Raw genomic sequence first — 144,179 nt, 5'->3', positions numbered from 1 at the left:
GGAGAAGAGATTCTTCCCGAGACCATAGACCCTGAGCTTTCAGGGGTTCCCAGACCGCGCCCCAGCCCACCAGGCTGGCATCGGTCGTGACAATGACCCACTCTGGTCTGCGGAAGCTCATTCCCTGTGACAGATTGTCCAGGGTCAGCCACCAACGGAGTGAATCTCTGGTCTTTTGATCTACTTGAATCGTCGGAGACAAGTCTGTATAATCCCCATTCCACTGTCTGAGCATGCACAGTTGTAATGGTCTTAGATGAATTCGTGCAAAAGGAACTATGTCCATTGTTGCAACCATCAATCCTATTACTTCCATGCACTGCGCTATGGAAGGACGAAGAACAGAATGAAGTACTTGACAAGAGCTTAGAATTTTTGATTTTCTGACCTCTGTCAGAAAAATCCTCATTTCTAAGGAATCTATTATTGTTCCCAAGAAGGGAACTCTTGTTGACGGGGACAGAGAACTTTTTTCTTTGTTCACCTTCCATCCGTGAGATCTGAGAAATGCTAGGACGATGTCCGTATGAGCCTTTGCTTTTGACAGAGACGACGCTTGAATCAGGATGTCGTCCAAGTAAGGTACTACTGCAATGCCCCTTGGTCTTAGAACCGCTAGAAGGGACCCTAGTACCTTTGTGAAAATCCTTGGAGCAGTGGCTAATCCGAATGGAAGTGCCACAAACTGGTAATGCTTGTCCAGAAAAGCGAACCTTAGGAACTGATGATGTTCCTTGTGGATAGGAATATGTAGGTACGCATCCTTTAAATCCACGGTAGTCATAAATTGATTTTCCTGGATAGTAGGTAGGATCGTTCGAATAGTTTCCATTTTGAACAATGGTACCCTGAGAAATTTGTTTAGGATCTTGAGATCCAAAATTGGTCTGAATGTTCCCTCTTTTTTGGGAACTATGAACAGGTTGGAATAAAAACCCATCCCTTGTTCTCTTATTGGAACTGGATGAATCACTCCCATCTTTAACAGGTCTTCTACACAATGTAAGAATGCCTGTCTTTTTATTTGGTTTGAAGATAATTGAGACCTGTGGAACCTTCCCCTTGGGGGTAGTTCCTTGAATTCCAGGAGATAACCTTGAGAAACTATTTCTAGCGCCCAAGGATCCTGAACATCTCTTGCCCAAGCCTGAGCAAAGAGAGAAAGTCTGCCCCCCACCAGATCCGGTCCCGGATTGGGGGCTATCCCTTCATGCTGTTTTGGTAGCAGTGGTAGGCTTCTTGGCCTGCTTACCCTTGTTCCAGCCTTGCATTGGTTTCCAGGCTGGTTTGGGTTGTGAAGTATTACCCTCTTGCTTAGAGGATGTAGAATTAGAGTCTGGTCCGTTTCTGCGAAAGGGACGAAAATTAGGCTTATTTTTAGCCTTAAAAGACCTATCCTGTGGGAGGGCGTGGCCCTTTCCCCCAGTGATGTCTGAACTAATCTCTTTCAAATCAGGTCCAAATAATGTTTTACGCTTGAAAGGAATGTTAAGCAATTTTGTCTTGGAAGACACATCCGCTGACCAAGACTTTAGCCAAAGCGCTCTGCGCGCCACGATAGCAAACCCTGAATTTTTCGCCGCTAATCTAGCTAATTGCAAAGCGGCATCTAAAATAAAAGAGTTAGCCAATTTAAGTGCTTGAACTCTGTCCATAACCTCCTCATACGAAGATTCTTTATTGAGCGACTTTTCTAGTTCCTCGAACCAGAAACACGCTGCCGTAGTGACAGGAACAATGCATGAAATTGGTTGTAGAAGGAAACCTTGCTGAACAAAAATCTTTTTAAGCAAACCCTCTAATTTTTTATCCATAGGATCTTTGAAAGCACAACTATCTTCGATAGGAATAGTAGTGCGTTTGTTTAGAGTAGAAACCGCCCCCTCGACCTTGGGGACTGTCTGCCATAAGTCCTTTCTGGGGTCGACTATAGGAAATAATTTCTTAAAAATAGGGGGGGGGGGACAAAAGGTATGCCGGGCCTTTCCCACTCTTTATTTACTATGTCCGCTACCCGCTTGGGTATAGGAAAAGCGTCGGGGGGCACCGGAACCTCTAGGAACTTGTCCATCTTACATAACTTCTCTGGAATGACCAAATTGTCACAATCATCCAGAGTAGATAATACCTCCTTAAGCAGTGCGCGGAGATGTTCTAATTTAAATTTAAATGTCACAACATCAGGTTCAGCTTGATGAGAAATCTTTCCTGAATCTGAAATTTCTCCCTCAGACAAAACCTCCCTCATGGCCCCTTCAGATTGGTGTGAGGGTATGACAGAACAATTATCATCAGCGTCCTCTTGCTCTTCAGTGTTTAAAACAGAGCAATCGCGCTTTCTCTGATAAGTAGGCATTTTGGATAAAAGATTTGCTATAGAGTTATCCATTACAGCCGTTAAATTGTTGCATGGTAATAAGTATTGGCGCACTAGATGTACTAGGGGCCTCCTGTGTGGGCATAACTGGTGTAGACAATCCCCAAGATTATAATAACCATTATTAGTTAGAATCTGCATAATATGCCTAGTAAAGCAATCGTTTTAGCCCAGAAAAATGTCTACCAGTTTTTTAAGCCCTTTTTGAAGCCCTTTATTCTTTTATGTTTAACTAAGAAAAATGGCTTACCGGTCCCCATGAGGGGAAATGACAGCCTTCCAGCATTACATGGTCTTGTTAGAAATATGGCTAGTCATACCTTAAGCAGAAAGGTCTGCTAACTGTTTCCCCCAACTGAAGTTACTTCATCTCAACAGTCCTGTGTGGAAACAGCAATCGATTTTAGTAACTGTCTGCTAAAATCATCTTCCTCTTACAAACAGAAATCTTCATCCTTTTTCTGTTTCAGAGTAAATAGTACATACCAGCACTATTTTAAAATAACAAACACTTGATAGAAGAATAAAAACTACATTTAAACACCAAAAAAACTCTTAACCATCTCCGTGGAGATGTTGCCTGTGCAACGGCAAAGAGAATGACTGGGGTGGGCGGAGCCTAGGAGGGATCATGTGACCAGCTTTGCTGGGACTCTTTGCCATTTCCTGTTGGGGAAGAGAATATCCCACAAGTAAGGATGACGCCGTGGACCGGACACACCAATGTTGGAGAAATTTAGGTGTAGAGAAGTATATTTCACTATACAGTGTTCTTGATGTGAAGGCACATAAGGTCTAAAAAGTCCCATGCCAGGTTTTTGATTATTGGGCTGTGTTCAATAATAGCTGGGAACCAGATATAATATACTGAATGGGATTTTCACCCCTGCTTAGATTGTATAATGGTGTCACAAAGTATGTTTTCTTTAAGTTTACCATTGGTGTGTTTGTTCTGTAAGTTTGATAGAAAGGTGAGAGCAAATATTAAAGGGTCATAATAGTTGAAAAATGACATGCTCTAATTTGTTAGAGCATACAATTTTAAGACTTTCGACCCTACACTACTGTGTGACTAGCGCTGCTGAATCTGATTGGATCTGATTGGATCAGTGGCTTATACTTTGTGTACTAGTGCTGGTTAGATAATCTTAAATTGACAATACTATTAATGCCATAATTAATTTATTTTTGTTTCTATTTTACAATTTCAGCAACGTACTTATTGTAGACATTCTGTACACAAGTGAGGGGGCAATTTAAACACTATTGACGCTCTAATTGTAGCTGTAGGTTTATGAATTTACACTCCTTAGTAATGAGTTATATAGTATACACATTTTATTACGACAAACCAGACATGCTTTTAATTAAAAGTTACAAGTGTATATTTAAAGTCATGTTATATACTTAAAAAAAACCGCTTAGAGACACATTAAATACAATTTGCTCTGTGCCTACGCTGGTTACCTGAAGCATATTCATATATGTTTGTTATAAATTACATTTTTCTTTATCAGTAACTATTGTGCAAATATATAAATAAAAGAAGGTGATCCATGTTGACTCGCCGCCATGTTATGGTTGGCAAATTGTTGAACGCTAGATTGCTCATGCCTTTCCTTTCCTGACACGACGTTTTACGTCTTTCTCGCTTCTGTGATTGGTTGCATCCCAGACACTCGACAGTCTGCTTTTTGGATCGATGTACTCTGCGCTCAAAAACCTAACTTGCCGGCTAGGTTGTCTCAGTCGATAGCCTATCCCGGGACCTACACGATGAGTTTGGCGGAGAGCAGAGCCCCACGTAAGACTGCGGGAAACCGTATGTCTGGCCTCCTTGATGCGGAGGAGGAAGACGAATTTTATAAGAATACGTATGGTGGTTTCAATGAGGTGACCGAATATATATTTTCCCATACACTGAGATGCTGTTTATTAGATTATGGATTGTGTATGTTATTGAAATGTCTAGTACTGTACGGCATAATATTATTTTATTTGTACTAAGCTAAAACACGTCGTGCATCTGTGCCTTGTTTAAAGGGAATGCATAATATTGTGAAAATATTGTAAAGCACACCATGTAGAATAAATATACATGAAATTCAAAATATTAAACTTGCATGATTCAGGTAGAACATCCGATTTAAAAAAAAATATTCAATTTATTTATCACATTTTCTTTGTTCATTTAGTATCCTTAGTTGAAAAGCATATCTGGGTAGATTCAGGGGCACTGCGTTGCACTACTAAGCTAACTGGTTATTGGTTTTTAGGAACATATGCCTTTTGTCTTTTACAAGATGTATTTAGCTAGGTTCCAGTAGTGCACTTCTCTGGAGCTTACTTTCTGTGGGTTAACTGCAAATAACTGCAAGCTTCTTTTAAATATAGCCACAAAAAATGTGCTGACCCCTCCAATCTGCTGCCCTAGACAAGTGCCTTATTTGCCTAGGCCAAAATATGCCCCTCTTTGTAAGGTATAATGATGGCTATGTACTCATTTTTTTTTTTTTTATATGCTGAATACAGGAGTCCGGTGATGACGAATATAATGAGGAGCGCTCAGCAAGTGAGGATGAAGTGGACTCCGATTTCGACATTGATGAGGGGGATGAACCAACCAGTGACCATGAGGAAGATGAGCCCAAGAGAAAGCGTAGGATGGTCACTAAAGCTTACAAGGTGAGACACCAACCAAAACTGAAAGAATCTGCATTCTATCTCGGTAATTTATATGACAGTAATTTGCCACAACACGCAACAGTTTGCACTTGCTGTTAACATTTTTTTTTTTTTTTTTTTTTTTTTAAGTAGACATTTTGGTGACCACTAATGCAGTAAAAACAGGACTTTTGTTTGTTTTCTGAGAGAGCCTGTATTTACTGAATGGTGACTGTATCCTTATGCTGATCCTAAACATCCTACAGTCCCCAACACCTAAGCTAAACCACTCTTCAACTTATTCATTATTTTGCAAAAACATAATTTATGCTTACCTGATAAATTTATTTCTCTTGTGATGTATCGAGTCCACGGATTCATCCTTGCTTGTGGGATATTCTCCTTCCCTACAGGAAGTGGCAAAGAGAGCACCCACAGCAGAGCTGTCTATATAGCTCCTCCCTTAGCTCCACCCCCCAGTCATTCGACCGAAGGCTAGGAAGAAAAAGGAGAAACTATAGGGTGCAGTGGTGACTGAAAGTTTTAAAATAAAAATATATATGCCTGTCTTAAAAAACAGGGCGGGCCGTGGACTCGATACATCACAAGAGAAATAAATTTATCAGGTAAGCATAAATTATGTTTTCTCTTATAAGATGTATCAAGTCCACAAATTCATCCTTACTTGTGGGATACCAATACCAAAGCTTTAGGACACGGATGAAGGGAGGGACAAGACAGGGACCTTAAACGGAAGGCACCACTGCTTGTAGAACCTTTCTCCCCAAAATAGCCTCCGAAGAAGCAAAAGTATCAAATTTGGAAAAAGTATGAAGCGAAGACCAAGTCGCCGCCTTACAAATCTGTTCAACAGAAGCCTCATTTTTAAAAGCCCATGTGGAAGCCACAGCTCTAGTAGAATGAGCAATAATTCTTTCAGGAGGCTGCTGTCCAGCAGTCTCATAGACCAAACGGATGATGCTTTTCAGCCAAAAGGAAAGAGAGGTAGCCGTAGCCCTTTGACCTCTCCGTTTACCAGAATAAACAACAAACAATGCAGATGTTTGACGGAAATCTTTAGTTGCTTGTAAGTAAAACTTTAAAGCACGAACCACATCAAGATTGTGTAACAGACGTTCCTTCTTTGATGAAGGATTAGGACACAGAGAAGGAACAACAATCTCTTGATTGATATTCTTATTAGAAACAACCTTAGGAAGAAACCCAGGTTTGGTACGCAAAACCACCTTATCTGCATGGAAAACAAGGTAAGGGGAATCACATTGTAAAGCAGATAGCTCAGAAACTCTTCGAGCCGAATAGATAGCTACTAAAAACAAAACTTTCCAAGATAGAAGCTTAATATCTATGGAATGCATAGGTTCAAACGGAACCCCTTGAAGAACTTTAAGGACTAAGTTTAGGCTCCAAGGCGAAGCAACAGGCTTAAATACAGGCTTAATTCTGACCAAAGCCTGACTAAATGCTTGAACATCTGGGACATCTGCCAGACATTTGTGTAGTAGAATAGACAAAGCAGATATTTACCCTTTTAGGGAACTAGCTGATAATCCCTTCTCCAAACCTTCTTGGAGAAAAGACAATATTCTAGGAATCCTAATCTTACTCCACGAGTAACCTTTGGATACACACCAATAAAGATATTTGCGCCAAATCTTATGATAGATCTTCCTGGTGACAGGCTTTCTAGCCTGAATCAGGGTATCAATGACCGACTCGGAGAAACCACGCTTTGATAGAATCAGGCGTTCAATCTCCAAGAAGTCAGACGCAGAGAAATTAGATTTGGATGCGTGAACTGACCTTGGATTAGAAGGGTGGAACCGAGGACATGTCCACTAGGTCTGCATACCAAGTCCTCCGTGGCCACGCAGGTGCTATCAGAATCACCGAAGCTCTCTCCTGCTTGATTCTGGCAACCAGACGTGGGAGGAGAGGAAATGGTGGAAATACATAGGCCAGATTGAAGGACCAAGGCACTGCTAGAGCATCTATCAGTACCGCCTTGGGATCCCGGACCTGGACCCGTAACAAGGAAGTTTGGCATTCCGACGGGACGCCATCAGATCCAATTCTGGTGTGGCCCATAGCTGAATCAGCTGGGCAAATACCTCCGGATGGAGTTCCCACTCCCCCGGATGAAAAGCCTGACGACTTAGGAAATCCGCCTCCCAGTTCTCTACTCCTGGGATGTGGATTGCTGAGAGATGGCAAGAGTGATCCTCTGCCCATCGGATTATTTTGGTTACCTCCATCATCGCTAGAGAACTCCTTGTTCCTCCTTGATGATTGATATAAGCTACAGTCGTGATGTTGTCCGACTGAAACCTGATGAATTTGGCCGCAGCAAGCTGAGGCCACGCCTGAAGCACATTGAATATCGCTCTCAGTTCTAGAATGTTTATCGGAAAAAGAGATTCCTCCCGAGACCATAAGCCCTGTGCTTTCAGGGAGTTCCAGACTGCACCCCAGCCTAGCAGGCTGGCATCTGTCGTTACAATGAGCCACTCTGGGCTGTGGAAGTACATTCTCTGAGACAGGTGGTCCTGAGACAACCACCAGAGAAGAGAATCTCTGGTCTCCTGGTCCAGATGCAGTTGAGGAGATAAATCTGCATAATCCCCATTCCACTGTTTGAGCATGCATAGTTGCAGTGGTCTGAGGTGTAGGCGGGCAAAAGGAACGATGTCCATTGCCGCTACCATGAGTCCGATTACCTCCATACACTGAGCCACTGATGGCCGAGGAATGGAATGAAGAGCTCGGCAAGTGGTTAAGTGTTTTGATTTTCTGACCTCCGTCAGAAATATTTTCATTTCTACCAAATCTATCAGAGTCCCTAGAAAGGAAACTCTTGTAAGAGGGAAGAGAGAACTCTTTTTTTTTTTTTTTTTTTTTTTTTTATGTTCACCTTCCACCCGTGAGATCTCAGAAAAGCCAACACGATGTCCGTGTGAAACTTGGCTAGCAATGTAACAAGCAAGCTTGGAAAACACTGTAATCAAAGTAAATAACACTTAGAATTAAAACGGTACTGTGCCTTTAAGAGAAAAAAAGCTGCACAAATTCTGCAAAACAGTGTAAAAAAGCAGTAAACTTAACGAAATTTTTACAGTAGCATCATAAAGCCTTAGTAACTTTGCACATCTATGCAAATAAACAATTAACCCCTAATGGCAAAACCGGATTGAAAAAACTTCAAAACCGGTAAAAAAGACTTACAGCACCTTGCCACAGCTCTGCTGTGGCTCCTACCTGCCCTTCAGAACGATTTGTGGGGAAAAAAACTTCTTTTACAGCCCTCAAACACAACAGGAACCTCTGGAGAAGCAGTTAGATGTCTCTGAGGAAAAGAAACTGCGCAACTGAGGCGCAAAAATAGGCCTCTCCCACCTCACTCGATGTTTTGAGGCCTATCAGAAAAACACAAGAGTGTCTCTTAACCTTTTAACGCCGTTATGCTGTTCTATTCCGTCATATTTACACTGGGCTTTAAAGCCGTTATGACGGAATAGAACGTCATATCAAACGGCTGTCCTGAAGCCTTCTGCGCTTCAAGGACTTGATCGCGGTCTGGAGGGCGTTCCTAGGGTTGTAGGGACGCCCCCCAGATGCGATCCAATAATTGAAATCTCGCGATCGTATGCACGATCGCGTAGTTTCAATTTGTCTACATCGGAACAGGTGTTCCGATGTAGACACTTTAACCCTGTCACGAAAGGGTTAATTAACCATGTGGGTTAAAAAAAAAAAAAAACAAGCCACAATGACCCCTTTAGTCCCTTCAAAAAAAACGTTATAATTGCATCATTTACTGAATAAACAAAAACGTTTTTTCTCAACAGTGTCACCAGTAACTAATGAGCCCTTCATGCAAGCTGAAATTCCTATCCAAGTGTCTGAATACAGCTTACCCTTCCCTCATGGGAATATTGCCAGCCTTTTCTAGAATTAACACAGTCTGTCTATAAAAATATAGACTGAACATACCTCATATGCAGCTTAGCATGCAAATCGTTCCCCCAACTGAAGTTTTCCTGTACTCTTCAGCCCTTGTGAGAACAGCAGTGGATCTTAGTTACAAAGTGCTAAGATCATCATCCTCCTTGCAGAAATCTTCATCCCTTTTCTGCCAGAGAGTAAATAGTACAAACCGGTACCATTTAAAATAACAAACTTTTGCTTGAGAAATAAAAAATTAACATTTTTGTCACCACACTCGCTCTGCCCTTCCTAGTACTTAGAGTAGGCAAAGAGAATGACTGGGGATGGAGCTAAGGGAGGAGCTATATAGACAGCTCTGCTGTGGGTGCTCTCTTTGCCACTTCCTGTAGGGAAGGAGAATATCCCACAAGTAAGGATGAATCCGTGGACTCGATACATCTTACAAGAGAAATAATAATTCTGCAAATGACTTTAGAGTTGTTTTTACCCTCCCTACCTACCTTGAGTCTGACATGTTTAAAATGCCTAAATTAAATTAGTCCGTTCATTACATATCTTGACTTAAAAGGACAATGTACTCAGGCAAGAAGCTTATAAAAGTCAATTGTATTCAAATACGCTGCAGAAAAAACGTTTTAAATCGTCTGGTCACTCCCATCCACTGGAAGGTCAATTTATTTTGCTTCCTTTTCTTTACACAGTTTTCTTATAGCTAATACTGCCGGCCCATTTTTGATTCAGCACCTGGGTAGCACTTGGTGATTGGTGGTTTAATTTAGCCACCAATCAGCAAGCACTACCCAGGTGCTGAACAAAAAAATGGGCCGGCTCCTAAGCTTACAGTCCTGCTTTTTCAAATAGATACCAAGAGAACAAAGAAAAATGTATGGTAGCAGTACATTAGAAAGTTGCTTAAAATTGCATGCTCTATCTCAGTGGCTTTCAAACCTGTCCTCATACCACACTTTAAGGATATCTGAACTGGAGCACAGGTGAAATAATCAACTGTAAACATGGTTATTTTAGTTGCTCTCATCCAAAGCAATCCTGAAAACCTGGCCTGTTGGGGAGGCTTGAGGACAGGTTTGGAAACCAGTGCTCTATCTGAATCATGAAAGGAAAAAATGTGGGTTTCATATCCCTTTTTAGGGACATTACAGAGGAAAAATAACATGTTTTAATTTGTTAGAGCGTGTCGTTTAACACTAGCTACCCTGCAGTGTTATGGGTTTAACCCCTGCAGAGGCGTTAAACACATATTTAAAGCCAATTGTGAGCTGCAGAGAACTGCTGGTCCCAAACAGATACAGCTAATAAGCCAATCAGCAGTTGCATAACCCACTTATTTAAAGTGCCCAAACAGTCATAGTAATATATAGTTGTTTAAAGGGACAGGCTACACCAGAATTTTTATTGTTTAAAAAGATAAATAATCACTTTATTACCCATTCCCCAGTTTTGCATAACCAACACAGTTATAATAATGTACTTTTTACCTCTATGATTGCCTTGTATCTAAGCCTCTGCAGACTGCCCCTTATTTCAGTGCAGACTCCTAGGTAACTCCACAGGCGTGAGCACCATGTTATCTATATGTCACACATGAACTATCGTCTTCTAGTTGTGGAAAAAATGTCAAAATGCAATCAGATAAGAGGGCCCCTCAAAAATTAGCACATGAACCTACTAGGTTTAGCTTTCAACTAAGAATACCAAGAGAACAAAGCAAATTTGATGATAACAGTAAATTGGAAAGTTGTTTAAAATGACATTCTCTATCTGAATCTTGAAAGTTTATTTTTGACTAGACTGTCCCTTTAAATATAATTTATACCTAAAAAGCAAAATTGTTATTCTGAGCCGTAGCAGGGTCATTGAACTTCTTTTTCTTTGCTGCATTTAAAAAAGGATTGTGTAACAATACAATGCTCTAGTTTATAAGAAACAAATAGTCTGCACACAAACAACAATCTTTATTGACTGCTGCAAAGACAAATTTCTGTCCTATTTTACAAACAAGGGGAAATAGTTACCTGTGAGCAGCTTCCACATTTATATGAAAAGTTTGTTTTTAGTACCATATTTTGGCCAAAGCATGTAAGCTCACCTGCCAGCATCAAAGCAAAGCCCGTAGGTGAGTGCTTCCTTAAAGGGACTTGAAACCCAAACATTGTCTTTTAAGATAAAATAAGACGTCATTTTAAACAACAACCAATGCGGTTTGAATTTTGTTTTATAAATAGGAATTTTACAGTGTTTTTTTGCATGCGGCGTGGATGATAATTATTACAATTTTTAATGTGAGCAAATAGGTTTTTCCTGTGAAATTTTAACACAATTTTTTTTCCATAAAATATATTTTTTTTGCAGAACAATATAATTATTGTGATGCATACATTATAATAAGGCTCATAAAGCAAATTAAATACTGAAATAAAAATGCATTCAAAAAATTACAATACAATTTGACTGCATATTTTTATTTCAGTATTTCATTTATTCGTTTTATGAGCCCTATTGTAATGTATGCATCACCTGCACATATTTAAAAGCAGGCTACACCCCTTTGTGATGCACACTGTTTTCAAGGTAAAAAACTGCCTTTAGAGAATTAAGATGGGCTTCAAAGTACTGGTGAGATTTCTTAGAAAATCTCACAAGCCTAGTATGTTTTAGATAATCAGGCCCTGTGTGTTTATCAGAGTAAAAAATAACTTTTGAAGTTGCGTTAAGGCACATGACAATATGCCTTTAAATGTATTCTTTTGTTGCATACAGAAAGAGAACTACGAGGCCCACAAAAGGCTGAAACGATCACCTGGGGTTGCCATGTTCCTTGTTCAGAATAGGATTGTCTGGTATTTCAGGGCTGGACTGATCTCACAAGGTGGGATCAGACTGATATAAGTTAGGAAAGTTCTCCTCTGTGAAAGCACAACTGAGCTATAAGAGGCTGCTCCTAGGTGGTAACTCACCATAGAACAAGCTAGTGAGCTGTTGTATATTTCTGGTAGAGCGCTTTTCTTTCTGTATGTATTTGTATTATGACCCTGAAGAAGTCTTGCTAATGATGATTGGGGAAACCAGACATGGACTCCTTGACCAATGTATCTAGAAGGGATATGGCTGCACCTCACTGATGTCCTTTGTTCAGAGGAGGATTGCCTGGTATTTCGGGGCTGGACTGATCTTGCTATGCGGGGTCAGACTGATATACTTCAGGAAAGTGCTGCTCTGGGAAAAGGACAATTGGGCTAAACAAGGGTGTTCCTATATGGTAACTCACAATAGAACAAGCTACTGAGCCGCTGTTCATTCTTGATAGAGCGTTTCCCCTTCTGTATTAATATTTTGTTATCTTTAGTAGACCTTTTCAAACACCCACTGTATCTTGTAGGAACCGATTCAGCTTCTGAAACCTAAGCCAAAGAAACCAGAAGCTCCATCAAGTAGTGGCCAAAAGACCCGTCAGGAGAAGGCAGCTCCTCAAGAGCCCCCCGAAGATGCTGGGGACAGTAAGTAATGTAACATTTCAAGGGGCTGTAGAATAACATCAGCCAAATAAAGTGTTTTTTTTTTGTTTTTTTTTACTACAGTTGTTTTTCACTAGCCACACTCCACCCATCATTTGTCTTATTTAGAGGAGCTAATCTGGGCTTTAGATTGCAGACTGGCATGATGTTAGTTTAAAGTAAAGTGTTTTGCAGTTGTTATAAGTTATATTCAATTTGGGGAAACTGTGTAGCGGGGTTAGCATGGCGCTTTTCAAGTTCTGAGCTAAATTACATGGAATGGGGCAAAATAAATGTCAATATATTGAAAATGTGTTTTATTACGGATAACTAAACATTTCATGTACATATCTCAAGGTGTTTACTGTCCCTTTAAGTCATTATTTTAATATGTGCCTAGTGTGTTACATCCCTTGAAACGTTTGGTGGGATTCATGTTCCTGGTATTTCTTAGCGGTCACCATTAAAGGGACATTAAACACTAAATACTTCAAAGAAAAGATTAGTCCATGACTAACTTGTAGATGTATTTTTTAAAGTTTCATTAGTTGTTTAAAAAGTGACAAAATAAGTGTAAAGTTTTAGTGTCTATAAAACACTGGGAGCTGCCATGTTGTAACTTGTGTTATCTTCTCTGCTGTGGCCAATTAGGGACCGTTATCAATAGGTCACTAAAGTGTGCAGCCAATGGCTGTGTGGAATGTAACAGTGTTCTGCACTTCCATTTCTAACAATAACTGAAAAGCTCACAATTTCAGAATAGAATTACAGGCAAAGGGGACAAAATAAATAGTAAAAGTATATTGCAGAGTTGTTTTATATATACAATTTATCATTTTATATTACCATCTCAAAGTGTTTAATGTCCCTTTAAGGGACAGATGGGCTCAATATTGGCAATCTTTGTGCATCTTTCAGGTCTCATAAATGTCATCACATTATCATGGCTGCACTCTAGCTCTCTCTCTTAGGGGAGATAATGGTTGCACTCTAGCTCTCTCTCTGTTAGGGGAGATAATGGTTGCACTCTAGCTCTCTCTCTCTTAGGGGAGATAATGGTTTCACTCTAGCTCTCTCTCTTAGGGGAGATAATGGTTGCACTCTAGCTCTCTCCTTAGGGGAGATAATGGTTGCACTCTAGCTCTCTCTCTCTTAGGGGAGATAATGGTTGCACTCTAGCTCTCTCTCTCTCTCTCTTAGGTGAGATAATGGTTGCACTCTAGCTCTCTCTCTCTCTTAGGGGAGATAATGGTTGCACTCTAGCTCTCTCTCTCTCTTAGGGGAGATAATGGTTTCACTCTAGCTCTCTCTCTCTTAGGTGAGATAATGGTTGCACTCTAGCTCTCTCTCTTAGGGGAGATAATGGTTGCACTCTAGCTCTCTCTCTCTTAGGTGAGATAATGGTTGCACTCTAGCTCTCTCTCTTAGGGGAGATAATGGTTTCACTCTAGCTCTCTCTCTCTTAGGTGAGATAATGGTTGCACTCTAGCTCTCTCCTTAGGGGAGATAATGGTTTCACTCTAGCTCTCTCCTTAGGGGAGATAATGGTTTCACTCTAGCTCTCTCTCTCTTAGGTGAGATAATGGTTGCACTCTAGCTCTCTCCTTAGGGGAGATAATGGTTGCACTCTAGCTCTCTCTCTTAGGGGAGATAATGGTTGCACTCTAGCTCTCTCTCTTAGGGGAGATAATGGTTGCACTCTAGCACTCTCTCTTAGGGGAGATAATGGTTGCACTCTAGCTCTCTCTCTTAGGGGAGATAATGGTTGCACTCTAGCTCTCTCTCTTAGGTGAGATAATGGTTGCACTCTAGCTCTCTCCTTAGGGGAGATAATGGTTGCACTCTAGCTCTCTCTCTTAGGGGAGATAATGGTTGCACTCTAGCTCTCTCTCTTAGGGGAGATAATGGTTGCACTCTAGCACTCTCTCTTAGGGGAGATAATGGTTGCACTCTAGCTCTCTCTCTTAGGGGAGATAATGGTTGCACTCTAGCTCTCTCTCTTAGGTGAGATAATGGTTGCACTCTAGCTCTCTCTCTTAGGGGAGATAATGGTTGCACTCTAGCTCTCTCTCTTAGGGGAGATAATGGTTGCACTCTAGCTCTCTCTCTTAGGTGAGATAATGGTTGCACTCTAGCTCTCTCTCTCTTAGGGGAGATAATGGTTGCACTCTAGCTCTCTCTCTCTCTTAGGTGAGATAATGGTTGCACTCTAGCTCTCTCTCTTAGGGGAGATAATGGTTGCACTCTAGCTCTCTCTCTTAGGGGAGATAATGGTTGCACTCTAGCTCTCTCTCTCTCTTAGGGGAGATAATGGTTGCACTCTAGCTCTCTCTCTCTCTTAGGGGAGATAATGGTTGCACTCTAGCTCTCTCTCTTAGGGGAGATAATGGTTGCACTCTAGCTCTCTCTCTTAGGTGAGATAATGGTTGCACTCTAGCTCTCTCTCTCTTAGGGGAGATAATGGTTGCACTCTAGCTCTCTCTCTCTCTTAGGGGAGATAATGGTTGCACTCTAGCTCTCTCCTTAGGGGAGATAATGGTTTCACTCTAGCTCTCTCCTTAGGGGAGATAATGGTTGCACTCTAGCTCTCTCCTTAGGGGAGATAATGGTTGCACTCTAGCTCTCTCTCTCTTAGGGGAGATAATGGTTGTACTCTAGCTCTCTCCTTAGGGGAGAAAATGGTTGCACTCTAGCTCTCTCTCTCTTAGGGGAGATAATGGTTGCACTCTAGCTCTCTCTCTTAGGGGAGATAATGGTTGCACTCTAGCTCTCTCTCTTAGGGGAGATAATGGTTGCACTCTAGCTCTCTCTCTCTTAGGGGAGATAATGGTTGCACTCTAGCTCTCTCTCTCTTAGGGGAGATAATGGTTGCACTCTAGCTCTCTCTCTCTTAGGGGAGATAATGGTTGCACTCTAGCTCTCTCTCTCTTAGGGGAGATAATGGTTGCACTCTAGCTCTCTCTCTCTTAGGGGAGATAATGGTTGCACTCTAGCTCTCTCTCTCTTAGGGGAGATAATGGTTGCACTCTAGCTCTCTCTCTCTTAGGGGAGATAATGGTTGCACTCTAGCTCTCTCTCTCTTAGGGGAGATAATGGTTGCACTCTAGCTCTCTCTCTCTTAGGGGAGATAATGGTTGCACTCTAGCTCTCTCTCTCTTAGGGGAGATAATGGTTGCACTCTAGCTCTCTCTCTCTTAGGGGAGATAATGGTTGCACTCTAGCTCTCTCTCTCTTAGGGGAGATAATGGTTGCACTCTAGCTCTCTCTCTCTTAGGGGAGATAATGGTTGCACTCTAGCTCTCTCTCTCTTAGGGGAGATAATGGTTGCACTCTAGCTCTCTCTCTCTTAGGGGAGATAATGGTTGCACTCTAGCTCTCTCTCTCTTAGGGGAGATAATGGTTGCACTCTAGCTCTCTCTCTCTTAGGGGAGATAATGGTTGCACTCTAGCTCTCTCTCTCTTAGGGGAGATAATGGTTGCACTCTAGCTCTCTCTCTCTTAGGGGAGATAATGGTTGCACTCTAGCTCTCTCTCTCTTAGGGGAGATAATGGTTGCACTCTAGCTCTCTCTCTCTTAGGGGAGATAATGGTTGCACTCTAGCTCTCTCTCTCTTAGGGGAGATAATGGTTGCACTCTAGCTCTCTCTCTCTTAGGGGAGATAATGGTTGCACTCTAGCTCTCTCTCTCTTAGGGGAGATAATGGTTGCACTCTAGCTCTCTCTCTCTTAGGGGAGATAATGGTTGCACTCTAGCTCTCTCTCTCTTAGGGGAGATAATGGTTGCACTCTAGCTCTCTCTCTCTTAGGGGAGATAATGGTTGCACTCTAGCTCTCTCTCTCTTAGGGGAGATAATGGTTGCACTCTAGCTCTCTCTCTCTTAGGGGAGATAATGGTTGCACTCTAGCTCTCTCTCTCTTAGGGGAGATAATGGTTGCACTCTAGCTCTCTCTCTCTTAGGGGAGATAATGGTTGCACTCTAGCTCTCTCTCTCTTAGGGGAGATAATGGTTGCACTCTAGCTCTCTCTCTCTTAGGGGAGATAATGGTTGCACTCTAGCTCTCTCTCTCTTAGGGGAGATAATGGTTGCACTCTAGCTCTCTCTCTCTTAGGGGAGATAATGGTTGCACTCTAGCTCTCTCTCTCTTAGGGGAGATAATGGTTGCACTCTAGCTCTCTCCTTAGGGGGGATAATGGTTGCACTCTAGCTCTCTCCTTAGGGGGGATAATGGTTGCACTCTAGCTCTCTCCTTAGGGGAGATAATGGTTGCACTCTAGCTCTCTCCTTAGGGGAGATAATGGTTTCACTCTAGCTCTCTCCTTAGGGGAGATAATGGTTGCACTCTAGCTCTCTCCTTAGGGGGGATAATGGTTGCACTCTAGCTCTCTCCTTAGGGGGGATAATGGTTGCACTCTAGCTCTCTCTCTTAGGGGAGATAATGGTTGCACTCTAGCTCTCTCCTTAGGGGAGATAATGGTTGCACTCTAGCTCTCTCTCTTAGGGGAGATAATGGTTGCACTCTAGCACTCTGTTAGGGGAGATAATGGTTGCACTCTAGCGCTCTCTGTTAGGGGAGATAATGGTTGCACTCTAGCGCTCTCTGTTAGGGGAGATAATGGTTGCACTCTAGCTCTCTCTCTTAGGGGAGATAATGGTTGCACTCTAGCACTCTCTGTTAGGGGAGATAATGGTTGCACTCTAGCGCTCTCTGTTAGGGGAGATAATGGTTGCACTCTAGCGCTCTCTGTTAGGGGAGATAATGGTTGCACTCTAGCACTCTCTGTTAGGGGAGATAATGGTTGCACTCTAGCACTCTCTGTTAGGGGAGATAATGGTTGCACTCTAGCGCTCTCTGTTAGGGGAGATAATGGTTGCACTCTAGCGCTCTCTGTTAGGGGAGTAGCACAAACTGTTTCCATAGGTATTTTACAAAAATAAACAGATGAATGTATAGTATTTGTATTATCTGTAATGTAACTTTTATGGTAGGTGGTAACAAGTTGAATGAGTTGGCAAATTTAGCTTTGTTATATCTCAAAATGTCAGCATTCAGCCGGCCTTCTGCTAGATTTATGTTTTACAATAAAAAGCACTGCAAGCCGGTCTGTTTGTTGCGGTAGAGAACCTTCTCCTGATCATCACATGGTCACCCCTAAATTCAGTTTGTGTTTGCAAGATCTTTCAAAAATATTAATTCCCTTTTTATCCTTTGTTGAAAAGCATACCAAGGTAGGCTCAGGAGCTACAATGTACTGATGGAAGCTAGCTGCTGATTGGTGGCTGCACATATATGCCTCCTGTCATTGGCTCACTCGATATGTTTAGCTAACAGAGTAGTGCATTACTGCTCCTTTAATAGAGGATTCAAAGAGAATGAAGCAAATTTGACTATGGAAGTAAATTGGAAAGTTGCTTAAAATGACACGCTCTATCTGAATCATGATAGAAAATGTTTTGGGTTTGTGTCTCTTTCGAGTAGCACTCGCCTATTGGCTTTGCTGTATGCTGGGTCTCATGTCTCCAATTGTAGAAGTTGCAATTTTAGACAACTTTCCAATTTACTTCTATTATCAAACCTGCTTAATTTAGTTGATATTCAGTTAATTCAGTTGAAATGTGTGCAGCCACCAATTACCAGCTAGCTCCAACTAGTGTAGGATATGTGCGTATTCTTTTTCAACAACGGATACCCAGAGTACAAAGTACATTTGAAAATAGAAGTCAATTTAAAAGTGCTTTTTCTGAATCTTGCAAGTTTAATTTTGACTTTCCTATCACTTAATCTGGCTGCACATATATGCCTCGTCATTGGTTCAGCCAAGTTCCAGTAGTGCAATGCTGCTCCTTCAACAAAGGATACTAGGAGAATGAAACCAATTTGGTAGTAGAAGAAAATTAGAAAGTTGTTTAAAACTGTATGCTCTATTTGAATCGTAAAATAAATGCTTTGGGTTTAAATGTCCTTTTAATTTTCACACACAGAATTTTTTTATTTCATAAAGTTTAGGGTTGATAAAAGGTTTTGCTCAGCAATCAAAGATCAGCCCTTATAATCATACAGATTTTAATTAGCTGACTCTGTTTACCTTTCTTATCCTTCTCTTCTGTGAATTAAGGTCGTAAGCACATGCGCCAGTCCACGACAGAACACACACGCCAAACTTTCCTACGTGTCCAGGAAAGGCAGATCCAGTCTAAAAAGAAGAAAGGACCTCACCCTGACAGGCCATTGACACAGGAAGAGCTGTTAGAGGAGGCTAAAATCACAGAGGAGATAAATATCCGTTCTCTAGGTATGTCTGTTAATGGATGAGATGAAATACAATTCTTTGTGATTAGCTTATATAGTCTGAGTCAGAGCTGATTTTCCTTCTTTGCGTCTATAGAAAATTATGAAAGGCTGGAAGCTGACAAGAAAAAGCAAGTTCATAAGAAGAGAAGGTGTGTTGGTCCCACCATCCAGTACCATTCTGTAGTAATGCCTCTAATTACTGAGATTAAGGAGGAGAACGTGGACATTGAAGGGTAAGTTGCTGTCTCTGTGTATGAACCTTCCCTTCTTTAACCCCTTCACTCATTTGGACTTAAATAGTTGTGTGTTACTTTGCCTATCGTTCCACACAACATACAGGGAGTGCAGAATTATTAGGCAAGTTGAATTTTTGAGGATTAATTTTATTAGAACAACCATGTTCTCAATGAACCCAAAAAACTCATTAATATCAAAGCTGAATAGTTTTGGAAGTATTTTTTAGTTTGTTTTTAGTTATAGCTATTTTAGGGGGATATCTGTGTGTGCAGGTGACTATTACTGTGCATAATTATTAGGCAACTTAACAAAAAACAAATATACCCATTTCAATTATTTATTTTTACCAGTGAAACCAATATAACATCTCAACATTCACAAATATACATTTCTGACATTCAAAAACAAAACAAAAACAAATCAGTGACCAATATAGCCACCTTCTTTGCAAGGACACTCAAAAGCCTGCCATCCATGGATTCTGTCAGTGTTTTGATCTGTTCACCATCAACATTGCGTGCAGCAGCAACCACAGCCTCCTAGACACTGTTCAGAGAGGTGTACTGTTTTCCCTCCTTGTAAATCTCACATTTGATGATGGACCACAGGTTCTCAATAGGGTTCAGATCAGGTGAACAAGGAGGCCATGTCATTAGATTTTCTTCTTTTATACCCTTTCTTGCCAGCCACGCTGTGGAGTAGTTGGACGCGTGTGATGGAGCATTGTCCTGCATGAAAATCATGTTTTTCTTGAAGGATGCAGACTTCTTCCTGTACCACTGCTTGAAGAAGGTGTCTTCCAGAAACTGGCAGTAGGACTGGGAGTTGAGCTTGACTCCATCCTCAACCCGAAAAGGCCCCACAAGCTCATCTTTGATGATACCAGCCCAAACCAGTACTCCACCTCCACCTTGCTGGCGTCTGAGTCGGACTGGAGCTCTCTGCCCTTTACCAATCCAGCCACGGGCCCATCCATCTGGCCCATCAAGACTCACTCTCATTTCATCAGTCCATAAAACCTTAGAAAAATCAGTCTTGAGATATTTCTTGGCCCAGTCTTGACGTTTCAGCTTGTGTGTCTTGTTTAGTGGTGGTCGTCTTTCAGCCTTTCTTACCTTGGCCATGTCTCTGAGTATTGCACACCTTGTGCTTTTGGGCACTCCAGTGATGTTGCAGCTCTGAAATATGGCCAAACTGGTGGCAAGTGGCATCTTGGCAGCTGCACGCTTGACTTTTCTCAGTTCATGGGCAGTTATTTTGCGCCTTGGTTTTTCCACACGCTTCTTGCGACCCTGTTGACTATTTTGAATGAAACGCTTGATTGTTCGATGATCACGCTTCAGAAGCTTTGCAATTTTAAGAGTCCTGCATCCCTCTGCAAGATATCTCACTATTTTTGACTTTTCTGAGCCTGTCAAGTCCTTCTTTTGACCCATTTTGCCAAAGGAAAGGAAGTTGCCTAATAATTATGCACACCTGATATAGGGTGTTGATGTCATTAGACCACACCCCTTCTCATTACAGAGATGCACATCACCTAATATGCTTAATTGGTAGTAGGCTTTCGAGCCTATACAGCTTGGAGTAAGACAACATGCATAAAGAGGATGATGTGGTCAAAATACTCATTTGCCTAATAATTCTGCACTCCCTGTATATACACATCTGAGCTTCAGGAAGCTCCAGCAGTCTTGGTTTCTGAGCTTCACGCATCTGCCCACAAATAGAACTGGAGCGCCAGGTCTTACACACAGTGACACTGTCTGTAATGATCATCTGCTGGTGTGGGAGGGAATCCGGGAGACGGAGGGGGGAGGGAGTGGAAGGACCATACACACAGAAAAATAAAAAGAGGGGGAGGGATGGAGCAGCTACACTACAGAAATAGTTGGTTGGGTTCCCTAACTGGCGATCGGGGGAGGTGGGGGGACCACTACACTACAGAAAAACAAATAAAATAAAATTACATTTATAGGTACTGGCATTACCTAAAATGGTGGCACTAGTTAGAGGGGGGAGGGATAGAGAGCTGTTTGGGAGGGATCAGGGAGGTTGGAGGGTTATGGGGGATCTCACACTGCAGAAAAGTATTAAAAAATATTTAATAAAAAAAAAAAAATCCATTAAAGTTTTCAAATTGGCAGACTGTCTGCCAGTACCTAAGATGGGGGTGACCAGTGGAGGGTGTGGGAGGGAAGAGAGCTGTTTGGGAGGGATCAGGGGGTGGGAGGGTAATCTCTACACTAAAGCTAAAATTAACCTTGCAAGCTACGTAATTAACCCCTTCACTGTCGGGAATAATAGAAGTGTGGTGAGCGGCTGCAGTTAGCGGCGTTCTAATTACCAAAAAGCAATGGCAAAGTCAGATATGTCTGCTATTTCTGAACAAAGGGGATCCCAGAGATGTTTTTACAATCATTTGTGCCATGATTGCACAAGCAGTATGTAAATAATTTCAGTGAGAAACCCAAAGTTTGTGAAAAAAGTTGATTGTGTTTTTTGTTTTTTTTATATATATGATTGCATTTGGCAGTGAAATGGTGACCTGAAATATACCAAAATGGGCCTAGATCAATACCTTGGGTTGTCTACTTTAAAAAAAATATATATATCGTTTTGACAGTTAAATAAAAATTGAAAAAAACAAGGCTCTATTTCTGTTCAAGTGATAGCAAACATGCTAAAAATTCTCTGGTGTTTTGGGCAAGCTTTTCTCTGAAAGTCCCGGTAGTGAAGGGGTTAAACTGTGGTGTTAGTGCTAGAAGAGGCCATCATGCTAGAATAGGGAAAAGGCTCTTGGCTGGGCATGTCTTGTTTGGCCATTCTCCTTTGTTAAAATACACCCAAATGTGCTTTCAACAAGCAAATAAATGCATAAGTGTAACTGGTGTATTTAAAGGGACAGTATACACTCATTTTCATATAACTGCATGTAATAGACACTACTATAAAGAATAAGATGCACAGATACTGATATAAAAATCCAGTATAAAACTGTTTAAAAACTTACTTAGAAGCTGTCAGTTTGGCTCTGTTGAAAAGGCAGCTGGAAAGCCCACTGCAAGTGGCAAATAAGACACTCCCCCCCTCCCCCTTCTTTTGCATATGAAAAGACCCTTTACACAAACAGCAGCAAGCTGGAGAAGGTAGCTGACGGTATTCACATAAAACTTTGGGGCTTGGTTAGGAGTCTGAAAATTAGAGCAATGTTTTAAAAAAAAAAAAAAACTTTATGAGCTTTATAAATAGATCATCTACAAAACATTTATGCAAAGAAAAAATGAGTGTATAATGTCCCTTTAACTAAGCTTGTTATGGCGTTCAGAATAAAAACTCATCTGTAGCTGTATCATTTAATGATGTAAAGGTGTATGGATACTTCCCTATTAAAGTCACAGGCATTAGTGCTAGCTAACTGTACTTGCCATGCAATCCGTCTGTGATAGAATATTGTCCCATTCCAAAGAAGGTGGGGACATAAAAGCCCACATTTGATCTCTTATGATTCAGAGTGTACAACTAAAACTTTCCAATATACTACCAGTATCAAATTTACTTATTCTTTTGGGATCCTTTGTTGAAAAGCAGGTAGGCTCATGAGTTTCTACAAATCTGGAGCACTATATGGCAGCAGTTTTGCAAGAATGCGTTTAACAATGTAAAACATAGTACATACACTGCTGCCATCTAGCACCATCTGTTGCCTACAGACATGTTCATGCTACCTATCTAAGTAGGTGTATTCATCAACAAAGAATACCATGAGGACAAAGTAAATTTGAGAATAGAAGTAAAATGGAAAACTTTTTAAAATTGAATGTTCTGTCTGAATCATGTCAGGTTTTATGTCCCATTATGCGATGACAGTTGGACATTTTTTATAACATCCATTAAATTATTTTTGAAATTAGCGTAATTATTTTTACACTTTCTGTGTATCCCATACTTTCTATCACAATGTGCACACGCTCCTTTTATAACACATCATATGATGAAAACTCACATTTACCAAAAAAAGCTCACCCTCATTGTTAACATGCTATATGAAATAAACTCTCTCCTGCTGGGAGTATTCTATATGAAATAAACTCTCTCCTGCTGGGAGTATTCTATATGAAATAAACTCTCTCCTGCTGGGAGTATTCTATATGAAATAAACTCTCTCCTGCTGGGAGTATTCTATATAAAATAAACTCTCTCCTGCTGGGAGTATTCTATATAAAATAAGCTCTTCTTCTGGGAGTATTCTATATGAAATAAACTCTCTCCTTCTTGGAGTATTCTATATGAAATAAACTCTCTCCTGCTGGGAGTATTCTATATGAAATAAACTCTCTCCTCCTGTGAGTAGTCTATATAAAATAAACTCTCTCCTGCTGGGAGTATTCTATATGAAATAAACTCTCTCCTCCTGTGAGTAGTCTATATAAAATAAACTCTCTCCTGCTGGGAGTATTCTAAATGAAATAAACTCTCTCCTCCTGTAAGAATTCTATATGAAATAAACTCTCTTCTGTGATAATTATATATGGAATAAACTGCTTCTGTGAGTATTCTATATTAAATAAACTCTCTCCTCCTGTGAGTAGTCTATATAAAATAAACTCTCTCCTGCTGGGAGTATTCTATATGAAATAAACTCTCTCCTCCTGTGAGTAGTCTATATAAAATAAACTCTCTCCTGCTGGGAGTATTCTAAATGAAATAAACTCTCTCCTCCTGTAAGAATTCTATATGAAATAAACTCTCTTCTGTGAGAATTATATATGGAATAAACTGCTTCTGTGAGTATTCTATTTTAAATAAACTCTCTCCTCCTGTGAGAATTCTATATAAAAATAAACTCTCCTGCTGGGAGTATTCTATATAAAATAAACTCTCTCCTGCTGTGAGTATTCTATATGAAATACTCTCTTCTCCTGTGAGTATTCTATATAAAAATAAACTCTCCTCTCCTGTGAGGATTCTATTTGAAATGAACTCCTGTTGTGATCTGAGTGTCACTTGCAATATGTTAGCCTTTACTAGCAGGTAAGTAGCCATGTCGTAGAGTAAAGTCTTGTGTTTATTCACTAGAGAAAAAGTAATAGTTTTTGACATCAGATAAGATGCAAAAGCTGTTTAAGTCTTTCCATATTTAATTCTGACGTTTTAGCTAAAAGATACTGTACTGTAAAATGTTTCCTGATTTGTTATACCACCTGAAAAGTATAAAATGTGTTTGAAATGTTTCCGTTATGTTTTTGTTTTGTATTCAAAATAGCATTTCACTTATTTAAACCACCAGCAATTGTTCTCAAGAACATGCCCAATCAAATGGTCTGAATCTGCAGAAATAATCATGCAGTTCTTATCTTCTTTCTACAAGCTCACAAAGCTCAATACAGTTACTGACATTTTTATTCTGGTAGTTGGTTTTAGTAGGAAAAAAACATTTAGTATAAATCTAAAGAAGCAATTTCCAATACAGTTAATATTGTGCAGCTGGTTTGGGGACACATTAAGAGGACAGCTTTTTTTACAGTACAATCTCCTGTTAATTCTCAGAAAAACTATGTATATCTCGGTCATTCTTGTATTTTCTTACAATATTTGTCCTTACCATGATCACTGGGGATTTAATCCATGGATCAACTGTCTGTTTGTTAATTAAAAAAATCCAGTGTCTGTGTAAATCTTGTTAAGCAAAATTATAAATCCACTTCATGCAGGGGGGATTATTTTTCCCCTATGCCTTAGTATGAAGGTTTGTTAAAAAACGAACCCTCTCTTTATAGTTCTTCTGTCGCACTATTTCTGTATTACATTTTGTAACTGGAGTTGCCCTCTGCTCTCAGGTTGGATCAGGAGCAGACAGGTGACCCCGCACACTCCTCCAAAGCAGCGTCTGCAAGTAAATGCTCCCGCACTTTCATCACATTCAGTGATGACGAAACATTTGAGAAGTTATTCCCCAAATCCAAGCAAGCCAAGTTCCCAGTGAGAGAGCTGTGTCCTGTCACCCACAAGCCAGCCCAGTACCGGGATCCCATCACAGACATACCCTACTACAATGCCCGGTCATTCAAAATAATCCGAGATGCTTACAAGAAGTACATCACCGCTCACGGCCTGCCTAATGCTGCCATGGCCGCTGCTATGGGCACTGCCGCATCTGCTCCCGACCCGAACCAACGCAGCACCCGACAGAAAATCATTATCAAGCAGAGTGTTGCAACAACATAACATTTTGATCTTACCACTGAAGTGGATCTACCACTTTACGCATTGCAAGGTATGAAAGTAAGAAACTGTGCCACAGTATACAATTCATCCTTTGGCCAATATGGGGAATTCTGTGTTTAAAGACAATGTATTACATTATTATTTAACTTTTCACAAATGCTCAATTTCTTTTTAACCTTTTTGGATGTGAAATTAAACATGCAGGACACCTAGCCCAAATACTTTTCAAAGACTATATTGAATTAAGCCTATGCAATGACAGTTGGCTGACAGAACATTGGCTATGTCACAGTTTGTTGTTTTGGCATTTTGGGTAACTTTTTACCATTGTAAGGAAGCTGTGCAGGGCATTCATTTGCTACTAAATTCATGATTTCAGTCTCAAAATGCAAGGATCCCTGACAGACATGAGTAAAACACTGCAATTAAATCATTCTAACATGCCTCGTGTTTGTTTTATAGAATATATGAATATTGAACGAAAAGGATTACAAACTTTAAAACATACTTACATTGTTTCTGTGTGCAGTATGAGTTGTCTGATCTACTTTGTGATATTTATTGGGAGGTATGTTTGTGAGATCAGTGGGGGGTTTGCAACACAAGTCAGGCAGAATAGGAGATACTTGTCAAACAGGAATAAACAACACATTTGATGTAAAAAAGAAAGTGCTGCTATGATGCTGTATAAGGTACTAATTAGATTTATGTTTTAGTGAGATTAGCAAGGACTTTTCACCTGTATGTATTACACATTACTGTTAAATGTTTCACCTTCTAGCTACTTAAAGGGACATACTACTCATCTGCTAAATCACTTGAAACTGATGCAGTATAACTGTAAAAAGCTGACAGGAAAATCTCACCTGAGCATCTCTATGTAAAAAAGGAAGATATTTTACCTCACAATCTCCTCAGCTCAGCAGAGTAAGTTCTGTGTAAAAAGTTATACTTGGCTGCTCTCAGCTGCAGGTAAAAAAATTAAAAAAAATGAAGAAATGAACAGCAGCCAATCAGCAGTGCTGAGGTCATGAACTCTTACTGTGATCTCATGAGATTTGACTTAACTCTCATGAGATTTCATAGTAAGCTTCCTTTACCTGATTGGTGAAATAATATGAGAGTGCACGATGCTAGTCCCTTCAGATGTCCCAGGACAAACACACAAAAATGCTCCTTAGAAATCCTTTACAATGGGAGGTGGCTACTGAGGAACTTTTGAGGTAAAATATCTTTCTTTTTTACATAGAGATGTTCAGGTGATATTTTCTAGTCAGCTTATTAAAGCTATGCTGCATCACTTTCAAGTGTTTAAACAGTTGGGTATTATGGCCCTTTAATATATCTCTCTGCATTAAAGAGACAGATAACTGTTTTTTCTTTCTTTCATGGATCTCTTAGTATCTTTTGTAGAATAAACGGGACATAAGCTCAGGAGAGTGCACTTCTGGAGCACTATATAGCAGCAGTTTTGCAAGAATCTTATCCATATGCAATAGTTCTAAATGGCAGCACTATACCTGGCCATGTAGTGCTCCAGACTCCTACCTCGGTATCTCTTCAACAAAAGAATGACGTGGGAACAAAGCAAATTTGCTGATAGTAAATTGGGAGAAAAAAGTTAAACATTTTACCCTCTGAATCACAAAATAAACATTTGGGTTTCATATCCCTTTTAATATAAATAAGGTTAAACCTTTATCGCTGTGGTGGGGAGCCTGCAGCCTTTTGTGGCTTTTAGTCTGATATACTGTAAAATGTTGTAATACAGAAATACATGTTCAGGCACCTGTTCATATTTTCATTGGGTTCCTGTGCTAAGTCAGTCAGAAAATGGTTTTAATTTGTTCTTGACCAGTCTAGAAAGTCTATTAGAGTCTTGTCTTTGTTTAAAGTCATTTCATGATTTCTTCACAAAGTAAAATTTCCTTTCAATAAAGACTTCTACTTATTAGTATATTTTGTGTGGTTGGGGACTGCGGTTATTAATATTTCCCTCGTGCCCAGGGTTAATCGGTCTCAGCGGGACAGGTGCTTATGCAGGCCGCAAAGCAAACAGTTTAAGAGGTCATTAAGGACGGATACGGACAAACTGTTGTGAATGTTTTATTCAGTCATCTGCCTTTAAACTTGTATGTGTAGGCTACAATTTAACTTATCAGGCATTTATATTTTTGATGTTTATTACCCATCTGCCTTGACATATTATCTGTTGAGATCAGTGTTTCTATGTCTGATTCTTATACTGTTTAATATTATCAAGTAAGCTATTATTAGAATTTAGTGTAATAGTACAACTGCTTGTGGACTAAGGTTGGTATTAATCATTAAATTTTGAGTTTTTAAATGTCAAATTTCTTTAAGCACAAATGTGTAGCTAGATAAATGTAAACCTGTGGCCATCATGCTTTTTTTTTGCTTGTGATACCTTAACCTTACAGTAAACACCACTAGCTTTTGATTAGAGTTGTGCTTGTACCACACTCCCCTAGGGAGGACAAAAAAACAAACAAAATCCTATAACCTGCAAATCAAAATAGCTGGTCAAGGCAAGTTGCCTCATTTAGAAAACCTAGGTTATAGATTGTGCTTTTGGCCTTTTTAGGGAGTGTGAGACAACTACAAGTTTTACACAAAAACAGTGCTCCTTTAGTTAAGAAGAACATGTTAAAGCAAACCTAAAAAAAACAGATTATGTTAAAACAGCAAACAACTTGTTTTCTTGCCAAATGAATGCTTAGAAATTCCTAGTGTAATAGAGACACATTACATAATTTCAATATCACATGTTTTTTGTAGCAAAAGCCCTCTTAGCACGGGCAATGAACTGCCTAGCTATTATAGTTGTCTTCTAGCAAAACTTCAAAGGAAGTAATGGACTCTTTCTCCCCCCCCCCCTTTTTATACTTTATGATGGAATTATGAATACATAAATAATGCAATGATTTCTATTAAGTATAATCCACTGCATAGTGTTTTTTTATTACAGCAATGAAACAGATTGTTTTATATCCCTTTAATGACTGAGGCTGCCTTTGCCTGTATTGTTTCTCACCTACTGTATTTCCCTGCCCCTGCTGGTCAATGAGTGGTGCCATCATTTTCATTAAAGGGACATTTAAGTAATTTCTTCTTAGTTGCAAACAGAGGATATTACAGTCAGGATATGACACTGAGCAAGGAGATCAGCAGGAGTTTTACTAATAACCAATGAGCTGTACACAAACATGAATCTCATTTTCTTAACATAATTAAATTGTGCACTTTCGTTCATATGTGAGATTTTTTATTTAATTTAAATATTGAATTTAATGTTAGAGGAACTTGAGTACAGCTAAGATGTTGGAAAATCATAATGCACAATATAGGTATTTAGAACTATAATAAGTGTTTTACTCAATCACTATTTAGCTTGTTACTCGATTCAGATAAAATATACATAACAACTTTACAGTTTTACTTCTATTATCAAATTTGTTTTATTCTTTGGCGTCCTTTATTAAAATTGCAGGAATGCACTACTTGGAGCTAGCTAAACACGTGAGCCAATGACAAGAGGCATATGTGTGCAGCAACCAATCAGCAGCTAGCTCACAGTGTATTGCTGTTCCTGAGCCTACCTAGCTATGTTTTTCAACAAAGGATACAAAAAGTACAAAGCATACTGTATTATATAAGTAAATTGGAAAGATGTTTAAAATTGCATGTTCTGTTTGAATCATGAAAATTTAGGGATAAAGCCATATTTTTTTTATTTATTTTTTGCAAGTTCACACAGGCTCTGTTACACCTTTGTGTGACCCAACACCATACCTGAGAATAGTTGGCTATATACATAGAAACTACCCAGGTAGGAACATTTGCATGTTTGCGTCTGAGATTTGAGGCTTAGTTTTAAAAACGAATAATTCCAAATAGAGAATAATTTTTGAAGCTGTTTGTTAGTTTAAACTCGTGTAGCTCTTGTACATTCTTAGCCTGACCATGCCTTAACAGGATCATATTGCAAAGTGTCAAACCACAGCTGACACAACATGTATAGAAACAGCTTGTGTTTATTGATGTCTGTCTACTAAACAGACATGCCAAGTGGCTAATATAGCAGTAGGCCATGCTTTATTGTGGTGTATAAACTAGTTAAATAAGGGTAAAGTGAATAAGGTAGCATTTAAAAAATGAACATATTCTCAGTGGAAAAGGTGTTTGCCCCATGTCCAGTTCTGCAGTTGAACACTAGGTGGCTGCCAGAGAGTGTATGATCTTTACTTTTTCAGGCTAAAGGGAAGCCCCAGGCCACACCCCTTCTCAGAGTATCTCCTGTCCTAGCCCAGTCAGACCCCTCACAGCACACCGGCTAGGCACAAGGTAAGCATGGGTATCACAGTTTGTGTATGCATGCTTTTCATTTGCTTTGTAAAAAAATGATTGATCACACACACACATATAGATAATGTATGTATATATTATGTGCGTGTGTATTAAGGAATATCTAAAACACTGTAATTGTACTATAATATCTGTTTGTCAGCTGATGTAAGAGCCAGCAGCTTGGAACTGATCTCCCTGTAAACTGCAGAAATTAAATTATAAGCTCTGGGGACAAACATGCTAAATAATGTACAAGTTGCTGTATATGTTTTGTAGATGTTTTTCTGAATGTTGTCTTATTTTTTTTAGTGCTACACTCCATAGAATAAGTTTTTTGTTTTCCTGTAAATGCATTTTTAAGAAGAAAAGTATTTGATATATATATAAAAAAAATAGATTTACATTTAATTTATGGTGTAAAGATTTCCCTGGTTCAGAGAGCTTACACTCTAATGCACTTACACTCTAAACACATATAACTACATTTAGTTAACTATTTAATAACTCTGTGTTCACGTAAGTTATTAAGCTCCATATTGCTATGAGATGGGAGACGTGTTTGTATGTAGTGTTCTATATCAGATTTCATACATTTATAAATAACTCAGAGATATGTAAGTATATATAGACGTTTGTTGGTGTTTTAAACACACATTTGTATTGTTACATAATAATTTTATGTTTCAACACATAATTTTGTTTGAAGTAGTTTATAATACTGATTTATTTACAAATTATTTAGTTCTAAATTGTACAGAGAGATGCCATAATGATTACACGTGTATCAGAGCATGCAGTCAGTGCTACATGTTCCATTGTAATAGTAGAAAGTCTGTCCATTTATGTAGTTTAGATAATTAGGCTTCATGGACTATCCCTGGAGTAAGTGAATCTTCTCTCACTGAAAAGAGTTGTGAATAAAGCCTGAGTTCATATTGTATATATTATAGCAATATCAGCATTAGGACATGCGCAGATAAAGAAATTCCACCCAATGATTTTTTTATTTTAAATAACCTGAACCCACCTTGAAAACGATCTTCTTCCCTTCAAACCCCAGCAGCTTCTCTAAGTAACTGATGTGTCGCTGCATTTCATTAACCCTAAAACAGTGCAGTTGTTCCAGTTAATCCTTGTGTGAATCCTAGGGGATTATTGTGATTTTAGCATGCATGTCTGGCAGGGAAGGAGTTACAGTGCTTAATTAATATAAGATCAGAGCCAAATATATTTTGAGCCAATCTTCCTAAACATAGAATGACTCAGCCTATCATACTGGCACATGTTACTCCAAGAGTAGAACAAGTCATTTGAAAACCTGTTCACTACCTAGTCTTCTCAGGCCTTCTCTCCTCCCTTGTCCTGCTTGCCCCACTGTCTGATAAAACCAGCCCCTCTCTCCCTATAAAGATTCTCCTGTTTTTGCCAGGTCATAATCTTTTGTTGTTTTGTATCTGATGAGATCAACAGATCAGAAATATTTCTTTTTTACCAGCTGATTTAGAAAATGACAAGCAAATGTGTGTGCCCACTTGATTTGGTATAATTCACCAGCTGTTAGTAGTTCATAAAGTATGTTCAAGGGCCTGATGATGTAAATTCTCCGTTTTGGCGAGATGATCTAATACATATTGTCAGTGCCGCAAAGTGCCTCAAAGACTTTTAAAAAGGCTATTTATATCTCTCTATGTAGAGTTATGGATGTGAAGGAGAGACACCTACATTGCAAAATAATGCACAAAAAAAGCCCTCAAAGATTTGGCGAGATTTCTCTCCGTGCCCACAAGTTTTAGATCATCAGGCCCAAAGTCTTTAACTGCTGCGCCTACACAAGAAGCAAAGGCTCTAGATCCAGTGATCCAAGAGTGGATGAGTTTTGCTCATAATGCTTATGGTTTTGCTAACTTGAGACATCTCTCTTCAAAGTTACTGCAACTGCTCACCAGCCGGTAGCACTGCCTCATATTCCTGAACTGTCCTTCGTTATCTTTTTAGACATGTCCTCATGTTCTTCATACGGAACATCTGAAGTATGTGTCATTAAGTTTATGTACTTGCAAGATACAGAAGTTAATTTCCTTATATGATATTGCTGTGAGTTTTTCGAAGTGTGTTTTGTAAACCATTAAAGATTATATACTGTACCTTTTTGTAAGCATAGTATTGAGGTTATTCCACACCTCCCTCTAGTCATGGGTGCAGCCATGTTGAAATCTAGTTTTCACTGCATTCCACTGCTGATGTGTTTTGTTTGCACATATATTTGTAGTGAAACTTAGGTTTAAAAATTACAGCAGCCATAATTAGAGGGGGTTGCATGAATTTTAGTTATTGTATGATGTTTCTTTAAGATTTGTGTACATAGAACCTATAATTCCTCTTTGTGGGGGGGAAATCACTGCAAATTACACCTTTTTCATTTACTACTAAAATATATGATCATCTTACAAATCAAATATACAGGATATAGGAAGACATTAGGGAACATTTATTAATGTTGGGATCTGTGTTCCAAAAAGGGGCAACTTGAAGGGTTAGAGCATACAATTTTTAAGAGAATAAAGAAGATTAGATAATAGAAGTGAATTGTGTGTTTTATCTGAATCATGAAAGAGAAATATTTTGGGTTTCACGTCCCTTTTAATTTGGGGTAAACGACCAGTATGAATGTGCACTAACCAAATATTTATTAAAGGGACAGTAAAGTCGAAATTAAACTTTAATTATTCTGATAAAACGTGCAATTTAAAAAAAAAACAAAAAAAAAACCTTTCCAGTTTACTTGTATTATCTCATTTTCTTTGCTTTCTAGGTATTCTTGGTTGAAAATCATACCTAAGTAGGGTCAGGAGCAGCAATGCTATGTAATTTGCTCACCAGATGAGTTCAGCTATCTCCTAGTAGTGCAGTGCTGTGCCTTTAACAAAGGATACCGAGAGAATGAAGCAAATTTGATAATGATCGGGATGATTGACGGCACCTACTAGCGGCTGATTTGCTGCCAGTGAGCAGGAGGGCGGCATTGCTTGTGCAATGTTAAATGCCAACAGTGTATGATGTCGGCATTTAGCGAGGTTCAGCAGACATGATTTGCTGTAGCGAACCATGTCCGCTCACCTCTTAATAAATCTACCCTTATGTTATGACTAACTCTAGAAACATGCTTGAAACACGCTTAATATAAATTTCTGTGTAGAACATTCACACATAGCTTGGTTAGATAGAACCAGAGGTGTCTTAGAAGCCTTGCGGACAGAATGCATGATGACCCAGGGTGTGATCCGGATTTGTCACCTATAGCCTAGTTTCTCAACCTGTGGTTCGTGTACCCCTGGGGGTACTTGCGGCATTGGCAAGGGGTATTCCAGGGATTGGCCTTCATTTTTTGTCCTATTGTTAACATGACATATCAAAGAAAGCTGTGTTTATCATTACTACCCTTGAGCACTCCTAACAGGGCAGAGTGTGAGTATTTCCCTGCCTAGGTAAGACCACTGCTCAATCACTGATTCACCTCAGATTGGTAAAACCTTATATTCTGGCTTGTTAGTGACATATGAGGGCTGGAGTTGAGCTTTACTGATATGAACTGAGAGTGCATTATTGTTACTAAGTGTCACAGAGACAAGTGCCAGATAAATGTGCTACTGTGAAATAGGTAAAGTGCATAATACTGAAGTGTGTCGCAGTAAAACGAGACCGATAAACCGTGTATGAAATGGTTATTAAAAATAGAAAGATGGTACCGTAAATATTACTTTCCTCATCATGCAGAAAAGTTTATTTTCCTCTCTTTTTTTTTTTTATGTAAGAAGCACATTAATTGCATATATTTATTAATATCAATGGACTATATAGCATTATATTGTAAAATATTAAATTCTGGAAAACGTAAAGGAAATATGATATATTATTTATATATATATATATATATATATATTATAATTGCATTAAGATCTCTGATACAAGCTTGTGAAACCAAGTAATACACGGTTTCCATTTCTCCAACATAGGTGTGTCCGGTCCACGGCGTCATCCTTACTTGTGGGATATTCTCTTCCCCAACAGGAAATGGCAAAGAGCCCAGCAAAGCTGGTCACATGATCCCTCCTAGGCTCCGCCTACCCCAGTCATTCTCTTTGCCGTTGTACAGGCAACATCTCCACGGAGATGGCTTAGAGTTTTTTAGTGTTTAACTGTAGTTTTTATTATTCAATCAAGAGTTTGTTATTTTAAAATAGTGCTGGTATGTACTATTTACTCAGAAACAGAAAAGAGATGAAGATTTCTGTTTGTATGAGGAAAATGATTTTAGCAACCGTTACTAAAATCCATGGCTGTTCCACACAGGACTGTTGAGAGGAATTAACTTCAGTTGGGGGAACAGTGAGCAGTCTCTTGCTGCTTTAGGTATGACACATTCTAACAAGACGATGTAATGCTGGAAGCTGTCATTTTCCCTATGGGATCCGGTAAGCCATGTTTATTAAGATAGTAAATAAGGGCTTCACAAGGGCTTATTAAGACTGTAGACTTTTTCTGGGCTAAATCGATTCATTATTAACACATATTTAGCCTTGAGGAATCATTTAATCTGGGTATTTTGATAAGATTATATCGGCAGGCACTGTTTTAGACACCTTATTCTTTAGGGGCTTTCCCAAATCATAGGCAGAGCCTCATTTTCGCGCCGGTGTTGCGCACTTGTTTTTGAGAGGCATGACATGCAGTCGCATGTGTGAGGAGCTCTGATACATAGAAAAGACTTTCTGAAGGCGTCATTTGGTATCGTATTCCCCTTTGGGCTTGGTTGGGTCTCAGCAAAGCAGATACCAGGGACTGTAAAGGGGTTAAAGTTAAAAACGGCTCCGGTTCCGTTATTTTAAGGGTTAAAGCTTCCAAATTTGGTGTGCAATACTTTTAAGGCTTTAAGACACTGTGGTGAAATTTTGGTGAATTTTGAACAATTCCTTCATATTTTTTCGCAATTGCAGTAATAAAGTGTGTTCAGTTTAAAATTTAAAGTGACAGTAACGGTTTTATTTTAAAACGTTTTTTGTACTTTGTTATCAAGTTTATGCCTGTTTAACATGTCTGAACTACCAGATAGACTGTGTTCTGAATGTGGGGAAGCCAGAGTTCCTTATTTAATTAAATGTGATTTATGTGACAATGACAATGATGCCCAAGATGATTCCTCAAGTGAGGGGAGTAAGCATGGTACTGCATCATTCCCTCCTTCGTCTACACGAGTCTTGCCCACTCAGGAGGCCCCTAGTACATCTAGCGCGCCAATACTCCTTACTATGCAACAATTAACGGCTGTAATGGATAATTCTGTCAAAAACATTTTAGCCAAAATGCACACTTATCAGCGTAAGCGCGACTGCTCTGTTTTAGATACTGAAGAGCATGACGACGCTGATAATAATGGTTCTGAAGGGCCCCTAAACCAGTCTGATGGGGCCAGGGAGGTTTTGTCTGAGGGAGAAATTACTGATTCAGGGAACATTTCTCAACAAGCTGAACCTGATGTGATTACGTTTAAATTTAAGTTGGAACATCTCCGCATTCTGCTTAAGGAGGTATTATCCACTCTGGATGATTGTGACAAGTTGGTCATCCCAGAGAAACTATGTAAAATGGACAAGTTCCTAGAGGTCCCGGGGCTCCCAGAAGCTTTTCCTATACCCAAGCGGGTGGCGGACATTGTAAATAAAGAATGGGAAAGGCCCGGTATTCCTTTCGTCCCTCCCCCCATATTTAAAAAATTGTTTCCTATGGTCGACCCCAGAAAGGACTTATGGCAGACAGTCCCCAAGGTCGAGGGAGCGGTTTCCACTTTAAACAAACGCACCACTATACCCATAGAAGATAGTTGTGCTTTCAAAGATCCTATGGATAAAAAATTAGAAGGTTTACTTAAAAAGATGTTTGTTCAGCAGGGTTACCTTCTACAACCAATTTCATGCATTGTCCCTGTCGCTACAGCCGCGTGTTTCTGGTTCGATGAGCTGGTAAAGGCGGTCGATAGTGATTCTCCTCCTTATGAGGAGATTATGGACAGAATCAATGCTCTCAAATTGGCTAATTCTTTCACCCTAGACGCCACTTTGCAATTGGCTAGGTTAGCGGCTAAGAATTCTGGGTTTGCTATTGTGGCGCACAGAGCGCTTTGGTTGAAATCTTGGTCAGCTGATGCGTCTTCCAAGAACAAGCTACTTAACATTCCTTTCAAGGGGAAAACGCTGTTTGGCCCTGACTTGAAAGAGATTATCTCTGATATCACTGGGGGTAAGGGCCACGCCCTTCCTCAGGATCGGCCTTTCAAGGCCAAAAATAAACCTAATTTTCGTCCCTTTCGTACAAACGGACCAGCCCAAAGTGCTACGTCCTCTAAGCAAGAGGGTAATACTTCTCAAGCCAAGCCAGCTTGGAGACCAATGCAAGGCTGGAACAAGGGAAAGCAGGCCAAAAAACCTGCCACTGCTACCAAGACAGCATGAAATGTTGGCCCCCGATCCGGGACCGGATCTGGTGGGGGGCAGACTCTCTCTCTTCGCTCAGGCTTGGGCAAGAGATGTTCTGGATCCTTGGGCGCTAGAAATAGTCTCCCAAGGTTATCTTCTGGAATTCAAGGGGCTTCCCCCAAGGGGGAGGTTCCACAGGTCTCAGTTGTCTTCAGACCACATAAAAAGACAGGCATTCTTACGTTGTGTAGAAGACCTGTTAAAAATGGGAGTGATTCATCCTGTTCCATTAGGAGAACAAGGGATGGGGTTCTACTCCAATCTGTTCATAGTTCCCAAAAAAGAGGGAACGTTCAGACCAATCTTAGATCTCAAGATCTTAAACAAGTTTCTCAAGGTTCCATCGTTCAAAATGGAAACCATTCGAACAATTCTTCCTTCCATCCAGGAAGGTCAATTCATGACCACGGTGGATTTAAAGGATGCGTATCTACATATTCCTATCCACAAGGAACATCATCGGTTCCTAAGGTTCGCATTCCTGGACAAGCATTACCAGTTCGTGGCGCTTCCTTTCGGATTAGCCACTGCTCCAAGGATTTTCACAAAGGTACTAGGGTCCCTTCTAGCTGTGCTAAGACCAAGGGGCATTGCTGTAGTACCTTACTTGGACGACATTCTGATTCAAGCGTCGTCCCTTCCTCAAGCAAAGGCTCACACGGACATCGTCCTGGCCTTTCTCAGATCTCACGGATGGAAAGTGAACGTGGAAAAGAGTTCTCTATCTCCGTCAACAAGGGTTCCCTTCTTGGGAACAATAATAGACTCTTTAGAAATGAGGATTTTTCTGACAGAGGCCAGAAAAACAAAACTTCTAGACTCTTGTCGGATACTTCATTCCGTTCCTCTTCCTTCCATAGCGCAGTGCATGGAAGTGATAGGTTTGATGGTAGCGGCAATGGACATAGTTCCTTTTGCGCGCATTCATCTAAGACCATTACAACTGTGCATGCTCAGTCAGTGGAATGGGGACTATACAAACTTGTCTCCGAGGATACAAGTAAATCAGAGGACCAGAGACTCACTCCGTTGGTGGCTGTCCCTGGACAACCTGTCACAAGGGATGACCTTCCGCAGACCAGAGTGGGTCATTGTCACGACCGACGCCAGTCTGATGGGCTGGGGCGCGGTCTGGGGATCCCTGAAAGCTCAGGGTCTTTGGTCTCAGGAAGAATCTCTTCTACCGATAAATATTCTGGAACTGAGAGCGATATTCAATGCTCTCAAGGCTTGGCCTCAGCTAGCGAGGGCCAAGTTCATACGGTTTCAATCAGACAACATGACAACTGTTGCGTACATCAACCATCAGGGGGGAACAAGGAGTTCCCTGGCGATGGAAGAAGTGACCAAAATCATTCTATGGGCGGAGTCTCACTCCTGCCACCTGTCTGCTATCCACATCCCAGGAGTGGAAAATTGGGAGTCGTCAGACATTGCATCCGGGGGAGTGGGAACTCCATCCGGAAATCTTTGCCCAAGTCACTCAACTGTGGGGCATTCCAGACATGGATCTGATGGCCTCTCGTCAGAACTTCAAAGTTCCTTGCTACGGGTCCAGATCCAGGGATCCCAAGGCGGCTCTAGTGGATGCACTAGTAGCACCTTGGACCTTCAAACTAGCTTATGTATTCCCGCCGTTTCCTCTCATCCCCAAGCTGGTAGCCAGGATCAATCAGGAAAGGGCGTCGGTGATCTTGATAGCTCCTGCGTGGCCACGCAGGACTTGGTATGCAGATCTGGTGAATATGTCATCGGCTCCACCATGGAAGCTACCTTTGAGACGAGACCTTCTTGTTCAAGGTCCGTTCGAACATCCGAATCTGGTCTCACTCCAGCTGACTGCCTGGAGATTGAACGCTTGATCTTATCGAAGCGAGGGTTCTCAGATTCTGTTATCGATACTCTTGTTCAGGCCAGAAAGCCTGTAACTAGAAAGATTTACCACAAAATTTGGAAAAAATATATCTGTTGGTGTGAATCTAAAGGATTCCCTTGGGACAAGGTTAAGATTCCTAAGATTCTATCCTTCCTTCAAGAAGGATTGGAAAAAGGACTATCTGCAAGTTCCCTGAAGGGACAGATTTCTGCCTTGTCTGTGTTACTTCACAAAAAGCTGGCAGCTGTGCCAGATGTTCAAGCCTTTGTTCAGGCTCTGGTTAGAATCAAGCCTGTTTACAAACCTTTGACTCCTCCTTGGAGTCTCAACTTAGTTCTTTCAGTTCTTCAGGGGGTTCCGTTTGAACCCTTACATTCCGTTGATATTAAGTTATTATCTTGGAAAGTTTTGTTTTTGGTTGCAATTTCTTCTGCTAGAAGAGTTTCAGAATTATCTGCTCTGCAGTGTTCTCCTCCTTATCTGGTGTTCCATGCAGATAAGGTGGTTTTACGTACTAAACCTGGTTTTCTTCCAAAAGTTGTTTCTAACAAAAACATTAACCAGGAGATTATCGTACCTTCTCTGTGTCCGAAACCAGTTTCGAAGAAGGAACGTTTGTTGCACAATTTGGATGTTGTTCGCGCTCTAAAATTCTATTTAGATGCTACAAAGGATTTTAGACAAACATCTTCCTTGTTTGTTGTTTATTCCGGTGAAAGGAGAGGTCAAAAAGCAACTTCTACCTCTCTCTCTTTTTGGATTAAAAGCATCATCAGATTGGCTTACGAGACTGCCGGACGGCAGCCTCCCGAAAGAATCACAGCTCATTCCACTAGGGCTGTGGCTTCCACATGGGCCTTCAAGAACGAGGCTTCTGTTGATCAGATATGTAGGGCAGCGACTTGGTCTTCACTGCACACTTTTACCAAATTTTACAAGTTTGATACTTTTGCTTCTTCTGAGGCTATTTTTGGGAGAAAGGTTTTGCAAGCCGTGGTGCCTTCCATCTAGGTGACCTGATTTGCTCCCTCCCATCATCCGTGTCCTAAAGCTTTGGTATTGGTTCCCACAAGTAAGGATGACGCCGTGGACCGGACACACCTATGTTGGAGAAAACAGAATTTATGTTTACCTGATAAATTACTTTCTCCAACGGTGTGTCCGGTCCACGGCCCGCCCTGGTTTTTTAATCAGGTCTGATAATTTATTTTCTTTAACTACAGTCACCACGGTATCATATGGTTTCTCCTATGCAAATATTCCTCCTTAACGTCGGTCGAATGACTGGGGTAGGCGGAGCCTAGGAGGGATCATGTGACCAGCTTTGCTGGGCTCTTTGCCATTTCCTGTTGGGGAAGAGAATATCCCACAAGTAAGGATGACGCCGTGGACCGGACACACCGTTGGAGAAAGTAATTTATCAGGTAAACATAAATTCTGTTTTTGCTCATGTAAAATAGCAATAACATTTGTGCTACAGTTGGGGTACATAGAAAACAAGTGTATGCCTACAGGGGTACTTGCTACAAGAAGGTTGAGAAACACTGACTTATAGTTTGGCCAAGCATGCAGAATCCATAAAGACTCTAGTAAGTGTCACCTTGTGGTCTTCTCTTGCTATTTTAAAGCTAATGAGGTTGTCTTGTTTTTCTATTTTTTTTTTTTTTTTTCCATTTATACATATGTTAGAGTGGAGTCTATTTTTGTTTGTTACTAGTATCCTACAGCAAAACTTTTATGCGACAAGAAGTAAGTGGTTACAGGATAGCTGAGGCTTCATTTATTATAATGGAGCTGAACTTTGTGGGTGTGACAAGGAAATTCAGTCATTTCTGAGTTGTGAAATTGCAGCAAGTTTTTTTGTGTGTTTTATTGAATATTGACCAGTGAATACCTTGTTCTCCCCCATGATCCTGTCTGACCAATTTCAGGTTCAAGTGATGGCTCAGATATAATTTCTTGGCCTTCTTTGCTGGTCACGAGAACTAAAAAATTCTAAATCAAGGTTTGCAAAAAGGGGCCACCATCTCTTCAACACCTTTTTTTTATATGTATGTTTTACCACTTTAGTGTGATTTTCTCGTAAATGCATGATATCAAGAACTCTCTTTACACCATGCCTAATAACTTTGGGGTCCCCCATGAGAGATTTTTTGTTTGTTCTCTGGCTCAGTGGCATTTAATACTTATTGAAATTTATTCTGAGTAGGTCATGGCCGTTATTGACACAAACAGAAGTTTAAATATAGCTTTAATGAATAATTTTCAACTAATTTAACAAGTGACTCAACTTTTCATCCACTTATAAATAAATTTAAAAAAATATTCTGCTTCTGTCAAGATTATCTGGGATGTGCATTAAGTACCTGTTCTGATAATTAACTAAAAGTGATCTACTGCTAATATATAATATATAAAGGGGTTTAATTCCCCTTTATCAGTTTTAGAACACTTCATTTATCAGAAAGGAAAGAGTTAAATAGTGAAGAGTGGTCCATCAGTGCATAGCTAATGAGATAATCTCATCCCCTGTGTTTGGCAAATCACTGGTTAGATTGTATTTCAGGAGGGGAAAGTTAACTGTTCCCATGATCTCCAATACACTGTTGACCCTTCTCTATCTGTTTAACCCCTTAATAGCTTTCCGAGTATACTAAAAGACATTTTAAGATTTTTTTATTTCTTATCATAATGACAACTCAATAGACGCATTAAGTAATGACTAAATCTTTATATTATCTTGAAGAATGTTTCAAGTGTAGAAAACACTTTCAATCCTATTTCCCAAAGCAAAAAAATGTGTGCATTGCAGCTCAGGATTCTGGGAAATGCACACACATTTTAAAGAAAGCAGACGCAGAGTGAGATCACATTCTAGGTGTAAACTTTATTATGTTTAAAGGGACACTAAAGTCATAACTGTTCTTCCACGATTCAGATAGAGCTTAACATTTTAAACAACTTTGTAATTTACTTATATTATCAAATTTTGCACAGTTTGTTTACATGCACACTTTCTGAGGTACTAGCTTCTTCTGAGCATGTGCAAGAGTTCACAGTGTATACACATATATGAGTCTGTTTTGCTAATGGCTGTTACATGATACAGGGGGCCGGCAAATGGAAGAAATGTCAAATGTATCAGAAAAAAAAAATCTACTGCTCACTTGAAATTCAGAGATAATAAAATTGCATTACATTTTCATTACACATCTGCTTATTATGCAAGTCTATTGTATTTAATGGTCTTTGTGCATTGTCACACGGGGGTCTCCACTTCTGCCAGACCCCTAGATCTGGAAACAGACAAGGAGGTGGTGTAGGTATTTCACTTTCCTCTAATTGCACCTTTCAACAAATACAAGTCAACCCATATCTTCCCTCCCATTTTCTTATTTCGTAAACCCATATTATTAGCTTATTCTCTCCCTTCTCTCTACGTGTGGCTCCTCAACTTAATTTATTGATCATTTTGTGGTCTGGATACCTTATTTCCTCACCTTGGACATCCCTGCCCTCATTCTTGGGGACTTCAACTTTCCTATTGACAATCCCATTGCCCTATAGCAACAAAACTTCTCCAGCTCACTTCCTCTTATGGTCTGTGACAATGGACCGACTCTCCCCTTGATCTGATTCTCAGCTACTGCTGCATTCTATCAAACTTAACAAATTCCCCTTTTCCTCATATGACCATCAGAAGCATTAAGTCACTAGATCCGCAACATCTCTCAAACTGTCTCAAACATCTTCTTTCTTCCATCTCCTCCTTGTCCTGCCCTGACCAATCTATCTGTTACTACAACTCCACTCTTACATTGGTCCTTGACAATTTGGCACCTCCTACCATAGCTCGAAAATCACACACTCATCCTCTCTTCCTATGCAGATGTTCCCACACTGCTGAGGGAAATTGGAGAAAATCTTGGTGTTCAGCTGACTTTCTTTACTACAAGTTTATCTGAAACTGCTAGTATTCTGTACTTATTCTGAGGCCTGACAAAGGGGCAGGAGCCCCGAAACGTTGCTTGTCAATAAATCTTTTTTTTAATTTCTTCAAACTGAAGTGTGCAGCTTTTATCTGTTTTAGTGTAGCCTTCACAGGCGCATCCTCTGCCCCTTTACCACTTCCTTTTGGGGCGCTGCAAGGCTCTGTACTTAGTCCTCTACTCTTCTTAATTCATGTCATCCTTAGTTTTCTTAATAAAGTCCCAAGGGTTTAAGTATCATTTGCATGCTGATGACACCCAAATCTACATCTCTGCACCAACTGCAACTGTCTTTCTAATATTTTATCCTGGATGTCCTCTCATTACTTTAAGCTAAATCTCTCCAAAACTGATCTCCTTATTTTCCCCTTCTTCCAAAATGTCTATCCCTCTAACTTTCTGTAACTGTTGATAATAACCTCATTACCCCAACCTTGATCTTTCTTTCACTCCCCACATCCAGTCTTTTTTCCCCAATTCCTGCCTTTACACCTTTAACAACATCTCCAAAATTTGCCACTTCCTTACACAAGACACAACTAAGATTTGAATCCACACTCTCATCATTTCCTGCCTTGACTATTGAAACTCCATCCTCTCTGGTCTAACTAGTGGCTGTCTGTCACCTTTACAATCCATAACAAATTCCTCTGCCAGGCTGATCTTCCTTACACGTCACTCTTTATCTGCTGCACCTCACTGCCAATCACTTCACTGTCTTCCTCTAAACTCCAGAATAAAACACAAAATACTGACATTCAAGGCCCTCGAAAACACTGCCCCCTCACCATATCTCAGACCTTTTCTCCAGATACCTTCCCTCCCATCCCTGGCCTTCACTCTCCTACTCTCTTATCTCTTCACATTCCCGTCTACAAGACAGACTGACCCCTATTTTGTGGAACTCTCTGCCTCGCTCGACAAGACTCTCCCCTAGTTTTCAAAAATTCAAGCAAAAAAGACTCTACTGTTCAGGGGTGCATATAATACACTAAAATGTATTTTCTTACCTCAGTTCCTGTCCTCCTTTATTCATCCCCTAAACCCCCTTAGCATGTAAGCTTATGAGCGCAGCTGTTCTGTAGATGAAGGTGCTTGAGAGATGATTTACAACCGTACAACTCTTGGAAGGGATCTCTACCCATTTGTCTCCTATAAATCCTAGCTTGCATATTAGACCTATGTTTATAGCACTGAGGAATCTGTTGTTGCTCTACAGATAACTGATAATAATAATAAAATTATTATGTAAAGTTAAAAACATTTCAATATAGTTTCATTGCTTTTTTTTGCCTGTTTTTCTTGCAATTTATCCACTGCCCCCTGAGAAACTAGAATAGATTGATTCTGCAAAACCCTGAGCCTTCTCCATTCTACTTAGTGATTGCTTGATGAGTGCAGAAATCTAAGTAGACAAGATAAACACAACCTAGAGGCATTTTATGGAATATGTCCCTGGCATGCAAAACAATACAAATACAACATGACAGTTTTTAAAGAAACCTTGTAGTGTAAAATCACATGCTCTAATTCATTAAATCTTTGCACTATTTACTGAGGAAATCTATGTGTTTAACACCCTACCTAGGTATTCTCTTTAACAAAGAATACCATGAGAATAAATCACATTTCATCATATTGGTAAATTAGAAACTTTTTAAAATTAATTTTTACGAGAATAATGTGTAATACCATTAAAGAACCAGTCAACACATTATATTTGCATAATCAACAAATGCAAGATAACCATACAATGCAATAGCACTTAGTCTGAACATCAAATGAGTAGTAGATTTTTTTTATAACAAATTTCAAAGTTATGTATATTTCCACTCCCCTTGTACCATGTGATAGCAGTCAGCCAATCACAAATGCTTATACGTATAGTCTGTGAATTCTTGCACATGCTCAGTAGGATCTGGTGACTCAAAAAATTGTAAATAAAAAAGACTGCACATTTTTTTTTTTTTTTTTTTTTTTAATGGAAGTAAATTGGAACGTTGTTTAAAATGACATGCTGTATCTGAATCATGAATATTTAATATAACCTGTGTCCCTTTAAGTGGTATATTTTTCCACTTGCAAATGCATTTCTTGGCCTCTTTCATATTGTCATTGCACACCATCATGTGATGTGACCTTAGCCCCCAAGATGTACCTTTAAAAATATCACTGGTTCTTTAGCAGCACTGAAATAGAAATCTACGCCAGAGCAGCAGTGCTCCTTCTTCCTTCTGTAACACTCTGAGGCCCTGTTTGATCTTTTCTTTTTAAGGAAGCTGACTTAGGAATCACAGACATATTTTTTTAAATTTCTTAATGATTTTAGCTACCACTACATGTGAAAAGTAGTACGTAATACACCTTAAGACAAAGAGCGTTGCCTCCATTTACTGCTCCAATTGTTTCTGTAAACGTATTGTTTTTTAATTTTGTCCAGTTAAAGGGACATACAAGTCAAAATTAAACTTTTAAGGTTCATATACAACATGCAATTTTAAGAGACATTTCAATATTTCTACCATTGACCTTATTCTTTTTGTATCATTTGTTGAAAAATATATCCAGGTAAGCTCAGAAGCTACAATGCACTGTTGGGAACTAGCTGGTGATTGGTGGCTACTCACAAATGCCTCTTGTCATTGTCTCGCCAAATCTCATAGTCTCGCCAAATGTACTCAGCTAGCTCTCAGTAGTGCATTGCTGCTCTGCAGTTGAGTTTAACTATGTGTTTAACACATTAAATGGTTATGAAAAACAAATATTTTCTTTTGTGATTCAGACAGACCATTAAAAAAAGTTTCCAATATACTTCTATCATCAAATTTGCTTTGTTCCCATGATATTCTGTGCTAAAAAATGGGCTGGCTCCTAAACATACATCCCTGCTTTTGAGCAAAAGATACCAAAAACACAAAAAAATATAATAGAAGTCACCTTTAAGAGTTGCAAATATATCCATAAGAAGCCTAATAAGGGCGTATAAATTCATGGCTATTTAACACACACATTTTAATATATTTTGTTGGTTGTCCCCTTTCCAGAAGTCCCCAAGGAATGGATGTTGCTACCAGAGTTAACCTGACAGCTGCTGGGCTACACTTATGCAGCTCTTGCCCCTGCTGCGAACTGTCCACTAAACGTGTTTTAAATCTCTACATCCCACTAGAGGGGTTAATTCTGGGGCATTTCCCAAAAATAAATAGCAACTGATTCCAATTCACTACAGCAAACTATATCAAGAAACTTGTAAATGATAGATAACCCCAGGATAAAGCACACAAAACATAGCAGAATAAGAACAAACTATGTACAGATAATTATGTCTCAACCTTCTTAAGAGCTGACTACAGCAGTGTAACTCTTGGCAGGGCCCTCTACACATTTGATCCCTATAATTGTTTTGTTGTACTCCACCTTTGTTTATAGCGCTGCGGAATCTGTTGGTGCTCTACAAATAACCGATAATAATAAATAAACCAATATATATACATATATATATATATATATATATATATATATAAAATATGTTCCAAATGGATTAGGCACTCCAATAGGTATATCTGCCAAGTCCTACTTTTAAATATTCAATTCATGAAGACTAAGCTATTATAATTCAACTTAATCTTTATTGTAGTGAGTTACATCCGATGTTTCAGCCCACACCTTGAGAAAGGCCCAAGTGTGGGCTGAAACGTTAGATGTAACTCACTACAATAAAGATTAAGTTGAATTATAATAGCTTAATCTTCATGAATTGAATATATATATAAAAGCAGGTATCATCCGGACCTCTCAAGGATGAAGGGAAATAGTAAAAAATAACATTTATTTTAATCATGATTAAAAATACAGAAGAGCCATAAAAACATTAGAAAAATTCTGTGGTCTGGTGGAAAAGAGTGACAAACATGTTTTGGGCCTATCCCTAGCCCTTGTTCAAACACACACACACACACACACACACACACACACACACATACACACACAAACACACACACAAACACACATACACACACACACGAACACACACACACACAAACACACATAAACACACACACAAACACACACACAAACACACACACACACACACACACAGTACATATAACTTTTGTGTTCAGACATTATTTATTTTAGCAATTTGTTTAGTTAGTTTTTATGATACAACAAACATATGACTGTGGTAATATAGCAAAATGGTTATACAAGCAGAGAGGAGATGAGACAATATGTAAAGCCTTAATTGTAATATAATTATTCAAATTGATTTCTTCCCAATGAATTGATCAATATGCAAAATGTTATAATACTAATGTTAAATGTTATTATACTAATGTTAAATGTTATAATACAATTAAAACAGATATTGAATTATCTGTACTTCTGTGCATTCAACAGAGGGCCTTTTAAAAAACAATGCATTTTTTTCCCCAACCAACCGCTAGTGAGCAATCTGCTCCACAAAAACGTTGTACACAAACATGCATTTGTAATGAGCAATAGAATATTTTCATGTGTGGTATATTTTTCGTCCCTTTAATGTGAATTTTATGTGCATGTTTGTAATAAGTGCAATCAGGCAGTAGTTATTGCAGGAATGATTTCCAGATTGCTAAGAATACTACACAACCATGACACAGGTACAGGGATTATACAAGTGTGCCTTTTGTGGTGTGGATGGTTTGGAGTTAGTTATTTTTAGTATCTGCTATTAATATGTTTTATTCCCTAGTCACATATCAAATGGTGCATTCTATCGCAAACAAATGCATCTGACAAACTTTAAGCAAATACATAATTATAGATAAGTTAAAGGGACAGTCAACACCCAGCTAAACTTTATCCCATACCTTACATCGACAAAAAAATTCACCTGCACCCCATCCCTTCTTCAATACCACTAATGTTATGTGTCTAATCTTCGAAAGAACATACAGTTTCAGCGGTAGATATGGCCGCCAAACTCCCCCCACCGTTACTTAGGAGGCTTCTTCTTAAAGTCATCCGCCAATCAGAATCAAATCCTCGGCTAGATTCTTTACACGTGTTCACGGAGACACTTTCTATTTCTAATAGCGAGCGGACTAAAATTATAATGCGCATTAGCAATAGAACAGCGTCCCTGTGAACGAGGATTGAATTAAAAAAAGAAGGGGACGGAGGAGGAAGGGCAGGAGTTTGCGGCCATATCTACCGCAGAAAACTGTATGGGCTTCCGATGATTAGTCATATAACGTTAGTGGTATTGAAGATGGGATGCGGTGCAGGCGCATCTTTTTTTTGTGGATCTAAGGTATGGGATAAAGTTTTCCTGGGTGTTGACTGTCCCTTTAAGGGGACACTAAACCCAAAAATGTTCTTTCATGATTCAGGTAGATAATACAATTTTAAACAACATTCCAATTTACTTCTATTATCTAATTTGCTTCATTCTTTAGATATCTTGTGCTGAAGAAATAACAATGCAGATGGGTGAGCCATCACACAAAGCATCTGTGCAGCAGCCACCAATCAGCAGCTTCTAAGCCTATCTAGCAAAGGATATCAAAAGAATGAAGCAAAATAGATAATAGAAGTAAATTAGAAAGTTGTTTAAAATTTCATGCTCTTTCTAAATCACAAAATATTTTTTTTGGGTTTCATGTCCCTTTAACTATATATAATTCTCCCACTATCTAAAAACTATTGTATGGATTAAGGAAGTATAAAATATTAAAAGTATGTGTTTTCATTAAAGGGACAGTAAACACCTTGTAATTACAAGACATTTATCTTGTGTTGCTATAGAATAACATATCAGGCAAGTCTAAATGTTTGTAAAACAAATTAACATCCTTTTAAAGGGACACTGAACCCAAATTTTTTCTTTCGTGATTCAGATAGAGCATGACATTTTAAGCAACTTTCTGATTTACTCCTATTATCAAAATATTTTCATTCTCTTGGTATCTTTATTTGAAATGCAAGAATGTAAGTTTAGATGCTGGCCCATTTTTGGTGAACAACCTGGGTTGTCCTTGCTGATTGGTGGATAAATTCATCCACCAATAAGAAAGTGCTGTCTAGAGGTCTGAACAAAAAAAAAAGCTTAGATGCCTTCTTTTTCAAATAAAGATAGCAAGAGAACAAAGAAAAAATGATAATAGGAGTTCATTAGAAAGTTGCTTAAAATTGCATGCTCTATCTGAATCATGAAAGAAAAAATTTGAGTTCAGTGTCCCTTTAACTGCAGTTGTTTTAGAATATCCAAACTCCGCCCACCATTTTACTTGTTTGCAAGAACCAATCTGGGCCAGTCTACAGAGAACAAGGCTAGCAACGGTAATAATGTCAATATAAAATTCATTGTTTCTTCTGTTAAGTGTGATCAGTCCACGGGTCATCATTACTTCTGGGATATTACTCCTCCCCAACAGGAAGTGCAAGAGGATTCACCCAGCAGAGCTGCATATAGCTCCTCCCCTCTACGTCACTCCCAGTCATTCTCTTGCACCCAACGACTAGATAGGATGTGTGAGAGGACTATGGTGATTATACTTAGTTTTATATCTTCAATCAAAAGTTTGTTATTTTAAAATAGCACCGGAGTGTGTTATTACCTCTCTGGCAGAGTTTGAAGAAGAATCTACCAGAGTTTTGCTATGATTTTAGCCGGAGTAGTTAAGATCATATTGCTGTTCTCGGCCATCTGAGGAGTGAGGTAAACTTCAGATCAGGGGACAGCGGGCAGATGAATCTGCATAGAGGTATGTAGCAGTTTTTATTTTCTGACAATGGAATTGATGAGAAAATCCTGCCATACCGATATAATGTCATGTATGTATACTTTACACTTCAGTATTCTGGGGAATGGTACTTCACTAGAATTACACTGTAAGAAATACATAAAGCTGTTTAATAACTAGAGATTATGTTTAACGTTTTTGCTGGAATGTAAAATCGTTTTCATTTGCTGAGGTACTGTGTGAATAAATGTTTGGGCACTATTTTTCCACTTGGCAGTTGCTTAATCTGTTTTTCTGACAGTTTCTGTTCTCCCTCACTGCTGTGTGTGAGGGGGAGGGGCCGTTTTTTTGGCGCTTTTTCTATGCATCAAATATTTCAGTCAGCAACTCATTGTATTCCCTGCATGATCCGGTTCATCTCTACAGAGCTCAGGGGTCTTCAAAACTTATTTTGAGGGAGGTAATTTCTCTCAGCAGAGCTGTGAGAATTATAGTTTGACTGAGATAAAAAACGTTTATTCTGTAATTTGTTTCCTGCTTTCAGAATTTGTTATCTTTGCTAATGGGATTAAACCTTTGCTAAAGTTGTGTTGTTTACAAGGATTGAGACTATAACTGTTTCAATTTATTAATTTTCAACTGTCATAGATCTTCTGTGCTTCTTAAAGGCACAGTACATTTTAATATTATTCTAATTGAATTGTATTTCCAAGTTGCAAGTTTATTTGCTAGTGTGTTAAACATGTCTGATTCAGAGGATGATACCTGTGTCATTTGTTGCAATGCCAAAGTGGAGCCCAATAGAAATTTATGTACTAACTGTATTGATGCTACTTTAAATAAAAGTCAATCTGTACAAATTGAACAAATTTCACCAAACAACGAGGGGAGAGTTATGCCGACTAACTCGCCTCACGTGTCAGTACCTACATCTCCCGCTCAGAGGGAGGTGCGTGATATTGTAGCGCCGAGTACATCTGGGCGGCCATTACAAATCACATTACAGGATATGGCTACTGTTATGACTGAGGTTTTGGCTAAATTACCAGAACTAAGAGGTAAGCGTGATCACTCTGGGGTGAGAACAGAGTGCGCTGATAATATTAGGGCCATGTCAGACACTGCGTCACAGGTGGCAGAACATGAGGACGGAGAACTTCATTCTGTGGGTGACGGTTCTGATCCAAACAGACTGGATTCAGATATTTCAAATTTTAAATTTAAACTGGAAAACCTCCGTGTATTACTAGGGGAGGTGTTAGCGGCTCTGAATGATTGTAACACAGTTGCAATACCAGAGAAAATGTGTAGGTTGGATAAATATTTTGCGGTACCGACGAGTACTGAGGTTTTTCCTATACCTAAGAGACTTACTGAAATTGTTACTAAGGAGTGGGATAGACCCGGTGTGCCGTTCTCACCCCCTCCGATATTTAGAAAAATGTTTCCAATAGTCGCCACCACAAGGGACTTATGGCAAACGGTCCCTAAGGTGGAGGGAGCAGTTTCTACCTTAGCTAAGCGTACCACTATCCCGGTGGAGGATAGCTGTGCTTTTTCAGATCCAATGGATAAAAAGTTAGAGGGTTACCTTAAGAAAATGTTTGTTCAACAAGGTTTTATATTGCAACCCCTTGCATGCATTGCGCCGATCACGGCTGCAGCGGCATTCTGGATTGAGTCTCTGGAAGAGAACATTGGTTCAGCTACTCTGGACGACATTACGGACAGGCTTAGAGTCCTTAAACTAGCTAATTCATTCATTTCGGAGGCCGTAGTACATCTTACTAAACTTACGGCGAAGAATTCAGGATTCGCCATTCAGGCACGCAGGGCGCTGTGGCTAAAATCCTGGTCAGCTGATGTTACTTCTAAGTCTAAATTGCTTAATATACCTTTCAAAGGGCAGACCTTATTCGGGCCCGGGTTGAAAGAGATTATCGCTGACATTACAGGAGGTAAAGGCCATGCCCTGCCTCAGGACAAAGCCAAAGCCAAGACTAGACAGTCTAATTTTCGTTCCTTTCGTAATTTCAAAGCAGGAGCAGCATCAACTTCCTCTGCACCAAAACAGGAAGGAGCTGTTGCTCGCTACAGACAAGGCTGGAAACCTAACCAGTCCTGGAACAAGGGCAAGCAGACTAGGAAACCTGCTGCTGCCCCTAAAACAGCATGAATTGAGGGCCCCCGATCCGGGATCGGATCTAGTGGGGGGCAGACTTTCTCTCTTCGCCCAGGCTTGGGCAAGAGATGTTCAGGATCCCTGGGCGCTAGAGATAATATCTCAGGGATACCTTCTGGACTTCAAATACTCTCCTCCAAGAGAGAGATTTCATCTGTCAAGATTGTCAACAATCCAGACAAAGAAAGAGGCGTTTCTACGCTGCGTACAAGAACTCTTGTTAATGGGAGTAATCCATCCAGTTCCACGATCGGAACAGGGACAGGGGTTTTACTCAAATCTGTTTGTGGTTCCCAAAAAAGAGGGAACTTTCAGACCAATCCTGGACTTAAAGATCCTAAACAAATTCCTAAGAGTTCCATCGTTCAAGATGGAGACTATTCGGACAATTTTACCTATGATCCAAGAGGGTCAATACATGACCACTGTAGATTTAAAAGATGCTTACCTTCACATACCGATTCACAAAGATCATTATCGGTACCTAAGGTTTGCCTTCCTAGACAGGCATTACCAGTTTGTGGCTCTTCCATTCGGATTGGCTACAGCTCCAAGAATCTTCACAAAGGTTCTGGGTGCTCTTCTGGCGGTACTAAGACCGCGGGGAATCTCGGTAGCTCCATACCTAGACGACATTCTGATACAAGCTTCAAGCTTTCAAACTGCCAAGTCTCATACAGAGTTAGTGCTGGCATTTCTAAGGTCACATGGATGGAAGGTGAACGAAAAGAAAAGTTCACTCGTTCCACTCACAAGAGTTCCCTTCCTGGGGACTCTTATAGATTCTGTAGAAATGAAGATTTACCTGACAGAGGACAGGCTAACAAGACTTCAAAGTGCTTGCCGCACCCTTCATTCCATTCAACACCCGTCAGTGGCTCAATGCATGGAGGTAATCGGCTTAATGGTAGCGGCAATGGACATAGTACCCTTTGCACGCTTACACCTCAGACCACTGCAACTGTGCATGCTAAGTCAGTGGAATGGGGATTACTCAGACTTATCCCCTTCTCTGAATCTGGATCAAGAGACCAGAAATTCTCTTCTATGGTGGCTTTCTCGGCCACATCTGTCCAGGGGGATGCCATTCAGCAGACCAGACTGGACAATTGTAACAACAGACGCCAGCCTTCTAGGTTGGGGTGCCGTCTGGAATTCTCTGAAGGCTCAGGGACAATGGAGTCAGGAGGAGAGTCTCCTGCCAATAAACATTCTGGAATTGAGAGCAGTTCTCAATGCCCTCCTGGCTTGGCCCCAGTTGACAACTCGGGGGTTCATCAGGTTTCAGTCGGACAACATCACGACTGTAGCTTACATCAACCATCAGGGAGGGACAAGAAGCTCCCTAGCTATGATGGAAGTATCAAAGATAATTTGCTGGGCAGAGTCTCACTCTTACCACCTGTCAGCAATCCACATCCCGGGAGTGGAGAACTGGGAGGCGGATTTCTTAAGTCGTCAGACTTTTCATCCGGGGGAGTGGGAACTTCATCCGGAGGTCTTTGCCCAAATACTTCGACGTTGGGGCAAACCAGAGATAGATCTCATGGCGTCTCGACAGAACGCCAAGCTTCCTCGTTACGGGTCCAGATCCAGGGATCCAGGAGCAGTCCTGATAGATGCTCTGACAGCACCTTGGGACTTCAGGATGGCTTACGTGTTTCCACCCTTCCCGTTGCTTCCTCGATTGATTGCCAGAATCAAACAAGAGAGAGCATCAGTGATTCTAATAGCACCTGCGTGGCCACGCAGGACTTGGTATGCAGACCTGGTGGACATGTCATCCTGTCCACCTTGGTCTCTACCTCTGAAACAGGACCTTCTGATACAGGGTCCCTTCAAACATCAAAATCTAACTTCTCTGAAGCTGACTGCTTGGAAATTGAACGCTTGATTTTATCAAGACGTGGATTTTCTGAGTCAGTTATTGATACCTTAATACAGGCTAGGAAACCTGTTACCAGAAAGATTTACCATAAGATATGGCGTAAATACCTATATTGGTGTGAATCCAAAGGTTACTCTTGGAGTAAGGTTAGGATTCCTAGGATATTGTCTTTTCTACAAGAAGGTTTAGAAAAGGGTTTATCTGCTAGTTCATTAAAGGGACAGATCTCAGCTCTGTCCATTCTGTTACACAAACGTCTGTCAGAAGTTCCTGACGTCCAGGCTTTTTGTCAGGCTTTGGCCAGAATTAAGCCTGTGTTTAAAACTGTTGCTCCACCATGGAGTTTAAACCTTGTTCTTAATGTTTTACAGGGCGTTCCGTTTGAACCCCTTCATTCCATTGATATAAATTTGTTATCTTGGAAAGTTCTATTTTTAATGGCTATTTCCTCGGCTCGAAGAGTCTCTGAATTATCAGCCTTACATTGTGATTCTCCTTATTTGATTTTTCATTCGGATAAGGTAGTCCTGCGTACTAAACCTGGGTTCTTACCTAAGGTAGTTACTAACAGGAATATCAATCAAGAGATTGTTGTTCCTTCTTTATGCCCAAATCCTTCTTCAAAGAAGGAACGTCTACTGCACAACCTGGATGTAGTCCGTGCTCTAAAATTTTACTTACAGGCAACTAAGGAATTTCGACAAACGTCTTCTCTGTTTGTCATTTACTCTGGGCAGAGGAGAGGTCAAAAAGCTTCCGCTACCTCTCTTTCTTTTTGGCTTCGTAGCATAATTCGTTTAGCTTATGAGACTGCTGGACAGCAGCCTCCTGAAAGAATTACAGCTCATTCTACTAGAGCTGTGGCTTCCACTTGGGCCTTCAAGAATGAGGCCTCTGTTGAACAGATTTGCAAGGCTGCAACTTGGTCTTCGCTTCATACTTTTTCCAAATTTTACAAATTTGACACTTTTGCTTCATCGGAGGCTATTTTTGGGAGAAAGGTTCTTCAGGCAGTGGTTCCTTCTGTATAAAGAGCCTGCCTATCCCTCCCGTCATCCGTGTACTTTTGCTTTGGTATTGGTATCCCAGAAGTAATGATGACCCGTAGACTGATCACACTTAACAGAAGAAAACATAATTTATGCTTACCTGATAAATTCCTTTCTTCTGTAGTGTGATCAGTCCACGGCCCGCCCTGTTTTTAAGGCAGGTAAATATTTTTTAATTTATACTCCAGTCACCACTTCACCCTTGGCTTTTCCTTTCTCGTTGGTCCTTGGTCGAATGACTGGGAGTGACGTAGAGGGGAGGAGCTATATGCAGCTCTGCTGGGTGAATCCTCTTGCACTTCCTGTTGGGGAGGAGTAATATCCCAGAAGTAATGATGACCCGTGGACTGATCACACTACAGAAGAAAGGAATTTATCAGGTAAGCATAAATTATGTTTTTGCAGCTAAAACCATTTAGGAAATTATGTGTAGCAAGGTTAGCCTGGGGAAGGCTACAGGGTGCAATAAATGTAGGAAGAAAAAAAACAGCACACACCCATCTAAAGTGACCAAAATGCTCCCAACAAATGCATAGGGAAACAGTACATTTATTGAAAATACAAACATACTAAAACTATTCTATAATATACACCTTAGATAATTTGTAGAAAATACCAATGGTCACTGGAAAAAAACTCTCAAAAAAGAGCTCCTGAAAATAATAAATCAGTTCATATAGCAGCATAAAGCAGGAGCAGTGCATCATAAAGCCAAGCAGTCACAGACAATAAAGTCTTTGTTGATGCAATTGTCAGTCCCCCCCCCCCCCTTTACTACACATATTGGGGTTGATTATATTTTTATCAAGTTTATCGAATGAATATTTTTTTACAGAATTCACCTTTAACTGTATGGGCCTTTTTGTAGAGGAAACATTTGTTTAGTTTGTTTCTAAAGTATTGTTGTGGTCAACCCCATTGTTAATAAATCAGATGAAGCATTTGCTCATGCACTGTAGTGTGATTTCAACCATTACATTAGATGATGGATTTATGGCACAACGGCTGATCTGTGATTGCTTATTTGGCAATCGTAAATAATTGGAATTATGGGGCAGATTATTTTATTAAAGGTATATAAAAGCATATTATATTATTAAATTGATTCTTGCAAACAGAAACCTGTTACATTTATTAACCCCTTAATGACCGCGACGTACCATGTTAGTTGCCGGTCGTTAAGGGTACCCATGTTTATAATAGCATGGGTCCCGCCGCTTGGGCTATTATACCCTCGCTTCTGGTTACCGGAACACAAACAAACCCCATAGAAAGACCAGCGACGTACAGGGTACATCGCTGGTCCTAAAGGAGTTAAAAACTGTCAGCTAGTTAGGGACATGGAACCCAAAATTTTTCTTTTATGATTCAGATAGAACGTGCAATAGTTAACAACTTTCTAATTTACTTCTATTTTCAAATTCTCTTCATTCTCTTGGTATCTTTTGTTGAAAAAGCATAGGAGCATGCACATGTCTGGAGCAGAATATGACAGCAGTTTTACAAGAATGTTATCCATTTGCCAGAGCACTAGATGGCAGCACTGTTTCCTGTTATGTAGTGCTCCGGAGACCTACCTTGGTATCTCTTCAACATAGAATTGTTTGGAAATTAAGTAAATTTAATAATATAAGTAAATTAGACAAAAAGTAAATTAGATTTTTTTAAAAATTAAACTGTATGCTCTGTTTGAATCATGAAATAAAATGTTTGGTTTTTATATCCCTTTAATGGGAAAACATTAGACAAACAATAACAACCTGCATTGAGTATTCAGTTATGGAACTTTTACTGATATATTTGTCACAACTTTATAATTAGATACAAAAGTATCAAGTGACAATTTGCTACTCCAGCTCTTATCAAAAACATATTATACAGTATTTGGAAGCACCAATAAGTCATTGAGCTAATTCACGGATCTATTAATATGCCCAAATTATGACCTAAATTACAAGTTGTGCGGAACGGCTATACTGCTGAAAAATTGACCTTTGCGCACGGAATATGCAGGTCTCCCGTATTACAAGTCGCTGAGGTACAGCTATACCTCAAGCGTTTTAGCCTTTACACAACTCTCCATTCTGCACATTTAAAAAATGGCTTTTTAGTGCGGCAGTTTCATTGCGTCCATATTACAGGTTGTGCGGTCCGGCTATAACGCTAGTATTATAGTCTATACTGCCGCAATCCATTCCGCTATCTGAGACCAGTATTTATGGATTTTAGGAAACAAAAAATGTTCAAAACTCATAACTAAAATGTTAGAAAGTAAACATAAACTACCTATTAGCCCCTAAAACGCCACCACCCGCATCGCAAATACTATATTAAACCTATTGACCCCTAATCTGCCGACCCCCCACATAGCCAACACTAAATAAACCTATTAACCCCTAAACCGCTGGCCCCCACATCGCTAACACCTAAAGTTATTAACCCCTAAACCGCTGCCCCCACATCGCTACAACTATAATAAACCTAATAACCCCTAAACTGCCAGCCCCCCCCCATCGCCAACACTAAATAAACTTATTTAACCCCTAAACTGCCAGCCCCCCCGCTACTAATAAATACATTTATTAACCCCTAAACCGCCGGCCCCCACATCGCAAAACACACCTGTGTGCTAAGCTGGTTTTGAGCTTTTTGTTGCAGTTAAACACTTTTAGAAGTAAAGTTTGTGTGAATAAACTATACAAACTATATATTGTTTTTTTCAGCAGACCCAGCAGATTCAAAATATACAATTATTATATGTGTATGTATCATCACAGATATAAAAAATATTGCATACAATGTAAAAAAACGTTTATTTTACTGTGAGTCCTGACTCAATAAATAATAGTATTTAAAAAAAAAATTCTAAGCTCTATCATCGACACCTGTGTGGATAAATATTTGTACTAGGTAACCTGTCTGAAATAAGCAGAAATTAAGAACATTTCACAGTTTTTTTCCACTGTTTTATTGCAGGCATGTCGATTTGAAAAATTTAAAAAAAACAGTATCTTAAAATTTACTGTACAGTTTTCAGCAATTAAACGGTTCTAGCCACCTTAGAAAATAAAATGGGGTACACAAAGCACACATTTACAGAAAATACACCCTTTGGTGCATCAAATGAGGGGCTAAAAGTACTGTATTTCTAGGATGAATTTGGGGTGTGCAGCAATTAATGGAATAAGTTGCATTGCTTAAAAACAATAATAATACTAAGCAAAGAGCCATATTCCACTTATTATTGCATTGTCTATTTTTTGCTAGCAACACATGTAGCCCCTGATTTGATACGCCAACGGGTGTACTTTCCAAAAATGTGTCTTAGTTTCCCAGGTTTGTACAGCTGTCTGATTGCAGACATAAAAGTTGAAAGACTCAATGGAAGCGAGGCCTAAGTTAAAGCAATGCCCTACAAAAGGCACTTTTAAGGGCTATTGGTTATTTATTGGTAGATTAGGGGGGTGTTTTATAGGGCTTTTAGGTTATTTTGGACAATTTTGTTTATTATTTTTAGGTAATCTTAGTGTTTTTTTTATTTTGCGTAATTTTAGTGTTTGTTATTTTTGGTAATGTTAGGTTTACTTTTATTTTTCGTAATTTTAGTGTATTTTTTTGTAATGTTAGTTTTTATTTTTAATTTTTAACTTTTTTATTAGATTATAGTTTAATCTTATTTTTTTTTATTTCACAGATAAGTTTTTTTATTTATTTTAAGATAGTTATATTGTAATTTTAATTTAAAGTATAGGGGATAGTTTAGGGGTTAATCGTTTAATTTAGTGTGTTGCGATGTGGTGGGCCATTGGTTTAGGTGTTAATAACTTTATTATAGTAGTAGCAATGTGGGGGGCCGGCGGTTTAGGGGTTAATAGTTTTATTATAGTAGTAGTGATGTGGGGGGCGGCGGTTTAGGGGTTAATAGGTTTAGTATAGTAGTAGCGATGTGGAGGCCGCCGGTTTAGGGGTTAATAGGTTTATTATAGTAGGAGCGATGTGGGGGGCCGGCGGTTTAGGGGTTACTATCTTTATTTAGTGTTGGTGATGTCAGAGGGCGGCCGTTTAGGGGTTAATAACTTTAATTAGTGTCGGGGGGCGGCGGATTAGGGGTATTTAGACTAGGGGTTTATGTTAGGGTGTTAGGTTTTAACATAACTTTCTTTTCCCCATAGACATCAATGGGGATTGCGTTATAGCAACCTCCATTCTACGATCACAGGTGTTAGTTTTTTCTAACACTTTTTCCCTATTGATGTCTATGGGGGAAAGCATGCACGAGCACGTCAAGTGCGGTATGGAGCACAAAAAAAACAGAATTTATGCTTACCTGATAAATTACTTTCTCCAACGGTGTGTCCGGTCCACGGCGTCATCCTTACTTGTAGGAATATCTCTTCCCCAACAGGAAATGGCAAAGAGTCCCAGCAAAGCTGGCCATATAGTCCCTCCTAGGCTCCGCCCACCCCAGTCATTCGACCGACGGACAGGAGGAAAAATATAGGAGAAACCATATGGTACCGTGGTGACTGTAGTTAGAGAAAATAATTCATCAGACCTGATTAAAAAAACCAGGGCGGGCCGTGGACCGGACACATCCTTACTTGTGGGAACCAATACCAAAGCTTTAGGACACGGATGAAGGGAAGGGAGCAAATCAGGTTACCTAAATGGAAGGCACCACGGCTTGCAAAACCTTTCTCCCAAAAATAGCCTCCGAAGAAGCAAAAGTATCAAATTTGGCAAAAGTGTGCAGTGAAGACCAAGTCGCTGCCTTACATATCTGGTCAACAGAAGCCTCGTTCTTGAAGGCCCATGTGGAAGCCACAGCCCTAGTGGAGTGAGCTGTGATTCTTTCAGGAGGCTGCCGTCCGGCAGTCTCGTAAGCCAATCGGATGATGCTTTTAAGCCAAAAGGAAAGAGAGGTAGAAGTCGCTTTTTGACCTCTCCTTTTACCAGAATAGACGAAAAACAAAGAAGATGTTTGTCTGAAATCTTTTGTAGCCTCTAAATAGAATTTTAGAGCACGGACTACGTCCAAATTGTGTAACAAACGTTCCTTCTTTGAAACTGGATTCGGACATAAAGAAGGTACAACTATCTCCTGGTTAATATTCTTGTTAGAAACAACCTTTGGAAGAAAACCAGGCTTAGTACGCAAAACCACCTTATCTGCATGGAACACCAGATAAGGCGGAGAACACTGCAAAGCAGATAACTCTGAAACTTTTCTAGCAGAAGAAATAGCAACCAAAAACAAAACTTTCCAAGATAGTAACTTAATATCTATGGAATGTAAAGGTTCAAACGGAACCCCTTGAAGAACTGAAAGAACTAGATTTAGACTCCAGGGAGGAGTCAAAGGTCTGTAAACAGGCTTGATCCTAACCAGAGCCTGAACAAATGCTTGAACATCTGGCACAGCTGCCAGTCTTTTATGTAGTAAGACAGATAAAGCAGAGATCTGTCCCTTTAGAGAACTTGCAGATAATCCTTTCTCCAAACCTTCTTGTAGAAAGGAGAGAATCTTAGGAATTTTTATCTTATTCCATGGGAACCCTTTGGATTCACACCAACAGATATATCTTTTCCATATTTTATGGTAAATCTTTCTAGTTACTGGTTTTATGGCCTGAACTAGAGTATCTATCACAGAATCTGAAAACCCACGCTTTGATAGGATCAAGCGTTCAATCTCCAAGCCGTCAGCTGGAGGGAGACCAGATTTGGATGTTCGAATGGACCCTGAACAAGAAGGTCCTGTCTCAAAGGTAGCTTCCATGGTGGAACCGATGACATATTCACCAGGTCTGCATACCAAGTCCTGCGTGGCCACGCAGGAGCTATCAAGATTACAGAGGCCCTCTCCTGTTTGATCCTGGCTACCAGCCTGGGAATGAGAGGAAACGGTGGAAAAACATAAGCTAGGTTGAAGGTCCAAGGTGCTACTAGTGCATCTACTAGAGTCGCCTTGGGATCCCTGGATCTGGACCCGTAGCAAGGAACCTTGAAGTTCTGACGAGACGCCATCAGATCCATGTCTGGAATGCCCCATAATTGAATCAACTGGGCAAAAATCTCCGGGTGGAGTTCCCACTCCCCCGGATGGAATGTCTGACGACTCAGATAATCCGCCTCCCAGTTTTCCACTCCTGGGATGTGGATCGCAGATAGGTGGCAGGAGTGATGCTCCGCCCATTTTATGATTTTGGTCACTTCTCTCATCGCCAGGGAACTCCTTGTTCCCCCCTGATGGTTGATGTAAGCAACCGTCATCATGTTGTCTGATTGGAATCTTATGAATCTGGCCTTTGCTAGTCGAGGCCAAGCCCTGAGAGTATTGAATATCGCTCTCAGTTCCAGAATGTTTATCGGGAGAAGAGACTCTTCCCGAGACCATAGACCCTGAGCTTTCAGGGAGTCCCAGACCGCGCCCCAGCCCACTAGACTGGCGTCGGTCGTGACGATGACCCACTCTGGTCTGCGGAAGCTCAGTCCCTGGGACAGGTGATCCTGAGTTAGCCACCAACGGAGTGAGTCTCTGGTCTTCTGATCTACTTGAATCACTGGAGACAAGTCTGTATAGTCCCCATTCCACTGTTTGAGCATGCACAGTTGTAATGGTCTTAGATGAATTCGTGCAAAAGGAACTATGTCCATTGCTGCAACCATCAACCCTACTACTTCCATGCACTGCGCTATGGAAGGACGTGGAACAGAATGAAGAACTTGACAAGTGCTTAGAAGTTTTGATTTTCTGACCTCTGTCCTAATTTCTAAGGAATCTATTATTGTTCCCAAGAAGGGAACTCTTGTCGACGGAGACAGAGAACTTTTTTCTATGTTCACCTTCCATCCGTGTGATCTGAGAAAGGCTAGAACGATGTCTGTATGAGCCTTTGCTTTTGACAGGGACGACGCTTGTATTAGAATGTCGTCCAAGTATGGTACTACTGCAATGCCCCTCGGTCTTAGAACCGCTAGAAGGGACCCGAGTACCTTTGTGAAAATCCTTGGAGCAGTGGCTAACCCGAATGGGAGGGCCACAAACTGGTAATGTTTGTCCAGAAAGGCAAACCTTAGGAACTGATGATGTGGATAGGAATATGTAGGAACGCATCCTTTAGATCCACGGTAGTCATAAATTGACCTTCCTGGATAGTGGGTAGAATCGTTCGAATGGTTTCCATCTTGAACGATGGTATCCTGAGAAATTTGTTTAGGATCTTCAATCCAAAATCGGTCTGAAGGTTCCCTATTTTTTGGGAACTACGAACAGATTTGAATAAAATCCCATTCCTTGTTCCTTTATTGGAAGTGGGTGTATCACTCCCATCTTTAACAGGTCTTCTACACAATGTAAGAACGCCTGTCTCTTTATTTGGTTTAAGGATAAGTGAGACATGTGGAACCTTCCCCTTGGGGGTAGTTCCCTGAATTCCAGAAGATAACCCTGAGAAACTATTTCTAGTGCCCAGGGATCCTGAACATCTCTTGCCCAAGCCTGAGCAAAGAGAGAGAGTCTGCCCCCTACTAGATCCGGTCCCGGATCGGGGGCTACTCCTTCATGCTGTTTTGTTAGCAGCAGCAGGCTTCTTGGCCTGCTTACCCTTGTTCCAGCCTTGCATCGGTTTCCAGGCTGGTTTGGGTTGTGAGGCATTACCCTCTTGCTTAGAGGATGCATAATTAGAGGCCGGTCCGTTCCTGAAATTGCGAAAGGAACGAAAATTAGACTTATTCTTGGCCTTGAAAGGCCTATCTTGTGGAAGGGCATGGCCCTTTCCCCCAGTGATGTCTGAGATAATCTCTTTCAATTCTGGTCCAAATAGCGTTTTACCTTTGAAAGGGATGTTAAACAATTTTGTCTTGGATGATACATCCGCTGACCAAGACTTTAGCCAAAGCGCTCTGCGCGCCAAAATTGCAAACCCTGAATTTTTCGCCGCTAATCTAGCTAATTGCAAAGCGGCATCTAAAATAAAAGAGTTAGCCAACTTAAGTGCGTGAACTCTGTCCATAACCTCCTCATATGGAGTCTCTCTACTGAGCGACTTTTCTAGTTCATCGAACCAGAACCACGCTGCTGTAGTGACAGGAACAATGCACGAAATGGGTTGTAGAAGGTAACCTTGCTGTACAAAAATCTTTTTAAGCAAACCCTCCAATTTTTTATCCATAGGATCTTTGAAAGCACAACTATCCTCGATAGGAATAGTAGTGCGCTTGTTTAGAGTAGAAACTGCCCCCTCGACCTTAGGGACTGTCTGCCATAAGTCCTTTCTGGGGTCGACCATAGGAAATAATTTCTTAAATATAGGGGGGGGGACAAAAGGTATGCCGGGCTTTTCCCACTCCTTATTTACTATGTCCGCCACCCGCTTGGGTATAGGAAAAGCGTCGGGGTGCACCCGAACCTCTAGGAACTTGTCCAACTTGCATAATTTCTCTGGAATGACCAAGTTGTCACAATCATCCAGAGTAGATAACACCTCCTTAAGCAGTGCGCGGAGATGTTCTAATTTAAATTTAAATGTCACAACATCAGGTTCAGCTTGTTGAGAAATTTTTCCTGAATCTGAAATTTCCCCATCTGACAAAACCTCCCTCATGGCCACTTCAGATTGGTGTGAGGGTATGACAGAACAATTATCATCAGCGCCCTCCTGCTCTTCAGTGTTTAAAACAGAGCAATCGCGCTTTCTCTGATATGTAGGCATTTTGGATAAAATATTTGCTATGGAGTTATCCATTACAGCCGTCAATTGTTGCATGGTAATAAGCATTGGCGCGCTAGATGTACTAGGGGCCTCCTGCATGGGCAAAACTGGTGTAGACACAGTAGGAGATGATGTAGTATCATGTCTACTCCCCTCATCTGAGGAATCATCTTGGGCAATTTCATTATCTGTGGCAGTACTGTCCTTACTTTGTTTGGACGCTAAAGCACAATTATCACACAAATTTAAATGGGGAGACACATTGGCTTTCATACATATAGAACATAGCTTATCCGAAGGCACAGACATGTTAAACAGGCATAAACTTGTCAATAAAGCACAAAAAACGTTTTAAAACAAAACCGTTACTGTCTCTTTAAATTTTAAACAGAAACACTTTATTACTGAATATGTGAAAAAGTATGAAGGAATTGTTCAAAAATTTCACCACAGTGTCTTAAAGCATTAAGAGTATTGCACACCAATTTTCAGAGCTTTAACCCTTAAAATAACGGAACCGGAGACGTTTACAAATTTAACCTCTATACAGTCCCAGCTATAGCCTTTGCTGCGACCTAACCAAGCCCAGAGGGGAATACGATACCAAATGACGCCTTCTAGAAACTTTTCCAGCTATTTTCAGATCCTCACACATGCATCTACATGTCTTGCTCTCAAAAACAACTGCGCAGTAATGGCGCGAAAATGAGGCTCAGCCTACAACTGGGAAGGCCCTCCCTGACTGGAAAAGGTGTCTAACATAGTGCCTGCCGTTAAAAAACGTTCCCCAAGTTTATAAATGTGAATTATCAGCATAAACATGTATAAAATGTCCAAATAAAGCAATCGATTTAGCCCATAAAAGTGTCTACCAGTTTTATAGCCCATATTAAGCCCTTTATTCTGTTTGCTTGACTAAGAAAATGGCTTACCGGTCCCCATGAGGGGAAATGACAGCCTTCCAGCATTACATGGTCTTGTTAGAAATATGGCTAGTCATACCTTAAGCAGAAAAGTCTGCTAACTGTTTCCCCCAACTGAAGTTACTTCATCTCAACAGTCCTATGTGGAAACAGCAATCGATTTTAGTTACTGTCTGCTAAAATCATCTTCCTCTCACAAACAGAAATCTTCATCCTTTTCTGTTTCAGAGTAAATAGTACATACCAGTACTATTTTAAAATAACAAACACTTGATAGAAGAATAAAAAACTACATTTAAACACCAAAAAACTCTTAACCATCTCTGTGGAGATGTTGCCTGTGCAACGGCAAAGAGAATGACTGGGGTGGGCGGAGCCTAGGAGGGACTATATGGCCAGCTTTGCTGGGACTCTTTGCCATTTCCTGTTGGGGAAGAGATATTCCCACAAGTAAGGATGACGCCGTGGACCGGACACACCAATGTTGGAGAAATAAGGTTTTTCAGTAACTTGTAATGGCAGCGCGATGGAGAGCGTGATACCGCTTATTTTTTTGCATTATTTATGCACCCGGTTTAGCACATAACTTGTAATCTGGGTGTATATTTGCAGTATTTTCACCCAACAGTATATCGCTTTTATATTAGACAAGTTTAAAGTTGGAAGCAGATGAAAACATTCAAGGGCTTGTATTGATAGTTTATTTTTTTAAATGAGAGAATACTTCCAAATGACAGATGAAGGGTGAGTGCCAACTTTTGAGCTGGAAACAGAGAGGCAGAAAGTGGGAAAAAATTATTATGTTTAAAAGGACCACAAAACTTCCAAGTTACCTCCCCAGTTAGGAATTATTCAAAACTACTGATGATCATGAACTCTCAATATGGATGTGAGCTAACCACGACTGATATTACTGGCAATTACTATACTACTGGTGGGATATGGCTGATCTGCTGGATGGCAATTACTGGAATTCAGTTGGAATGGCTTTGTGCGCAGGAAAATTATTAGAATGAAAAATAATTAATATTTAATTAAAAAAAAGAAGATGGAGGGGAGGAAGACAAACAGATATGTAAGTCCATCTGAAGGAATTAGGAAAACTACTGCAAAGAGATAGGTAAAGAGAAGAAAATAAATGAAATATAAGATAATTTTTTTTCTTTTTTTATATACTTTAATTCCACTATTTCAAGCCAAGACTATACCAACCTCTGCTGGCTCCTACGCAACGTGTGTAGGGAGATTGTTATTTAACTCCTTCTCCGTCGGTTTTCACTGTTGTCCATCCAGGCACTGTAGGGAGTTGCGGCGCGATGGGGGGGACACCATCAGAGGAGATTAATTCCTGGTTGATGGTGTCAAGGACCACCAACATCTTCTCATGGACCACTGGCCTAGAGGACTCCTATTTTTTGGGGATTATTTTTTGCACAATATCTTAGCACAAGGTAAATATTGTTTATTTGGTAGGGTATCCAAATCTGTCATAGTTTGAATGGTATAGTAGAGTGGATTATTACATTTTACATAGATGTCGTCATAGCATAGCAGATAAGCTGTAATTAAAATATGCCTAGGAAAATAAAAAATACCAATGGGTTAAAGGACCACTAAATACAGTAGAGTTACATAACTGACAAATGCACAATACAGACAATAGCACTTACTTTAAATTTGCAATGAGCAATAAAATATTTTCCTTGCAAATCCAATTTTTCCTTCCCCTGTACTATGTGGCAGCCATCAGCCAATCTGAAACTGTATATAATGTATATAACTGCACATGTTCAGTAGGAGCTGGAGAATAAGAAAGAATGTGCATTTTTTGATAATGGAAATATATTGGAACATTTTTTTTTTTAATTGCATGCTTTATCTGAATCAGGAAACTTTCATTTTAACTTTAGTGATGCTTTAACCCTGGCAGATATTTCCTATAAAAGAAAAAACAGAAGCGCACAGAGTAGCACCTTTGTATTTAATTGCATTCATTCGATTAGTTCCCAAGATTGTGTATTTATCCACTGACCCCTGAGAATCCTGCCCCATTACCTTTGTATGTACACACTGCTCTTAATTTTATGAGGAAATGTTTAAAGGGATATTAAGTATTCTTATTCACCTTGTGCTAATTCTCACTACACAGTATAAGCACACAAATGGCACTATCAATAGTTACTTTACACTGTTCCTTTGCTTATTGTGTTACCCCCAATAAGTAGGGCTGCCAGGTGTCCAGTATACAATCAGACAATGCAGTATTTTAGCATGTTGTCCAATAAAATCTATACAAGAATGCTGCATGTTTAAAGGGACATTAAACCCAAATTTTTTCTTTCATGATTTAGATAGAGAATACCATTTTAAACAAATTTCTAATTTACTTCAATTATCTAATTTGCTTCATTTTCTTGATATTCTTTCCTGAAAAGCATATCTAGATAGGCTCAGTAGCTTCTGATTGGTGGCTGCACATAGATGCCTCATGTGATTGGCTCACCAATGTGCATTGCTATTTCTTTAACAAAGAATATCTAAAGATTGCAGCAAATTAGATAATAGAAGTAAATTGGAATGCTGTTTAAAATTGTATTCTCTATCTGAATCGTGAAATATTTTTCTTCTGTTAAGTGTGATCAGTCCACGGGTCATCATTACTTCTGGGATATTACTCCTCCCCAACAGGAAGTGCAAGAGGATTCACCCAGCAGAGCTGCATATAGCTCCTCCCCTCTACGTCACTCCCAGTCATTCTCTTGCACCCAACGACTAAATAGGATGTGTGAGAGGACTATGGTGATTATACTTAGTTTTATATCTTCAATCAAAAGTTTGTTATTTTAAAATAGCACCGGAGTGTGTTATTACCTCTCTGGCAGAGTTTGAAGAAGAATCTACCAGAGTTTTGCTATGATTTTAGCCGGAGTAGTTAAGATCATATTGCTGTTCTCGGCCATCTGAGGAGTGAGGTAAACTTCAGATCAGGGGACAGCGGGCAGATGAATCTGCATAGAGGTATGTAGCAGTTTTTATTTTCTGACAATGGAATTGATGAGAAAATCCTGCCATACCGATATAATGTCATGTATGTATACTTTACACTTCAGTATTCTGGGGAATGGTACTTCACTAGAATTACACTGTAAGAAATACATAAAGCTGTTTAATAACTAGAGATTATGTTTAACGTTTTTGCTGGAATGTAAAATCGTTTTCATTTGCTGAGGTACTGTGTGAATAAATGTTTGGGCACTATTTTTCCACTTGGCAGTTGCTTAATCTGTTTTTCTGACAGTTTCTGTTCTCCCTCACTGCTGTGTGTGAGGGGGAGGGGCCGTTTTTTGGCGCTTTTACTATGCATCAAATATTTCAGTCAGCAACTCATTGTATTCCCTGCATGATCCGGTTCATCTCTACAGAGCTCAGGGGTCTTCAAAACTTATTTTGAGGGAGGTAATTTCTCTCAGCAGAGCTGTGAGAATTATAGTTTGACTGAGATAAAAAACGTTTATTCTGTAATTTGTTTCCTGCTTTCAGAATTTGTTATCTTTGCTAATGGGATTAAACCTTTGCTAAAGTTGTGTTGTTTACAAGGATTGAGGCTATAACTGTTTCAATTTATTAATTTTCAACTGTCATAGATCTTCTGTGCTTCTTAAAGGCACAGTACGTTTTAATATTATTCTAATTGAATTGTATTTCCAAGTTGCAAGTTTATTTGCTAGTGTGTTAAACATGTCTGATTCAGAGGATGATACCTGTGTCATTTGTTGCAATGCCAAAGTGGAGCCCAATAGAAATTTATGTACTAACTGTATTGATGCTACTTTAAATAAAAGTCAATCTGTACAAATTGAACAAATTTCACCAAACAACGAGGGGAGAGTTATGCCGACTAACTCGCCTCACGTGTCAGTACCTACATCTCCCGCTCAGAGGGAGGTGCGTGATATTGTAGCGCCGAGTACATCTGGGCGGCCATTACAAATCACATTACAGGATATGGCTACTGTTATGACTGAGGTTTTGGCTAAATTACCAGAACTAAGAGGTAAGCGTGATCACTCTGGGGTGAGAACAGAGTGCGCTGATAATATTAGGGCCATGTCAGACACTGCGTCACAGGTGGCAGAACATGAGGACGGAGAACTTCATTCTGTGGGTGACGGTTCTGATCCAAACAGACTGGATTCAGATATTTCAAATTTTAAATTTAAACTGGAAAACCTCCGTGTATTACTAGGGGAGGTGTTAGCGGCTCTGAATGATTGTAACACAGTTGCAATACCAGAGAAAATGTGTAGGTTGGATAAATATTCTGCGGTACCGACGAGTACTGAGGTTTTTCCTATACCTAAGAGACTTACTGAAATTGTTACTAAGGAGTGGGATAGACCCGGTGTGCCGTTCTCACCCCCTCCGATATTTAGAAAAATGTTTCCAATAGACGCCACCACAAGGGACTTATGGCAAACGGTCCCTAAGGTGGAGGGAGCAGTTTCTACCTTAGCTAAGCGTACCACTATCCCGGTGGAGGATAGCTGTGCTTTTTCAGATCCAATGGATAAAAAGTTAGAGGGTTACCTTAAGAAAATGTTTGTTCAACAAGGTTTTATATTGCAACCCCTTGCATGCATTGCGCCGATCACGGCTGCAGCGGCATTCTGGATTGAGTCTCTGGAAGAGAACATTGGTTCAGCTACTCTGGACGACATTACGGACAGGCTTAGAGTCCTTAAACTATCTAATTCATTCATTTCGGAGGCCGTAGTACATCTTACTAAACTTACGGCGAAGAATTCAGGATTCTCCATTCAGGCACGCAGGGCGCTGTGGCTAAAATCCTGGTCAGCTGATGTTACTTCTAAGTCTAAATTGCTTAATATACCTTTCAAAGGGCAGACCTTATTCGGGCCCGGGTTGAAAGAGATTATCGCTGACATTACAGGAGGTAAAGGCCATGCCCTGCCTCAGGACAAAGCCAAAGCCAAGACTAGACAGTCTAATTTTCGTTCCTTTCGTAATTTCAAAGCAGGAGCAGCATCAACTTCCTCTGCACCAAAACAGGAAGGAGCTGTTGCTCGCTACAGACAAGGCTGGAAACCTAACCAGTCCTGGAACAAGGGCAAGCAGACTAGGAAACCTGCTGCTGCCCCTAAAACAGCATGAATTGAGGGCCCCCGATCCGGGATCGGATCTAGTGGGGGGCAGACTTTCTCTCTTCGCCCAGGCTTGGGCAAGAGATGTTCAGGATCCCTGGGCGCTAGAGATAATATCTCAGGGATACCTTCTGGACTTCAAATACTCTCCTCCAAGAGAGAGATTTCATCTGTCAAGATTGTCAACAATCCAGACAAAGAAAGAGGCGTTTCTAAGCTGCGTACAAGAGCTCTTGTTAATGGGAGTAATCCATCCAGTTCCACGATCGGAACAGGGACAGGGGTTTTACTCAAATCTGTTTGTGGTTCCCAAAAAAGAGGGAACTTTCAGACCAATCCTGGACTTAAAGATCCTAAACAAATTCCTAAGAGTTCCATTGTTCAAGATGGAGACTATTCGGACAATTTTACCTATGATCCAAGTGGGTCAATACATGACCACTGTAGATTTAAAAGATGCTTACCTTCACATACCGATTCACAAAGATCATTATCGGTACCTAAGGTTTGCCTTCCTAGACAGGCATTACCAGTTTGTGGCTCTTCCATTCGGATTGGCTACAGCTCCAAGAATCTTCACAAAGGTTCTGGGTGCTCTTCTGGCGGTACTAAGACCGCGGGGAATCTCGGTAGCTCCATACCTAGACGACATTCTGATACAAGCTTCAAGCTTTCAAACTGCCAAGTCTCATACAGAGTTAGTGCTGGCATTTCTAAGGTCACATGGATGGAAGGTGAATGAAAAGAAAAGTTCACTCGTTCCACTCACAAGAGTTCCCTTCCTGGGGACTCTTATAGATTCTGTAGAAATGAAGATTTACCTGACAGAGGACAGGCTAACAAGACTTCAAAGTGCTTGCCGCACCCTTCATTCCATTCAACACCCGTCAGTGGCTCAATGCATGGAGGTAATTGGCTTAATGGTAGCGGCAATGGACATAGTACCCTTTGCACGCTTACACCTCAGACCACTGCAACTGTGCATGCTAAGTCAGTGGAATGGGGATTACTCAGACTTATCCCCTTCTCTGAATCTGGATCAAGAGACCAGAAATTCTCTTCTATGGTGGCTTTCTCGGCCACATCTGTCCAGGGGGATGCCATTCAGCAGACCAGACTGGACAATTGTAACAACAGACGCCAGCCTTCTAGGTTGGGGTGCCGTCTGGAATTCTCTGAAGGCTCAGGGACAATGGAGTCAGGAGGAGAGTCTCCTGCCAATAAACATTCTGGAATTGAGAGCAGTTCTCAATGCCCTCCTGGCTTGGCCCCAGTTGACAACTCGGGGGTTCATCAGGTTTCAGTCGGACAACATCACGACTGTAGCTTACATCAACCATCAGGGAGGGACAAGAAGCTCCCTAGCTATGATGGAAGTATCAAAGATAATTCGCTGGGCAGAGTCTCACTCTTGCCACCTGTCAGCAATCCACATCCCGGGAGTGGAGAACTGGGAGGCGGATTTCTTAAGTCGTCAGACTTTTCATCCGGGGGAGTGGGAACTTCATCCGGAGGTCTTTGCCCAAATACTTCGACGTTGGGGCAAACCAGAGATAGATCTCATGGCGTCTCGACAGAACGCCAAGCTTCCTCGTTACGGGTCCAGATCCAGGGATCCAGGAGCAGTCCTGATAGATGCTCTGACAGCACCTTGGGACTTCAGGATGGCTTACGTGTTTCCACCCTTCCCGTTGCTTCCTCGATTGATTGCCAGAATCAAACAAGAGAGAGCATCAGTGATTCTAATAGCACCTGCGTGGCCACGCAGGACTTGGTATGCAGACCTGGTGGACATGTCATCCTGTCCACCTTGGTCTCTACCTCTGAAACAGGACCTTCTGATACAGGGTCCCTTCAAACATCAAAATCTAACTTCTCTGAAGCTGACTGCTTGGAAATTGAACGCTTGATTTTATCAAGACGTGGATTTTCTGAGTCAGTTATTGATACCTTAATACAGGCTAGGAAACCTGTTACCAGAAAGATTTACCATAAGATATGGCGTAAATACCTATATTGGTGTGAATCCAAAGGTTACTCTTGGAGTAAGGTTAGGATTCCTAGGATATTGTCTTTTCTACAAGAAGGTTTAGAAAAGGGTTTATCTGCTAGTTCATTAAAGGGACAGATCTCAGCTCTGTCCATTCTGTTACACAAACGTCTGTCAGAAGTTCCTGACGTCCAGGCTTTTTGTCAGGCTTTGGCCAGAATTAAGCCTGTGTTTAAAACTGTTGCTCCACCATGGAGTTTAAACCTTGTTCTTAATGTTTTACAGGGCGTTCCGTTTGAACCCCTTCATTCCATTGATATAAAGTTGTTATCTTGGAAAGTTCTATTTTTAATGGCTATTTCCTCGGCTCGAAGAGTCTCTGAATTATCAGCCTTACATTGTGATTCTCCTTATTTGATTTTTCATTCGGATAAGGTAGTCCTGCGTACTAAACCTGGGTTCTTACCTAAGGTAGTTACTAACAGGAATATCAATCAAGAGATTGTTGTTCCTTCTTTATGCCCAAATCCTTCTTCAAAGAAGGAACGTCTACTGCACAACCTGGATGTAGTCCGTGCTCTAAAATTTTACTTACAGGCAACTAAGGAATTTCGACAAACGTCTTCTCTGTTTGTCATTTACTCTGGGCAGAGGAGAGGTCAAAAAGCTTCCGCTACCTCTCTTTCTTTTTGGCTTCGTAGCATAATTCGTTTAGCTTATGAGACTGCTGGACAGCAGCCTCCTGAAAGAATTACAGCTCATTCTACTAGAGCTGTGGCTTCCACTTGGGCCTTCAAGAATGAGGCCTCTGTTGAACAGATTTGCAAGGCTGCAACTTGGTCTTCGCTTCATACTTTTTCCAAATTTTACAAATTTGACACTTTTGCTTCATCGGAGGCTATTTTTGGGAGAAAGGTTCTTCAGGCAGTGGTTCCTTCTGTATAAAGAGCCTGCCTATCCCTCCCGTCATCCGTGTACTTTTGCTTTGGTATTGGTATCCCAGAAGTAATGATGACCCGTGGACTGATCACACTTAACAGAAGAAAACATAATTTATGCTTACCTGATAAATTCCTTTCTTCTGTAGTGTGATCAGTCCACGGCCCGCCCTGTTTTTAAGGCAGGTAAATATTTTTTAATTTATACTCCAGTCACCACTTCACCCTTGGCTTTTCCTTTCTCGTTGGTCCTTGGTCGAATGACTGGGAGTGACGTAGAGGGGAGGAGCTATATGCAGCTCTGCTGGGTGAATCCTCTTGCACTTCCTGTTGGGGAGGAGTAATATCCCAGAAGTAATGATGACCCGTGGACTGATCACACTACAGAAGAAAGGAATTTATCAGGTAAGCATAAATTATGTTTTTTTGGGTTTAATGGCCCTTTAAGTTACCATGCAGTGTTTTGTAATAATGTATAGTATAGTGTTGCTTTTTTTTTACAACCCCAATTCCAAAATAGTTAGGGCAGTATTGAAAATGCAAAAAAACAAGCAAAAAAATTATTTTAAATTTTAATTCACTCTGTACTGTATTGAAAACACATTATTAACACATTATTCAATGTTTTACTTTGTGAATTTAATGTATTTTTGAAAATATACACTCATTTCAAATCTGATGACTGCAACGCACTCCAAAAAAGTTAGGACACTCGACTGTTTACCACTGTGTAGCATCACCTTTTCTTTTAATAACACTTATTAAGCGTTTAACTGAAGACACCAGTTGGTTAAGTTTAGCAAGCGGAATTTCCCCCCATTCAGCCATTATGCGTGTCTTTAGTTTCACAACTGTACCGGTCCTTCATTGCCTTATTTTGCGCTCACAATGTGCTACACATTCTGAATCGGAGACAGGTCAGAACTGCAGGCAGGCAGGCCGGCCATGCTAGCACCTGCACTCTCTGCTTATGTAACCATGCACTTGTAATCTGGTCAGAATGTGGTTTGACATTGCCCTGCTGGAAAATGCAGGGACATCCTTGGAAAAGACGACGTCTGAATGGCAGCATATGTTGCTCCAAAATGTATACGTATCTTTCTGCATTAATGGTGCCCTCACAGATGTGAAAGTTACCCATGCCATTGGCACTGACACACCCCAATACCATGACATACGCTGGCTTTTGGACCTGACGCTGATAACAGCTTGGATGGTCCTTTTCCTCTTTGGCCCGGAGAACACAACGGTTGATTTTTCTAATAACTATTTGAAATGTTGACTTGACGGCCCAGAAACACGATTCCACTGTGCTACTGTCTATTTCAGATAAGACCGAGCCCAGAGAAGTCGGCGGCGCTTCTGGACAGCGTTGATGCATGGCTTCTACTTTTCAATATAGTACAGGGTGAATTGAATTTTTAAATGACTCTCTTTGTTTTTTGCATTTTCCATACTGTCCCAACTTTTTCAGAATTGGGGTTGTAATAACATTGTCTCAATTTTCAGACTCCTAACCAAGCCCCACAGTGTCAAATGTATACGTTTGTTTACAGGCTACTGTTTATGTTATCTGTCTTTTCATATGCAGGGAAGGGGGGGTCTGTTCTCATTGTTTTCCCAGCTCCTTTCACTGGGTGCCCAACTTCAACCTTATCAACAATGCTAAACTGGGAGCTTCTAAGTAAGTTTTAAAAGGTATCTGTGCATAGTCTTCTTTATAGTAGTGTCTTTTACATGCAGTTATATGAAAATTAGTGTATACTGTCCCTTTAAGTGTCAACTGTGAGAGGGAGAGGAAGGAGTTCCAGCCTTGGGTACATGATGTATACTGATATGCACAGTGCCTACCCCTTGTAAGCAGGAGTTTGCATTTACCAGGAGCGTTTGCTAAATATATAGATGTGTTTGTTCCCACGAATACAAAGGAACAGAAATTCATGATCCATTTTTTATAGAATTCATATTTTTTATTAAAAAACAAAATTGCTAGTAATTACAAACCAAAAAGAACAGTGGCCTAAAGTACATTATGTTGCACTGCAAGCAATAAAACAAGCTCTAGAGAAAAATTTCTGCTATCAATCAACTGTTTGCTGTACACGAGAGACGAGGAGCGGAGCAAGCCCTGCGTAATATATTTAATATGTGGTTGGTAAGGGGGTTTGCTTTTAAACTGCATATATTTAAAGGGACATACGATTGCAATAAAAAGACAGCATTTTAGTTAATCTCTTGCTGCTGCCATGGTGGTTTGGAGCGGGGCGCAATGGATGATTGGCAGCTACATGCATAGGCTGCTTCTAATTGTCTCACCTGCTTTTGGTACCTATTTTACATGCAATAATGTATGCAATAATAAAATGCTCTAATATTATTATTAAATTATGTCTGTTTATAAAAGATGTAATGGCAAAAATACACAGTATAACCCAGTGTTCAAAGTAAGCCCATGAGCAAGCCCATGAATTTAGAAGGCAGACATTTTTGGGTCCCCCTGAAGTATGTGCCTATATACATAATAGTAAAATCATAGAAAAAAACCTGTATATACACACTATTATACACACTATAAAGTATTTGTATTTCACAGTTGTAAGGCCTAGAAGGATTTGTTTTAGGGGTGGTTGGCTTGGCTGGCAGGGGGAAATGGGAGGCACCCATGTGTGTCTTGGGGACTCTAAACCAGGGAGCCAGTGCCTAATTTTAAGGCACCAGTGGCTCCCTGGCACCTGGATTGATCAAGCCTTGGAATTAAAATGCCAGCAAATGAATGTGTAATAACTAAAATGCACAAAAGCTGAAACATTCTAAAGATAAATGCTGCTGCCCCAGGTTTTATTGCTAGCATAAAATGACACATCAAATGATATTTCTGTCACATATTTGAATCTGTTACGATTTCAATATCAGCAGGTGCTGTATAAAAGATCCTTATAAATGGGGCTGCAAGTTGTATTATTTAGCATTTTCATTACTTTATTTTTGAAGGTGAGAAGTATATAGGTAGAGAAGGATTTGGCTGCTGTGCTAGTATTGGCACAGTGTGTAGTTAAAGGAACGTACAAACCTCATTAATAAAGAGTTTAAAGGGACATTAAACGCCAAATGTAACTAACCATCACAAATTTAAAAATGCATGGTAAGAAAATGTTGTATTTATTTTGTCTGCACTATAAAAAGTGTACACCCTGCAAGATTCTGACCTCCAAATTTCTACATAGTGATTGCTTGTTAAGTGCAGTAACTGGCGATGACAGAAGAGAAAGGATAATCAGTACTAAAGAGACTACAAAACAAGGACATTTTTTCTTAAAAACAAATATCAGTTTTAAATGCCATTAACAATAATTATGTTGCAGATTCTTTTTCAATACAATCAAAATTAAACTTTTATAATTCAGAAATAGTGTGCTGTTATCTAACTTACTTTGTTCTCATGATATCCTTTGTTAAAATGCAGTAGGCTCAGAAGCAGCAATGCACTACTGAAAACTGGTGATTGATGGCTATATGCATATGCCTTTTGTCATTGGCTAACCCAGTGTGTTTAGCTAGGTCCCTGTAGTGCATTGCTGTTCTGAAGCTGACCCCTTATATGTAGTTATATAAACACAACAGTTCAAATATATGTTCTAACACATTAGAGCATTTTCAATTTGAACTTTTGTGTTCCCTTTATTTACTGATTTATGCATATGTAAACATTACTGAATTCCATTGGATGTGCATGAAGACTACCCTGGGAGGTTCTGCTTCTGATGGGGATTCTGGGGACCCCCTACATTGTAGTGGGGGAAGGAGACTGGCAAGCCACCATTCGCCTGCATGGGGACATAACAGACAACCAGGCACTGGTTGTGATCCTGGGGCTGGGGTAGGGTTGCCACCTGTCCAGGAATGACCCAGACAATTTTGGTTTCCATTTGTGAGTCCAGGTCTTAAGCTGAGTCAGGCCCTGGCATGCAAATGTCCGGGGGGTTTGGTGGGAAACTGCCAAAGTCAAAAAGGTGACATTGTGCATTTGCAACATACTGCACATGCCTACAGTTATTTCTCTCTTGTGTGTGTGTGTGTCACTGTGTGGGAGTGTATCTGAGTGTGTGTCTGTGTGTTGGAGTGTCTTTGTGTGAGAGTGTGTGTGGCATTTTGTTTGTTAGTGTCTTTCTGTGTATGTGAGTCTGTGTAAAAGAGTGAGTGTATTTGTGTGTTAGTGTGTATGTTAGTGTGTGTGAGTGTCGGTGTGTTAGTGTGTGTGAGTGTCGGTGTGTTTGTGTTAGTGTGTGTGAGTGTGTGTGTGTTAGTGTGTGTGCGAGAGTGTGTGAGTTAGAGTGTGCGTGTTAGTGTGTATGAGAGTGTGTGTGTGTTAGTGTGTGATAGTGTGTGTGAGAGTGCCTGTGTTAGTGTGTGAGAGATTGTGTGTGGAAGAAACAGTGTGTGTTCAGGTTTGGCCTGAACTAAAGGTGGATACCCTAGACTTGGCGAAGGTCTTTGAAAGAAATTTAAATGTACTTATTGTAATTATTTTAATTTCTACAATAGGTTTAAAATAAAACATAAAAAGGTTATATAAAGTTGTTCTACCCTAGCTTACTTTAACTTATCCATTTGTTACAGTAGTTTTGGTGGTAAGGCAAATGTAGCTTTTTAGCTTCAGAATGACTCAAAAACTACTGAATGTATTTACTTAAAAGTGTACTGTAAATTAGTTTTTACCTTAATGTGTTTCCAATGACTTGTTATACCAGCTGCATAACTATAAAATGTATAACTATAAAATGTATGAGAAATTACTCATTTAGGTTTATGTTTGTATTTTAAATATTTGATTTTGTTCTTTGAATCCACAACTCATCAAAATGGTCTGAGCTTGCAGGGAAAAAATATATCTTTATTTTATCAATTCCTGTACACACACATGCTTCTTTATATTATCTCTGTCTTTAAACCAAAGCCCAATACTAAAAGAGAACAACTGAAAATTAACATTTTATTGCTATCTATTATACCCCATAATGGTGCAATTTCTCCTGTTGGCAATGTTTACACAGCTTTTCTATAGCCTATACTTAAGTATAGAAACTTTCAGTATACAGTAGGTAGGGATACCACAGGCAAAATAAGTTATTTCAAATGCCAAAATAAAGTATAAAAAGTGTTTTGTAAACAATTTAATACACTCCAGCAGATAAAATGGATCATTGGGAACAAATCTAAGGGGATAAACATCTAGGGTATACTATCCCTTTAAGTGCTTGTTGTGTGACGTAAGAAGACAATATTCAGGTATATTTATTCAGTCATTCAAAAGTTATAATTATTTAGTTACATTTTTTAACATAAAATGACAGACTACACATGACTACCCTGGAGCCATAATACAAATGTCCCTCAAATATTATTAACAGACTGCCACTGGTTATTTCCACACTGCATGCAGCCTGGCTAATGACTGACATGGGATTAAAAGTGGGATCAAGTAACTGAATATCTTAGAATTTACTAGACTGCTGCAGGACACATATAGTCCCAAATCCCAATGCGCTAGAAAGCTTTTTACACTTTCAAGCCAGTTTAACAAATTGTTTTTCACTTAAAATGTTCACAGTTTGATGTTACTTTGAAAAGAGTGGCAGATATAAGTCAGAAATGGATGGTTGGAATGGATATCTAATCATTTCAGACCTTGCTGGCAGCGAAGAGGATCATGTGTGGATGTAACCTGCAGCAGCCGGCTGTTAATGTCAGTTACTGTAAATGTGCGAGTGTGTGATAAGGGCCGAAGAGCCCAGCTCAGCACATGAAACAGCTTTAAGAAACCTATAGAAGGGAAATGCCTTAATCCAACACAAGAATTAAAGGCCCAATTAACAAAAGCCTTTCAAACACTGAATATGTCAATAATAGTGGGTACATTTTTATGCTTATTTAAAGAAAAAACAAACTTAAAATTGAATCCACCATACAATATTAGATGTAATTAATAAAAATTAAAAGATTTATTTTCCTTCCATAAGGCAGGGAGAGTCCACGACTTCATTCCTTACTGTTGGGACATAAAACCGTTGGCCACAACGAGGATGCAAAGACACCCAAGCCAAAGGCTTAGATATCCCTCCCACTTCCCCTATCCCCCAGTCATTCTTTGCCTTTCATCACTATAGGAGGTTGCAGAGAAGTGTCAGAAGATTTGGACAGTCCTGTAATGGGTATGTTCCCTTCGAGAACGGACTGGAGTGTTAAGTAATCCTATAAACCTCTCAGTGAGAGTATTGATGAAAGTCTGGAGATGCAGGCAAAGTTTTTCTGCGAACCCATCCAGACTGTTGCTAACAGCTCCTGAGCAATGAGTGTTGACGAGTTTCACTGCTTGCTGCTACACACTACTTCTCAGGAATCTGGGTCCCGAGAAATTGCTACTCTTTCTACATTACCCGCTCCACATGCAGTTCCCGCGGCTTAACTAATACTCTATCTGGAGAGGGCTTTTTTTCCAGCGGACTTTACCGCGCAGTTGCAATCGGCGGTGTCTGTGGCCTTCAATGCCTTACCTCACTCTAACAAACAAAAAAGAGAAAGGTTAAAGGGACATTATACACTCAAAAAAATATGGGCTATTTAAATAAAGCACTCAAAGAAGATAAAGTTTGTAATTGACATGTATTATCAATTTTGATGATAAAGTTTATATTGCTCTGACTATATTTGAATACGTCCGTAATACCCACTAGCTACAGACAAAGGATTTTTTCCTCAGTCCCTAGCTAGTTCTTACAGCCAGCCCCCATGCTGTGTAATGTGCAATCCCCTCACCTCTCACTTTACAAACACAGTAATCACAACAGTATGTATGGTAAATAGAATTGTGGTGCCAAGGTAAAGAAAGATAGTGAAGGAATCGCCAATATTCAGTGCATATGAATAGACCAGTCTAGTTACCAAATTCATTAAAAATGTCTTGCAGACGTAAAACTTTAAAGCTGCCTTACCCGGCTGTCAATCTGACATTTTTTTTTCCATCTGACCATTGATAGTTGAAAATTGCTCAGTTTTGCAGTAGATATATTTCCCAGATTTGTATTTCTAAAGTAAGGCTACTTTGCTAAGTTACTAACAATGCTCTCATTTCATGAGTGGTTATATGCAATGTGGAGATATCTTATGGTCCGTGTACCCTTAATAAAGTAGAAAGAGACCTTTCAAAATAAACTAGAGGAGAAATGGCAAAGGGGAGAAAAAAGTGTGGCTGTTGTATGACGACTTAAAACAGGTTATACTGTGTAGCGTATGCCATGACTTTGATACAACATGGAATTTACAAGGTTTACTTTGCGTGTATTAAATTGAAAAATGCAGACACCAGTAAGTTAACGTTTCTTGCAAGCTGGTAAGTTTATTTATTTTTTAGCAGGCACGTGATATTTTTGGTAATAATATGGCCTGAAACGTAAACCCTTGCAGATTTCTTTACAAGGGTTCAGTCTACAGCACTGGTTTTAAAACCGGAGTAAGAGGACAGACAGTCACTGGAGCGGCAGTCTATAAGTTTGATAGACCGCGTAGTAAAGGAGCAAGCGGCGTCTGCCTTCACTGATTATGCAGCTGAGCCTGTCACACTGGGTGTAAGTGGTGGGGGGTGCTATGTTGAGAACGCCAGCTACATACAGAGACCGGAGGTGCTGCTATCTACAATAGAGTTTTTTTCCATACTATTGTACTAATAGGGCTAAACTTCCAGAGTGGTTGTAAAGACAAGCTGGATCGGTGATGTCTGTAACGGGCCAAGTGGAATTTTAGCCCTATTAGTACAATAGTATGGAAAAAAACTCTATTGTAGATAGCAGCACCTCCGGTCTCTGTATGTAGCTGGCGTTCTCAACATAGCACCCCCCACCACCTACACCCGGTGTGACAGGCTCAGCTGCATAATCAGTGAAGGCAGACGCCGCTTGCTCCTTTACTACGCGGTCTATCAAACTTATAGACTGCCGCTCCAGTGACTGTCTGTCCTCTTACTCCGGTTTTAAAACCAGTGCTGTAGACTGAACCCTTGTAAAGAAATCTGCAAGGGTTTACGTTTCAGGCCATATTATTACCAAAAATATCACGTGCCTGCTAAAAAATAAATAAACTTACCAGTCTGCAAGAAACGTTAACTCACTGGTGTCTGCATTTTTCAATTTAATACATGCAAAGTAAACCTTGTAAATTCCATGTTGTATCAAAGTCATGGCATACGCTACACAGTATAACCTGTTTTGAGTCGTCATACAACAGCCACACTTTTTTCTCCCCTTTGCCATTTATCCTCTAGTTTATTTTGAAAGGTCTCTTTTTTCAGCGTCTGTCCCTACCTTTCTACTTTATTAAGGGTACACGGACCATAAGATATCTCCACATTGCATATAACCACTCATGAAATGAGAGCATTGTTAGTAACTTAGCAAAGTATCCTTACGCGGTCTATCACACTTATAGACTGCCGCTCCAGTGACTGTCTGTCCTCTCACTCCGGTTCTGATTGTAATTGACAGCGGGTCAGCGGTACTGAAGGTAGACCGCTGCTCGCTATTGAATCTTTGCTTCATTTATTTTTTTCTAATTAGAGTACTTGATGCCAACGTTTTACTGCCTTGTTTGAGGGATGGACAACTGTGGATGGTTGGCTGGAATATATGTTATGTAAATGAGATTTTTATATATATAATAAACTGCTTAGTACTGGCATATGCACCACAATTCTATTTACCATACATACTGTTGTGATTACTGTGTTTGTAAAGTGAGAGGTGAGGGGATTGCACATTACACAGCATGGGGGCTGGCTGTAAGGACTAGCTAGGGACTGAGGAAAAAATCCTTTGTCTGTAGCTAGTGGGTATTACGGACGTATTCAAATATAGTCAGAGCAATATAAACTTTATCATCATTTTTAGGCACTTTAGAAGCAAAATTGATAATACATGTCAATTACAAACTTTATCTTCTTTGAGTGCTTTATTTAAATAGCCCATATTTTTTTGAGTGTATAATGTCCCTTTAAACATAGCTCTCCTGACCTAGAGTCATCTAAATATTTGTCGGATTTAGCTACTATATCCCAGCTTTCCGAGGATGAGTTAACCTCTGTAGCTTCAGAGGGTGAACTTTCTGAGTCGGAGACTTCACTTACTAAACCTCCTTCAGCGGAGGAACCCTCCTTTAGATTTAAAATTGAGCATCTGCGTTTTTTATTAAAGGAGGTTCTGTCTACTCTAGTGGTTCCTGAGGCTACACTCCCAGAGGAGCCTAAGATCCCTAAATTAGACAGGGTTTACGAAGCTAGACCCTCTGACTTTTCCTGTGCCTGTTTAGATGGCGAACATTATCCTATATTATAAAAGACAAGTGTTTGTCTGAAGCCGTCATGCGCAGTACAGACAAACACTTGGCCTTAGATTCTATTCTCGCGCACCTCGGCATAGCTGACAGCTGACAGATTGGGAGCGCGAGGTACACAGCATACAAGCAGCTGTGAGATAGGGAGCGCGAGCTACTCAACAGCTGTGAGGTCTGCTGCGTGAGAAGCGGCAACGCGCTCCCCAGACCTCACAGCTGTTTGTGGCCGACGGGAGCGTCGCAAGGGGCGTGGCCGGGCGTCGCGAGGGGCGTGGCCGGGCGTCGCGAGGGGCGTGACCGGGCGTCGTGAGGGGCGTGGCCGGACGGGTGTTGCCGTGATGGGGCGTGGCCGGGCGGGGTCCCGCGAAGACAGAGCCAGAGAGGGAGCAGGAGGGGGGGGGGCAGAGAGCCAAAGAGAAGGGGGGGGCAGAGAGCCAAAGAGAAGGGGGGGCAGAGAGCCAAAGAGAAGGGGGGGGCAGAGAGCCAAAGAGAAGGGGGGGCAGAGAGCCAAAGAGAAGGGGGGGCAGAGAGCCAAAGAGAAGGGGGGGGGGCAGAGAGCCAAAGAGAAGGGGGGGCAGAGAGCCAAAGAGAAGGGGGGGCAGAGAGCCAAAGAGAAGGGGGGGGCAGAGAGCCAAAGAGAAGGGGGGGGGCAGAGAGCCAAAGAGAAGGGGGGGGGGGCAGAGAGCCAAAGAGAAGGGGGGGCAGAGAGCCAAAGAGAAGGGGGGGGCAGAGAGCCAAAGAGAAGGGGGGGGGCAGAGAGCCAAAGAGAAGGGGGGGCAGAGAGCCAAAGAGAAGGGGGGGCAGAGAGCCAAAGAGAAGGGGGGGGGCAGAGAGCCAAAGAGAAGGGGGGGGGGGCAGAGAGCCAAAGAGAAGGGGGGGCAGAGAGCCAAAGAGAAGGGGGGGCAGAGAGCCAAAGAGAAGGGGGGGGCAGAGAGCCAAAGAGAAGGGGGGGGCAGAGAGCCAAAGAGAAGGGGGGGGCAGAGAGCCAAAGAGAAGGGGGGGGGCAAAGAGCCAAAGAGAAGGGGGGGGCAGAGAGCCAAAGAGAAGGGGGGGCAGAGAGCCAAAGAGAAGGGGGGGGGCAGAGAGCCAAAGAGAAGGGGGGGGCAGAGAGCCAAAGAGAAGGGGGGGGCAGAGAGCCAAAGAGAAGGGGGGGCAGAGAGCCAAAGAGAAGGGGGGGCAGAGAGCCAAAGAGAAGGCGGGGGGGGGGGGCAGAGAGCCAAAGAGAAGGGGGGGCAGAGAGCCAAAGAGAAGGGGGGGGGGCAGAGAGCCAAAGAGAAGGGGGGGCAGAGAGCCAAAGAGAAGGGGGGGCAGAGAGCCAAAGAGAAGGGGGGGCAGAGAGCCAAAGAGAAGGGGGGGCAGAGAGCCAAAGAGAAGGGGGGGGCAGAGAGCCAAAGAGAAGGGGGGGGGCAGAGAGCCAAAGAGAAGGGGGGGGCAGAGAGCCAAAGAGAAGGGGGGGCAGAGAGCCAAAGAGAAGGGGGGGGCAGAGAGCCAAAGAGAAGGGGGGGGCAGAGAGCCAAAGAGAAGGGGGGGCAGAGAGCCAAAGAGAAGGGGGGGGGGCAGAGAGCCAAAGAGAAGGGGGGGGGGCAGAGAGCCAAAGAGAAGGGGGGCAGAGAGCCAAAGAGAAGGGGGGGGGGAGAGAGCCAAAGAGAAGGGGGGGGAGAGAGAGCAAAAGAGAAGGGGGGGAAGAGAGCCAAAGAGAAGGGGGGGAGAGCCAAAGAGAAGGGGGGGAGAGCCAAAGAGGGGGGAGAGAGAGCCAAAGAGGGGGGAGAGAGAGCCAAAGAGGGGGGAGAGAGAGCCAAAGAGGGGGGGAGAGCCAAAGGGGGGGGAGAGAGCTAAAGGGGGGGAGAGCCAAAGAGGGGGGAGAGAGAGAGCCAAAGAGGAAAGAGAGCCAAAGAGGAGAGCAAAAGAGGGGAGAGAGCCAAAGAGGGGGGAGAGAGAGCCAAAGAGGGGGGGGCAGAGCCAAAGAGGGGGGGGAGAGCCAAAGAGGGGGGGAGAGAGCCAAAGAGGGGGGGGAGAGCGCCAAAGAGGGGGGAGAGAACAAAAGAGGGGGGAGAGAACAAAAGAGGGGGGAGAGAGCCAAAGAGGGGAGGGGAGAGCAAAAGAGGGGGGGGAGAGCCAAAGAGGGGGGGGGGGGAGAGCCAAAGAGGGGGGGAGCCAAAGGGGAGGGGGGAGCCAAAGGGGAGGGGAGAGCCAAAGAGGGGGGAGAGAGAGAGCCAAAGAGGAGAGAGAGCCAAAGAGGAGAGAGAGCCAAAGAGGGGGGAGAGAGAACCAAAGAGGGGGGAGAGAGAGCCAAAGGGGGGGGAGCCAAAGAGGGGAGAGAGAGAGCCAAAGAGGAGAGAGAGCAAAAGAGGGGAGAGAGCCAAAGAGGGGGGGGGGGAGAGCCAAAGAGGGGGGGGAGCCAAAGAGGGGGGGGGGCAAAGAGGGGGGGGAGAGCCAAAGAGGGGGGAGAGAGAGCAAAAGAAAGGATGGAGAGAGCCAAAGAGGGGAGAGAGAGAGCAAAAGAGGGGAGAGAGAGAACAAAGGAGAGGGGGGAGAGAAAGCAAAAGAGAGGGGGGAAAGAAAGCAAAAGAGAGGGGGGAAGAGAGAGCAAAAGAAAGGGGGGAGAGAGCAAGGGGTGGGACCGCTGTTCTGAAAAAAATGGCCCGTGTACACGGGCTTTAGTACTAGTTAGTAATGAATGGGAAAGAGTAGGAACTTCTTTTTCCCCCTCGTCTACTTTTAAAAAATTATTCCCTGTCCCTGACTCTCAATTAGATTTGTGGGGCTCCATCCCAAAGGTGGATGGGGCTATCTCCATGCTGGCTAAGCATACTACTATCCCTCTGGAGGGTAGTTCTGTAATGTTTTGTTGTGCTGTGCACGGCGCAAGAGTGTTCGGGTTTTGGCCTGAACTAAAGGTGGACACCCTAGACATTTAAAGAAATTTAAATGTACTTATTGTAATTATTTTAATTTCTACAATAGGTTTAAAATAAAACATAAAAAGGTTATATAAAGTTGTTCTATCCTAGTTTACTTTAACTTATCCATGTGTTACTGTAGTTTTGGTGGTAAGGCAAATGTAACTTTTTAGCTTCAGAATGACTCAACAACTGCTGAATGGATTTACTTAAAAGGACAGTGTACTGTAAAAAATTTTTTTGTTTTTTACCTTAATGTGTTTCCAATGACTTGTTATACCAGCTGCATAACTATAAAATGTATGAGAAATTACTCCTTTAGGTTTATGTTTGTATTTTAAATATTTGTTTTTGTTCTTTGAAACCACAACTCATTAAAATGGGCTGAGCTTGCAGGGAAAAAAGATATCTATATTTGATCAATTCCTGTACACACGCATGCTTCTTTATATTATCTCTGTCTTTAAACCAAAGCCCAATACTAAAAGAGAACAACTGAAAATAACATTTTATTGCTATCTATTATACTCCATAATGGGAGTGCAATTTCTCCTGTTGGCAATGTTTACACAGCTTTTCTATAGCCTATACTTAAGTATAGAAACTTTCAGTATACAGTAGGTAGGGATACCACAGGCAAAATCAGTTATTTAAAATGCCAAAATAAAGTATAAAAATCGTTTTGTAAACAATTTAATACACTCCAGCAGATAAAATGGATCATTGGGAACAAATCAAAGGGGATAAACATCTAGGGTATACTATCCCTTTAAGAGCTTGTTGTGACTGCAAGTGTGAGGTAAGAAGACAATATTCAGGTATATTTATTCAGTCATTCAAAAGTTATAATTATTTAGTTATTCTTTTAGAGAGCCTATAGATAAAAAATAATGGAAACTTTTCTGAGGAAGATGTTTCAACATACAGGGTTTTTATTTCAACCGGCGGCAGCTGTAGCCCAGATTGCTTGAGCAGCTACCTACTGGTGCAACGCTCTGTCGGAGCTCATTGAGGTGGAGACTCCCCTTGAGGATATTCAGGAGAGAATTAAGGCACTGAGAATTGCTAACTCCTTAATCTGTGATGGAAATATGCAGATTATTCGCATAAATACAAAGGCTGCTGGCTTTGCGGTTCTAGCCCGCTGGGCTCTCTGGTTGCAGTCCTGGTCTGTGGAAATGACTTCTAAATCCAGACTCCTTTCTCTTCCCTTCAAGGTATAGATTTTATTTGATCCAGGGCTAGACTCCATTATCTCTATGGTTACCGGAGGGAAAGGTGTCTTCCTACCGCAGGATAAGAAGAATAGGCCTAAGGGACGGCAACTGTCTAATTTGCGTTCCGAGAACAAAACGGCATGAATGGGCGGCCCCCGATCCGGTATCGGATCGAGTAGGGGGCAGATTGTCTCTTTTTTCAGACATTTGGTTCCAGGATGTACAGGATCCTTGGCTCCTGGAGGTTGTATCTCAAGGATACAGGATAGGATTCAAGTCTCATCCGCCCTGGGGCAGATTCCTACTCTCCAGTGTTTCAACAAGACCAGAAAAGAGGGCTGCCTTCTTAGGTTGCGTACGAAATCTCTTCTCTCTAGGAGTTATTGTCCCGGTACCTACAGCAGAAAGAGGTTTGGAGTTTTATTTAAACCTTTTCGTGGTTCCAAAGATGGAGGGAACTTTCCATCCAATTCTGGACCTAAAATGCCTAAACAAGTTTCTGAGTGTTCCCTCTTTCAAGATGGAAACAATATGGTCAATCCTGCCTCTGGTTCAGGAAGGACAGTTTATGACCACAATAGGCCTGAAAGATGCATACCTTCATGTCCTGATTCACAGGGAACATTTTCAGTTCCTGAGGTTTGCTTTTCTGGATCAGCACTTCCAGTTCATAGCTCTTCCGTTTGGCCTAGCTACTGCTCCAAGGATATTTACAAAAGTTCTGGGGGCTCTTCTAGCCATTGCCAGAACACGAGGTATTACAGTAGTGCCTTACTTGGACGATATCTTGGCACAGGCACCATCTTTTCGTCTAGCGGGAGAACATTCAGAGTCCCTTCTCTGTCTTCTTCAATCACATTGATGGAAGATAAACGTGGAAAAGAGTTCTCTTACTCCAAGTACAAGGGTGAATTTCCTGGGAAATATAATAAACTCAATATCCATGAGAATATTCCTCACAGATCAGAGACGTTGCAACCTAACTTCCGCATGTCTTGCCCTCCGGCCCTCTTCGAGACCCTCAGTGGCTCAGTGTATGGAGGTAATCGGACTCATGGTGTCTTGCATGGACATCATTCCTTTTGCTAGATTCCATCTCAGACTCTTACAACTATGCATGCTGAGACAATGGAACGGTGACCATTCAAATCTGTCTCAACAGATTGTGCTGGATAGCCTGTTGAGAGACTCGCTCTCCTGGTGGCTCTGTCCAGATAATCTGTCCCAAGGCACATGATTTTTGAGACCATCCTGGGAGATTGGGACTACGGACGCAAGCCTTTCCAGCTGGGGAGCCGTTTAGGGTGCCAAGAAGGCACAAGGTCTGTGGACTCAGGAGGAGTCCTCCCTTCTGATCAATATTTTGGAACTCCGGGCAATCTTCAATGCCTTGAAGGTTTGACCCTTCTGGGCTCATCCCAGTTTATCAGATTCCAATCAGACAATATAATCTTGGTTACCTATATCAACCATCAAGGGGGAAACGAGAAGTTCCTTGGTGATGAGAGAAGTATCTCAGATACTAGAGTTGGCGGACACTCACAAATGTATGCTGTCAGCAATCTACATTCTGGGTGTGGACAACTAGGAAGCAGACTTCCTCAGCAGGCAATCATTTCACCCAGGGGAATGGTCTCTTCACCTGAGGTGTTTGCAGAGATATGCAGCTAGTGGGGGGCGCCGGAGATAGATCTCATGGCATCCCACCTCAATATCAAGCTACCCAGGTATGGGTCAAGGTCGAGGGATATTCAGGGGGAATTGATAGATGCCCTATTAGTACCATGGAGGTTCAGTCTCCTATATCTTTTTTCTCCATTACGGCTTCTCCCTCGTGTGGTGGCTTGCATCAAGCAGGAGCAAGCATCTGTGATTCTGATTGCTCCATCATGGCCGTGAAGGACGTGGTTTGCGGATCTGGTGGGGATGTCCTAATCTCCTCAGTGGAGGTTACCTTGTTGCAGAGATCTGCTGATACAGGGTGTCTTCGTTCATAAACATCTAGATTCTCTGAGGCTGACTGCGTGGCTCTGGTAGTCTTAGTGGGTTCTCTGAGAGTGTTGTTGACACTCTGGTTCAAGCTCGTAAGCCAGTTACTCATCGAATCTACCATAAAGTGTGAAAGACTTACTTGTACTAGTGTGAAGAGCGTTGCTTTTCCTAGCATAAGGTTGCCAGAATTTAAGCTTTCCTCCGGGATAGACTGGAGAAAGGCCTAACTGCTAGTTCCCTGAAGGGACAGATATCGGCCCTGTCGGTGTAACTGCACAAAAGATTGGCTGAGCTTCCAGATGTGTAGTGCTTTGTTAAGGCTCTGGCTAGGATCAGACTGGTGTTTAGATCTGGGGCTCCGCCTTGGAGCCTCAATCTTGTTCTTAGTGTTTTGCAACAGGCTCCGTTTGAGCCTATGCAAACTGTTGACATTAAATTGTTATCTTGGAAGGTTCTTTTTTTGTTGGCTATTGCCTCTGCGCGCAGAGTTTCTGAGATTTCTGCTTTGCAATGTGACCTCCCCTTATCTTGTTTTCCATGCTGATAAGGTGGTTTTACGCACTAAACTAGGGTTCCTCCCTAAGGTGGTGTCGAATCGTAACATTAATCAAGAAAATTGTTGTTCCTTCCTTGTGTCCTAATCCTTCTTCAGCGAAGGAACGTTTGCTTCATAATCTAGATTTAGCTTATGAGAAAGCGGGACGACAGCCTCCTGAGAGGATAGCGGTTCATTCCACTAGAGCAGTGGCTTCCTCTTGGGCTTTTAAGAACGATTTGTAAGGCGGCTACCTGGTCCTTATACACTTTTTCTGCATTTTAGAAACTTTGATATGTTTGCTTTGGCTGAAGCAGCTTTCGGGAGACAAGTTTTGCAGGTGTGGTGCCCTCAGAATAGGGTTTGCCTCTTTTTTTTTTGTTCCCGCCTGTTATTCATTCAGTGTCCTCTGGAGCTTGGGTATAGTTTTCCCAACAGTAAGGAATGAAGTTGTGGACTCTCCCTGCCTTATGGAAGTAAAACATAATTTATACTTACCAGATAAATTCCTTTCCTTTCTGGCAGGGAGAGTCCACGACCCCGCCCGTAATTTTTTTTTTTTTTTTTGATGGGCGGCTCCCTTTTTATATTATTTCTTTTGGCACCTTTTAAACCCTGATGTTTCTCCTAATTTTCCTTGTTCCCTCGGCAGAATGACTGGGGGATAGAGGAAGTGGGAGGGATATTTAATCCTTTGGCTGGGGTGTCTTTGCCTTCTCCTGGTGGCCAGGTGTTGTTTTTCCCAACAGTAAGGAATGAAGTCGTGGACTCTCCCTGCCAGGAAGGAAAGGAATTTATCTGGTAAGCATAAATTATGTTTTTCTTGCTTTTGCTGTTAAATACTGATAATTTGTGCTTGTTCCTCACTTTCTAGAGCACTGGTTTTCAAACCTGTCCTTGAGCCTCCCTAACAAGACATATTTTGAGGATATCTGAACTAGAGCACAGATGAAATAATCAGCTGATTAGTAACAAGTTGTTTTACCTGCTCTCATCCAAGGTAAATCCTGAAAACCTGGCCTGTTGGGGAGGCCTGAGGACAAGTTTTAAAACCAGTGCTCTAGTCTAGAGTGATTGGAGCTCACATTCTATAGTTTAAGCATGCTACATATTTGACTACATATTACACAGTGATTGTTTAGTTGAGTGCACAAAGTCATTTAACTCATTGGCCACAATCAAGGGAGATAAGAGTTTTGTGCAAGATTCCCAGATTCTACATATATGCATTTTGTGATTGGCTGGTGGCTATCACTACTCATGTAAAATTCAAACTAAGTGATTTTGCATTGTCTATTGATTATGCTATTCTGCTCTGGTCCTTTAATTCTTATTGCATGCAGTTTAGTGCTTAATTGTTGAAATACATTGTATACGCATAAGAAAACACTTTCTATAAGAAACATACATTTGAAAAAGTAGCTATTAATATATCCAGATATGTTATTAATGAGGCAACACTTAAAGGGACACTTTCATGATTCAGATAGAGCATGCAATTTTAAGCAACTTTCTAATTTACACCTATTATGAAATTTTCTTCGTCCTTGTCCTATTTTTATTTAAAAAGCAGGAATGTAAAGCATAGGAGCCGACCCATTTTAGGTTCATCACCCTGGATAGTGCTTGCTTATTGGTGGCCACTAATAAGCAAGTGTATCCTGGGTTCTGAACAAAAAAAAATGGGTCGGCTCCTAAGCTTTACATTCCTGCTTTCAAAATAAATAAAGAGAACAATTTTTTTTTATAATAGGAGTAAATTAGAAAGTTGCTTAAAATGTCATTCTCTATCTGAATCATGAAAGAATAAAATTGGGTTTAGTATCCCTTTAAGTATAGTTTCCTCTTTCATTATTAAAATAAACTATAATATAACAGCTCTTCCACGTAGAGATAATGGGGCTGAATTATCAAGCTCCTTCAGGCTCGCCAGAAACACAAGTTATGAAGCAGCGGTCTAAAGACCGATGCTCCATAAGCTGTCCGTCTGCATTGAGGCGGCAGACAGACATCGCCGGAAATCAACCAAATCGAATACGATCGGGTTGATTGACACCCCCTGCTAGCAGCCAATTGGCCACGAATCTGCAGGGGGCGGTATTGCACCAGCAGTTCACCAGAACTGCTGGTGCAATGAGAAATGCCAACAGAGTATGCTGTCGGCATTTATCGATGTGTAGCGGACATGATCCGCAATATCGGATCATGTCCGCTCACATCATGATAAATAGGCCCCAATATGTATCTGGTAAAAGATAGCATCTATTAATTAACAATTCTTGTCAATGATATTACATTAGTTGATATTATACATCAAAGGTCATCTATTAGTAAGGAACATTTTTTCCAATAATATTACCAAACAATTTTTAGGACTTTGTAAGACGGAAGGATAGACTTCATAGAAAAATTATTATAAAAGCAATACTTAAAAAACAGAAGATAGCAGTAGTTGCTGGTCCATTGGGGTATTGTGGGCAGTGCCCCTCATAATAACCCAAATATTAGTATTATCCTTAATTACTCTGAGTTATTTTTATTTATGTAATGCATTTTTAATTTAATATTGATGCTTTTCTAAATGGAATCATGCATCCAAGAAATGCTGTCTTAAAAAGACTACACTTATTTCCCTTATGTTTTCTCCATTCCACCTGTTATTTGAGGACCTTCCTCTTCCTGTCCCTTCAATGCAAACGTATCTTTAAGACATTGACAGCTGTAGTCCACAGCCCCAGTCCCAGATAATAAAACATGAGAGTACTACATTTACCAGCATGCAATAGTACAAGCTTGCCAAACACATCTCAGGTCAGCTCTAATTATCATGTCATTTCCTTAAATCTGTGCACAGTAAAATGGAGATTCCTTATGGAAACACAAATACACGTTAGCCATAGCCAAGTATTATGTTCTCTCTATTTTTCTAATTATTGTTTCAAGTTATACAAGAATGTATATTTCTCAGAAATCTAGCATTTAAATCAAGCAAAATTCCCTGAAAACTTCTGAATGATTTTCAGATTATTACAGCAAAACAAATATAAACTTTTCATTTACTTTTAATTCTGAAAAATGTAAAGCTTACAAATCAACTATATTTACTTTTCTCTGTATATTTCTCTCTGTATAATTTGTATTTTATACATTTTTTTTAATGCTCGAGTGAATTTTTTTCTTTTTAACATTATTATTATTATTATTTTGCAAGTGTCTAACACAAATAGTTTGCTCAAAATGGACCTGTTAGTAAATAGTAGTAACAATAGAAGAAAATTGTGTTCAACGTTTGTCCCTAGTTATTTTCACTGTAATTTACTTTTTAATCTAGCCATGCCATTCAAATACCCTACATTCTGGATTGCCACTGCAAAATTCATATTTTTGTGAGCTAATGGTTTAAACTGTTCTCTAATTAGCACTCTAGCTACAAAAAAAAGTGCCGTATGGCTAGCGCACTGATTGGAGAGCAGTTAAAACTGTTAGCTCACAAAAAATAAGTTATGAAGTGGGCAGCCAGAGCACAGCGTTTTAGAATGGTACAGCTAGATTAAAAAGTAAGTTATAGTGAATCTTTATTAGAAGTGATCCATTAAAGTACCTGTAAAATATTGCTTAGATTCTGGATCTGATTTTACCATCACATTAACCATATTTTAGCGAAATTCTAAATCAAGTGGACATAAATAACTTCATAAATGTCTGTTTTCTATTTGAAAAAAAATGAAAAACAACAATTTATTAAAGATAAGAAAATGTCAGAATATTATGTCCCACCAATTTAAAAATTCACCAGCTGCAATTGGAAAATTGCAACACTGGTTCTGCTCCTGAAAAGCTGTGACCGGCTAGCATCATACAGTGGGGGGAAAAAGTATTTAGTCAGCCACCCATTGTGCAAGTTATCCCACTTAAGAAGATGAGAGAGGCCTGCAATTTTCATCATAGGTATACCTCAACTATGAGAGACAAAATGTGGAAACAAATCCAGACAATCACATTGTCTGATTTGGAAAGAATTTATTTGCAAATTATGGTGGAAAATAAGTATTTGGTCAATATCAAAAGTTAATCTCAATACTTTGTTATATATCCTTTGTTGGCAATGAGAGAGGTCAAACGTTTTCTGTAAGTCTTCACAAGGTTTTCACACACTGTTGCTGGTATGTAGGCCCATTCCTGCATGCAGATCTCCTCTAGAGCAGTGATGTTTTGGGGCTGTTGCTGGGCAACACGGACTTTCAACTCCCTCCAAATGTTTTCTATGGGGTTGAGATCTGGAGACTGGCTAGGCCACTCCAGGACCTTGAAATGCTTCTTACGAAGCTGCTCCTTCGTTGCCCGGGTGGTGTGTTTGGGATCATTGTCATGTTGAAAGACTCAGCCACATTTCATCTTCAATGCCCTTGCTGATGGAAGGAGGTTTGCACTCAAATCTCATGATACATGGCCCCATTCATTCTTTCATGTACACGGATCAGTCGTCCTGTTCCCTTTGCAGAGAAACAGCCCCAAAGCATGATGTTGCCACCCCCATGCTTCACAGTAGGTATGGTGTTCTCTCTCCTCCAAACACAACAAGTTGTGTTTCTACCAAACAGTTCTTCTTTGGTTTCATCTGACCATATGACATTCTCCCAATCCGCTTCTGGATCATTAAAATGCTCTCTAGCATACTTCACACGGGCCCGGACATGTATTGGCTTAAGCAGGGGGACATGTCTGGCACTGCAGGATCTGAGTCCCTGGCAGAATAGTGTGTTACTGATGGCAGCCTTTGTTACATTGGTCCAGCTCTCTGCAGGTCATTCACTATGTCCCCCCATGTGGTTCTGGGATGTTTGCTCACCTTTCTTGTGATCATTTTGACCCCACGGGGTGAGATCTTGCGTGGAGCCCCAGATCGAGGGAGATTATCAGTGGTCTTGTATGACTTCCATTTTCGAATTATTGCTCCCACAGTTGATTTCTTCACACCAAGCTGCTTGCCTATTGCAGATTCAGTCTTCCCAGCCTGGTGCAGGTCTACAATTTTGTTTCTGGTGTCCTTCGACAGCTCTTTGGTCTTCACCATAGTGGAGTTTGGAGTGTGACTGTTTGAGGTTGTGGACAGGTGTCTTTTATACTGATAACAAGTTCAAACAGGTGCCATTAATACAGGTAATGATTGGAGGACAGAGGAGCCTCTTAAAGAAGAAGATACAGGTATGTGAGAGACAGAAATCTTGCTTGTTTGTAGGTGACCAAATACTTATTTTCCACCATAATTTGCAAATAAATTCTTTCCAAATCAGACAATGTGATTGTCTGGATTTGTTTCCACATTTTGTCTCTCATAGTTGAGGTATACATATGATGAAACTTACAGTCCTCTCTCATCTTCTTAAGTGGGAGAACTTGCACAATTGGTGACTGACTAAATACTTTTTTTCCCCACTGTAAATTGGAGGTCACCCCCCCCTTTGTCACATGAAGGATCTAATGTGTTGAGTATGGCAGTTATCAGATCTCTTTCAGGGTTATTTAGCAGATCTCTTATGATATTAATAATTAGATTTATTTTTTCCTTTGTAGCGCTGTGAGTTGTCACCATGAGCACCATGTCTTACCAGAAGGAGCTGGAGAAGTATAGGGACATAGATGAAGATGAAATCATGAGTGGTATGTCAGCTGAGGAACTGGCTCAGCTGGACTTGGAATTGCAGGAGATGGACCCAGAGGTACAGTATATTATTGATTTGATAATTGCTAAGTACTAGATGACAGGATGCAGATATTATGTTAAATGTATTTAATACTGTCAATTTTCCTCTGGGCTAGATACCACTCAGACCTATTGGTAGCAGCTTCTATTCATGTTTATATTACATCATGTCTATATCAAATTAGTGACAGTTTTGATATCACAAAATACTAACAGTTCCTTAAAGAAATATAAACACATTGTAATTACAAAACTTTGTGCGGTATTGCAATAAATTAAAATTCCAAGAGTGTGAACATTTCTCCAACATTGGTGTGTCCGGTCCACGGCGTCATCCATTACTTGGGTGAAATGTTCTCCCCCACAGGGAAAGGCAAGGAGAGCACACAGCAAGAGCTGTCCATATAGCTCCCCCTCTGGCTCCGCCCCCCAGTCATTCTCCTTGCCGCTCTGAACAAGTAGCATCTACCACGGGGATGGCGAGGAGTTTGTGGTGTTAGTTGTAGTTTTTTATTCTTCTATCAAGAGTTTGTTATTTTAAAATAGTGCTGGCTTGTACTATTTACTCTATAACAGAAAAGTGATGAAGATTTCTGTTTAAGAGGGCTATGATTTTAGCACAAGTAACTAAAATCCATTACTGTTACCACTCAGGACTGTTGAAACAAGAGAACTTCAGTTGGGGGTAACAGTTTGCAGACTCATCTGCTTCAGGTATGACTAGTCTCCTTCTAACAACACAGGCTAATGCTAGATGACAGTCATTTTTCCCCTCAGGGGAAACAGTAAGCCATTTTTCTTTCACCTCAGCAAAAAAGATAACAGGCTTCCCCTTTTTGTTTTTTATGCTGGTAGACACTGTTAGGAGCCAAATCGATTGGTTTTTATTACAATATTATACCATTTGAAATATTTTATAAGCTCACATACACTTGGGAACGTTTTTTATTGATCTGGCTTGTTTTAGACACCTAAATCTAGTCAGGAAGGCCCCTTCACTCTAGTGTACTGAGGGAGGAAGCCTCATTTTGGCACTTCAGCTGCACAGTTGAATTTCAAGGCAGTGCATGCAGATTCATGTGAGAGGGTCCTGTGGCTCAGAAAGTGACTCCAAAAGGCTTTTTTCTGTGAATGGTGACCCCTAAGGAAGGTAAAGAGCTGCAGCAAGGCTGTAGCTGGGATTGTGGTGTATAAAAACGGTTAAATCCAACAATTAGCTCCGGTTTGCTTGTTTTAAGAGCTAGAGTCTCCATATTTGCTGTGCAATACTTTCTAAGCATTAAGACACTGGGGTCCAAATTTCAGAAAAATCGGATATTGCCTTCATAGTTTTTTGAACATTCAGAAATAAATGTGTCATTTTATTATTTAAAGAGACAGTAAAGTTTTTGTTTAAAATCGTTTTTATTGCATTGTTTGCCTGCCTAAATCTGTTTAACATGTCTGTTCCATCAGATAACCTATGTTCTGTGTGTATAGAGACAAATGTGGTTCCCCCTTCGAGTGTTTGTGATAATTGCGCCATAGCGTCCAAACAAAATCAGGACAGCTCTGTTATTTTTCATAATGTTGCCCAAGATGATTTATCTAATGAAGGTAGTGGGGATAGCTCTACATCCTCTCCTTCTGTGTCTACACCAGCTTTGCCCGCGCAGGCGACACCTAGCTATTTCTATGCAACAATTATCAGCAGTAGTGGATAATTCTATAGCAAATCTTTTATCCAAACTGCCAGCTTTTCAGAGAAAGCGTGATTGTTCAGTTTTAAATACAGATAAAAAGGATGAACAATCAGACGCTGACGATGCCTTATCTATTTTACCCTCGCATCAATCGGAATTGGCTGTAAGGGAAGGGCTGTCTGAGGGTGAAATTTCAGACTCAGGAAAAATTTCTCAACAGGCAGAACCTGATATAGTGGCATTTAAGTTTAAGCTAGAACATCTCCGCGCTTTGCTTAAGGAGGTATTAGCTACTCTGGAAGACTGTGATTCCATGGTAGTACCAGAGAAGTTGTGCAAATTGGACAAATTTTTAGAGGTCCCAGTGCACGACAACGCTTTTCCAATACCTAAGAGGGTAGCGAACATAGTGGAAAAGGAGTGGGAGAAGCCAGGTGTACCCTTTGCCCCACCTCCTATATTTAAGAAAATGTTTCCCATAGTAGACCCTAAAAGGGACGCATGGCAAACGGTCCCGAAGGTTGAGGGAGCTGTTTCAACACTAGCGAAGCGCACAACTATTCCTATAGAGGACAGCTGCGCTTTCAAAGATCCTATGGATAAAAAATTGGAAGGATTGCTTAAAAAGATTTTTGTTCAGCAAGGGTTCATCCTTCAACCAGCTACGTGTGTTATTACTGTTACTTCAGTGGCGTCCTTTTGGTTCGAAGAACTAGAAAGGTCGCTCCAGAAAGAGACTTCCTATGAAGAAGTCATGGACAGAATTCACGCATTAAAGTTAGCTAATTCTTTTATATTGGATGCCACCTTTCAAATAACGAAATTGGCGGCGAAAAACTCAGGTTTTGCTATAGTAGCGCGGAGGGCGCTTTGGCTAAAATCCTGGTCGGCAGATGTGTCGTCCAAGACTAAGTTACTGAATATTCCTTTCAAGGGTAAGACCCTTTTTGGGCCGGAATTGAAGGAAATTATTTCAGACATCACTGGGGGTAAGGGCCATGCCCTCCCACAGGATAGGCCTTTTAAGGCTAAGAACAAGTCTAATTTTCATTCCTTTCGCAATTTCAGGAACGGACAGGCTAATAACTCCACTGCCGCTAGACAAGAAGGTAACGCGGCCCAGCCCAAACCCGCTTGGAAGCCCATGCAAGGCTGGAACAAGGGTAAACAAACCAAGAAACCTGCTGCTGCTACCAAGACAGCATGAAGGGGTAGCCCCCGATCCGGGACCGGATCTGTTAGGGGGCAGACTATCTCTCTTCGCTCAGGCTTGGGCAAGAGATGTTCTGGATCCCTGGGCACTAGAGATAGTTTCCAAGGGATACCTGTTAGAATTTAAGGGACTTCCTCCAAAGGGAAGGTTCCACCTGTCTCGCTTATCTTCAGACCAGATAAAGAAACAGGCATTCTTACATTGTGTAAGAGACCTATCAAAGATGGGAGTGATAAACCCAGTCCCCTCCGGGGAACAAGGTCTAGGTTTTTACTCAAACCTGTTTGTGGTTCCCAAAAAAGAGGGAACTTTCAGGCCAATTCTGGATTTAAAGATATTAAACAAGTTCCTCAGAGTTCCATCCTTCAAGATGGAAACCATTCGGACAATCTTACCGACAATCCAGCAGGGTCAATTTTTGACTACCGTGGATCTAAAGGATGCGTATCTGCATATCCCAATCCACAAATCTCATCATCAGTTCCTGAGGTTCGCCTTTCTGGACAAACATTACCAGTTTGTGGCTCTTCCATTCGGTTTAGCCACCGCTCCCAGAATTTTCACAAAGGTGCTAGGGTCCCTTCTAGCGGTCCTAAGACCGAGGGGCATCGCTGTAGCACCTTATCTAGACGACATCCTAATCCAAGCGTCGTCTCTTTCCAAAGCGAGAGCTCATACAGACATTGTGTTGGCTTTTCTCAGATCTCACGGGTGGAAGGTGAACATAGAAAAAAGTTCACTGTCACCGTCCACAAGGGTTCCTTTTCTGGGAACAATAATAGATTCTGTGGAAATGAAGATCTTTCTCACAGAAGTCAGAAAGACAAAGCTTCTAAAAGCTTGTCGAGTTCTTCACTCTATTCCTCAACCCTCCATAGCTCAATGCATGGAAGTAATAGGACTAATGGTCGCAGCAATGGATGTGGTTCCTTTTGCTCAAATTCATCTAAGACCATTACAGCTGTGCATGCTCAATCAGTGGAATGGGGACTATACAGACTTGTCTCCCCAAATTCAAGTAGACCAGGTAACCAGGGACTCACTTCTCTGGTGGTTGACCCAGGATCACCTGTCTCAGGGAATGAGTTTCCGCAGACCGGAGTGGGTCATCGTCACGACCGACGCCAGCCTCTTGGGGTGGGGCGCGGTCTGGGACTCTCTGAAAGCTCAGGGCCTATGGTCGCGGGAAGAGTCGCTTCTCCCGATAAACATTTTGGAACTAAGAGCTATATTCAATGCGCTCCTGGCTTGGCCTCAGCTAGCGGAAGCCAGGTTCATAAGATTTCAGTCGGACAACATAACGACTGTTGCGTACATCAATCATCAGGGGGGAACAAAGAGTTCCCTAGCGATGAAGGAAGTAACCAAGATAATCCAATGGGCAGAGAATCACTCCTGCCATCTATCTGCTATTCACATCCCAGGAGTAGACAACTGGGAGGCGGACTATTTGAGTCGTCAGACTTTCCATCCGGGGGAGTGGGAACTCCATCCGGAGGTCTTTGCTCAGTTAACCCAATTATGGGGCATTCCAGACATGGATCTAATGGCGTCCCGTCAGAACTTCAAGATTCCTTACTACGGGTCCAGATCCAGGGATCCCAAGGTGACTCTAGTGGATGCATTAGTGGCGCCTTGGTCGTTCAACCTAGCATATGTGTTTCCACCGTTTCCTCTCCTTCCCAGGCTCATAGCCAGGATCAAACAGGAGAAGGCCTCGGTGATTCTGATAGCTCCTGCGTGGCCACGCAGGACTTGGTATGCAGACCTGGTGAATATGTCATCGGCTCCACCATGGAAGCTACCTTTGAGACAGGATCTTCTAGTACAAGGTCCATTCGAACATCCAAATCTAGTTTCTCTGCAGCTGACTGCTTGGAAATTGAACGCTTGATTTTATCCAAGCGTGGATTTTCAAATTCTGTGATAGATACTCTGGTCCAAGCCAGAAAACCTGTTACTAGAAAGATTTACCATAAAATATGGAAAAAATATATCTGTTGGTGTGAATCAAAAGGATTCTCCTGGAGTAAGATTAAAATTCCAAAGATTCTCTCCTTTCTCCAAGAAGGTTTGGATAAAGGGTTGTCAGCTAGTTCTCTAAAAGGACAGATTTCTGCTTTATCTGTCTTGTTGCACAAACGACTGGCAGCTTTGCCAGATGTACAAGCTTTTGTTCAGGCTTTGGTTAGAATCAAGCCTGTTTACAGACCCATGACTCCTCCTTGGAGTCTAAATTTAGTTCTTTCAGTTCTTCAAGGGGTTCCGTTTGAACCTTTACATTCCATAGATATTAAGTTATTATCTTGGAAAGTTCTGTTTTTGGTTGCTATTTCTTCTGCTAGAAGAGTTTCTGAATTATCTGCTTTGCAGTGTAATCCACCATATCTGGTTTTTCATTCAGATAAGGTTGTTTTGCGTACTAAGCCTGGTTTTCTTCCAAAAGTTGTTTCCAACAAGAACATCAACCAGGAAATAGTTGTTCCTTCTCTGTGTCCGAATCCAGTTTCAAAGAAGGAACGTTTATTACACAATTTAGATGTTGTTCGTGCTTTAAAGTTCTATTTAGAAGAAACAAAAGATTTTAGACAAACCTCATCCTTGTTTGTCGTTTACTCTGGTAAGAGGAGAGGTCAAAAAGCTACTGCTACCTCTCTCTCTTTCTGGCTGAAAAGCATTATCCGCTTGGCTTATGAGACTGCCGGACGGCAGCCTCCTGACCGTATCACAGCTCACTCTACTAGGGCTGTGGCTTCCACATGGGCCTACAAGAACGAGGCTTCTGTTGACCAGATATGTAAGGCAGCGACTTGGTCTTCTCTGCACACTTGCCAAATTCTACAAATTTGATACTTTTGCTTCTTCGGAGGCTATTTTTGGGAGAAAGGTTTTGCAAGCCGTGGTGCCTTCCGTTTAGGTAACCTGATTTGCTCCCTCCCTTCATCCGTGTCCTAAAGCTTTGGTATTGGTTCCCCCAAGTAATGGATGACGCCGTGGACCGGACACACCAATGTTGGAGAAAACGGAATTTATGCTTACCTGATAAATTACTTTCTCCAACGGTGTGTCCGGTCCACGGCCCGCCCTGGTTTCTTAATCAGGTTGAAAATTTTTTCTTTATACACTACAGTCACCACAGCACCCTATAGTTTCTCCTTTTTCTCCTAACCGTCGGTCGAATGACTGGGGGGCGGAGCCAGAGGGGGAGCTATATGGACAGCTCTTGCTGTGTGCTCTCCTTGCCTTTCCCTGTGGGGGAGAACATTTCCCCCAAGTAATGGATGACGCCGTGGACCGGACACACCGTTGGAGAAAGTAATTTATCAGGTAAGCATAAATTCCGTTTTTCTGAACACCTTAACACCTTGCTGCAAATGTTTTTCAAGGGCCACTCCCACCACTTATGTAGAGGAACCACTTCCAAAATTTTCAGGGCCAGTCAGATTTCCCAGTCCGGCCCTGATGATGGGCATACTTCTGTATTCACTTCAAGACCCCAACATCTATAAATAGCATGTTTTTAATTTGTATTCACTTATTTATTTTTATGTTTGATTAAATGACTCACTTGCACTGTCATGATTGTCACTAACAGTACTGGTATCTTTAAAATTGTGTCTTCAAAGTGGATTATTTAATCACGACTTTCATAGGAACCTATTGTAATCCATTTCCATCCGCACCACTGCTAATCCATCTGAATGCATCTTTTAGGCTGTCAGGATGGGCTGACTATGCACTGTTTTTCTATTGCTATTATTCAGCTTTCACAAGTATTGTTTTTTACGATATTTAAATCTATTGTTTGTTTAAGCAAGTTTCCAAGTGCTTGTGTCTACTATATGGAACTGTTAACTGGAACGAGTATTTATGAGCATTAGTTCCATGATGTAGGCGCAAGCACCTTGAAAGTACTTAGCGTGCATGGAGATGCGTCCCCTATATAAATCCAGTCACAAAGGCATGATCTTGCTTAAGGGTCTCTTAGGGAGATACAATGTGGCAAAACAGCAGGATTATGACTAAACAGTTTAATTATTTTTTTTAAATCCAATAAAAGAAGATAAGTTCTCTGCTAATCCCAAGCAGTATTTCTACTTTGAGCCTGTATTTACATAAACAATGGTATAATATGACACGTCTCAAAATACAGTGCAAAAATGCCTTGAGAAATTTATCAGCAGCCAATTAATAGAGGAATATTTTTCTCAGGCACAGTTTGCAAGACCCCAAGGTTTTATATTTACTTAAGACTGGGTCATCAGCCCCTCAGTATAAAAAGTGTCCTTTCACTTGAATAAACTTCATTTGTATCCAAATGAATGCATTAGTACAAAACAACCAATCAAGTCAGATTTCTTGTATCAAATAATTACTACATGAAAAAACTTTTTTACACCTAGAATTTTATTTATTTATTTATTGTTTCCAATTGTTTTAGAACATACTCCTTCCAGCTGGGATGCGTCAGAGAGACCAGACAAAGAAGGACCCCACTGGACCACTAGACAGAGATGCCCTCTTAACCCATTTGGAGAAGGAGGCTATTGAAGCCAAAGAACGTGAAGATCTTGTCCCTTTTACTGGAGAAAAGAAAGGTAAATAGAGGGTGTCTGTTTATACCCTGAAGTTCCTCAGGAACAGAAAATAGTTTGTGTACACATCATATCTAATATCCAATGCCCAGCGTTCAGTAGGAGAGAAATCCCCTGCCCCCACTTTCTTATGAATGACTGTGGCAGGTGCAAGGCTATATTCTCTGGACTCTGAAAAATCCTTTCAGCACATTCACTCAGTCAGCTTCCTTGCAGTATTCCTAGGGAAGTGTTAACTGCAGAGACCCCAAATTAGCTGCATTTGGAACCGTAACTGTAGTATAGGTGGTTGAAAGCATATATTGCTAAATCTAAAACTGTACATTATAGAACTGAGTCTGGACTGTAGGAGTCTGGTACAAACTGTAATTTACTTTAACTATTGAATTGTGCAAGTTATTATTGTAACTTAGTGTACAGCAAACTGTAAATCACCTCAGCTTGGTGTATTCCATTATACATTATATTATGTATCAAGAATTACAGGCACTAAAAGCAAATTATAACTATCCAACAGTTACATTTTAAATTATTCACTGCATTGCAAAACATTCCCATGTAATATAAGTCCTCTATGCCTTTAGATTTTCATTTTGTTAAAAATAAATTAAGATTGTTTTGAATGCCTGGGACACACCCCTTCAAAAGCCTATGGAATGTTATTTATCAAACCTCCTTTGCTATGGCCAATAAATGATGGTTATTTATTTATTTTTATATCCCCGTTACAGTCTATGGGATGTTCTGTAGATAAATTATGTCATTGGGTATTTGTTTTCTAAAGGATTAATATGTTCCCCAGCATGTTTCATTTGGAACTTCATCCTCAGATATTTATGGAAACTAGCAATATCCTGTATTCATAAATAGTATAGATCAAAACACCACATGTACATAATGTGTTTTCACCCTACAGGAAAGCCCTTTATTCCCAAGCAGTCAAAGAGAGAGATTCCCAAAGAGGAACAGATTGAGTTGGAACCAGAGTTGGAGGAAGCCTTGGCCAATGCAACTGATGCGGAGATGTGTGATATTGCAGGTAATGTGCATCTCCAGGTGAAGCACACAATACACTACAGCTAACAAACAAAACTCTTGATTAAACACCCTCTTAATTCCATAATAGCTTAAAAAAGGTGTATAACATAACTTTTATTGTAACGTTTTAAAAGATTTTAGATTGTGTAAGTCACCAAATGTAAAAATGGGTAATGAGGAAGACCTCTTTACCCCAAATATTCCAGTACATAATTTCAACATCAGGGGCATATTTAGGGTTAAATTAAAAACATGACATTCAAAACCCAGAGCATAATACAACATAGTATAACAATATATCGACCCTAAATGTGATACTAGCGCAACAGATGTTTTGTATGAAAATACATATTGGACTGGTTTTACACTCAAACCCCTATTCAAGCTCCCCCACACTAAACCTTATTCAAGCTACCTAACCATATTCAGGGGGTGTACAGGGATATTTTGAGTAGAGAGGTATTGCTGATTTACTGAGACAGACATTCTCAGTCTTAGGGGTCAATTTAACATGGTGCGGACATACATGATCCGCTATAGCGAATCATGTCCGCCACACATCGATAAATGCCGACAGCATACACTCTCTGCATTTATCATTTTACCAGCAGTTCTTGTGAACTGGCCGCTAGCAGGGGGTGTCAATCAACCCAATCGGATTGGATCGGGTTGATTTTCGGCGATGTCTGTCCGCCACCTCAGAGCAGACGGACAGGTTATGGAGCAGCTACTTCATAACTTGTGTTTCTGGCGAGCCTGAAGGTTCGCCAGAAACACGGGGCATCAAGCTCCATACGGAGCTTTATAAATAGGCCCCATACAATATGTTTTATGGTACTATAAAAAGGCTCACTGATACAAACATTTTTCTATATTTCAATGTTAATGAAAACAGTGGCACCCCTACTTTTTTATCTGATGCTACTATTTATTCTGGTTGTCTTCAGAAATTTAAAAAACTTTGTAGTGAAAAAATAAACGCTCTCTTTCATCAGAATATTTTATCTTTAAATGTTTTCCATTCTTTTACTTTTTGTTTGGCTTCATTAAAAGTGTTACACATTTATTACAGTTTACACTCTTGGAACCCCTCCGCTCAAGATGAGAATACAGCCGGTGAATGGACATGAATGTCTTGTTTGCTCACAAGCTGCATCCTCATCATGAGAGGAACAGGGGCATAAGGTAGTCTATCTATTTAACCCCTGCAAAGTAGTAGTAAAAGAGAATGTGCTAACAAAACAGGGTGTTTTATTTTTACACTAGAATATCCCTTTAATGCAATTAAAGGGACACTAAATATTTCAAGCACTTAAATATGCGTGCTGCCCTTTTTTTATACTTATGTTTCACTGCAGGTATCTGAGGATGAGTAGCTGCAAACACATCAGCACTGGAATGCATTGAAAGTTAGATTTCAACATGGCTGCGCCCATGACTTATAAAAAGTATTTAGTGTTAAATGTCCTTTACGTTTTGTACACCGCTCCATTTTTTTTAATTAACATTCATTCCTTTGGTAGTACTACCCATGCTGTATTCATTTGTAAATGTATGAATGTATTTGCCCTTGTGAGTATGGTTATACAGGGTAGAAGACTAGACCTCTTAAAGGGACACAATTTTCATTTTATTGAGTCAAATTGAGGGGTTAGAAATTTGGTGACCTCAGCCGCAAATTCTAGCATTACATGTGGGGTTACTCAGCCCTTTATCTTGTGATATATCTATATTGGGGTCAGGATTCCTACTATTCCCCTTTTTTTCTCTTTGTTTGGGCGGCATATTGGGAGAAGAACTCTTGTTGAATATATATCTGTCCATGAACTAAAGACTACAGGTGAAGTGTCTATTTGTATGAAGTGTCAATGGGCGCTATTGTGGGGTGATCGAATGTGATTAGTGTGTACAAAAAAAAATTCAAAACACAAGTCTGTGATATAGGTGACTTATTCAGAGGGTATTGTCCCTATCCAAAATTATTGGTGCAAAATAAGTGTCTTATCCTGAATGGATATAAAAATAGTGAGTGAAGCTATTTGTTGCAAGTGGGCGTGTAAAAAAAAAAAAAGGGAAATTTCTTTGTAGTCTGTTTTAGGCCGACTAGAGAGGGGGACAAGAGAAACAAGATAAAATAAAAAGATAAAAGCGTTAGAATATCTCTCTTATGATGTTTGTCTATCTTTACAGGGCACGCACAGTTAATCCCCAAGTATATCAAGTTGAATTACCAAAAATCTTAGGAAGCAATAAATATATCCTAATTTACTAACTTTTTAGAGAGAGGGAATTATGTATATCTAAATAGTACTTCACAATCTAATGTTGTTGGCCCTGAGATTGTGATTCAATCTAAATCAGAAAAACAGGAAGATAATTCTACTATATACTCAGGGCTAGATTTATCAAAGCTGAGGCGTACAGTGGCACGTATACGCGCCCCTGTACGCCTCAGCTTGCCTGTGGCGGGGCGAAATTACCCGCATGTAATTGCGTGCAATCCCGCCCCCTGCCCGAGCACAGCCAATCACGCGCGGGCAGGAGCTGTCAATCTCTTCAGTCAGACTCGACCGAGGAGATTGAAATTCGCCACCTTAGAGGTGGCGAAGAGCGTAGGGAAGCAGCGGTCTGGTGATCGCTGCTTGATAAATCACGGTGAGCAAGTTCTTGTGAGAACTTGCAGCCGTAGGGGCTTGATAAATCGAGCCCTCAGTATAGTCCGATAAATCAGCACCAGGCTATCTTTCAAGTATTAGACTAATCATATAATTAGCTGTTTCTACATATCAACAAATAGGAAAACCACAGGTAGTTCTATGTAAATAGCATTAAATATTTGATCTAATTAATGAGCAACAAGAACTGAATAGTGCAGCCGCAGAACATTTAACTTTTTATGGTTATTGTCCTTTAAAAAGAGTGCCTGTATCAACATGAAGGGTATTAGTGAAGTAAATGAACAGCAGAATAGCACGACAGTTTTCTTATCCTTAGCTTTCCTTAGTTGCTATAACAGTGTTCCTTAGGCTGTTTCTAGGAAGTATTCTGTCCCATATAACAACTGGGACAAAGTCTCTAAGTGAAATATAAGCGTGAATAGTGAGAAGCCGTTACTTATTGCAACATGCAGTATTATGAGAGAGGGTATTATTGCAAACCTCATCTAGGGTTGTGATGTACTCGTCACTTTGTTAAATAGTCAGCCAAACACAAAGTTTATAAAGAATGGCAGAGTTTAATATCTCTATAGGACACTTCCTACCACACTCTGTTCTGTGGCAGTAATGATTATCAGTCAATATTGATAGTGGTAAGTCTATTCAGGAACAAGCCATCCTGGTCAGGTGCTCGACCGGACAATGATTTACTTGTATACCATATTTTCCTGGATATGGTAAATATAATTTGTAGAGAACCGTGGGAGTGGTCCGTAGTGACGATCAATCGCGGTGCAACCCGGACTGGGCATCCAGAGAAGGAGTACCTGCGATGTTATGGCACCACTACACTGATTACTTGCAAGGCGCTCGGTAAGCTGAAAGAGATGCTTGATGACCCGGTGGAAACACTTCAACGGTAAATGTCCACAGTTAGCGATCCTTGTTTACTCACAGGAGCACTGGTTACTAGTCCCTTTGGAACCCAGTAGTGTAGCTGCTCTTTATACAACAGTCATTCAGATTTACCGGACCTGCGGGGTGATATTTTTCTGAATCAGCAAAATTATCTGTTGGTTTAACACAGCATCCAGCGCTAACAGGTAACCTGGGGTGCATTCTGATGTTAACTGGAAACAGCCGTGTTACAATTAGTATCGATACGAATGACGTGCTTCAGCCAGTAAGCACAAATAGGCTGTAAGTAAAGACTTCCATTGCTGGACCTGACGATTCAATATCCAGGCTAAACACAGTTCGTGCAGCCAAGGAAAACTGCAATAAGGCTGGAAGATGGAAAATATCTCAAACGCTGAGATTCGGAGCGGCAGCAGCTACCTGTACACTCCGCCTCCAGCCGGAAGTCTAATCTCACAGTTTTCATTTTATAAGCATAGTATTGAGGTTATTCCTCTTCTCACTATAGTCATAGGTGCTGCCATGTTGAAATCTGTCTTTCACTGCATTCCAGTGCTGACCTGTGTTTTCACATGTGCAGTAACTCTTCTTCAGATGCAGTGAAACCTAGTTTCAAAAATAGTGGCACCCATAACTATTGTGAGCTAACGTCCCTTGAGCGCAATAAATAGAGCTTTTATTTTTTGCGCTCATTTTACAAATTGAAACTAATATTTTAGCATGTTGAAGATCTACTAAGCCTCCATTCAAGTAGTGGACTTTTTCACTTACTTTTAAACTATGGTTTTATGTTGAAATATAAGTTTAAAACACTGCACACACGTGCACACACATACACACATGCATACATACATATATATTCTCCAGTAAACATTTTTTAGCATCCATTCACAATACAGATTGTTGCGCTAAGGATAATGCACCCTGTGCTATCATTTGTACTCCACTTGTAATCTAGCGCTTAATGTTCAATATTAAAAGAACAGATTAGTAACCATAGTTACTTAGCAACTGATTACTACACAGGTGCTATAGTTTAGATATCCTTAAAATGTAGCCTGTTTGTGGATCCCAAGGACAAGAATGAAAGAACTCTATACTATCCATACGTTCTATGCCAGGCATTCTATTACTTGAGCTTATAATAATAACCCATATCATAATGGCTATAAAATCAGACAGCACTATTAGAGAGAACTTGGTACCTCCCATTTTGCACAATGTCACTATGGAAACAAAGCTAAAACTTTATGTTTCGCTTGACAGCTGAGTCTCTCAGTTTCCCCTCAGTCAGCAGATCTCTATCTAGAAGCTGGATCCTGTTCAAAGTTACTATTTTCAGTAGCAATGAGAAGGTATCTACTTACTCTAGGGAGGCAGGGCATGTGGAGTCCCCAAATCCCCTAATATAAAAATCAATTTATTTATGGTGTATTTACCCTTTAAAGGGACGCTTACCACCTTGTTAAAACAAGATATTTCTGTTGTCTGGCTTTAGAATAACATATCGGCCAAGTCTAAATATTGTAGCACAAATTAACATTGAGTTTGCTGCAATTGCTTTTTCAATAGCCAAAATCCACCCAACACTTATCTGGAGGAGCCAATCTGGGTTTGCTTCTGGGGAAGACCAGGGTAGCCACAATCATTATGTTAGTATAAACTGCATTGTTTTGCAGTTGTTATCTGCTGAGACCAATTAAAGGGATAGGAAACCCACATTTTCTTCTTTCATGATTTAGGCAGAGCATGCCATTTTAAGCAACTTTCTAAATTAATTGTATTATCAATCTTTTTTCATTATCTTGTTATCTTTATTTGAAGAGCAGGAATGTAAGATTAGGAGCCATCCTGTTTTTGGTTGAGAACCTGGGTAGCACTTGCTGATTGGTGGCTAAATGTAGCCACCAATCAGTAACCGATATCCAGGGTTCTGAACCAAAAATGGTCCGGCTCCTAAGCTTCCATTCCTGCTTTTTCAAATAAAGATACCGAGAGAGCCATGGAAATTGATAATAGAAGTAAATTAGAAAGTTGCTTAAAATTGCATGCTCTATCTGAATCATGAAAGAAAAAAATGGGTTTCATATCCCTTTAAGCAAAGATATGTAGCAGAGTTAGCTTTGAGAACAATACAATGTATATCTCTAGTTCTGATATTTTTTAAATCCACAATTTTAGAGCTAAATTACATGAAAAGGGGGAAAATAAATACTTTTTACTACCCATAACTATATCATTTTATATTAAAATCTCAAGATATTTACTGTCCCTGGTGGCAGCCAAATGATTAACTTTTAATTAACGCAGCTTGGAAATGTGGGGTTCTACAAGGCCTTTGCACTGGGTTTACACGGCTTATTGTGTTGTGTTTTAATTTGCAGCAATTCTTGGAATGTACACACTCATGAGCAACAAGCAGTACTATGATGCAATCACATGTGGCATTATCATTAACACAGAAGGAATCAACAGTAAGTAACAGGAGTGTATAATTTGATTGTCATATACAGAAGCCAAATGTTTGTGTTTTCATATGTTGTTGCAGCTTATTTGTGTAACCTGTTGCATGTGTGGCAGTATGAATATTACATTTCTGTTTGTGTGGAACGTTAACAGAATGTATATGTAACAGATCCATATGTTTCCTATATGTGCATAGTAATATAAAGAAGCCAAGTTTGTACTACAGTATTATATATGGGTCTGTGTGTGTGCCTGTGATATTGTGTGTAATGTATAGAAGCTAGTGACTGTAAGTGCCAAATACATAACAGTAAATGTACTTGCTTCTGTGTATTTAGTATATGCAGAACACCTTAGTGTTTGCACACAGTATAACTGCAGATGCCTTTCAGATGCAAAGTATCAAATAAATGTTACAGTTGTATTTTTAGTGGCTATTAAATGTACATGAAACTCAAATTTCACTTTCATTATTCAGATGACCGCAATTTTAAACAACTTTCCAATTTACTTCTATTATCATTTTTTTTTTAAATTAACTTGATATCCTTTGTTGAAAAAGCAGCAATGCACTACTGGGAGCTAGCTGAACACATTGAGTGAGTCAATGCAAGAGTCATATATATATGTGCAGCCCCCAACCATCAACTAGCTCTCAGCAGTGCATTGCTGCTCCTGAGTCTACCTAGGTATGCTTTTCTACAAAGGATACCAAGAGAACAAATCAAATGAATAGAACTAACATGGAAAGTTGTTTAACATTGCATGCTCTGTCTGAATATTGAAATAAGCAGTTTGGGTTTCATGTCCCTTTAATAACTTTTAGAAGATAAAAAATAGGAAAAAGAAACCTTTGTGCCTCAATACTTTATTTTTTCCTCCAACATACATCACCTACTAAGACGCTCTTATCTTTATCTATCTTTTATTTATGTTTTTTATTTGTGTCTCAGAACTTCCCCCTATTAATTATATAGAAACATGCACATGTTCCTAAATAAAGTATCCCAAAATAATGAATGTTTGCATAACTTTATACATATCCAAGGCAGGAGAGTAACTCTAGAGGTCTCGTTGAAACTGGGCACCACTAGGGTGCCCATCTGACCCTGCAATTGCATTTACATCATGTCTGGCCCCTCTGTGTGCCTCTCCTGGAACCCAGGCTCACAGTTTAAGGAACGTTTATGTAATATATAAATATGTTGGCAGGGATTCCAAGATGGCTGCCATAGTGTTGCTGTACAGAAAAACCAGCCACCATATTTGTACAGGAAGGCTGCGCATATCAACTGGCACAGACTATACAAGGCACAGAGAAGCAGCTCCTCTTATACCTATGTGGCTGCTGATTCAGCTTTTGCTAAGTGCAGCCATAAAGGGTGCTGTTGAAATGGGGTCCCGCCAAATACTTTGCCCTGGGGCCCAGCAAGTGCTTGTTACACCCGTGATCCAAGGTATTCTGGGTCACTGCATTCGGCCCCTGCAGCTTCCAGTGGTCTCATTTAGCAACAACCCTTTTTATATTTATTGGAAGACAATTCATTCTTTTAACTACCCTTAATGTTATTTTATGTATTTAGCACCTTTCTCCTTGGTTTCCTTCTCAGTTTGTGCTCAGGGATGAGTAATGATTTTTGACAGTTAATAGAATAAATGTTACTAAAACAAATGTTACAATTTGGGAGCGTCGTTCTGATGCTGTCTGTGACATATATACACACATTAACACAGAAATATATATGTATATAATCATATAAATATATATTTAAATTGTGGTCTATGGGAACACACCGTTCCCCATAGACCACAATGTAAAGGCCTTTTTCAGTGCTATTTTTTTTTCTAACACTCAACTTCCACGAACTTTAAAGTCCTACAATGCCTTCTATTTTGAGGGCATTTGGGACACTCTAATTGCTACCCAAAGCTCCTCTGTAACAATAACCAGCCACTTGTAATACCTGGTTAATTATTGCGCTCGCGCAAACTGGATCATTTAGTGCTCCACTTGTAATCTAGCCCTTAATGTTATAATGTTCATAAAACATTCACTATTCCTTTACAATTAAACAATTTAGCCACTTTTTTTAAATTTTGTCAGTCTATCATTTTACTGACCTGAATATACTGTATTGCTTTTCTTTCACCAACACTCTCTGCTTTTCTTTCACCAACACTCTCTCCTCTGCTTATATTAAAGGGACAGAGTATTGTAATTTTGTCCCCCCCTTTATGTGTTCGCAATTATCTATTTTTTGTTCTTCTGAAGTGTATTAAATTGTTTACAAATAGCTATTTTACCTTTATTTTATCACACGCTGATTTTCCTATTGAAACTTCCACCTATACTGAAAATTTCAGTACAGTATTAGTGGCTATAGAAAAGCTATGTAAACAGCAGAAGAAATCACACTTCCAGTGGGGGTGATATACATGGGTAATACAATGAACATTTAAATTGCTCTCTCTAAGTATTGTTTTTATCCCTGTTTCTGTTCCTTTTTTCCAGCCCTTATACAATTCTAACAGTCTTTTCTTAATATTTGTTCCAAATTATTTATTTTGTTTAACCCATTCTTTCTTCCCATTGGCCAAGACTCACAGCTATCTTTGTCTGCTTCATTTTTATGTCTTTCTTTCCCCATGTTATCCATTTTCCTCTGCATTTCCCCTGTCTTTTCCTATTATCTGTTCCCTTTTTACCCATGTCTATCTTTATTCTTTATCTCATACTCTGTCCATTTTTAGGTTCTATAATTTATTTTGCCCAAACTGCTTGTCAATGCTGTTCTGTTTGTCACAATCACACCCACTGCCCCCCTCCCATATGCCTACTCTGTTTGACTTAGATATTTTTACAAAAAAGTATTTAATAAAAGATGCAAAAATGTTTGACACGTCCTTAAACTACTACTCATAATTTAGAAAACTAGTATGGTCTTTTTCTCAAAATGATGTACAGGGAGTGCAGAATTATTAGGCAAGTTGTATTTTTGAGGATTAATTTTATTATTGAACAACAACCATGTTCTCAATGAACCCAAAAAACTCATTAATATCAAAGCTGAATAGTTTTGGAAGTAGTTTTTAGTTTGTTTTTAGTTATAGCTATTTTAGGGGGATATCTGTGTGTGCAGGTGACTATTACTGTGCATAATTATTAGGCAACTTAACAAAAAACAAATATATACCCATTTCAATTATTTATTTTTACCAGTGAAACCAATATAACATCTCAACATTCACAAATATGCATTTCTGACATTCAAAAACAAAACAAAAACAAATCAGTGATCAATATAGCCACCTTTCTTTGCAAGGACACTCAAAAGCCTGCCATCCATGGATTCTGTCAGTGTTTTGATCTGTTCACCATCAACATTGCGTGCAGCAGCAACCACAGCCTCCCAGACACTTTTCAGAGAGGTGTACTGTTTTTCCTCCTTGTAAATCTCACATTTGATGATGGACCACAGGTTCTCAATGGGGTTCAGATAAGGTGAACAAGGAGGCCATGTCATTAGATTTTCTTCTTTTATACCCTTTCTTGCCAGCCACGCTGTGGAGTACTTGGACACGTGTGATGGAGCATTGTCCTGCATGAAAATCATGTTTTTCTTGAAGGATGCAGACTTCTTCCTGTACCACTGCTTGAAGAAGGTGTCTTCCAGAAACTGGCAGTAGGACTGGGAGTTGAGCTTGACTCCATCCTCAACCCGAAAAGGCCCCACAAGCTCATCTTTGATGATACCAGCCCAAACCAGTACTCCACCTCCACCTTGCTGGCGTCTGAGTCGGACTGGAGCTCTCTGCCCTTTACCAATCCAGCCACGGGCCCATCCATCTGGCCCATCAAGACTCGCTCTCATTTCATCAGTCCATAAAACCTTAGAAAAATCAGTCTTGAGATATTTCTTGGCCCAGTCTTGACGTTTCAGCTTGTGTGTCTTGTTCAGTGGTGGTCGTCTTTCAGCCTTTCTTACCTTGGCCATGTCTCTGAGTATTGCACACCTTGTGCTTTTGGGCACTCCAGTGATGTTGCAGCTCTGAAATATGGCCAAACTGGTGGCAAGTGGCATCTTGGCAGCTGCACGCTTGACTTTTCTCAGTTCATGGGCAGTTATTTTGCGCCTTGGTTTTTCCACACGCTTCTTGCGACCCTGTTGACTATTTTGAATGAAACGCTTGATTGTTCGATGATCACGCTTCAGAAGCTTTGCAATTTTAAGAGTGCTGCATCCCTCTGCAAGATATCTCACTATTTTTGACTTTTCTGAGCCTGTCAAGTCCTTCTTTTGACCCATTTTGCCAAAGGAAAGGAAGTTGCCTAATAATTATGCACACCTGATATAGGGTGTTGATGTCATTAGACCACACCCCTTCTCATTACAGAGATGCACATCACCTAATATGCTTAATTGGTAGTAGGCCTTCAAGCCTATACCGCTTGGAGTAAGACAACATGCATAAAGAGGATGATGTGGTCAAAATACTCATTTGCCTAATAATTCTGCACTCCCTGTATAGTGTAATCTAAATGATTGTAAGTTATTATGTGTATACATAAGGAGCTTGTTAGTATATTTAACAGACAAAACTTGCAAAATATATAGATGTCATTCTCCACAGGTGTGGTGCAGCCTGACAAGTACAAACCAGTCCCAGACGAACCCCCAAATCCAACAAATATAGATGAAACTCTTCAAAAAATTCAAAGCAACGCAGCTGACCTGGAAGAGGTTAATCTAAATAATATTAAGGTGAGCAAAGTTCCAGTCACAATAATATAAAGGTTGATAAAGAACAAGTCACTGATATGTAAGAATAATGGAGACACAGATTAAAATACCTTAATAGGTGATGATATAAATCTAAAGTATAATTTCTATTAATTTCTATCAGATATACCTTAAAAGGATACTAAACCCAAATTATTTATTTCATGTTTCAGATAGAGCATGCAATTTGAATAAACTTTTTAATTTACTCCTATAATACTTTTTTCTTTGTTCTCTTGCTATCTTTATTTGAAAAAGTAGGAATCTAAGTTTAGGAGCCGGACAATTGTTGGTTCAGAACCTAGGTAGCGCTTGCTGATTGGTGGCTAAATGTAGCCACCAATAAGCAAGCGCTACGCAGGGTGCTGAACCAGAAATGGGCTCACTCCTAAACTTATATTCTTGCTTATTCAAATAAAGATACCAAAAGAACGAAGAAAAATTGATAATAGGGGTAAATTAGAAAGTTGCTTAAAATTCCATGCTCTATCTGAATCGTGAAAGAAAAAAATTTGGGTTTAACCCCTTAATGACCGCAGCACTTTTCCATTTTCTGTCCGTTTGGGACCAAGGCTATTTTTACATTTTTGCAGTGTTTGTGTTTAGCTGTAATTTTCCTCTTCCTCATTTACTGTACCCACACATATTATATACAGTTTTTCTCGCCATTAAATTGACTTTCAAAAGATACCATAATTTTCATCATATCTTATAATTTACTATAAAAAACATTATAAAATATGAGGAAAAAATGGAAAAAAACACATTTTTTCTAACTTTGACCCCCAAAATCTGTTACACATCTGCAACCACCAAAAAACACCCATGCTAAATAGTTTCTAAATTTTGTCCTGAGTTTAGAAATACCCAATGTTTACATGTTCTTTGCTTTTTTTGCAAGTAATAGGGCCATAAATACAAGTAGCACTTTGTTATTTCCAAACCACTTTTTTTCAAAATTAGCGCTAGTTACATTGGAACACTAATATCTTTCAGGAATCCCTGAATATCCATTGACATGTATATATTTTTTTTTAGAAGACATCCCAAAGTATTGATCTAGGCCCATTTTGGTATATTTCATGCCACCATTTTACCGCCAAATGCGATCAAATAAAAAAAATTGTTCACTTTTTCACAAATATTTTCACAAACTTTAGGTTTCTCACTGAAATTATTTATAAACAACGTATGCAATTATAGCATAAATGGTTGTAAATGCTTCTCTGGGATCCCCTTTGTTCAGAAATAGCAGACATATATGGCTTTGGCTTTGCTTTTTGGTAATTAGAAGGCTGCTAAATGCCCCTGCGCAAAATACGTTTATTATGCCCAGCAGGGAAGGGGTTAATTAGTGAGCATGTAGGGAGCTTCTAGGGTTAATTTTAGCTTTAGTGTAGTGTAGTAGACAACCCCAAGTATTGATCTAGGCCCATTTTGGTATATTTCATGCCACCATTTCACCGCCAAATGCGATCAAATTAAAAAAAACGTAATTTTTTTTCACAATTTTAGGTTTCTCACTGAAATTATTTACAAACAGCTTGTGCAATTATGGCACAAATGGTTGTAAATGCTTCTCTGGGATGCCCTTTGTTCAGAAATAGCAGACATATATGACTTTGGCGTTGCTTTTTGGTAATTAGAAAGTCGCTAAATGCTGCTGCGCATCACACGTGTATTATGGCTAGCAGTGAAGGGGTTAATTAGGTAGTGTGTAGGGAGCTTGCAGGGTTAATTTTAGCTTTAGTGTAGAGTTCAGCCTCCCACCTGACACATCCCACCCCCTGATCCCTCCCAAACAGCTCCCTTCCCTCCCCCACCCCACTATTGTCCCCGCCATCTTAAGTACTGGCAGAAAGTCTGCCAGTACTAAAATAAAAGATTTTTTTTTTTTTTAAAGAAAAAAAAAAAAAAGCATATTTACATATGCTGTGTTTAGGATCTCCCCTTAGCCCCCAACCTCCCTGATCCCCCCCTAAAACAGCTCTCTAAGCCTCCCCCTCTGCCTTATTGGGGGCCATCTTGGGTACTGGCAGCTGTCTGCCAGTACCCAGTTTGCACAATCAAATGTTTATTTTTTTTATTTTTTTTTTATTTTTTCTGTAGTGTAGCTTCCCCCCCCCCCACGGACCAACCCCCACCACCTAAATAATGCCTAAGGTTTTTTTTAAAAAAATTACTGGTCCCACTTTTATTTTGGGACACATTTTTTTCTGTAGTGCAGCGGTCCCCACCCGGTCCCTGCCCCGGCGGGCGCCTGCGCGCGCCCCCTCGTGCACGTGTGCGCTCCCGCGCTTCCACGCCCACGATCCCGCCCCCCTCCACATGACCAGGGCCATCGATGGCTCCCACCCACCAACGATACCGGCCATCGATGTCCGGTGCAGAGAGGGCCACAGAGTGGCTCTCTCTGCATCGGATGGCCATCTAAGGTTATTGCAGGATGCCTCCATATCGAGGCATCACTGCAATAACCGGAAAGCAGCTGGAAGCGAGCAGGATCGCTTCCAGCTGCTTTCCACACCGAGGACGTGCAGGGTACGTCCTCAGGCGTTAACTGCCTTTTTTCTGAGGACGTACCCTGCACGTCCTCGGTCATTAAGGGGTTAAAGGGACATGAAGCCCAATTTTTTTTCATGATTTAGAAAGAGCGTCTAATATTAAACAACTTTCTAATTTACTTATATAATCTAATTTGCTTCATTCTCTTGATATCCTTTGCTGAAAAGCATATCTAGATAGGCTCAGTAGCTGTTGATTGGTGGCTGCACATAGACGCCTCGTGTGATTGGCTCACCCATGTGCATTGCTATTTCTTCAACAAAGGATATCTAAAGAATGAAGCAAATTACATAATAGAAGTAAATTGGAATGTTGTTGAAAATTGTATTCTCTACCTGAATCATGAAAGAAATATTTTCAGTTTAGTGACCCTTTAACAATGGAAATGGAATACACAATGCATTTAACATTTAATATGAAAAATATAAATAATAATATTAACTTATTATAAAACAAACTGCAAATTGATCTGAATAATCAAAAATGTTAGTAGAGAATTAATCTGGATAAAATAATATGAGCAAGCTAATTAATATAAATAATATAAATGCAAAATTACACCTAAACCATGACAGTTTCATTTATATGTTTGGATATTATTACTTCTAACATGTGATTCTCTGCAGGACATTCCCATTTCTACTCTCAAGGAGATTTGCAATGCTATGAAAAGCAACACTCATGTGAAAAAGCTGAGTCTGGTGAACACCCGTAGTAATGATCCTGTTGCATATGTAAGTACTCAACTGTACACAGATGTTATTTTATTTATTTTGATCTAGATAATTAAAATCTTTAAAAAAAAAACATGCTTTTTTTTAGTATATAGTTTGCCCGTGGAGGACATGTTGCTGGTAGATAATATAATTGCAGAGTGGTTGGGGAACTTTTAACATCATAGAGATAAATCAGTGAAGCAAAACATATCCATCTTGAGTACTTCTAGGGAATGCTGCATATGCATTGTGTACGTGCATTTTATGGTCACAAACAACTTGCACATAAGTTGAGAAAAATCATCTATGATTCCTCTAGAGTGGCTCTTGATCTTGGGTGGCCTGAGAGCCACTTACAGTAAGTACAATGTACGGCTCCAAGGACAAATGGCATGTCTTGCAGTGCATAGGAGCTCATTATGAAAAGGAGATGCTAGTAGTGTACCATACCCCATCATGTTAACCCCATACCCCATTATGTTAACCCCCTTATGTTTATTAGCAGTGAATAAATAATAAGTATTACTCAACATAGTGTGCTTATTATGACTAAATATATTATTTATTACCAGTATCAATTGTAGCAGTGTCACTGTAAAAATAATCATTGGTATACAATGTATCATAATTAAAAACACTTACATTATTTGTGTGCAAATATATATACTGCATGCCTATTGTAGTAAAAAAATAATTATATATATATATACAGTATATACAAATATATATACATACATACATTGAAGTTAAGTATGAAGTTTCACTTTGGACTTAAGTTTACATTTAGTGACAGTTTTCTAGCTCTGACAAAATTCACAAGATAAAATGATCTTACCTAGTGGTATCAGCTAACGTGCTGATTACTGGTAAAGTAAACTTTTGTGTGTTGCAAATGGTGAAATATCTAGCAGTTCAGCAGTTGCCTTTTATTTTAGCTACAATTCTAAGCTTTAAACTATTCTAATTTTGTAAAAAAATGTTTTTAAAAATGAGTAACATTTTATGCACCTTTTTTTAAAGAGACATTGAAGTTTTTTTGTTTGTACCTGTGATATCCCTCGTATATCTGCTTATACAGGCCGTGGCTGAAATGTTGAAGGAAAACAAGACACTTCAGAGCCTGAACATTGAATCAAACTTTATTTCCAGCACTGGGATGCTATCTGTTCTCAAAGCTATGAAAAGCAACACAACTCTGTCGGAACTTCGGGTGGACAACCAGGTAATATCCTCTATATACTGGGACTTTAATCTCACCGTTCATCACTGGATCTATATTTTTGGCAGTTGTAAGGATTTCTCAATATCTGCCAAAAGTTGTGTTTCATATTTAAACAGATTAGTTTCAGTGCCAACCACAGGTGACCTAGTTCACTATGGGCTAGATTACAAGTGGTGCGATAAATTTATCGCATAGGCTGTATAGCAATATCTCATCCGCGTCAATTGGCACGCGTATTACAAGTTGAAACCAAACTCATTTGCTCAAGAGCGATCTAATGTATCGTGTGTCGGGTTTGTGCGACTGTAGACCTCGCGTAAAGGGTTTGGGCTCAAATAAAGTTGCACCAAACACAACATAAATGCATTAAGGTGACAGTAAAGTCATAATTAGACATTCATGATTTAGATAGAACATACAATTTTAAACAAATTTCCAGCTTACTTCTTTTTTTTAATTTGTTTCCTTCTCTTGTTATCCTTTGCTTAAAGGTTTATCTAGGTAAGCTCAGGAGCAGCAAATAACCTAGGTACTAGTTGCTGATTGGTAGCTGCATTTATATACCGATTGTCATTGGCTCACCCATGTGTTCAGTTAGAAACCAGTAGTGCAATGCTGCTCCTTCAACAAATGATACATAGAGAATGAAGCAAATTTGATAATAGAAGTAAACTGGAAAGTTGTTTAAAATTGTATGTCCCTTTAATATAAATGGTTACACTCATAAAAACACTATCTGATAAAAAATTAGTCATATAAGTATCAAATAAAAAATATTTATAAGGGTTCAAATTAATATGGTATATGGCCATGTATCTGACTAAATATACTTAACATTCCAATGTTCTTTATATGGGGAAAATATTCTTTATATTTTTAAATATTTATTCCTATATATATATATATATATATATATATATATATATCTGTATATTTTCATATAGATATAACGGTATAGATATATATGTTACATTAACTTTAGCAGATATATATAGAAATATATATTTAAAAACAAAAATGTTCTATGTGAAGAACATTGGATTATAAAATATACATAACGCACTTCTGGTTTTGCGCTTTAGGTCTCACGCGGTGTAAATGAAGGATTAGTTATCTTAAGGCGTGTTATGTAAATATTAAATATAAAATATTGAAAAAAATATTAATAATTTATAATTATTATAGTTACTGTAAAATATACATATATATTCTATTGATTTTTTAGAATATTTTAGTACATCTCTAATAATTATTTACATTAATTATTAATATTTTTCAATATTTTTTATTTAATAAATACATAACGCACCTTAATATAACTCATATCAGGTTAGCGCACATTAAAAATTAGTGTACTCCTGCGGGCTTATGTGCGCAAAACCTGACAGGAGTACAATAGTTCTTCATGTGCGCTAATCCGAAGTCCTTTAGTTAATGCGTGTGGGGTTTCGCTTGCGCTCAAACTTAATACACAAGCACCCACAAAATCTTTACTTCTGGTGGTGTTATTGCTTGAGCGAATATGCTAAATAGCCACATCCCTTGTAATCTGGCCCTATGTGTTTAACTGTAACAAAGGAGTTAAACACATTGGTAAAGCCAACTGCTGTAAGCCTTGCAACTTCCAAGCATAATGCAGCCAGTAATGCAGCAGCATTTCCTTATTGGCTGATCGGTCATGTCCAACTCAGGAGCTATGTGTTTAACCCCGTTGTGGAAGTCACATCTAAGTTATCTAGGCTCACTAATGCATACATGTTCTATAGAATTAGTGCATGCATTTATTTTTTGCATTAAAATACCCCTTTAAGTTACCTTTATATGGATAACAACTCTACACAACACTATTTTGCTGGATGTCTTCTTTCAGGATATTTTATAAATCTGTTTTCCTCCTTGTTTAGTGAGCATCCCTTTCCTCTTCCAGGGCAATATTTTACACCCTTGTATTTCTCCACACTAAGAAGACAAACTCATTGACAACCCTTAAAGGGTCGTAAAACCCATGATTCAGTTAGAGCATGCAACTTTAAACAACTTTCCAATTTACTTGTTATTTAATTTGCTTTGTTCTCTTGGTATCCTTTAAAAAGCATACTTAGGTAGGCTCAAGAGCAGTAATGCACTAACTGGGAGCTTGTTGCTGATTGGTGGCAGCACATATATGCCTCTTGTCATTGGCTAATGTGATGCGTTCAGTTAGCTCCCAGTAGTGTACTGCGCTCCTTCAACTAAGAATTCCAAGAGAATGAAGTAAATTTGATAATAAAAGTACATTTGAAAGTTGTTCAAAATTGTATGCTCTGTCTTAAACATGAAAGAAACATTTTGGGTTTCATGTCCCTTTAATACTGAATTTACAAAAGACAGCTAAAGACACTTTAAAGGGATAGTAAACACCAAAAATGTTATTGTTTAAAAAAGATAGATCATCCCTTTATTTACCATTCTCCAGTTTTGCATAACCAACACTGTTATAGAAATACACTTTTTACCTCTGTAATAACCTTGTATCTAAGCTTCTGCTGACTGCCTCCTTATCTCAGATCTTTTGACAGACTTGCATTTCAGGCAATTAGTGCTGACTCTTAAATAATGTCACGTGCTTGAGCACAGTGTTATCTATATGAAACACATGAACTAATGCCCTCTAGCTGTGCAAAACTGTCAAATGCATTCAGATAAGTGGTGGCCTTCAAGGGCTTCGAAATTAGCTTATGAGCCTACCTAGGTTTAGCTTTCAACTAAGAATAACAAGAGAACAAAGCAAATTTGATGATAAAAGTAAATTAGAAAGTTGTTTAAAATTACATGCCCTATTTGAATAATGAAAGATTAATTTGGACTTTACTATCCTTTTAATGGAGTTAAATAAATTTACCATCCACTTGAGGTCACCAGTGAGCTACTTGTTGGTGTGGCAGGAAGCAACTAGTATTCTGTATTCTACACCCATATGATGACTAAGGAAGATCCCTTAACTGGTCTGAACAAGTGCTCTGATGACCAGGGGAGTGATTATCTTACAATATGTAATGTTTAGACTTTTTATTGATCCATTTTCAGCACCAGAACCTAGGAGACACAGTAGAAATGGAGATGGCATCCATGGTAGAGAACTGCCCTTCCATCGTACGCTTTGGGTACCACTTTACACAGCAGGGACCAAGAGCCAGAGTATCAAACGCTATCACCAGGAACCTCGAGCTGCGTAAGTGACGATAAAGCATGTTCTTCTACATGAACAACTAATTCACTGTCCTTTAAAAATATAAACAAAACAAAAAAGAAATATGGATTTTCATGTTATAACTAATAATATGTTTATTATTGTATCTGGGCTCTACTGCTCCCATTCCTAGGTGCAATAGGACCCCTGCAAGGATCATTATCTATAAGTGGCTTTTACTATATATTATTATTATACTTATTATTTTTTATGCTTTAGAATTTGAAGCTAGTGAGGATCTCTGCACTTAATTTTAAGTTCGTTATGTTCCAGCGTTTATATTTAGACTGTAAAGTGCTGTGTATCAGTTTCACTGTTGCAGTACGTCAAGACAATTGTATATTTGTAATACTGTGGAATAAAAGAAAGCTATTACAGTAATACTCCACTAGGAAAAAAAGATGTCAAAGTATAGATGTATGCACCCAAAAGTGTCTTCTGTTATTCAGGTATAGCCATTTGCTTTTGCACTGCAGTTTTTTTTAAACCCATGTCACAGGCTCATTGTCTAATCACTGCAAGCTTGCTTGTTTGCACTGTTTAACTTAAAGGGACATTCCAGCCAAAATTGTAATCTACATGGATGCATTTCAGTTTTGAATATAAGCATTTTTATATTATACAATTATTAGCAAAAATACTTGCCCAGCATTTTAAACACAGCACTTGCTCAGAGAGCCTAATGTGCTTCTACCATCCGGTAATGACTTAATTTGTTAATTGTTGACGTGATACAAGCCCCACTGGTACTCTGAGCAGTTGCAGTATTTAAAATGCTGGTGCACTGAGAGTATCTAGCTATGCTTCACATGCACGTGCAGAGAAAAAGGCTAACACCAAAACAGTGATAACTTTTACTAGAAGCATTTTGCTAATACATGTTTATTGCTAATATGTTTCTGTTCAAAGATGTCTTTGACCGGAATGTCCCTTTAATGTAGCACTTTCTCACTCTGGGTAAAGCTGTTTGCTGCTTTAACCAGTGAGGGAACTCGCTACATTAAGTTGAATGGCTGAATCAGGTGATGCTTTTTTAAAAACCTGCAGTAGAAAAGAGGACAGATGTACATGAATAGCAAAGGGACTTTTGGGTGCATAAATCTATACTTTGATATCTTAAAAAGGTATGGTTATGCTTATGATACATAATTCTATAAACAAACTCTACTGTCCCTTTAATTACTAAATTAAACAATTCACTTTCTATACCTGTGACTTAGAAACCACCAAAATGAGTGTAAACTTTCTTTGACAGAGGCTTTGAGTGCACATTATTTCTCATGAAGCAAAATCTAGATCTTTCACATATTTGTGACAACAGTGCAAACAGCTACTTAATTTATGGGGACTAGATAAATATTCATGTACTATGTTTAACATCTTTATCTCCTCCAATGACAGAAGCTTCTCAATTTATTGCTACTCATTAGAGTGTCAAAACTCCACATTTATTAACATTCATTTATTTATTAACATTTATTTTCTGCCCCCATGATTAACATTTTTCTATTCTGTTTGATAGGTCGCAAGCAGAAGAAGGTTTAAAAGAACCACTTTGTCCCATCTTGAACTCCAGCCCTCTGACCGTCTGTGCAATGTCCGAGCTGTGTAACTGATTTTTACACTTAAAAGCTCTCCCTGTCATAAACCAACTTTTTGGACAATCTCTGTAAACTCCATCACCCTGTGCTATGAAATCCTCACATAACTCTGTGTATGACATTAGTGTAAAACCTCCAGAGACACATTTGGGTTCCAAGATGCAATTGGCCCATTAAGTGGACACACACAATTGTACTTCTATTCTCTCTCTCTCTCTTTTCACACTTTGTCACTTTAACTGTTTAATTTGACCTACTCTTTAGGTTGTTTAATCCACCCCCCCCTTTGTCTTCTTGCTCAGCGCATTGTCCCTATTTGCTGCCATTACTTCAGCTATGTCTCCATATCTCCCTGATCCTCTATTGCCATTTGCCTCCCAGTCTTGAGGCCTGATGATGAAAAACTCACTGGTATAGAGATACGTCACACAAAATCTTTAGGTTTTTATTTGAGCATTATATTGTAATGAAGGTGTTTCTCCTTCGTACCCAGAAGCCTACATAGCTAAATAACCAGGTCTCAAGCAAACATTTGCCTTAATAAAATAGATTGAAGGACCTCTTAGTACTTTACCATAGCGTAGATCTTTAGATGATCAGCCTTTCAATCTTTTCTCAATTACTACCAATCTCTTTTGCTTTCTCTCCCTTCTCATGCTGCTGTCTCCCCCACCTTATAGCACATGGTTTAACATTGTCCCCCTCCATGTGCTCTTGCTCAGGGCTCGTTGGTTACTGTCTGCTGTGTGGCACAGCTTTGTGGTTTTGGTGCCATACAGGTTATACCATGACACAGTGGATATAATTAGTTTTAGTTTGGAAATTCATAATCCTGGTTAATTACCTGTTTGCACCTTTTAAATGTATAAATACGTCCTACATCTCTCTTAAAGGGACATTCAATTGAATAGTTCTATCTTGCAAATGAAATAATACTATTTAAATATTTTAAAGGATTATTATTTTTTTCTACATACACGTTTTCAATAAAACCTCTTTTAACTGACTTTGGGATAGGATGTGTATGTTTGTGCATAACTCATCCCTAGGGACAGAGTATTCATTGGATGATAAAGATAACTCCCACAGTTCTATTAATGGCTAGTAACAATTTGCTAGAGCATTCATTTATAGCACTAGTGACACTGCAAATCTGTGTTTAACCCATGCAAAGGGGTAAAACACATAATTAAAGCACTGCTAGTCCCAGTAGTCACATGACCCAGCTGTGCAATTGCCACCTCTTATTGGCTCACCAGCTGTTTTTCACTCGGGACCAGCAGTTCCCTGTTGCTCCCAAGCAGTACTTTAACCTTGAGTTTAACCCCTTTGTGGTTGTTAAACACATAGGCTTGCAGCACTAGATTTAAAATTAAATGCTCTAACAAATTAGTGCATGTAATTTTTTGTACTAGACTGTTTCTTTAATTGTAGCCTTGCTCCAATATTTAAATGTTCTCTGGCTTCAAACATTATTTGTCATTACTGCCCATTTCTGTCTTAAGTCCCCTGATGGGTATCCTGCTTATGGTTTACAGACTCTGTCTTGTGCTAAGTCAGGACACCAGCTTTGTAGTTGGTGACCAGGATATGGGTTGGTGTTTTGAAAGGTTCAATGTTTTTAAAATATGTAAATAAAGTGACTATGAACTATTTTAATATTGTATTTAATGTTGGTTTATGTTTTTCTGAGCATTCAATGAAATTCATTAAGATTTTAAAAAAAACTTTTAATTAATGCTGATTAAAGAAGGAATTATTTAAAATGATTTACTTTGATGTAAGCTATTAAAGGGACAGTCTACATCAGAATTGTTATTGTTAAAAAAAAAAAGCCTCTGCAGACTGCCCTCTTATTTCAAGTCTTTTGACAGACTTGCATTTTAGCCAAACAGTGCTGACTCCTAGGTAACTCCATGGGTGTGACCACAATGTTATCTCTATGGCACACATGAACTAATGCCCTCTAGTTGTGAAAAACTGTCTATTATTATTATTCTGTATTCAGATAAGAGGCAGCCTTCAAGTGCTTAGAAATTAACATATGAGCCTACCTAAGTTTAGGTTTCAACTAAGAATACCAAGAGAACAAAGCAAAATTGATGATAAAAAAAGTAGAAAGTTGTTTAAAATGACATGCCCTATCTGAATCATGAAAATGTTATTTTGACTAGACTGTCCCTTTAATTAATCAGACACTAGTTATATAAAACAGCAGCCACTTGTTTGTCATTAAGCTACATGACAGCTACTTGTTTGATATTTCTATTTACCAAGTTTTGTATATTTGAGAACTATACACAGTTACTTAAAATTTATTAAAAGTAACTAATTTCCTATGCATTTTTTTTACTACAAATGTAATTATAATCTTTTTTTCTTGATGTATGAGTTTAATGTAATGGGGCCCCAGTCCAATTTCACCATTAGTGACCAGCCCTTCATACAAAAAAACATGATCACCCCTGTGTTAAAATGTTAGAAGTACTTTCACTGACCTTTTATGTAAATCTATTATATTCACATTCATTATTTAAAGGGACAGTCAACCATAGAATTGTTATTGTTTTAAAAGATAGATAATCCCTTTATTACTCATTCCCCAGTTTTGCATAACCAACACAGTTATATTAATATACTTTTTACCTCTGTGATTACCTTGTATCTAGGAACCTTCTTCCAGCCCCCTGATCACATGACTGTGACTGTTTATTATCTATTGTCTTAAATTTAGCATTGTTTTGTGCTAAATCTTAAATAACCCCCTGTGCCTGAACACAGTGTTATCTATGGCCCATGTGTACTTTCTGTCTCTTTGTGTTGAAAAGAGATTTAAAAAGCCTGTAATAAGAGGCAGCCCTCAAAGGCTTAGACATTAGCATATGAGCCTACCTATGTTTAGTTTAAACTAAGAATACCAAGAGAAAAAAGCAAATTTGATGATAAAAGTAAATTGGAAAGTTGATTAAAATTAAAAGTCCTATCTGAATAATGAAAGTTTAATTTATACTTGACTGTCCCTTTAAACGTTAGATTTTGTTCATAATAAAACATGGAAGATTTTTTGTTTTGTTTCAAAAACTGTAGAATGTATTAAACTAAATATATAGATAGCTTTAAAGGGACATGAAACCCACATTTTTTTTCTTTCATGATTCCAGATATAGAATATCATTTTAAATAGCTTTTCAAATTAATTCTATTATCAATTTTTGGTGAAAATCATACAGTAGGCTCAGGAGCTGCTGACTGGTGGCTTTATAAATATACCTCATATTATTGGCTTGCCCATGTGCATTGCTGTTTCTTCAGCAAAGGATACTAGGAGAATGAATCAAATTAGATAATACAAATACTTTGGAAAGTAGCGTAAAATTGTATGATCTATCTGAATCATAAAAAAACATTTTTGGGTTACATATCACTTTAATATGATAGATAGAAAGAGAGACAGAAGATAGATAGACACATCCATGTGTCTTCCTAGTGACCTGTGGGGTCCATCAGCAGTCACTTGGTCCTGTATTTGCCCCCTTTCTCTGACAAACTACCTCTAGTGCCTTCCGCTCAGCAAATGCCTCTAAGAGGTAAAATATATCATGAGGCATTTGTTGGATAGAACATAGGAGAAGCAATCGGACAGTAGACAGAGAGTGCATAAAAGGACCGAGCACACCACTTCTAGGCAACAGGGAGGGTAAAAGGACAATATATTTGGCAAAAGACTAACAAGGTAAATTGCAGCTCAGCTGATCTTCAAAAATATTATCTCAAAAATATGTGGCCCCCTAGTGTACCTGGGTCTAGAATCCTTAAACCCACCAAGCATGGAAAAATGCAAGATGTGGCCAGAGTTTCAGAGTTAGCACCTGGTTTTAACTCATTCACATACTAAAAGAAAATGGCATTGTAAAGGGACATTCATTTTATGTAGGTATTAAGGCTGTGCATTCGGAGTATTCAGGCAAAACTAATGCCTAAAATGGCAGCAGCAATCAGCAATTTTCTAAGTCGGATTTATTCTTGTGAAAGTGCAACACACTAGAATCTGTGCAAATCCAGATGTTAGTGTGTTGTACTTTCAGAAGAATAAATCCATATCCGAAAATTGCTGAATGCTATTGTTTGTTTTCGATGAATACTCTGAATGCACATCCCTAGTAGGTATGTATAGTATATAAACTATATGACCAAAATAATGTGGACACCCCAACTAACTATTGAGTTCAGGTGTTTTAGCCACAACCATTGCTAAAATGTGCAGAAAATCCAGCACATAGCCATGAACTCTCCATAGACAAACATTGGTAGTACAATTGGTCACACTGAAGAGCTAAGTGATTTTAAAACCTGGTGCTGTCATAGAATGCCACCTTTGTCACAAATTAGTTTGTGACATTTCTGTCCCAGTCTGTAACAGCCCAGCCGCAATGTAGTAGACCAGTGTTTCTCAACCGCAGCCCTCAAGTACCCCAACGTGCCAGGTTTTTATTATAGCTGAACTAGAGCACAAGTGAAATAATCAGCTGATGGGTGACAGCAGGTTAGTTACCATTGTTACTGATCAGCTGATTATTTTAAATGTGCTCTAGTTCAGCTATAATGAAAACCTGGCTCTGAGGACTGCGGTGGAGTAGTAGTAGACCACTCAATCTCAGAGTGCTGAAGCGCATAGTGTGTAACAATCGCCTATCATCTGCTAAATCACTCACTATAGAGTTCCAAACTGCCTCAAGCAACACCAACAAAATAACAGTGCATTGGGAGTTTCATGAAATGGGTTTCCATAGCCAAGCAGCTGTGCTTACACATCGACATGGGCAATACTAAGAGTCAGCTGGAGTGGTATAAAGCATGCCATCAATGGACTCTAGAGCATGGAATCATGTTCTCTGGAGTGATTAATGCTACAGACTACAAAGACATTTTAGACAATTTAAAGGGACATAATTTACTGTCCCTTTAAAATAAAAATGTAATTCTTTTATAATCTTTCACTTTCATTTTTATACCATTCATTTGTGAACAGGAGAACAATTTTTATTATAAACCATATGAGGAAGGAATCAATAGAAATCTTATGTATTCCACTCAAATTATCTGCAATAAAAATAATTTGCAGTACAAATAAAAAGGTTAACAATAGGTATTTGTTTTAGAACTAAATGGGTAATTTATATTTAATTCACCACAATACAAGTCATATTTTACTTCTGAGACTAAATTGTGTTGAGTTCCACTTGGTTAAAAATAAATCGTAAAATAAAAATGTATTTAAAGTTCATTACATTTTCACTGAGGTTAACAAAAGGTGTAATTTTAATGTTTTGATTATTTTATCTACAATTTTTAAAAACATTTGTTTGGTATTTGCTTGATTCACATTTATAAACCATTCCGGTTGTGACTTCTTACCTAACAGGGACAATGTACTCAGCCCTTGATAAGAGTGCACTGCACATAAAGCTGACACAAGAACAAACTTTCAAATAGTATGGGAAGAACTACATCAAAAGGATTTGCTTCACATTGAGGACTTTCCATCACTCGCGTGATTAAAAGTGATATAAAAGTATAACTCCCTATATTAATGAGTATATCAGCAGTAAAACAAGAGAAATCACTACTACTGAAGTGTACTTCCATGGGTATAAATAAAGTTCCTTCTACACCATTTATAGTTTGCTCAGCCATGTCTGTACACAATTACATTACAAGCATGGTTCTGCTTTGTCAGTCATTGTCAGTGATGTCACACATAATGTCCTTAGCACTTTTAACACGTTTGGGACAGAAGCCTTTAGTAATATCCAGTGTGTGTATTAAAGTGACGGTACATAATAGAGTTTTTAAGTGTACTAGTGGAACCTTCACAATCTGAACAAGTAAAGTGCTATATTTTATATTTGTATTTAAATTTTATAAAATTAACTTTTTTTTACGTTACAGAGTGATAATGTATCCTCTGCCCCCTTCTATTTTCTGTAGTGTAGTGACATAGAGAGCGGTCCTACCCGCTCTGTACATAGTAGGTAATGAGTGATCCTGATAATTGCAACTAATGTGAATGCATACATGCATGCACAGCCCATCCAGCACTATAAAGTATTTGGGTGAAAAACCTCACGTGTCACTCTACCAGGTCCCACCACCATTGAAATAAGTGAGTCGTGTGAGAACTGTTATGATTGGGTGATCGCTACAAACGTCACACGATGAAAACAAATAGGACATCGGCCCCTTCCTGATGTTTTATTTGTTTTCATTGCATGATGTTTGCTCAATAAATTATTAATCTGTGTCTTGTATTTCATATATATGTACATATTTTTTCCTTTTTACTAATAGATGGTGGCGGGGTATTAAAAATAACTAATATTGAAAAATAAATTAAAATATGTATTCCCATGTTAAAGGAAAAACAAAATGTACAGATACATGAAACACAACACACATATTCATAATATATTAAGAAAAAAATATAAACTTTACAATCACTTTAAAGGGATATGAAACCCAAAATATTTATTTTATAATTCCAATAGAGCAATTTTAAACAACTTTTGTAATTTACTTCTATTATCAATATTTCTTTGTGCTCTTAGTATCTTTTGTTGAAAAGCAGTGATGTAAGCACTATTTCCTGTGATGTAGTGCTCCAGGTGCCTACCTAGGTATCTCTTCCACAAAGAATAACATAGGATCGAATGAAATTTGATAATATAAGTAAATTGGAATTTTTTTGAAAATTGTATGCTCTGTTTGAAACACAAAATACATTTTTTGGGTTTCATATCCTTTAAAGGCGAATAGGTGTAAAGTAGTTCTTTTTTATTCATCTGCAAGATGTGTGTAATTATGACATTGGTTTTAAATCACTTTGGAACAAAAAAATGATCTGCTCCTGTGACCTGACTTCCCATTAATGTTTTAAACTCAAAACCACTTTTTTCTGGTTCTGAAGATTTGAGATCTCCATCTGTCATGACCGGCTCCAGTCCAATAGCATGACTTAAGTAACTTATATTTAGGTGGGTGATCACAGTGAGTCTTCAATACAGGAAGCCGTTTATAACAGAAAACATCCTCTAATAGACATTATTTCCATTTATAGAGTCTTAAGAACTATAATACAGATTTGTGGAGTTGAAAGTTGGTTTATCCAAGGGAGTGATCTCTCCACCTATCTATTTCTGGACACTTCCCTTAAATTGTCAATTCCAGAAAGATCTTATGGTGCCAAAGGAAAACTAAAAGGGACCCATAAACTGCACAAAAGATATTACGGCTAGATTACGAGTTTTGCGTTATGAGTGAAAAAGCAGTGTTATGGCTCTTTTTCACTACCGCTGGTATTCCGAGTCTTGCAGGTATATCTGTACCGCACACTTTTTTGGCCGTAACGCAACGTAACTACCGCAGCTTTCAAAAAGTCCTTTTTCAATGGGACTTCCATAGCGCTGGTATTACGAGTTTGCCTGTCCGGCCAAAAAGTGAGTGGTACAGCCCATAACTACAAGAGTCGTACCGTAAACTGAAAGTCAGTAGTTATGGGTTTTACACTACAAAGCTGTACCATAAAACTCATAACTAAAGTGTTAGAAAGTACACTAACACCCATAAACTACCTATTAACCCCTAAACCGAGGCCCTCCCGCATCGCAAACACTAAAATAAAATTATTAACCCCTAATCTGCCTCTCACGACATTGCCGCCACTATAATAAACATATTAACCCCTAAACCGTTGTACTCTGCTGTCCCTAACATCGCCGGAACCTACATTACTGTTATTATCCCCTAATCTGTTGCCCCCAAAATCGCTGTCACTATACTAAAGTTATTAACCCCTAAACCTAACGCTAAGTCTAACGTAACCCTAACACCCACTAACTTTAACATAATTTAAATTATTCCAAATAAAAATTACAATTACTACCTAAATTATTCCTATTTAAAACTAAATAAATACTTACCTGTAAAATAAAACCTAAGCTAGCTACAATATAACTAGTTGTATCTAGCTTATGTTTTATTTTTATTTCACAGGTAAGTTTGTATTTTTTTTTTTTTATATTTGGAACAGCCAATAGAATGCGAGCTCAATCCTATTGGCTGATTGCATCACCCAATAGGATTTTTTCAACTAATTCCAACTGGCTGATAGAATTCTATCAGCCAATCGGAATTCAAGGGACGCCATCTTGGATGACGTCCCTTAAAGGAACCTTCATTCTTCAGTAGCCGTCAACAGAAGTGGATGCTCCGCGCCGGATGTCTTGAAGATGGAGCCGCTACGCATCGGAAGGATGAAGATAGAAGATGCCGTCTGGATGAAGACCCGCCTGGAGGACTACTTCTTGCCACTTGGATCAAGACTTCTCCCGGCTTCGTTGAGGATGGATGTCCGGTCTTCAAAAACTGTAAGTGGATCTTTGGGGGTTAGTGTTAGGTTTATTGGGTGGGTTTTATTTTTAGCTTAGGGTTTGGGCTGAAAAAGAGCTAAATGCCCATCCAAATGCCCTTTTCATGGCAATGGGGAGCTTAGGTTTTTTAGATAGGATTTTATTTGGGGGGTTTGGTTGTGTGGGTGGTGGGTTTTACTGTTGGGGGGGGTTGTTTGCATTTTTTTTTTTTACAGGTAAAAGAGCTGATTTCTTTGGGGCAATGCCCCGCAAAAGGCCCTTTTAAGGGCTATTGGCAGTTTAGTTTAGGCTAGGGTTTTTTTTATTTTGGGTGGGCTTTTTTTTATTTTGATAGGACTATTAGATTAGGTGTAATTAGTTTAAATAATTGATCATTTCTTTTTTATTTTGTGTAATTTAGTGTTTATTTTTTTTTGTAATTTAGTTAATTTTATTTAATTAATGTAATTTATTTAATTGTAGTGTAATATTAGGTGTTAGTGTAAGACAGGTTAGGTTTTATTTTACAGGTAATTTGTATTTATTTTAACTAGGTAGCTAGTAAATAGTTAATAACTATTTACTAACTAGTCTACCTAGTTGAAATAAATACAAACTTACCTGTGAAATAAAAATAAAACCTAAGATAGATACAATGTAACTATTAGTTATATTGTAGCTAGCTTAGGTTTTATTTTATAGGCATTTAGTTTTAAAAAGGAATTATTTAGGTATTAATTGTAATTTTTATTTAGCTTTATTTTAATTATGTTAAAGTTAGTGGGTGTTAGGGTTATTGTGAATAAATGTGATATAAAAAGGATATCAAGTAGGTGATCTTGAGTTCCTCAGAAAAGAAGAAAAACAAAACATAGTGTAATATTGTTTAAACAATGATAATTAAAATAGCATGTGTAAATGGCTACTCACATATGCCTGAGCTATCACCAGCTCAGGTATAAAGGCAGTCCTGAGTACAAAGCTATCAGGATCAGCTGGGTTTGTATCTGGATTTTCGTTCACAAACTCCCGGATCTCCAAGGGAAAGAAATAAGATAATAGTGTGATATTGTTTATACACCCAATTCTATAGAATCGATACTTGGAATATTACTCACACTTTATAGTAATACTTTATACTTTCAGCACAGACCTGAATCTTTTGGCTATCAGGTAAAGCCTTAACGAACCAAACCGGAACCGCTTCCAATGAAGGTTTTTATTTAAAATATGTATAAAATTGTTAAAAGCAAAAATACACTCTTGAAATATTTAGTCATTCGGGTTTACAGTGCAAAATTGTTACCATTTACAAGTTACCCTTTGTTACTTAGCAGGATGGCAACGGATTGTAACAATGTATCCGTATAGTAGCCAAAGTCCTTACAGCATAACACCCTTCACTATGACGTATTTCTCAGATGCGTAAGCTCATTCTCGACGTACGTTTCGCCACGCCCCTGTGGAAAAAGCCACAGGAAGTAATGATACAATCTATGCATATGCAAAAAAAACAAACAAAAAAACTGCATAGATCCTATCATTACTTCCATGACAGCACTTCCCTTCCACAGAGTTGGGGCTGCTCAGAGCCGTCGCTAGCACTCTCCCACCTTGAGGGAGATCTGGAGGCTTCCACCCGCTCCTACCCCGGCGATTGGGCCTGTATAGTGACAGGCATCGCCGGGACTTCACGTTTTGTGCGGTGACGTCACACGCAATGACGTGTTGACGTCACATGCAATGACGTGTTGACGTCACCATGCAACTTTATTTAAAATGGACAATGCAAAGTATAGTGAAAGGGGGTAATCGTCTAACCTTTCTAACAGTATAAGTCTTGGTGATCTGTAAGAAAAAAAAGTTAAAAAATGTTTTATGTTAAAACATAAAAAAATAAAAAATTCAGCTAAGCACCCAGGTGGGAAAGTGCTTAGCACTCAAAGGGTTAAGCTTCTCTATTTTCCACATTTTGGATTTCTGTAAAATGTGGATATGGATTTGTTCATCAAAATGCAGCTTTGTGCATTTTCTGTGCTTGTTTTAGTGAAAGACTGTTCTTCGCCTTGATATCCTTTTCTAAAGTCTCTAATCTGCCATGTTTTTACAGCAAAGTGTGCCTTAAAGGGACACTAAACCCAATTTTTTTCTTTTGTGATTCAAATAGAGCATGCAATTTTAAGCAACTTTCTAATTTACTCCTATTATCAATGTTTCTTCGTTCGCTTGCTATCTTTATATGAAAAAAAAGGCATCTAAGCTTTTTTTCTTGGTTCAGAACTCTGGACAGCAGTTTTTGATTGGTGGTTGAATTTATCCACCAATCAGCAAGGACAACCTAGATTGTTCACCAAAAATGGGCAGGCATCTAAACTTACATTCTTGTATTTCAAATAAAGATACCAAGAGAATAAAGAACATTTGATAATAGGAGTAAATTATAAAGTTGCTTAAAATTTCATGCTCTATCTGAATCACAAAAGAAAAAATTTGGGTTCAGTGTCCCTTTAAAGCTTGCTGAATATGTACTTTTTTTTTTTTTTATAGTAATAGACCTGCACTTATTTTTGTTCATTTGCTGAGCTACTTTATAACTTTATAATTTATTTCTGTTTTGCTTTCTGAAAAAGAAAAAAAAATCTCTCTCAGTAATGACTACCATCATTAATTAAAAATAAATTAGAATTAACTTTTACTGAAATTTGGAAATGTCACACAAATGTGATTGAATAATTACTTTAACACAAAGTGATGTATCGGACCACAATTGAATTATTTTTTCTTTGATTTGTTCTCATATGTATAGGTCATCTCAGTTTACACAAACATAAAAAAATATAAGGATTTGGCTACGTTAGTGGTTTCTAGAAGTATCATTTTTACAGAGATAATTTAAGACTATGTGCTCAGTGATAAAAAAAATAATTCCTCAACATGGTGAGAAATATCACACTGACGCTTGGACGGGCAGATCACTAAATTATCTAAATAAAGGAGCTGAAGCTGGAATTCTGCACGTTGTAAACTTACCTCCATAATCGCGCTCACTAGAATGCAGATTCTTGCAGAGGAGAAAAAATATAACAGGGAGCACCGGGAATATTGTATAATAAAAATAAATATGTTTACTTCTATTATCATTTTTACTTCTTGTTCTCTTGGTATTCCTTTGTTATAAAGCATACCTAGGTAGGCTCAAGAGCGCTCACTGGAGTAGAAATAAATTGGGAGGTTTATTTTTGTGTTACGCTCTATCTGCATCACGAAAGAAAAAAGTTGGGCTTCACGTCCCTTTAAAGCGCTGGCTTTCAAACCTGTCCTCTGGCCTCCCTAACAGACCAGATTTGATAAATTAATTGGTATATTTTTTAAAGGGACATGAAACCCCAAAATTAAACTTACACGATTCAGATAGAATGTACAATTTTAAACAAATTTCCAATATACTTTTGTCATAAAAGGTCCTTCATTCTATTGGTGTCCTTTGTTGAAGGAGCAGCAATGCACTACTGGGAGCTAGCTGAACACATCAGATGAGCCAATAACAAGAGACATATGTGGAGGCACAAATCAGCAGTTATTTTCCATAATTGCATTCCTGCTCCTCAACCTATCTAAGTATGCTTTTAAAGAAATTAGCAAAGTAGATAAAAGAAATATAATGGAAAATTGTTTAAAATTTAATGTAGTTGAATCATGAAAATTAATTTTGACTTTGCTGTCCCTTTAAATTGCATGCTCTTTCTAGATTTTCCTTGATTTAAATCAATATTTTAAATAAGAAAAACAATGGGTGTCTCCTTAATGTGTTTATAGCTTGCCCTTTAAATGCATGAACAGACGAAGATCACTGCACAGAAGAGGCTACAAAGCACTTTAGCTTTATGACTAGACCTGCTAGCCCTGTGTGTGAGTGACCAACTGATATTTGCTTGTGACAGTCTATCAGTATATTTATACCCTGAGGAGTAAGCAGATGGTAAAGTCTGGAGGCAGGTGGCGAGATGAGGTTATGTATAGAAGGCCTGTGCACGTGTAGTGATGGATCTGCACCAGATGGTTTACCAGCTATAACTCATGTCATATGGGGGAAAAGCTTAAAGGGACTCTAAAGTCAAAACTAAACTTTCATGATTCAGATAGAGCAGCAATTTTAAAAAATGTTCCAATTTACTTCCATTAACAAAATCTGCACAGTCTTTTTTTTTTTTTATTTACACTTTTTGAATCCTACTGAGCATGTGCAAGAATTCACAGAATATACGTATATGCATTTGTGATTGGCTGATGGCTGTCACATGATACAGGAGATGTGGAAATAAACATAACTTTGAAATTTGTCAGAAAAAAATCTACTAATCATTTGAAGTTCAAACTAAGTGCTATTGCATTGTCTTTTTATAATGCATTTGTTGATTATGCAAAGCTACTTAATTTTCTGGTCCTTTAAAGGGACAGTAAATATAGGGATGCTCATAGGACCTCAGGAGTGTGCACGTGTATTAGTTGTAATAATCCCCCCCCCCCTGCAGCTCCTATACATTATTAAAGGGGCAGTACACTGTAAAATTGTTTTTCCATTAATGTATTTTCAAAGACTTGTTATACCAACTGCAGAGTATAAAATATTTAAGAAATTGCATTTTCATGCTTATTTGTGTATATGAAGTAGCTGGTTTTGTGCTTTGAAACCACAGCCTATTACAATGGGTTGAACTTAAAGGGACACTGAACCCAAATGTGTTCATTTGTAATTCAGATAGAGCATGCAATTTTAAGCAACTTTCTAATTTACTCCTATTATCAATTTTTCTTCGTTCTCTTGCTATCATTTTTTGAAAAAGAAGGCATCTAAGCTTTTTTTTGGTTTCAGTACTCTGGACAGCACTTTTTTTTATTAGTGGATGAATTTATCCACCAATCAGCAAGGACAACCCAGGTTGTTCACCAAAAATGGGCCAGCATCTAAACTTATATTCTTGCATTTCAAATAAAGATACCAAAAGAATGAAGAAAATTTGATAATAGGAGTAAATTCGAAATTTGCATAAAATTTCATGCTCAATCTGAATCACGAAATTAAATTTTTGGGTACAGTGTCCCTTTAAAGGGAGACTCAAGTCAAAATTAAACTTTCATTATTTAGATAGAGCATGCAATTTTAAACAACTTTCCAATTTACTTCAATTAACAAAATGTGCACACAGTATTTTTTTTTTTTTTATTCTTTTTTATTAAGGACAAAAGAGAAAGAACAGATATGGTTATAGTTTTACATCAAAGACGGCATTATCATGAGTAAATGAACATTTGTACAGTTAAGTATAGGTAGGTACAGTATCAGATAATGCCATATAGCAATCTCTCATGTCCCATTTCCTGATTTTCAGTTATTACTCCTCATCCATTAATTGGTAGTAACTTGCTTTAACTTTCCCTTTCCTATCCCCCCCCCCCACTCCCCCCTCCCAGAACTCAAACATAACCTAACTACATTCAAACTCGATAACCATATGATGTTAATTCGATCATCTTATAATAAGCTGCTCCGGATCATACTTTGTGGTACATAGAGAAAAAAAATAATCTCCAACTCCCTAGATAGAGATGTTCTCTCTCTCCTCCCCCCACCCCCTCTTGTCTGTTGCAGGAATCTCCATTCTCCTCTCAAAGAGGCTGTCAACATGTATTCAGTATGGGCAAAGGGGAGCAATAGCTGTTTTTGTGAGTCCATAGTTAGGGTTTCAATATATTTCCGCCATTTAGTAATAAAGTGTCTAAGTCGTCTGTCGGTGTCCATCTTAGTGTCTAGCTATTCGGTAATCAGTTGTTTGTGTAAGTTGTGTTTAAATGCACTAAAGGTAGGAGCAGCATTCCCGGTCCAGACCCCAAGAATAGTCTTTCTGGCGATTAAAATTATGGTAGTTAGTATTGAGATGTGCCTAGCGTCTTGTTCCTCCCATTCCAAGAAGCAGATTTGCTCCACTTCTAACTTAACCCTGATTTTGATGACGTTTGTGATCCAGTAAGTTATCCTACCCCAGAACTGTCTAACTCGTGGGCAGGTATAGAAGTAATGAAGAAAATCCGGGTCGTTAATCCCGCACATACTGCACTTATTTACCACCCCAAGCTTCCATTTAGCTAGCCTTCGTGGGATAATGTAGTCTTTATGCAGCATTCTTATCTGGGATTCTCTCAGTGTCATAGATAACGTTGCCCTTTTAACGTTCTCTATACTGTGTTGGATTAGTTCTGACATATTTTCCCTTTCTAATTGTCCCCTCCATTTGTTTTCCAATAGTGTTAAATGCTTAGATTCAACCTGGTTCAGCAGTGTTTTATATATCCCCGAAATAGAAAAGCTTCCAAGCTTGAAAGTGGAGACTGACACGCTAAATACGTGCGGTTCCCAGAATTGTGGTTCTTCCCTAATTAGTTGACCGACATAATGCCTCAACTGGAGATAGGCATAGAAGTGGGTCCAAGGTAGCCCATATTGAGTCTGCAGCTCCTCAAAAGACCTGACACATTTTCTAGGGATGTCTAAAGCATCCCCCACCGAACATAGTATTTTTTATTTTTATTTTTTTAAAATATTTTTTATTGAAGTCATAAACAAATACAAAATATAGGGTATGCCCCAAAACATTTACAAATCAATATATACACAGCGCAATTAGCAATATACTGTATTCAAATATCTCAAGTGTTACTATAAAATGTGGGCTATCACATAGAGAGACTTCAGTTTTATTATAGAGTATCATAAATGTAAAATAAACAGTAATGGTCTCCTCCCAGCTATATGAGAAGAAGATTAGGGTATCTATTCAAATAAATTTAGGGCTAGGGAGGAGGTAAGCTCTATAGTTTTATGGGGAAGAGGGATGCAGCGGACGAGAGCCGCTCAAAATAGAGTAGGAGGGGTGAGGGGCGGAGCCAACTAATATGTCAAATTTGTAAATGCACTGAGAACTCAGAGCTTTAAAATACATTACAAAATAAAATTATCCTCTATTTACAACGCAAATAAATTTAAGTTAGGGCATGAAAAAATAAGGGTAGCTTCCTAAGGAGGATACAAACAGGGGGGGATAACTAAGTATATGAAAAACAGAGACAAATAGAGCCCCCACATAGTCAGATATCTCCAATACCATGTATACTGTTAGTTACTACGCATATACCTTCAACTAAAATCATTAATTTATCTGATATGCTGAGCCGTGCTTTCCCAGCTAACACAGCCCAGCAGCATCCATTATAACATATATTGAGAAATCACAATAGGTCGAGAGTAGACCTTCGAACTGAAAAGTATTGTTTGGAAACATCTGAGTAGCGGATTTTTCATCTAAGAACAAACAAACCCCATATCCAAAATAGGTTTAAACATTTAGGGTAACCACAGGGTATTTACTAGAATAAAGCTGATTTATACCTGTCAACAGGTTATACTAGAGCTAAGTTAAGGAATGCGTCATGGATCTATCTAGGACATTAAACCGAACACTAAGTATATAACAAAGATAAAAAAACAGATTTAAACATGGCGATATTTCAAACATTGAGAGATGGAAGTAGAAACTGATTGCTTGTCTCTTATATAGGTATGAGGGGCCAATGTTAATGCTCAGTTCTCTACTAGAGACTATATGAGAATTCAAGACGCAAGCTATGTAAGGCTAGGGGGTCTAGTATGATGTTTAAATTATTACAGCTGCTCGTGTGATGACATACAAAATACATTTAACTATAATCATAATCTAATGCGAATGGAATATAATTCTGTTCAGAACAATATGAAATCTATGCTCCTGGGTTGAAAAAGTTAGTATTAAAATGGGTAAGATAAATGAGTTTAGCTAAGGGTTTGCTCTCCAAAGGACTCAGTAATTCTGATGTGGGTGATAGAACAAATTGTAGCGCTATATATCTGGACATTCCCCATATGACCTTGTTATGTGAAAAGTGACGTTATCTCTTATGACGCTTGTAACAGGTATCAAGTGGGAAAATTTATAAAAATATAATAAAGAGGTGTTTAGTAAGTGTATAAATAATTGTTAACATGATACATAGAGTCCCTCTGTCCAACCTGCTATATTAAGAGTCATAGAGGAAGTAGGGCTAAGTATATCTAGGTATAGGCAGATGACTTATCACCTGACAATGACAATCCTCCTACCAAAATATCATCAGGAGTATGGGAAACTGTGGGATACAGAAGGTTGTCCATGTTGCAGATAACATAAAACAGGCTATCCTGCCCTCTATGTAGGTTAATACCGCTATAGGGCATTAGATATATTGAGGACATAAAGTAGACCCAATGGCATACCCCCAGGGGAGTAAAGTACAACTAGTTCAAATTATATATCATGGTATTAACAGTTATTGTTAGTAAACAATAGATTAAACCTGCCTCTGTGTCTGGTGGCGTCCTGCCCAGGCAAACATAAGAGAAAGGAAAAATAACTATATATATATATATATATATATATATATATATATATATATATATATATATATATATACACAAAACAATGCTCTTCTGCTCAATATACTTAAAAAAGTGAACCATCAGTTACGAAAACATCATAAACTAAATAAGATCTAGCTATTATCAGGGTATATAATAACCTTATAAACAGTTATGAGAACAGAGATAATAAATACATGCCACAAAATGTTAAATTAAATATAAGATACAGAACAAATCAAATTCACTTATGACAAGAAAGAATATCCAGGGTGCTGGCAGTCATAACCATTGTAACCGTGTTAGAATCCTTTTACTTAGCATTATATGTCGTACAGATAAACAGTATTTGATAGGAGTTAGAATCAAAAATAAGAGGTGGCCGGGTAATGAATATGAACAAGGACTCTAAAGAATATGACTCAGAGAGTTTACTGTAGATGAGAGTCTACCCGATGATTGCTCTGTGTCAGCAGACTGATCTCTGATAATTGTCGCCTTCTCTATGATCCTCAGGTCAGCATTATTAGCTCCCTCCATACACCTAACTGAGATAAGTGGCAACCTCAGCGGGTCAACTATCTCTGTTCGGGATGTAGTGCTGCCAGCAACGGGAGCAGACTCCTTTGTAGCTAGAAAAAGTCTCCCAGGGTCCCATAATGACCTCCCTAGGATACACAAGTGTAAAGAGCACAGCTTAGCAATCAGGTCCCAGTATTTCACTGATTCACTAGAGTCCCCAGAACGGTCAAGGGCAGGGAGAAAGGCAGGTATATCTATATGTGAGATCGGCAACTTTAATAGTTCAGCAGCGTATTGACTTACTAAGTCCTTCTGTATCACCTTGGGCTTTTGATCACATAAAAATACATTGCCCTTTTGATGCTCATGTATGGGAGTATTGAGGGCTTTAGCGTGGGTGAGTGACCGGAACTCCTCTAGATTCCCCATCTCAACTAAGCAGCTTACCGGTTTGTTCTCTATAGGAATCTCCATCAGCCCACTCTGTTGTTTAACTTCATGCACTCGGGGGTGAACCGCTCCCCCCCAATCAAAACTGTCGCAGCATGGAGCAGGATCTTCGATAGGCCTAAGGACATCCAGAATAAGGCCCTCTGTAGCCACTGCGATCGGCTCCTTCGGCATGTCGGGTCGTTCTTTGTAAGTCAGCTGTAGAGTGTTTTCTGACTTGCCACATGCTGGGGTCTCAGAATTTGTCATGCCAAACTTTATGGCGTCCGACATACTGGCAAATACGGCTGACATTCGAGCCTCTATCTCCTTTAGGGCCGCTTGTATGGCGAAATTAAGTTCCTCTTCTCCCGGTGCCATAACTGAAGCGTGAGGGTGAAAAGCCGGTTAGGTTTCTTATAAATATATACTGCTCACGTTGAAGGATCCTTTCCTCTGACAGGCTCACATTATAAGGCTTATTCAGAACGTTAGCATATGCAGTAGGGCATAAGAATGAGCCGCCATTTTATGTGCGCTGAGTCATAACACTCTGAGGGAGAAGTCGCAGATGTTATACAGCGAATGTCCCATTTAGTTGAAGTAACAATCCCAGTATGAATTGATTTTCAGTGTGGGTTTTATCTCTCAAAGTTTGCTGAAATCTGCCTCTAAATAAATCTGTTAAATGTATATTAGCTGCAGGAGCTCCCTGATACACGTCCTGTCATGTCGGTAGTTGGCCCCGCCCCCCCACAGTATTTTTATATTTAAACTTTGAGTCAACAGCTCCTACTGTATATGTGCAAGAATTCACAGAATAAGCATGTATGCATTTGTGATTGGCTGATGGCTGTCGCATGGTACATGTATGCATTTGTGATTGGCTGATGGCTGTCACATGGTACAGGGGGAGTGGAAATAGACATAACTTTTAAAATTGTCAGAAAAAAAAAATCTACTACTCATTTAAAGTTCAGACTAAGTGCTATTGCATTTGTTGATTATGCAAATCTACAGTGTTGACTGGTCCTTTAAAGGTAATATCAGATCTCATTATGCTTTAACTTTGTATACACACACATGCTTCCTTATCTTATATTTGTCTGGAACACCAAAGCTTAATACATAGAGAGAACAATGGAAAATTATCATTTTATTACTTAACTATCCTGCCCCCCACTGAGAGTGTAACTTCTTCTGCTGGCTGTGTTTACTTAGGCTTGTCAATAGCTGAGACTCCGGTATCAAAACTTTCAGTATAGGTGGCTATAACACAGGCTCAATCAGCTTTTTTAAATGCTTAAATAGGAGTAAAGGAGCAACTTGTAAACAATTCAATACACTCCAGCAGGCAAAATGGATAATTTGGAATAAGGGAAGAACATTTTTGGGTGAACTGACCCTTTAACCTACTCCCCCTATAATGATATAATCTTTCTGGATAATCCAGCTGCTCAGCACTTTTTATTTTTTACTTTTCAGAAGGCAGTAAAGCCAATTAGAGCTGTACCTCTAGGCCCTATAGACAATACAGCCGCACACTCCAGCTCCCTGAGCTATATGCATGTTCTGGAAATGCAGTGATGGGTCTAGCTGCGCATGCACTTGGGAGCAGGGAGACCAGGTGACCTGGTAAGAGCACATACACTGGGAGTTAATAAAATTAACACAGGAGCACAGTGGAGCTGTAGGAGGTGGATGATTGATTTTAAACAACTGCATTGATCATTATATATTCTTCTAAAAAGGCAGTTTACTTATTATAGGGGCCAGGCTACATAAACTTAATGATAACAGAAGAATTGATAATATATAGTAGCAAGCTACACACTCTAGGATTATTTGTATTAGGGATGGCTTTTTCTCATTTCTTATGCAGTGTATGTCAGATAACACCCTAAAAAGAGGTCAGAAATGACAGTACTGCTTTAATATAGGCATGCAGGATACAAGGGGAGTCAGAAATAGCTTTCAAACATTTTATAAACAGACTCACAAAACAACTAAAAAGACATAAAAATAATTAAATAGATGCAGAGAAAAAAAAAAAAACTTTTGTTGTGTAGCGCCCTCTGGCTGGTGTGAGGGAGAATTACACACTATAGGATGCCCGTCCTTTTTCTTCTCAACTTTCAGTTGGTGCTTGGTCTTGGGTTTATAGAGGTATTGTTGAGTAGCACTTCTATAAGGTGTTACCTTCTTTCTTGATGCTGTAATTTAATTCTTACATTATTGCTTCATTCTGTGGTGCCAACACAGTCCATAATTTAAAACTATGTCCACTATATAAAGCTGAACATTAGATTTAAACTCCATCTCAGTTCCAGCTGAGACATAAAATGCTTAGTTAATGTCAGTTGGGTGGGGGTAGCATTGGAGGCTCTTCTTCATCTGAATCAAACTCAACATTTTCATCCTTTACCCACTTCCCGGTACCATCTGGAATCCACCCAGAGCTGTAGATAAGAAAGACAACAAAGTAGACATCATAAAGTACCCCATAAATTAGCCATGGCCACTAGTTTTTACCTCCTGGTACAAACAGATTACATTATGCTACACAGATCTACATGAAAAGCCATTCCCTGGCTCCAAAAGGTGTAGCTTATCCCTCAGTTTTCTGGCTTTGTAGTAACTCACTGCCACATTTCAGTAAAGTAGCGGAGAACAGAAGCAGCATGTAATTAGAAAGCACCAACTGCAAGAACATCAGTGAAATGCACTGAGCATAATGAACTCGGCTAACAATGAAGTACAATATCTCCCTAAGAACCTGAAGATCAAAACCTCGCCAGCATGGAGAGTAATCTCCTAAAATATATTTATCATTATATTGTAATGTGTGTGTCTCTCCTTCACATACACAACTCTGCATAGACAGATATTTATCAAGCTAAAACGTGCCTTTCTACGATTCTCTGAGGGACCTCGCACCCTATTATTATTATTATCGGTTATTTGTAGAGCGCCAACAGATTCTGCAGAGCCTTAGAATATAATGCTCAGAAACAGTCAAAGATTTTGTGTGATTTCTCTCCATGCCAGCGAGTTTTTGCTCATCAGACACTAATTAGTAATAGGCTCAGTATATTTATAGGCAGAGGATCAGTGTAATATCTGAGTATACCATTGTCTGGAAGGTGTTTAAATAGTTCTCTTTCATATACATAATAGAAAGGTATTGAGTTAAATGTCCTTTCAAAATATGGGAAAAGTTAAACTGTATATAAGCTCCAAGAACAGTGACTACAACTGTAAGAACAAAGAGGTTACACGGTTATGCTCCAAATTGAAAGATTTAAAGGGATAGGAAAGTCAAAAATAAATTTGCATGATTCAGATAGATAATATAATTTTAAGACTTTTAAAATCACTTCTATTTTCAATTGTGCTTTGTTCTTTTGGTATCCCTTGTTGAAAAAGAATAAGCACATATCCTACACTAGTGGGAGCTGCTGCTAATTGGTGCCTGCGCACATTTGTCTTTTGTGACTGGCTGCCAGTAGTGCAATGCTGTTCCTTCAGCAAAGGATAACAAGAGAACGAAGCAAATTTGATAAAGGAAGTAAATTGGAAAGTTGTTTAAAATTATATGTTTTATCCAAATAATGAAATAACAATTTGGGGTTTCCTGTCCCTTTAAGTCCACTTGGTGAGGTTCTCACAATGTGATGCCAGGGACTGCCTTCTTTCCTCTACTGATGTTTCAGACCTACAAAACAGTTCTCCAAGATGAAGTACATAAACCCCACAAAGCCTGTTATTTTATTTTTTGTGCCGGTCTGAAATAAAGCTGAAGGACATCAATTCAATAATGGTGCAGGGGCCTGAGCGGGGAGTTATTTGCAGAGATGGAGGGAAGAAAAAGCCCTTGAAACAGCCGGAAAAAAAACCAAAACAAGCAAGAGCAATAAATGAGGAGGATGCTGAATTCAAGCAGAAGCAGAAAGAAGAGCAGAATAAGCTCGAGGAACTTAAGAAGTCTGGGAAGAAATAATTGGAAAACCTGCAACCTAACATGGAGGTTGATGAAGATGTTGGTTTAGCCGCTGAGTTGGACAATGAGAAATTCCCTGGTTTTATAGATACTTGTATCTCTTTGTGTTCAGCAATAATATCATTTTTGCTGCATTTAAAAAAAAAAAAATAAAAAAAAAAAAATTAAGTAGATAAAGCTGTGACCAGTTTTAATTACACAGATTTTCCCCACCACACTCCTTTTACTCATATTTCATCCATATCTTATTCCAGGGACCAGGTATAAAAGTCTTACAGACCTATGCTAATCCCTGGACCAGCCACTGACAATCAATGAGCATA

The 144,179-nt window shown here is 39.6% G+C and overlaps 3 protein-coding genes and 1 long non-coding RNA gene across 5 annotated transcripts in view; 3 read left to right on the top strand and 1 right to left on the bottom strand.

The window, feature by feature from the left end:
* The first annotated feature begins 4,085 nt into the window (after positions 1–4,085).
* VPS72 (vacuolar protein sorting 72 homolog) lies at positions 4,086–25,707 on the top strand. The gene is made up of 6 exons (XM_053695721.1): positions 4,086–4,270; positions 4,910–5,062; positions 12,405–12,522; positions 18,635–18,811; positions 18,905–19,043; positions 24,885–25,707. The coding sequence occupies exons 1-6, from the start codon at positions 4,154–4,156 to the stop codon at positions 25,270–25,272; spliced, it is 1,092 nt and encodes a 363-aa protein (XP_053551696.1). The 5' UTR covers positions 4,086–4,153; the 3' UTR covers positions 25,273–25,707.
* A 3,781-nt stretch (positions 25,708–29,488) lies between these two features.
* TMOD4 (tropomodulin 4) lies at positions 29,489–123,674 on the top strand. Its single transcript, XM_053704997.1, has 10 exons — positions 29,489–29,637; positions 93,203–93,348; positions 100,669–100,825; positions 101,739–101,861; positions 107,820–107,909; positions 112,534–112,664; positions 115,874–115,981; positions 117,042–117,185; positions 120,252–120,396; positions 121,937–123,674. Exons 2-10 carry the CDS (start codon positions 93,220–93,222, stop codon positions 121,957–121,959), a joined length of 1,050 nt encoding a protein of 349 aa, XP_053560972.1. The 5' UTR covers positions 29,489–29,637; positions 93,203–93,219; the 3' UTR covers positions 121,960–123,674.
* Positions 123,675–128,701: 5,027 nt separating this feature from the next.
* Positions 128,702–135,062, top strand: LOC128642860 (uncharacterized). The gene is made up of 2 exons (XR_008399721.1): positions 128,702–133,633; positions 133,832–135,062. It is a non-coding gene; the product is annotated as an uncharacterized LOC128642860 (long non-coding RNA).
* Positions 135,063–141,824: 6,762 nt separating this feature from the next.
* The window catches only part of SCNM1 (sodium channel modifier 1), a 12,978-nt gene continuing 10,623 nt past the window's right edge, over positions 141,825–144,179 (bottom strand). Inside the window, exon 8 of one of the 2 annotated variants that reach the window (XM_053704973.1) lies at positions 141,825–143,985. In XM_053704973.1, the coding sequence (XP_053560948.1) occupies positions 143,625–143,985 (361 nt within the window). In that variant the 3' untranslated portion in view covers positions 141,825–143,624. The remainder of the gene's footprint in view (positions 143,986–144,179) is intronic. The other variant, XM_053704980.1, reaches the window with a different exon arrangement.

Source organism: Bombina bombina, chromosome 1 (assembly GCF_027579735.1).
Source record: "Bombina bombina isolate aBomBom1 chromosome 1, aBomBom1.pri, whole genome shotgun sequence".
In the NCBI taxonomy this organism is placed as follows: domain Eukaryota; kingdom Metazoa; phylum Chordata; class Amphibia; order Anura; family Bombinatoridae; genus Bombina; species Bombina bombina.
Note: the sequence above shows the minus strand (reverse complement) of the source record. Positions and strands in the feature narration are given on the sequence as shown.

Excerpts from the sequence above, each read along its gene's own strand:
- VPS72 (XM_053695721.1), top strand. The coding sequence starts at position 4,154 with ATGAGTTTGGCGGAGAGCAGAGCCCCACGTAAGACTGCGGGAAACCGT. Across the intron at positions 12,523-18,634 it reads CCCCGAAGATGCTGGGGACA|GTCGTAAGCACATGCGCCAG; the intron begins GTAAGTAATGTA and ends CTGTGAATTAAG. Across the intron at positions 18,812-18,904 it reads GATAAATATCCGTTCTCTAG|AAAATTATGAAAGGCTGGAA; the intron begins GTATGTCTGTTA and ends TTGCGTCTATAG.
- TMOD4 (XM_053704997.1), top strand. The coding sequence starts at position 93,220 with ATGAGCACCATGTCTTACCAGAAGGAGCTGGAGAAGTATAGGGACATA. Across the intron at positions 115,982-117,041 it reads GTAATGATCCTGTTGCATAT|GCCGTGGCTGAAATGTTGAA; the intron begins GTAAGTACTCAA and ends CTGCTTATACAG. Across the intron at positions 117,186-120,251 it reads AACTTCGGGTGGACAACCAG|CACCAGAACCTAGGAGACAC; the intron begins GTAATATCCTCT and ends ATCCATTTTCAG.